Source organism: Danio rerio, chromosome 8 (genome assembly GCF_049306965.1).
Source record: "Danio rerio strain Tuebingen ecotype United States chromosome 8, GRCz12tu, whole genome shotgun sequence".
Taxonomy (NCBI): Eukaryota; Metazoa; Chordata; class Actinopteri; order Cypriniformes; family Danionidae; genus Danio; species Danio rerio.
In genome coordinates, this window is record NC_133183.1 from 30,666,905 (window position 1) to 30,811,083 (window position 144,179).

At 35.4% G+C, this 144,179-nt stretch overlaps 6 protein-coding genes and 2 long non-coding RNA genes across 23 annotated transcripts in view; 5 read left to right on the forward strand and 3 right to left on the reverse strand.

The window, feature by feature from the left end:
• Window positions 1-7,150: 7,150 nt before the first annotated feature.
• Window positions 7,151-58,331, forward strand: tcf15 (transcription factor 15). 3 transcript variants are annotated; one of them, XR_012383558.1, is made up of 3 exons: window positions 7,151-7,860; window positions 8,605-8,722; window positions 57,069-58,331. XR_012383558.1 is itself a non-coding variant. In NM_130972.1 (2 exon segments), coding segments are annotated over 2 exon segments (552 nt in total). In that variant the 5' UTR covers window positions 7,202-7,374; the 3' UTR covers window positions 8,671-8,948.
• On the forward strand, window positions 25,981-39,126 carry LOC100535806 (uncharacterized). 2 transcript variants are annotated; one of them, XM_003199102.5, is made up of 5 exons: window positions 25,981-26,081; window positions 26,790-26,950; window positions 27,131-27,332; window positions 29,117-29,265; window positions 37,594-39,126. In XM_003199102.5, the coding sequence occupies exons 1-5, from the start codon at window positions 26,060-26,062 to the stop codon at window positions 37,681-37,683; spliced, it is 624 nt and encodes a 207-aa protein (XP_003199150.2). In that variant the 5' UTR covers window positions 25,981-26,059; the 3' UTR covers window positions 37,684-39,126. The 2 variants fall into 2 exon arrangements, with proteins under 2 accessions (XP_003199150.2, XP_009302334.1); XM_009304059.3 differs by having other exon boundaries at window positions 29,186-29,265.
• On the reverse strand, window positions 49,119-50,504 carry LOC137490333 (uncharacterized). Of its 2 annotated transcripts, none has more exons than XR_011016628.2 (5): window positions 50,429-50,504; window positions 50,118-50,155; window positions 49,775-49,802; window positions 49,552-49,611; window positions 49,119-49,240 (listed from the first exon to the last, which is right to left on the reverse strand). It is a non-coding gene; the product is annotated as an uncharacterized lncRNA (long non-coding RNA). The 2 variants fall into 2 exon arrangements; XR_012384422.1 differs by lacking the exon at window positions 50,429-50,504 and adding an exon at window positions 50,244-50,279.
• LOC141375646 (uncharacterized) lies at window positions 55,936-80,873 on the reverse strand. The gene is made up of 3 exons (XR_012384423.1): window positions 80,574-80,873; window positions 79,370-79,426; window positions 55,936-57,292 (listed from the first exon to the last, which is right to left on the reverse strand). It is a non-coding gene; the product is annotated as an uncharacterized lncRNA (long non-coding RNA).
• On the reverse strand, window positions 67,813-68,862 carry mc3r (melanocortin 3 receptor). The gene has a single exon (NM_180972.2). It carries the CDS (start codon window positions 68,839-68,841, stop codon window positions 67,858-67,860), a length of 984 nt encoding a protein of 327 aa, NP_851303.2. The 5' UTR covers window positions 68,842-68,862; the 3' UTR covers window positions 67,813-67,857.
• slc13a3 (solute carrier family 13 member 3) lies at window positions 80,761-107,824 on the forward strand. The gene is given in 13 exon segments (NM_212902.1): window positions 80,761-80,912; window positions 82,124-82,389; window positions 83,189-83,352; window positions 83,736-83,796; window positions 84,775-84,954; window positions 94,830-94,955; window positions 95,402-95,494; window positions 95,572-95,676; window positions 98,707-98,804; window positions 102,276-102,388; window positions 102,618-102,779; window positions 105,778-105,915; window positions 106,021-107,824. Coding segments are annotated over 13 exon segments (1,791 nt in total). The 5' UTR covers window positions 80,761-80,804; the 3' UTR covers window positions 106,198-107,824.
• Window positions 107,825-109,438: 1,614 nt separating this feature from the next.
• On the forward strand, window positions 109,439-116,843 carry ocstamp (osteoclast stimulatory transmembrane protein). Its single transcript, NM_001014340.2, is given in 3 exon segments — window positions 109,439-109,579; window positions 113,997-114,996; window positions 116,356-116,843. Coding segments are annotated over 3 exon segments (1,422 nt in total). The 5' UTR covers window positions 109,439-109,541; the 3' UTR covers window positions 116,740-116,843.
• A 21,367-nt stretch (window positions 116,844-138,210) lies between these two features.
• Window positions 138,211-144,179, forward strand: part of ccser1 (coiled-coil serine-rich protein 1) — a 149,147-nt gene continuing 143,178 nt past the window's right edge. For all 12 annotated transcript variants that reach the window (XR_012384424.1, XM_068218492.2, XM_009304062.5 and 9 more), the window contains exons 1-2: window positions 138,211-138,427; window positions 140,410-141,561. Coding sequence is in view for 11 of the 12 variants with exons in the window: in XM_068218492.2 (XP_068074593.2) it covers window positions 140,436-141,561 (1,126 nt within the window). In the remaining variant the exon portion in view is untranslated. The remainder of the gene's footprint in view (window positions 138,428-140,409; window positions 141,562-144,179) is intronic.

Below are 144,179 nucleotides of genomic sequence, written 5' to 3' on the forward strand. Positions count from 1 at the left end.
CATTTAATGTGTATGGCCATACACCCAAATCACTTCACTGTCATGAGGGAGGTCTCTCCACTACATTACCAGTGTGCAGCACACACTTGGATGATGCAATGGCAGCCACAGGAAAACAGCGCCAGTGCGCTCACCATACACCAGCTATAGGGGGAGTGAAGAGACAGTGATAGTCAATTTGGTGGATGGGGATGATCAAAAGCCCATGATGGGTAAGGGCCAAAGGAAGGATTTTGGCCAGGAAAGACGGCACTCACTGATAGTATAGTGTCTTATTCACTATACTGGGGCATTAGGACTCACACAGACTGCAGGTTGAGCACCCCCTGCTGGCCTCACTAACAGCACTTCCAACAGCAACGTAGTTTTCCCATGTGGTCACCCATCCAGTTACTGATCAGGCCCTGCGTAGCTTCACTGAGTAACCGGTCTTGGGCTGCAGGGTGATATGGCTGTGCCCAAAAGTCGTTAAAGTGCTTCACATTGATTCAAAAAGTCGCTTTGTTAAAATGTGGTCAAAATTTCGATACCAAAAATTGTTGAGACAGAGAACAAGATCCCATTAAGTGATCTAAAAATGTAAATGAATGGAAAGCTCACGGGAACCATGAGTTTTTGACAAGATATTTATTTATTATTTTACATTGAATAGCATTTTGCATTCAGACTGTAATGTTGCCAAAACTATCCCTAATACATGACTAAAATGCAGTATAATGCATGCCAGTAGCAGAGGTCAGCATTTGGTGATATCACTTTGTTAAAATGTGGAGTCAAAATTTCGATTTCAAAAGTTGTCGAGCCAGAACAGATCCCATAAAGTGATTCGAAAATGTAAAAAAATGGAAAGCTCATGTGAACCCTGAACTTTTGACAAGAGATTTATTTATTATTTTGCCAATAGTATTTCAGTAGTTGGCAATATCACTTTGTTAAAAAAAATAAATAAACTCAAAAGCCAGTGCACCTACAGGCCTGTAGAGACATTCTTGTTTTTATTGTCAAGAAATGGGCATGTCTATTAAACATGTTTAAAAGTTTGCCCCCAAAACCTAATTTTAGTGTATATTTTGTACTGTAAATTCTTTTAAAAACGTAATTTTAGTGTATATTTTGTACTGTAAATTCTTTTAAAAACGTAATTTTAATGTATATTTTGTACTGTAAATTCTTTTAAAATGTTTTTGTTTTTTAATGTAAACAATGTGAAATGCCTTTGAAACTTAATATAAAGCTTTAACTGGTGATTGTTTGGAACTCTCATATCAGTGATCAACTTCATTGATTATTGCCCTCCCCAGGCTTGTAAAAACAGCATGCAGGTGTTTTGAAAGTGTGGTAGGTGTCGTAGGCTATGGGAGGGGGTTGTTGGTGCAGCTGAGGGGACAGAAAGCCCAGGGTTTAAGTGACACTGGCATGTTTGTGAAAGCTGCACCAAGTGACATATTACGGGCCGTGGATGCTCCGAGAAAATAAATGAGACAGGGAAAGAGGGTCTGGAAACCATTTGCCACTGTCTCACTCTCTCTTTCTTAGATCATTCTTAACATCTGCCTTGTGTTTATTTACCCAACACCCGCTTCTGGCTATAAACAAACCATCTCTGCATGAGCTCAGTCCCTGCAGAAGCTCACAGACTACAGCCCTACTCCTGTCCCTTGACCACAAACCAAGCCAGCAAACATATATAAACATTATCTGTATTCTTGCTAATGACATCTGCTTTGATCCATTCACTACACTAATAACAAAATGCTGGATTAATGCAACGATGGGACAAAACTAATGTTAGGTTAACTATTTGAGTTTAATTTTAATTATATTTTTGAATTAAATGCATGGATTTACATGACTACTGTGAGAATGTATGTAATCATGCATAAAACCCATGCATTTTTTGTGTTGGTCATGCACATTCATATAAAAAAAAAAAAACGATAATCAAAAGACAGTACTTTTTATATACAGTGCTCAGCAGAAATGAGTCCACCCCATATTCAAAATCAATATTTTTTTTATCCAATTCTCAGTGAAATGAGATCTATATAAATGGAAAGATAATACATTTATGTATAACATACTGATTCAAACTACTATATTAATAAAATCCACTTTGTTAAAATGCAGAGTAGAATTTTCTATAGATCCCCTAAAGTAATTCAAAAATGGGAATGAATGGAAATAATCTTAATTTGTGACCATTATCTTTTTTTTCAAAATTAAGATTTAAACATAATCTGAAAGCTGAATAAATAAATGCATATTAACTCAACTGCTGGGTTTGTCTATACACTGTAAAAAATTCAACTTAAAAAAGTTGAAATTACTTGTATTTTTGGAAGTGATGTTAGTGAGGCCAGCAGGGAGCGCTCAACCTGCAGTCTATGTTAGTCCAAATTCCCCAGTATAGTGAAGGGACACCATACTGTCAGCGAGTGATGTCTTTCAGATCATGTGACGTTAAACCGAGGTTTCGACTCTCTGTGGTCATTAAAAATCCCTTCTCATAAAGAGTATGGATGTAAACCCAGTGTCCTGGCCAAAGTCCTTCCATCGGCTCCTAATAAACATGGCCTCGCAATCCTCCCCATCCACCAAATTGGCTCTATCACTGTCTCTCCACTCCACCAATAACGCTGTTGTCCTGTGGCTGTCGTCGCATTCATCCAAGTGGATTCTGCACATTGGTGGTGGTGTGAGGAGACAATACACAATAATAAATGTGCTATATACATACACATTACATTACAAAAATCTGTAAAAATGTCTGTACAATTACATTTAACACATTTACTTGTTTACCTAAATCAAAATTTTCTTCATTAGGTTAAAAAGATTAGTTTTGCAAGCAAAACTTTGCAAGTTCACCCAAAAAAAGCTTCTGCCAACTTGTTGCTTAAGTTGAATTAATCTCAGATCTATTTCTAACCCTAACAACAATGATAAAAATAATAGTAACACCAATAGTAACAATAATGTCATTATTATTAACAACAACAACAAAATACGCTCATTCATTCATTTTCTTTTTGGCTTAGTCCCTTTATTAATCTGAGGTAGCCACAGCGGAATGAACCGCTAACTTATCCAGCATATGTTTCATGCAGCCGATGCCCTTCCAGCTGCAACCCATCTCTGGGAAACATCCATACACTCTCATTTACACTCATACTCTACGGACAATTTAGCCTATCCAATTCACCTGTACTGAACAACAAAGTACTATAGCAATAATGCTAACATAATTAGAAATTATTATTCATTTCTAATTAAATTTTTATGGGGGAGGAGGGAGGGGGGGCAGCTCTACAAAAGAAACACTTAGCGCATGTGCGTGGGTTTCCTCAGGGTGCTCCAGTTTCTGCAACAGTCCAAAGACATGTGCTATAGTTTAATTTAATAAGCTAAATTGGCTGTAGTGTATGTGTGTGAATGCAAGAGTGTATGGGTGTTTCCCAGTACTGTGCTGCGGGTGGAAGGGCATACACTGTGTAAAACGTATTCTGGATAAGTTGGTGGTTCATTCCACTGTGGCGACCCCTGATTAATAAAGGGACTAACCCGAAAAGAATATGAATTAATAAATAAGGAAATTACACATGGCAATATTACACATGGCGAAATTACACATATTTACCTTAATTCGGTCCACTAGCCTCAATCAAGTTTGGTTTTTTGCTCTTCATTAGAAAAGTTTGGGCACCCCTGTTGTAGAGGTTTTAGAATGCTTGTTTGGCACAAACCAAGATTAGGATGGAAGTGCACACTTAGTGCCAGGAAGAACCAAAAAGGGGTTTTCACAGCGATGCCATAGAACATTTTAGTAAGAAGTACACGTTTTTAGAGTGCAGAACAATTCCATAATCCAAAAGAAACTTTTTTTTGACAGTAAAGATATCTTTATGAATTATAAGTTTCCATAGATGTTAGATTTTCTGATGGAGACATGCATCAATTCTGTTAAATTTGTTTTTGATTATTTATTAAAGTGTGTTCTAATAAGACCAAACCTGTCAAGTGTGACCACACTCTCAAAGCTGAAGTGAATCTGTTGTTACATAATTAAACAATGCTTTACTGGAACAACAAACAAATGTGACCCTAGAGCACAAAGACAGTCCTATGTTGCACAGGTTTAGAATAGCCAAAAATGCACTGTGTAAGTGATAATTATCGCTTTTCTAACATGTGAAAAAATCATTAGAGAATTAAGTAAAGATCATGAAAAACATTTTGTAAATTTCCTGCTGTGGATATATCACTAGTTAATTTCTTTTTAAAAAATAAATATTTATATTTTAATGAATTTTTCATGAACAATCAAAGAGAAACACATACACAACACTCTGTACTGTCCAGGATAAATCCCATACAATGAGTCAATAAGTAAAACAACGACAACATAGTTTAGTTTTAAGAAATCAGTAAATAATAATAAACAAAATAGATAAATTAAGTCTTAGAGGTTGAGTGGCTGGTCTCGTTTCCAGTTATTTGAGAAATAAACCCCAGAAACTAAAATTTTTTCCAATGGAATGAGTCCTCTGTATACTGTATTACTGAAATCATGTCTGCAATCCACAATTGAAATTAAGGGTTGAAGATGATATCCAATGCTAGAGCACAAGCCTTTTACCCACAACCATACCTAAAGACAAAGACTGCTGAAGTCCATCTGTGAGATGAGAAATGTGTTGTGATTATCCCAGAATAGCAAGTCCTGCATCAGGTGGTATCATTAGTTATTTTCTGATTAATAATGTCCATTACTACTTAATTTGAAAAAACTTTAAAGATGATTTTCTTAAATTTTTATAATTTTTTCCTCAGATTGCAGATTTTTAAATATCTCAACCAAATATTGCCCTGTCCTAATAAATTAATTTATAGATCAATGAAAAGTTTATTCATTCAGCTTTCAGATTATGCTTAAATCTCAATTTAATTTTTGAAACACAATTATGATTGGTTTTGTGGTCCAAGGTCACAACTTAAGACTATTTAGGAAGATCAAGTGAAATTTGTTTCATTTGTTTGTTGTTCCAACAAAGCATTGCTTTATTGTGTATATTGGTTCAAGGAGATTATTAGGGCAAATGAGGATGGTCAAATTGCCCATAAGCTGAGGTCACAGATGAGAGGTCAAAGGTTAGTGAGTTTGGTCACATAAGCACATATGGTTGATTTAAACTCTTGCATTCCTTCACACTGAAACACAAACTCAGTTAGAGAAATCCTCATCATTTAGCAGCAAGACACATTTTTCTTATATGACAAGGCCAGTCAACAATTATGACAAGAAGGAAAGGGAAAACTTATATTTGTGAGTGAGTTTGAAGCAGAAGCAACAAAATGTTCGAAGCCAGGGACAAAATAGAAGACAAATTTCAGTCTGAATATGGGACTATAAAAATAATATACAACTGACAAGTATTGGTTGATTATATAAAGAAAAGTGAGAAAAAGAAAAGAGTTGACAGAGAGAGACCCCTGCTGTTCTTTATCGTGCTCTCATGATCGTTTAGCCACTGAATGAAAACAAACCGCAGCGGGTCAACAAATCACATTTACATCATGTCATTCTAGCGCAGATCTCAATGACTGGTATTTAAAGTCAAATTATACTACACTTCTGATTGATCTATAATCAATTAACATATTTTAAAAATAAAGTTTTTAATTTTTTTTCATATTTGTTTAAAAAAAACAAATGCTTGGTAAATAAAGACAGAAGTGCCTGTGTAAATAAACATGAGGTTGATTCTGTGTATCATTGGAGTGCGTTTGCCAGCGTGTTTGTTGCACTTTCATTACAGACTTTGTGTTATTTTAAACGCCTCACTTTCAAATGGCTGCGCAATAAAAGCACTACATTTAGAGAATAATTACCGACTGAGAGTTCGGCTGCCTGCAGGTGCAACTTCTGTTTCGTTTGGTTTTTCGTTGCAGTTCATTACACCAGCTATTTTATTAAAAGTCGGTTTTTCTTGATTTCTTTCCACATCGTTAACTAATACCACCACTACTAAACTGAGTAACCTGCAGCCTTATAAAAATGCAATATTATCATGTTGCCATTTGGCAAGTTGAAGTAATAAACACAAATGATGCTTAAAAATAAAAGGGAAACATTTTTTTTGTAACAAGAAACAGTGATGACTGACATGAAATAACTGCACAGCTTAATTTAATATATTAAATGAGTATGTATGGTCATTTTAAATAAAGGAGACATAATTTAGAGTTCACTCAAAAATTAAAATGGACACACTATTTCCTCAATCTCGTCTTTTATGAGTTTCTTTTTTTCTGTTGAACACAAAAGAAGATAGGCCTATTGTGAAGAATGTTAGAAACTGATAACCGTTGACACCAATGGTACGACAAACATACTATGGAAGTCAGCAGAAAGAAAACTAACTCAAAAACGTTTATGACAAGTGAAGGGTGAGTAAATAATTACATAGTTTTATGTTTTGGGTGAAATATAATAATAGTAAAAATTATGATTAAAATAAATCGAAATATACAAAGTTTTTGTTTTAAAAAGAAATGAAACATTTTAGCACTTTTAACTAACTACATAGGTTAAGGTTAAGTTTGAGTTCAGGGTTTGTGATTTGAGTTACTGCAAATGGTTAATAAGTAAGTAGCCTACATAGAGGAAGTGTAAAATGATTATAATAAATTGTTGGTATTTACATAGAAAAGTATTTTCAACATTACTATGGCACTCCCATATATCTGACACCTGTCCAGAACAAAAAGCTTTTGATATGAGCTAAGTTATAAATACTATTTAGTTTGTTTGCAATTTACAATATCAGACCCCCAGATTATTTCATTGTTGCTTTAATTTGTTTCCAAAACTATTAAGGTTACTATATGGTGCTGCCACTGGACCTGTCCAAAAGACTTTTCATTCGTGGATGATTCTTGCTTTTTGTTTAGCTCAAATTTCTTTATCATATTAGACAACTTTGTCACTTCATTGAATTTAAAATTGTTTTCAAAATATTATCTATTAAAATGAAATAATGTGCAGAGGTCAGATTCGGCAGGTCTGTGAGATGTGGCTGTGTTTATTTGCATATGACTGACCGCTCCTCCCTGGTCCTATAAGACCGTGAGCGCTTCAGCTGCTTGAGCTGCTCGCGCACGGAATGACTTTACAGACGCGCATTAAGAGGATCTTTAACATGTGATGAGGCTGATCGACTGCTGAAACCCTTCAGAAACACACACCGGGAGTTCGGCGATGCAGTGTTTGCGTGGCTAGTGCTTGACGACAAGCCAGTATTTCAATTTGGATTCAATTTGGATATCACATCCAGCTCTTCTCAATCATATCGGAGGTCAAACATTTGTTTAGTGATGGCATTTGCCATGTTGCGGCCCATAGCCACTCATCTGGCGTACCCGGATGTTTCTATGATGTCCGAGGATGAGGAAAACCGCAGCGAGAGCGACGGCAGCTCGGAGCAGAGCTACGGCTGCTGTCCCAGCGCGGAGAAGCGGCGGCGGATGTCGCGCAAGACCACCGTAGGCAGTGTGGTTATAGTGAAGCAGCGGAACGCAGCAAACGCGCGGGAACGTGACAGGACACAAAGCGTCAACACGGCTTTCACAGCATTACGGACTCTAATTCCCACCGAGCCGGTTGACAGAAAGCTGTCAAAGATTGAGACTCTGCGCTTGGCCTCCAGTTACATCTCACATCTGGCCAATGTGCTCCTGATAGGGGACGGAGGAGAGGACGCGCAGCCTTGCGTGAGCGCGGTTTACAGCGCGCAGGGGGATAGTGGAGGAAAACAGCCGCGCACCATCTGTACTTTCTGTCTCAGCAGCCAGAGAAAAGGGGTAAGATTCAAATAGACTAACATGCAATAAAATCTGTTTGGTCAGTGTCTAAAAACAGAAATAGCCTTATAAACATTTATCTTTATAGTAAATATATAGTTGCATAGGCCTAATATACAGGGCTAATAATTAGAGGTAATAGCTTGGTATTGTTTCTAACCCTACCATTGAACCTAACCTGTGGTTAGGCTATAAGTTAAGTACACTGTAAGTACATGCTAAGTACACATACAATAAAATAACGTGCAACAGTAAACATTTATGGATGGGAGATGGGCAGGACGCGCAAACCTGCGCACCTCAGAAGTGCGAAAGAACCTTGAAATGCGATACGGCTTAAGTATGAAGCACAATATAACTACATTTGGTTTTGAACACATTTGACACAAACTGGCAGCTCTTTTTTTCTAGTTTTAGTCATGTTGATTATAATGGCTTATCCAAGTAGCCTACAATTAAAACTTTTTTTTCACGTTTGGTTTTCTTTAATAGACTACCTAACTAATTTTTCAGCAATTTAGCCTACTTCTCAATAGTTTACTCTTTGCATGCCATACACACCGTGGGCCTACCCTGTAGATATCTGTAGATATTTAATCAAGGCCTAAATTGCAGAAGACATTTTCAATTGTCAGACTTAAAATTTTAAACGTCAACAAAGATATAATAACATAGGTATGCTATATGCTTGCAGAGTCTAGATACCATGTTATGTGTATATTTATTTCTTTTTGGCTTTGGTAGATAAAGGACTCGACTGACTGTGTCCGCATGCGGGGAATCGCTTCACTGCGCATGTCTCGCCGGTAGCAGTGGCAGCAGCGGCTGCGGGAGGTGAAGTGACACTCAGGGAGAGCGAAAGGTGAGCGAGACTCCTCGCAACAGAGATTTTCGGAAGACTCGCCATTCAGACAAGCGACAATTTCGAGTTTTTTTTTCTGTGTGTTTTGTATAGTGATGTGAACATTTAAAATGCAGTGCATAATTATGTCTTTTTTCTTGTTTTCTTTTTTAAAAAGAGATTTTATACATTTTATACACAAATTGTGAAGCGCCATGGTGAAAATAAAATTTATTTTTTCAATTTTCAAATGTCCTCTGTCAGTTATGCGTGCATGACACATGACATTTAAAATGTTTTGGTTGAAAGGACTTAAAAACTTCTCCGTATTTTTTATATAGGCTAAGCTGAATGAAGAGCTTTCCCAATGTCTTTGGGTTAATAAATCATTTTTATAGCATAATATTAAAGACGAGTACTCATGCAATTATTGCTGTTGCATAGTTGTTGTTTGGGCATTTTGTCAAGTGTTTTAAATCTACATATAGTAGTCATCAGCTGCCTTAAAATTTTAAGTTGAACCAAATCAATTTTACAAGCATTTTCAACTTACATCATATAAACTGACTTTATATATCAAGTTAAATGCTGTATAATGTAATTAAGTTAAAACAACTTAAATTAACATATGATCGTGTTGTAATGTTTTATGGAGCATATTATGTTTTAAATCAAAACATCAACAGATAAGACTTTTATGCATGGGCAATAGTTCCAGCTGTATGCAGGATTTCAGTGTTTGTATGTTGACAACCCACACAATGATTTAATTTACTTTTAAGTAATGCACAGGTATTTACGTGTTAATGAAAGAAAAAAAAAAAACTAAACCATTCATTAGTTATAAGTGCGTCAGAAACAAATAAACAGTCTGATTAGATTCAAAAAGGTACATAGTTAACCCAAAAATGCAAGTTTACTCACTATTTACTCTACCGCAAGTGGTTCCAAACCTTTATGAGTTTCTTTAGTCATTTAAAAGCTAAAGGAGATTTATTTGAAGAAAAAGTGAACCTGTAACCAATGACATCTATCGCAGGAACAACAAATATGGATGTCAATGGTTGCATGTTTTCAGCATTTCTCAAAATATCTTCTTTTGTGTTTGACAGAAGAAAGAAAGTGAAAGAGTTTGTAAACAGAAAATAATGACGGAATTTGGATGAACTTTCCTTTTACATCACATTAATAAAATCATTAAATAAAACTGCACAATTTGCATAATTATAAAAGTGAAGTCTTTAACTGTTAAGTTGTTCCAAGTTACAATGGGTTTACTTACATTATTTTTGTAAAGCCAGTATGTTGCTTTTAAGGCAATTGGCTTACTTGCTTTAAGCAGCTAATCACTTTTTACAGCGTTTAGTTACTTTATCTAAAAAAAAATTAATAATAAAAGAAATTAATAAAAATTAATAAACCTGTTGCCCTAAAAGTGACAAGTTGACTTTACTTAAAAAAGTGAGTAAACTGAGAATTTTTAAGTTGACTTAATATACTTCTTTATAATCATACCCATTTATTTAATAATTTAAGGCAATGGAATTACAATTTTTTAAGTAACTTACTGCTGACAAGTTGACTTTACAAAAAAATGTATACCCTTTGTAACTTTCTGTTAAGTTGAATTAATGTTTTATAATTATGCATATTGCACTTGCTTTTTTTTAGATTAAAGTAAACATCACTTTTTTTAATACACCTTTATTATATTTGTTTTTTCCCCCCAGCTTCTCTGTAGCAAAATCACATTCAGTAAAATAAATCTGCTCTTTCAGACTCCAGTGTGTGTTCTAAATTCAATACAGGGTAAATTTTATAGACCTAATGAAGCACAAAATATGTAATATTGGAAAGATTACAGTAATTATTTGAAAACAGATGTGCTTAAACAGTCTGATACTGTAAAAAAGGATTAGTTGACATAAAAAGTAAGTACAATTTGCATAATTCTAAAAATTAAGTCAACTTAACAGTTCCAAGTTATAATGCATTATCTTTGTGAAGTCAACTTGCTTTTAAGGCAATTAGTTTCCTCGCTTCAAGTAACTAATCACTTTTTACAGTGTACATGATTTAATGTGGCTTTTCTGAGTATGTATAGTGAGTTTGCATCTTTTTCCTTCAGTATTAAAACCCCCAAACATGGAAAATATTTTTAAAAAGCAAGCGAGTGCTGCAAGTACAGATCAATTCCCATGGGGATTCATTTTTAGGGGCTTCAAATCAGTCAGTCATCTGAAAAACAAACATTAATTCACATAAAACCCGTCGATCGTTTCATGCATAACTAAATTTACCGCCTCTCGTTCTCTATATGTGGTCGCTTCATCATAGTTGATTTGTAACTTCTACGAAGGTCCGAATCGAAACGTTTTTGGCCTGATTTTTTTTATTCTTTTACACATATCTCTCTCCTTGTGTCTCCATGTGTTTTTGGAGATCTGGAGTGTATTAGTCACGGTAAATACTACCCTTCGTTCTTGCCGCAGCTGTGCATCTGTGAGCTGCATAAATCACCAACAGGGTCAACATGGACGGTTGGATGGGGGTAATATAGAGCAAGAGAGGGGGGGCTTGATAAAGAGAAAGCAGGGTCGAAGGTCTGGGTGAAGATTAAGCATCCGAGCTCTTAGATGCTTGAATAAAGGTCATAGGTTACTGTACAAGCTGAGTGGCTGTTTTCAAATTCAGACTTGTGATAAAGAATAACCCTGCCTGAGTGAACTGGTTAAGAAGTGTACAAGCTTATAATATGAGAGAGATTGCAAATATGTTTGATTGCTTTTCTGTTCACCGCTTTTACAGCAGTTGCATTCTTTCCAAGCGTTATTCTTATATGAATCAATGGTTTTCTTGTGATTTAGAGGTATTCTATGTTTATTTACACCTTTGAATTGCATTATGGGGCCTTGAGGTGTGTTTTGACAACTTACTATAACTTATCACTAAAATGATAAGTTATAGTTAGCAGTTAACTCTAAATTAAAGAGTTAAATAGTTAACTTTTCAGTTTCAAAGAAATAACATATTATAAAGACATAATAAATTATTTAGGATATTATTTTTTATTCTATAAATCTTTGGTAGCATTTCTTCCTAATTTCTAATTAAATTTTGGTCATTAATCTGGCTATTTCTCATTGATTGACAGAAAGTGACAGTTGGTCAGAATAACAAATGTTTTCATGTGTTGTCATCATAATTCATCGTTATTTCACCAAATGTTTTGTTTTTTTAACTGTTTGATATGAAATTAGAACAGTATTGTGTTTGTTACAAATTATTGTAAACACTTTTTTGTTATTTTGAACAATTGTCATTTTGTTCAAATGTTTTCTCAATAGCTATACATTTTTTCATCAGTAGTTTACAAAGTAAATGCAATATAAAACAGACTAAAAGAAAGTAAAATACTATTAAAAGTCTACTTTAATAATTCTAATTTTAAAATATAGGTGAAATATCTTTCAGCATTCACTTTTACAGATTTGTACTGTACATCGTGAAATATGAAAATACATTCTTATTCTAGCCTGTACTTATTAAAAGAATTAGTGCTCATAATAAATTCTTTATTTGAAAGGGGGTTAAATCGATTGGAGTGAAAGAAAGTGGATATACAATTACAAATAAAATATTTAATTAAATATGCCTTACAAGATGAACAAAAAATATGAATAAGCTTGTTACACTTATTTTAGTGAGTTTCTATTGTAAAAAATGTTTGGTAACCATATGGTGGTTATTCATAGTAATTAAACCTGATTCTAATGTTTGTGAAACATCTGTATTACATCACATAATGTAGATCCAATGATCCAAAAGCTTTGCAGTTTTTAAACAAAGTGTATATATCATAAATGCCAGATTTTAGAAGCTGTCAAGTCCATTAAGCCTGATATATTCATATTTTTTTTACTTTTCTATGGATTGAATGGACATGCCAGTTTCGATATACTGTAAAATTCTTGGGACACTGAAAAAAAAATGATTTAAATATGATCCCTTGGATTTACTACATTTTTTAGGCTAAGTGGTTGTAAACAATTTATTTGGGCTGAATTTAAACAAATTAAGTTGAACAGTACTAAATTTAATTTGTTTGTTTAAATTCAACAAATATAAATTGTTTGCAACAATTTTGCAGACATCTTTTTCCCCAGTGGATAACATGAAGGAAATTAACTCACCTTATAAGTTTTTACAAATATTAATGGAGTGAACTTAATACAATTAGGTTGTTCCAAAATTAAACTCAATTAAACATTCAGGCGTTGGTTCAGCTTATATTAAATAAGTTGTTTGAACAAACAGCAAACATCCTTTTTTGAGTGTACACTGTAAAAAATGCTGGGTTCCACACAATCTATTTGTGTTGGGAAAAAATAAAACAATAAAGTCAACTTATAAATTTTTTTTAGTTTAGGTTGATTGAACATAAAACAATTAAGTTGTCCTAACGAAATCTCAAGAATTGTGTTGTTTAGCTCATTTTAATTAAGTAATTTGAACAAGCAACAAAAATATTTTTTGAGTGTACGTTCATCTCTAAAAACCTTCTATTTATCCATGACTTTAAAATTTTTGCACGTACATAAAAACCGACAACTCTAAGAAGCATTACCTGAAATTAAAAAAATTAATTTATTCATTAAAATTTATAATGAATAAATTAAAATGAATCTAGAGTCACTTTTTGCACAAGTCCGCTCAGACTTTCAAAGCCTACAGAATATATTTCATGATAATGAATTGCTTTAACGCTGTGCAGTGATAGTGTTGTTTTGGCAGCTGGTTCAGTCTGAATTCCCCTCATCCGATGCAGATCTGCAAGTGTCTAATGTGTGACTGATGTCTCCCAGCCGGACGTCCTGAAGTCAAATCGCACTCTCGCTGCTGTGATTTCATCATTTCACAGCTGATTCTATAGGATTAACTCTGATATTTGGAGCTCCATAAATCGGGATTGATTCGGTCTCCTTGGGTCGTTCGCTTGGCTTATTAGATGCATTTCATAACAAAACCCAACAACCTCTTTCCTCCCAGACCTCAAACCTTGACACTGGTTTACTAATGACTGAGTGGTTGCCTAGTGACTCTTGTCCCAGAAGGAAACTCCCTCCTCTGAGTTTTTGGCAGGAACACTAAGTCTACAGCCAGTGTATGGATTTAGGCACGCACACACTTTGTTTGACAGACCTCGAGCATCAGGTCTGTTTTCGAGGAAGACTCCATTACCATTTAAAAATGGCCTTTTTTTGCGGCAGGTACATAATTATCTGTTAAACACTTAAAATTTTACAGTATTCATTTTACAGTCATTTATTTCACAGTATTTTAGGTGACCTATCTATTCAAAGACTCCATCTATTCTCATTAAAGCATAGGTCTCAAGCTCGACTCCTGGAGGGCCACAGTTCTGCACAGTTTTGCTCCAACCCTAATCAAACACAGCTGATCCGAATAATTAAGGTTTCCCAAACTACTAGACTATTAAGCAGGTGTGAGTTAGAGGTGGAGTTAAAGTATGCAGAGCTGCGGCCCTCCAGGAATTGAGTTTGAGACCACTGCATTAAAGGTACGTTAGTACTTAAAAAGTCCATATCTGTGATTTTTTTTTCTGAGAGTGTATTTTTTAGCTGCATTGTGATCCTTAAAGGATAAGTTCACCCACAAATTAAAATTCTCTTATTGATCACTCATTGTCATGTCACCGCTGAGACCTTTGTTCGTCGTTAAAACACAAATTAAGATAATTCATATAAAAAATCTGGGAGCTCCCTCATCCTCCATAGATTGCAACAGCCTTAATTTGTTTAGAGTCGAGAGAAATAACCAAAAACTGTATATTTGGGAACAACGGGAATATTATCAAGCAATAAGAATGTACTTTTAGGGCCATATAACAAAAATAATGACTTTATTTAACAGATTATTCTTCTCCTCAGTGTCAGCATAGCATGTTCATGAGACTGCTTTTTATACATGTCACAATCGGTTAATGCTGACGTATAGGAGGATCAGGGAGCTTTTGGATTTTGTATTTGTATTCAGAACATGAATGAAGGTCTTATGGGTTTGGAATTAAATGAATGTTAGTAATTAATAGCATAATTTTAAAAATTGGAGTGAACTAATGCTGAACTTTAAATAGTCTTTGGTCTCTTTTATATTCAGTAGCTTTAAATACTATATTTTACATTTATAATTTGGTAACATGTACTCATTGTGTACATCTCTAGCCGCATGTCATTAAATGTGTAATGAATTCCTGCAATTACATTTGTAATTACATTGTTGATTTATCTCTTACAACTTTACCCACCCTCAAACCTACAAATAACACAAAAGATGTCCCTAACCAACGTCACAACTAAATAACTGCCTAAGCAGTTTGCAAAACATAGACACAATAACACAGCATATAATTTTTGATGTCCATTAGTATTTAAGGTCACAAAATTATTTAGTTTAAGGACCATATATAATAACTTTATGGACATTAATCACAATATCTAGTCATAATTTTTTTAAAGTTTTGTTATAATGCCCTCTAACAGTTTTTTTTTTTTTTTTTTTACAATGAGTATTTTAATAAGGGCCCTATAGGGGTTAATAAAGACTTTTATAGATTGCAAAACAAAACAAAACAGAACAAAACTAAACTAAACTAAACTAAACTAAACTAAACTAAACTAAACTAAACTAAACTAAACTAAACTAAACTAAACTAAACTAAACTAAACTAAACTAAACTAAACTAAACTTTCTTGCTTACCAGCTGACTGCTTACCTCCCTATTGACCAGTTACCAGTGTGTCGGTGGCGGAACTGAAATGTAGAGCGGCATTGACCACAACATCGGGGTTCGTTTTTTCTGGATTGCGTTTTAAAACTGCCGACTGGGTTTAGGAAAGGAGTGGACGGGTCAGTCGGTGCTTTTAAAATGCTATTGGTTGGGTTTAGGGAAGAATGGTGGATTTCTGGTGGATTTACGCAAGAACAGCAGGCAGGAATGACACATGCGAGAGAAATTTGAGATCTCAAGAAGTGTACTCTGGTGGATTCGAGAAAACAAAAATGGCAAAAAACGTAGTTCTTGGGACATATTTTGCTCTCTCCAGAAATATATACAGGGGTACGTAATCAGAATGAGCCTGGGTTGAAACCAATCAAAACATTTAATTCATCTTTAAACCTTGATGATATTTTATGCTAAATCTTTATGAAAGGTTTTGTTGAGCACAATAGTAAATAATTTGACATTTGAAAGCATTGACAATTGACATTCCATTATAGAAAAAGCTCCCAGTTTCCAACATTCTTCAAAATATCTTCTTTTCTGTTCAACAGAAAAAAGATACACAAACAGGTTTGAAACAAGTGGAGGATGAGTAAACAAAGACAGAATTTTAATTTCATTTCTATTTTCTTTAAAGTGTCATCAGATGACTCTCGTTCTAAAGATGCCTGACAAAATGTTTTCAAAACCCCTTCACACACTCAGCGTTTGACAGACTTTGAGTGGACAGGTCAGTGAATGCTTGAGGATGACTAGAGGAAGACTCCCCGGTGCGCATGTGTTCATGGAAACTCCATTACTATTTAAGAAGTCTTTTTTCCGGTGGGCTCATATTTGGCTCTTGTGTGCGATGACTCCCTGAGGTTTCTGTTCTGCAGGAAGTTGTCACGGGCACACAGGAAAGCAAAACATGCGTGTCCGACCCCACCATGACTGTCTCACCGCTGTCTCACACACACGAGCACACACACACCAGATGGACGATTCCCAGACACCATAATTCACTGACAGGGCTGTATCCGGCGTGCAAACAGAACCCTGACGTCTACGGTAATTATATTAATAGTTAAATGAAATAAAAAATTGATGCATTTCAAAATATTTATGCTTTGGGACTTTTCTAAGTGCAATAAATAAAACACGATTGGTTCTTCACGGTGTTTGACCTTCAGTGCCTTTTACAGATTCTCTCCTGTGGCCTCATGGGATGGTAAAATGTCAAGTAGGTTCACAATTTTAAAAAATTTGCCTGAAATAATAGGATGTGAGGGTTTTGGCCTAATGTTTTATCAAAATGTTTACACATCCTGCGTGGCTCATATTGTTTGTCTATGGATCTACACTGAAAAAAATTATTTCTGCAAAATTGTTGCAAACTATATGTGGGGTTGAATTTAAACAAACAAATTAAATTTAGTAATGTTCAACTAAATAAATAGTTTACAACCACTTTACTTAAACTTAGTAAATCCAAGGAATCATCTTTGAATCATTTTTTTCAGTATAGATATAATTTTATATATGTTTTGTGCTGACATTTAGATATGAAGTATTATTTCATACAGTTCTCTAAACATACAAAAAAATAGTGACCTTAAAATACCATTTAAATGTTAAGAATGTTCATTCATTCGTTTTCTTTTCGGCTTAGCTCCTCTATTCATCAGGGGTCACCACAGCGGAATGAACCGCCAACTTATCCAACATATGTTTTACGCAGCGGATGCCCTTTCACCCGCAACCAACACTGGGAAACACCCATACACACTTGCATTTACACACATACAGTATACACTATAGACCATTTCAGTGTGGTCATGTCTTTGGCCCTTTAACATTTCCTGTTCGTTATCAAACTATTTCTTAACTGTAACAAGAGGCAATTCAATCATAGCTTAATGTTAAAACAGCTATCATAACATTATTTATCAATATGTGACTATTTTTTAATTCTCAGAAGCTATATAAATTAAAAATGTAAAACAGGAAATATGTTGGGATCATTGTTTTTGTTTACATCCCTCAAATGGTCTGTCTTTGGACTGTGGGGGAAACTGGAGCACCCAGAGGTAAAATAATGCAAATGCAAATACAAGGAGAACATGCAAACTCCACACAATAGTCAATTGACCCAGCTGAGGCTCGAACCAGGGACCTTCTTGCTGTGAGGCAACTTTACTATCCACTGTGCCAACATGACACCATGTTAAGAAAGTTATAGAGGCAATATAAAAACAATGTTTCTTTTTCAATGCTTAAAATCTGAAGAATAATGTTGTGTTTTACTGATTAAAAACCTATCAAACATATCAAAATGACTTAAATTACTTAGTTAATTAACCTGAAAATAACTGTAGGTTTCTTAAAGAGCCTTTGGTTACACTTTTAAGGTGTCCTTGTTACTGTAACTATTCATTTAATACTGAGTAATAATTGATTACATTAACTTACTCTATGGTTTGGGTGTTTTGTATGTATTTTTAAACAATGCAATATATGCATGCAAAAAATGCATTGCATTTTAATTTAAGGCATCCTTCTTACACTGTTATTTCACAATGAAGTAGTATGATATTAATTAAAAATATGAAAATATGAACTAGTTAGTGATTGAATAAAAGTTAGCTGCAAGCAATATAATAACAATGTTTCTGATTCATTCATTCATTTTCCTTCGGCTTAGTCCCGCCAAATACTCCAGCATAAGCTTAACACAGTGGACGCCCTTCCAGCTGCAACCCAGTACTGTGAAACGCCCACTCTCCCATTCACACACACATACACTATGGCCAATTTTTGTTTACCATTTTCACCTACAGTACATGTTTTAAGACTCTGGGCACCCGCTTTGAATGTTTTAACTTGATTGAATGGCCGTTATCAGTGGTTATCAGCTGATAGATATGGGCCAGTAGGGACCTTTTTCACCTACTGGTAGGATCAGAAGGCTGTTATCATCCATCCGGATGGTTAATCCACTATACTAATAGAGAAGACTCCAGATCTGTTTTTACATTACAGATAGTTAGGGTAGGGGTAGCATTAATAAAATAAAATTAATGGGAAATGAATATTAAATAATATAAATAATAAATTTAATATAAATAATTTTTGTTAACTTATAGCTGATTAACCATGTGGATAGATGATAACAGCCTTCTGAGCCTAATAGTGGGCACAGAAGGCCCCTACTGGCCCACATCGAACAGCTGATAACCACTGATAATGCCCATTCAATTGAGTGATAACATTCGAATCAGCTGCTCTGGGGGAAACCACGCACCCAGAGAAAACCCACGTGAACACGGGGAGAACATGGAAACTCCACACAGAAATGCCAACTAGTCCAGCCAGGATTTGAACCAGCGACCTCCTTGCTGTGAGGCGACAGTCCTAACCACTGAGCCACCGTGCCGTCCACTGCAAGCAATTATGCACAATTTATTGATATTACAATAATAAGTACATAGAACATAACAGGAGCACTTTAAAATAAGGTGCTACCAAAAACTGCATTACACATCTGACAAAAAATAAAATAAAAAAATAAAAACACTGTCTTGCATGCTACCCTAATAATTTTGGTTTTTCACTTTTAGTCCATCTATTGCATTTACAATTCAAAACACTCAAAACCCTTCTCAAAATTTCACCCCCCAAGCTTTGAGATGAAAGGAAGACGCATCACTGATTCAAATTCTCAGTCTCTCACTCACTCACACGCTTATTGTTTGTGTTCAGAGTTCAGGAGTCTGGAAGCGGAATTCCCTCAGTTGGGAATTGCTGGACAATGTAAACGCTCCAGATCCATCAGTACGGAATGCCGTCAAGCAGAAGATGTGACCCTCCCAGACATTAAGCGCTCAGGGGTGGCGAGCTGGGGTGAGGGGTCACTTTCGGTATCGTGCTAGCGATGCTTCCGAAAGAAAACAATCAAACAATAAGACACCCACACAGCAGGACGGGTGCAGAGGGAGACGGGACATTAATCATTATCATAATCAGCATCAAGTATCATCAAGGTATTTTTAATAAGGACAAAACTGGGTCAATGGCGGAAGCTCTCAGCAGAGCCAAAACAAAGCACACACACACCTTATGTTTACTTACAGACACACTGCATTGACATTCATTGTTTATATGTATACTGTATGTAAAAGCATCCTAGTGCAGTTTCATCCTATGATTATGCTCAGCTAAACAAACAATGGACCCTATTCACGAGACAGCAATGACATGTTCTTCTTAAATCCTCTTAAATATTAAGTTTAAATTTTTTTTTTTAAATTTATGTACACTATTAAAGCTATACTTTATATTATATCATATTGGATCAAATTACAAAAAAAAAAAAAATCTAACACTTATGCGAGATGTTTCTAATGCGTGTATTGACAAGACAGTCATAATAACACTATTGTTGAGTTTATTTTTTTGTTATTTGAGAAAATAAGAATGCAATACATTTATTTATGATACTCTTCCATTCACTGCTCTCTAAGTTTACTGAAATGTGAAAAGAGTCTATTCATCACCATAAAAATTAAAATGAAATTACCGGACCTACACACTGTAGCCTGAAAACAAAATGCTAATTTTAGCTAATTTTCATCTCTCAAAGACATCACTAATATGCTCTGAGGGATCTTGATCTGTCTCTTGCACAGTTTATTGAGTCTATTGTTTTTTTTAGCCATAACTTTGTCATCAAGGATTTTTCAGAGATTTTTAATAAGGTTTGGATCAGGGCTCTGGGTGGGGCATTTCATTAATTCAATGTTTCAGCATAAAAGATCTGCTTTACCAGTTTTAATGTGTAAACTGCTTGTTGTACTGCATAAAAATTGTATGTCTGAAGGGGGCCAAGATCTAGAAAAAAAAACTGCATGTTGCTATAAAAAACCACCCCCCTCCAAAAATGATACCTTTCACTGAGTTCGTAACACACTTCAGGATGGACTTTCCCCAGTTTGATGACGAACACAATGCTTCTTTATACCAATAGGGTCAACAATACTGAATTCAACAACAAAGGTTAGTCTTACCTTTTTATTGTTGCTGATGAAAGTTTTGGTCTGATAGAGCTTTTAGTCCAAATTCTCTTTAAAGTCAAGGTACTGTGTGCCAAGATTTAGATCCTTACCCTATTCAGCACTGAACTGATGAGCAATTCCAGCTGCAGTGCTGAGCTGCATTATTCAGTCTACTTACACATTTATCTTTTGTGAAATACCAGGCTTGTAAGGAACTTGAATGAATGGTCATGATTCATGAAAGTGATGTTGTAAAGGTGCAATTCTCTAGAAATCACAATTTTGAATGACCATCTTCTCTTGCTATGACTAAAAGACTCATCCTTTGGCCTTGTCTGGTCAACCTGTTGTTGCATAGTGTAGGTTTCTGATGGCTTTTGCCATTCACCTACCAGTACAAAACATTATTTTCTACTGCTTTATACTGTAAGCCTGTATTTGTTTGCAATATTTAAGATTGTGTTAAATTATTTTGTATAATAATCACAAACACACTAGTTTGTAAACTTTTTTACTTATTCTTTAAGTCATTTACACACAGACCAAAGAAAATCGTTTGTTTGTGCTGTGCCAAATAATATGGACAGAAAATTGTATTAATTTTATTTCTCTCGTAACAACTGTAGGAGTTTGTTATTGTCAACAATGTTTTTGTTAAACTGTAATATACAGTATTTTCATGATGTCTATTACATCACTGTGTGTGTGTCTGTGTGTATGAGTGCATTTTTGTACTGTGTTTTCGCATGGGAAAATCTCCCAGCTGTGGAGGCTTTGAGAGTCTGCTGTGTATTGATGGAACATTTGGGGCGTTCCTCTATGTGTGCGTGTGTGTGCGCAGAGGTAATGATCATCTAGAGGAAATCCTCAATCAAATGCCAGAAAGAGCACTCTGAACAAGCTCACTGACAGAAACATGGACTTTTACACACACACACACACACACACACACACACACACACACACACACACACACACACACACACACACACACACACACACACACACACACACGCAGCTGTGGCTGCTAACAACCTCAGGGAACTGCTGCCGACTGTACCAAAAAAAAAAAAAAAAAAGAAAACAAAGAGAGAGAGAGACTGATAATAAAACTTAGTAATAACAACTAATATCTCCATGACTACGAACACATTTCTTTAGACTCCATCAGAGTCTACTACTGTACATCAAAACAAAACTGCACATGCAAGCGATGAAACACAACTGTTTCACTAAGGTGCCAATTTTGCATAAAATACGTTTTGATCTGCATTTGTGTTGCATTTTAGGATATAAACCTGCATTTCCATTTCAAATTTCTACATGGAATATTAATTACAACAGTCATTTTTAAAATATTTCCATGTTGTTGTTAACACTACCCCAAATAAACACTTCCCTCCCTCAACAGCCTATAACTTCCCATTGAAATAACTAAATAAACATAATTAACAAGTAAAACAAAATTTTTTAAATTATAATAAATATAAAAATAATAATAGTAATAAAGATAACAAATGAATCTGCATTTCTAAGTAAAAAATCAGGCTAAGAAAAATAAAGACATGTACACTTTGACTAAACTGAGTTTAAACTCATTATATGGTGCTATTTTCAAATACAAATGTGCATTCTTTTTCAAAATCGGTATTTTACTTGCAGTTTTTATTTTAGTTTAAAAATGTAAGGGAAAACATGTTATATTATACCATTTTTTATGTAAAAGGTAGAAATGAAGGTCAAGCTCTTACTCAAATGTCAACAGATTGTACAGTAACATATAAATAAGATTAGAAAAGTTCACATCAAATAAGTACAAATTGCCAAAAGTGTGTGTTGGATTTACATTACATGCACATTGACAAAGTCTGTACATGGTCATAAGCCACGGTATGATTTTAAAATTTTTAACCATAAGTTTTTTGTTTTTATTAATTCAATAATAAGTCTTGAATTGCTTCACAGGTGCTTTCCATTTCTTTATCGAAACTGCCCTACAAAACCTTGATCTTTGAGGTGGAAACTGTAACTACAGTTTAACAAAGTGACATTTGTTGACATTTGAGTAGTTTGAAACCATTCATTCATTCATTCATTCATTCATTTATTCATTCATTTTCTTTTCAGCTTAGTCCCTTTTTTGTTAATATGGGGTTGCCACAGTGGAATGAACTTCCAACTTATCCAGCACAGGTTTTATGCAGCGGATGCCCTTCCAGCACAGCCGATGCCCTGTGCTACCCACTGAGCCACCGTGCTGCTAGTTTAAAACCACACCTTGTAAATAAAACAATAATAATAGTAATACATCTGTTAAAGTACTGTTAGCTCTTGACTAATTCAAACACTATATCACAATATAACTTTGATCAAAACTTTCACATTGAAAGAGATCAAAATCCCATAATGCAATTTGAAAGTGCAAATAAACTTATTTACAGAATGACAAACTATGCAAATTATTTAATTAGCATTTTTCTATTTAGTTATTTGTATTTTCAATGTTAAGATACAGTATATAAATGTGGAACTCATTCATTTTCCTTCAGCTTAGTCCCTTATTTATCTGGGGTCACCACAGCAGAAGGAACCTCCAGCTATTCTGGATGCCCTTCCAGCTGCAACCAAGTGCTGAAAAACACCCATACACTCTCATTTACACACGCATTCATACACTGTGGCCAATTTTGTTTACCCAATTAACCTATAGCGCATGTCTTTGGACTGTGGGGGATAACATGCAAACTCCACACAGAAATGGCGACTGGTCAAGCCGGGACTGAAAGCAGTGACCTTCTTGCTGTAAGGCAACAGTGCTAACTACTGAGCCTCTGTGCCGCCCTTAAATATAGAATTACTACTCTAAATATCGCTGCTAACACAAGCTTCATGCTAGAGAAAACACAACACATAATCTATGTATGTATGGCAGCATGTATACAGTAGTTGCCTGCATAACTGCAAGGCTCTCTTTACTTCCCACTTCCCCCTGCTGTCTCCCCATTCATTGTGTCCGTCCCGAAGTACCCCAGGCATTGTTTAATCCAGATGGCGTAATCACAACCCTCTCTCTCTGCCTTCCTCTTCCCATTCATAAAGCCTCCTATTAATAACCTGATCCCTCACTATCCTGTCAGCGATGAACAAATAAGAAGACAGAAAGAAGGAGAGAGGAAAAGGAGAAAATCGGGGGATCCCCAACATGAAGAAAACAGGATGAAGGAGAGCATGTCGTATACAGTCAGTTATGGCCAGGAGGACCTCAGTATCCAGAGAGGAGAGGGTTGATTTCCGGACAAAGGAAAAGCAAGTCCACCATCAACCACTTTCACAGACGCCTTATTTACTGCTGGGGAAAAGCAGCTTTACGGCTCAGTGATTCAGCCATTTGTGACTCCAAATGGGACTCAAAGGAAAACAAAGACTTCAAACGAACCGGACAGAGAGAGTAAGAGAGAGAAACAGGAGATGATTGTGGCTAAAATCTTTGGTAAAAATATCTGCAACTTCCACAACAGAAGCAAGTGGCTCCTTAAAAGGATGTACAGTAGTTTATCCCTTTTTTCAAACCCTATTCCCCCCAATATTTCAAATGAAAAATTACACACCCTCAAGTGGTTCTATTTACAGTAAGAATGTTGAGAAATGACAGCCATTGACAATCATAGTAGGACAAAGTAAACAAAAAAGACACAAGTAGAGTAGCAAATGATGACAGAATTTTTGGTTTTGATTGAACTATGCCTTTAAGTATTTATCCCTTGTACTGTATAACTGCTTTTTATAAGTACAATTAATATTATGATGACTTTATTGTACGCCACAGTACAGACTTTGCAAAACAAGTTATTTTTCCCTAGTCACCTTCTCTGAAACCATGAAAATATGCACTATGAAGACACTCATTTTCCGGCAACTGCTTTTCAACAGTTTCTAATGCGTCAGTGTTTCCATTCTGACATTATATTTGACAAAAATCAGATTTTTCAAGACTTTGGTGTCTTCCGTTTATTGACATACCTTGAAAAGTCACAAACAAGATTTCTGTGTGTGTGTATATATTATATTATATATATGTGTGTGTATGTATATATATATATATATATATATATATATATATATATATATATATATATATATATATATTGCTGTATATATATACATATTGCTGTATATATATATATATATATATATATACATACATACATACATACACACACACACACACACACACACATATATGTGTATATATATATATATATATATATATATATATATATATATATATATATATATATATATATATATATATACATATATATGTGAGTGTGTGTGTGTGTGTGTGTGTGTGTGTGTATGTATGTATGTATGTGTATATATATATACATATATATACATTATATATATCCATAATATAATATCTAATATAGTATTTAGAATTTAATTTGATAAAATGTTATAGAAAAATTTATATTATGAATGCAACAAGGCTGCGCGGTGGCACAGCGGGTAACGCTGTCGTCTTACAGCAAGTAGGTCACTGGTTCGAGCCTTGCTGGATCAGATGGAACTTCTGTGTGGAGTTTACCTGTTTGCCCATGTTAAGCTAAATTGTCTGGAGTGTATGTGAATGAGCGTGCATGGGTGTTTGCCTGTTATGGGTTGCAGCTGGAAGGGCATCTGCTGTGTAAAACACAAGCTGGATAAGTTGACGATTCATTCCGCAGTTGAATAAACCTTTATTAATCTTTATTCTTAATTTTTATTAAACTATAAAAACATTTTATTAATCTTTATACTTAGTCCCTTTATTAATCTGGCGACCCGAGATAAATAAAGGGACTAAGCTAAAAAGAAAACGAACGAATGAATGCAACAAAGACATGTTATGTGCTGACTGAATAAGAAGTTTTAATTTCAGACATTTGTTTTGTTATTATTTTTAAAATATTATAATTATCGGTGTGTAATAAATCTGAAAGTACATTATTTTCATAAAGAAGACAATAATTTTGCAATTAATGTATCAATAATTTAATAAACTGTTTTACTTAGCTTATTAAACTATTAATTTTCTATTAATATTATTTTTGCTAGTTTTATTAAAACAATTTATCTGAATCATTTTATTATTTTTTTTAAATGAGCAATTTAGAAACTCTAAACTTTTTACAACATCGTCTTCAACAAACAGTTTTATTTATTTATTTACTTACATCACTTTTTCATACACTGAAAAGTGGTAAATGTAAAAACTGTGATAAGTAGCCTACATTTAGCATTACTAAACATTGCTAATTGCATTTTTTCTTAGACTAGTTCTATTCTTTATGCTGAATAATTCATATAATTCATATTAACACTAGAGGGCGGAATTGAGACATGTATTCAATAGTATTCTGCAGACTTGCTCACACAGTACTGTACATGACGCCGTACTTCGTACAGAGATAAGAAACAACTGTGTTCACATAATCTCTCGTGGTCCATGGATGGGTTTGCTAATGCAAAGAACTCAGAATGAGCTATACGAAGATTTCAGGTAAGTCAACATCAAACATACTTTTAGAATATTTAAGTATTTAATTGTGAAACACATTCATTTACTGTTAAAAAGAAACAGAGGACTACTTGTTCCCCTTTTAAATAGTGACTTGCTCTATTTTCGTAGCGTTTCGTTTCTGATAAATAGTTTAGTTTTGAGGTTTTGGGGTTATGTAACGTTGATCCTGTTGAATGTGAATGTGTTTGAACGATGAAAGTGGTGCAAACAGTGAGAATTGTCAGTTAATACACTTTTATATTTATTGACTGTAACGTGGATTTATTTTATTTAATTCAGTAAGATAATCATGAGACCGAAGCAAAATGTCAAAGTGTAACAAACGTTCACTGTTACCTGAACCCAAAATGTTAGTTAGCTACAAAATGTTAGTTAGCTACAAGCTTTTAGTTTGAGAAGTTTCATTGTAGTGTAGGCCTAAATGTTAACCCTTTCTGTTTACACATTTAAAAATGTGTCAATAATGTTGTCAAAACAGCACGAGTTGATAACTAGCCTGTATATATTGGGCTTGTGGTTTTTTGAATTTCTCTTGAAGCCTTTATTAGAGCTGCATGGGTTTAGTGGTATAAAAAACAGCAATATTAATGTTATAGCTTAGAGCTTCAAACTGTCTTTAATACATTGTTGTCATGCAAACGTACCACTATGTTTGCTCATCATCATGGATTTGCTATCTCTTTGCAGCCTTGTTGTTGTTCACTATGACAGCTTTGCATTGGGAAACAACAATTGGCTTTGTTGTTATTGATGGAAACTGTAATGATGTCATCAGACTTCCTTGTAAAGCTACAAACCAAACAAAAAAATTCCGTTACGTCATATGGTACAAGGTTCTGGAAATCGAGGTGAGTTACCATCTGGATATCCTTTGCCTCGTGGTTATTAATATGGGTGTACATGTTATTGTATCAATAGCAGATTCTGCAGAATCTGGCAGGTGCAGCGCTTGACTAGGTCAATCAATCCAACTGCATCATCACACCACAGCCAAATATCCTAACACAGTTGTGCTTTTTATTTTGTAGAACTCTCCTATTATCAAGAAAAGAGGCAACGAGGTTACATACTTCAATTCTACAAATAATCTAACTTCTGTTTTTCTGGGAGAGAAAGAGACCCTGGAGTTACATAATGTGCAGCCTTCAGACTCTGGGACATATAGATGCTACCTGGCTGCAAACGCTGGAGGTCAAAACTATGATTCTTTCATTGGATTGAACATCTCAGGTAATTCAGACCTCTGGTCAGTAGGGATGGGTTGCACTGTAAATAAAATATGCAGGCTTCCACACAATTCATTCATGTTGTCTAAACACAAATCAAATACGCTAACTTAATTGTTTTTACAAATGTAAGTGAACTGACCATAAAACAACTAAGTCTCACAAAAATAGCAAGAATTTGGATATTTTCATTTCATTTTAAATAAGTACTTTGATTAAGCAGCAAAATTATTCTTTTTTTGAGTGAGACTAGTTTGGTGATTAAACACAATTAGTTATCAACAGGGTTTGTTTTGGTCATGTTTAATCTAAATATACCCATTTGCTTTCTCTCTGGAATGGCAGTCCTTCTCTTATGTCAGGTTTGATTGGATGACAAACTATTTGTCCTCCATGTTCGTGGTGTTTGAAGCTTGTCGGAAACAGAGCAGGTTATCAGTTTACTGTAGAAGATTTAATGTGTTGCCTCACTTTGCAGTGCAGAAAGAATCACTTATGATAGCGGGTTCTGTTATTTTTAGCAGCACCACTGACATGCACTGTACACACAGAATCTTGCCGATGAACTCTTGAACTTTTGCTGGCAAATGACAAAGTGTTATAGACCTCATGTTTGCTTTTGTTGCCTTTGGACATGAAATGTTTCCACACATAAACTAATTAATTTAATCAGCACTGGCTTTATTTGGCAATTGGGCACAATAAGAATTTGTATGTTTCCAATTAAAGTAAATCTGCAGTATCAAGTTTTTTAAAAGAGCTCAAAAATATTTTTCAATCTATTTGACATTTCTATTAAGTGCTGCAGCTCTGACCCTAAAAATGGGTTCTTTCAGAATTTTACAATTCAAGAGTTCACACTTAGCTGATGATTGATTAAGCTTGTTTGGTATGCTGTCCTGGGAGATCCCAGAGCTCAAAGGATCCTCGAGGTCTGGGCTCCCTTCCGTTTACAGGGCGAGAGGAGAGATTGAGCTCAGGTATATCTCGAGAACTCCCCTGCTTATTTGTGACTAGTGATAAATTGCTTTATGAGGGAAAAATACTGTTGGCTAGGAACTTGACTATGGTGCCAATTTGGTTTAGTCATATTACTTATGATGTATGGCTTTGAACGGTGGGAGGAAACACCGCACAGAAACATTGACTGGCCGAGTAAGGATTAGAACCAGTGATGTTCTTGCTGTCAGGCAACAATGCTAACCACTGGGCTACTGTTTTGCCCGATCTAAGAAAATGGGGGAGGAACCGGGGAGGAAGGAAGGACTCTTTAAGACGAGGATTACTGTGGAACATTATGAAATTTACATCAGCAATTTCCAATTTGCTGCAAGCCAGACTCTACAGTTCAGAACATGTAATTTCCCCCAATATTGTGCAGTACGTTTTATCACAAGCATGTGTTTTTAAATATAAATGACTACTTTAAAATTTTAGCATGTGTAATTATCATCATCAGTCCATATTTAGAACAGGTCCTGTTTTATTTGTGCATTTACCTTAAATGGGAAAACCGATTATAAAAACTCTCTCTCTCTCTTTCTCTCTCTCTCTCTCTCTCTCTCTCTCTCTCTATATATATATATATATATATATATATATATATATATATATATATATATATAGAGAGAGAGAGAGAGAGAGAGAGAGAGAGAGAAATGGTGAGACAGAACATTCATTTTTGGGTGAACAATCAATTTTAAGGACTCACATCTTCAAATTTTCTGACTGCATATTTAATTTTAGAAAGTGAACGACTAATGATATATTGTTTCTTTTCATTTTAAGAATGTGTCCAGGCGAGCACAGTTTATCCCAGCACCATTATTGCTACAGATTCCTGTCTTGCTGTTATAGATCTGTCTACCTCTTGGGCTGCAGTCAGCTTTATTCTCATCAGTGTGACCAAAATCATTTTGTGCATCATAGCTGTGGGGGTGAGTATAATATCGTTTTTGATCAGTCAATCTAACGATCTTTATTTCAATTTTTCCCACATAGATTTCCAGGAAACACGCAGACAGTGCGCATCACATGCAAATGTTAAATTCATGCAATACCGCATTTCAGTCACCCTTGAGCCACAGCTAGATGTCATTTAGTTTCTTTTCTTTGCAAGTATGTTTACTTAAAGCAACAGTAAATATGTTTTTAATGTTACAAATATAACACAAAGAGCATTTTTTCTTTAATATCAATAGTTGTTTGAAATATCTCTGAATCAGCTTACTATTGCTTTTTTGAAGGATTGGGTGACAGGAAAATTCAGCTTTGCCATCATGGGATTTTTTTTTGTAATCAAATAAACATTGGTGTTTAAAGGTGCATTTTTATTAAACATAACATTTTACTTTCGTTTACGTTCATATATCTATTTTAATGCAAGCACAAAAAAATAGTTCCCCTTCGGGGGGAACTTCAGCACTATAAGTGGATTTGATTTGTAAAATCCACGCATTGGGAGGATTCGGATCAGAAGCCGCTTGTCTGGAGAGTATTGAACGGGCCAATGAATGAAATTAATTGGCAGCGTAAGCTTGCGCAGGTGTGCGACATCTGCAATTATCTCAGCATATAAGCACACCTGAAGCCAGCAGACGCCTTCCTTTTCGCTTCAGATCCTTTCTGAGTGAGTCGATGAGGGTTCCTCTTGCTGATCAGCACTTCAGAGCGAACGAGTGTGTCTCCCGGTCCAGAGTGGGCCTTCGCGGTGGCAGACGGTCGAGCTGGGTTACTCCCTTGCCTGCGGTTCTTTGGGTCCGGTCCTCCAGAGCGGTGCGTATAGTTGCAACTTTCCTAAAAGAGCAACACAGTCGTGCAGCACGTCCTTTTCAGGATGGCGCTCCGACTGTGCGTTTCTGGATGCGGGGGTTTCCTGGCTCCGGATGATGGACACGATCACTGCATTGCATGTTTGGGGGTCCAGCATGTTAATGCGGTGCTTGCGGGCGGTTCATGTCGTCATTGCGATGCCATGACCATTGCACAGCTAAGATCGCGGCTAACTTTCGCAAGAGAGCGAGCCACCCCAGTTGCCTCCTGTTCTAAAAAAGCAGCGGGCGCTCGGGCAGATCTGAGGGTTTCAGTGGGAGATAATCCGCCGCCCACGGGCTCGCGGACCTCTCGCTCCTCAAGGCGCTCCATCCAAGCTTCGGGTGGTGAGAGTGATCCGTCTAACCAGATGGTAGCTCTCACACTCGCTGACACCGGAGATCAGATGTCCTCCGCGGCATCGGAGGGTGGGCTTTCACTGTCCGACGAAGATCCGAACCCGCTCGCCCCCTCCGGGCAGGTGAGCGCTGTCAAATCGGATCCTGAAGCGGACATGTTAGCCGTGCTTTCCCGGGCTGCTTCGGCCGTGGGGTTGGAGATGGTTTATCCCCCAGCTCCGCGGCCAGACCGACTAGATGGGTGCTACGTAGAGGACCAGAAGGCGAAGCCTTCGAAGCCTCTCATCCCCTTCTTCCCGGAAGTGCACAGTAGGCTCACGCAGTCTTGGAGGGCACCTTTCTCTGCCCGTGCTGCGTGTGCCTCCGCCCTCACCGCCCTTGACGGCGGAGCTGCCAGGGGGTATGAGGCGATCCCGTCAGTGGAGCGCGCTATCGCGGTCAATCTTTGTCCGCGCGGCGCCTCTACGTGGCGGGGTTTGCCCCGCCTCCCGTCCAAAGCCTGTAGGTTGTCTGCCTCCCTCGGAGCCAGAGCTTATAAGGCTGCGGGCCAGGCTGCTTCTGCTTTGCACGCGATGGCCACCTACCAGCGCTACCAAGCGCAGGCGCTGGCCGAGCTGCACGAGGGCGGGTCCAACCCAAGCTTATTACATGAGCTGCGCACCGCGACCGACTATGCTCTTCGGACTACTAAGTCCGCCGCGTGTGCGCTGGGGAGGACGATGTCCACACTTGTGGTTCAGGAACGCCACCTCTGGCTAAACCTGGCCGATATGCGCGACGTTGACAAAGTTCGCTTTCTTGACTCGCCCATATCCCAGGCTGGCCTGTTCGGCGACACTGTCGGTGAATTCACCCAGAAATTCAAGGCGGTTAAAGAGCAGTCGGATGCGATGGGCAATGTCATCTATCGGCGTGGCCGTAAGCCCGCTCCGCCCGCCGAGCCATCCACCTCCGCTGTTCCTCGCCGAGGGCGCCCGCCAACGAGTGCTGCCCCGCCCCCGCCTGCGCCTCCGGCCAAGCGGGCGCGGCGTTCACCTCGAAAGCAGGCAGCCCCTCCTGACCAGGGCGCCGTTAAGTCCGGTAACGGACCGCGAAGCGTCCCTGAGACAGGCCATCCGGAGAAGAGGAAACTTGCTCTTTCCCCGCTGGAGGGCGGGGCCCCGATAACAACGGTACTTTTCAGTGCCACCAAACATCAGTAAAAGAGCACTTTTTCCCTTCCCCGGATGTGACTGCACGAGTTCTGCCAGTCCGGGACGCGCTGCCTTCCGGCTCGCAGACTCTACGTGCTTCGCCAGTGGCTCACGAGCGCTGGGGGGACGGTCTCCCTTCCCTCAGCCCTCCAGCCCCCTCTCCGGAGTCAGGGTGCGGAGCCAGAGCGAATCGCTCTCCTCCAGCTCTTCCGCGGGACCCTCGTGCTTCCCGGATCAGCACACCCACTCCGCGCTGCCCCACCGCTGGTACGTCAGCGATTGTAGCGATGACTCCATTAGCGAGGGCTCTGCCTGCCTGGTTAGCGCGGGCCAGCCCCTCGCGGTGGCTCATACGCACAATCAGACTCGGTTACGCGATTCAGTTCGCGAAACGGCCCCCCAAGTTTACGGGCGTGTATTTCTCCAGGGTCAACCCCCTGTCTGCCCCTGTCTTGCGAGAGGAGATTGCTGCCCTCCTGGCGAAGGGTGCAATCGAGCCGGTTCCTCCAGCCGAGATGGAGAGTGGGTTTTACAGCCCATACTTCATCGTACCCAAAAAGAGCGGTGGGTCACGGCCAATCCTAGATCTGCGAGTTTTGAACCGCTGTCTGCACAGGCTGCCGTTCAGAATGCTCACGCAGAGGCGCATTCTCCAATGTGTTCGTCCTCGGGATTGGTTTGCAGCCATAGACCTGAAGGACGCGTATTTCCATGTCTCCATTCTTCCACGCCACCGCCAATTTCTGCGGTTTGCGTTCGAGGGTCGAGCGTGGCAGTATAAGGTCCTCCCCTTCGGGCTCTCTCTGTCTCCGCGGGTCTTCACCAAACTCGCGGAGGGTGCCCTAGTGCCCCTTCGGCTCGCGGGCATTCGCATACTCAATTATCTCGACGACTGGCTGATTTTAGCCCACTCGCGGGAGCAATTGATTATGCACAGGGACAAGGTGCTTCGGCATCTCCGCCTACTGGGGCTTCAGGTCAACCGAGAAAAGAGCAAACTCGCCCCCGTGCAGAGGATTTCTTTTCTCGGGATGGAGCTGGACTCGATCACCATGGTAGCGCACCTCTCCGAGGAACGCGCTCGCCTGTTGCTGAACTGTCTGAGGGAGCTCGACAGCAAACTAGTGGTCCCACTGAAGTTCTTTCAGAGGCTCCTGGGGCATATGGCATCCGCAGCCACCGTCACGCCGCTCGGGTTGCACCATATGAGACCACTTCAGCACTGGCTTCACGATCGGGTCCCCAGACGCGCATGGCACGCGGGCACACACCGGGTCTCGGTTACTGCGCTGTGTCGCCGCGCCCTCAGCCCTTGGAACGACCCCTCGTTCCTACAGGCCGGTGTGCCTCTAGGACAGGCGTCCAGCCATGTTGTTGTTTCAACAGACGCTTCCAACACGGGTTGGGGGGCCGTGTGTCGCGGGCATGCGGCTGCGGGCCTCTGGAAGGGTGCCCAGCTGCATTGGCATATCAATCGCCTAGAGCTGTTGGCAGTGTTCCTCGCTCTCCACCGCTTTTTACCGGTGCTGGAGCGGCAACACGTGCTGGTCAGGACGGACAGTATGGCGGCGGCGGCGTATATCAACCGCATGGGGGGTATGCGCTCTCGCCGCATGTCTCAGCTCGCCCGCCGTCTGCTCCTCTGGAGTCACCCGCGGCTGAAATCGCTGCGCGCCATTCACGTCCCAGGCACGCTCAATCGTGCAGCCGATGCGCTCTCACGACAGCTGTTACGTCCTGGAGAATGGAGACTCCACCCCGAGTCTGTTCAGCTGATATGGGCGCGATTCGGGGAGGCCCAGATCGATCTGTTTGCTTCCCCCGAGAACGCTTACTGCCAGTTGTTTTTTTCCCTGACCGAGGGCTCTCTCGGCACGGATGCACTGGCCCACAGCTGGCCTCGGGGCATGCGCAAGTATGCGTTTCCCCCAGTGAGCCTGCTCGCGCAGTTTCTGTGCAAGGTCAGGGAGGACGAGGAACAGGTTCTGCTAGTTGTGCCCCTTTGGCCCAACCGGACCTGGATATCAGAGCTCTCACTCCTCGCGACGGCCCTCCCCTGGCGGATCCCTTTGAGAGAGGACCTACTCTCTCAGGGACAGGGCACCATCTGGCACCCTCGCCCCGATCTTTGGAACCTCCACGTGTGGTCCCTAGACGCGAGGAAGACTTAGGTAACCTACCGACTGCGGTGGTTAATACCATCACTCAGGCTAGAGCCCCCTCTACGAGGCGCGCCTACGCCCTGAAGTGGAGTCTATTCACTGAATGGTGCGTCTCTCGCAGAGAAGACCCCCGAAATTGCCAGATTAGTGTTGTGCTCTCTTTCCTTCAAGAGAAGTTGGACAGCAGGCTGTCGCCCTCCACTCTCAAGGTTTACGTGGCCGCCATCTCCGCTTATCATAGCGCGGTAGCTGGCAGCACCGTGGGAAAGCATAACCTGGTCATCCAGTTCCTTAGGGGTGCTAGGCGAATTAATCCATCTCGCCCCCCTCTCATGCCCTCTTGGGATCTCGCCCTCGTTCTCACGAGTCTGCGATCCGATCCCTTTGAGCCACTCGAATCAGTATCTCTAAGATTTCTGTCCCTGAAGACAGCTCTGCTGGTTGCGTTGGCCTCCATCAAGAGGGTCGGGGACCTGGAGGCATTTTCGGTCAGTGACTCGTGCCTGGAATTCGGGCCGGATTACTCTCACGTCATCCTGAGACCCCGCCCCGGTTATGTGCCCAAGGTTCCTACCACCCCCTTTAGAGATCAGGTAGTGAGCCTGCAAGCGCTGCCCCCGGAGGAGGCAGACCCAGCCGTTTCTTTACTTTGTCCAGTTCGCGCTCTGCGCATTTATGTGGGCCGTACTCAGAATTTTAGATCATCTGAGCAGCTCTTTGTCTGTTATGGCGGTCGGCAGCAGGGAAGTGCCGTATCAAAACAAAGATTGCCATTTCACTCGCTTATTCGAGTCGAGGTCAGCCGTGTCCCCCGGGAGTTCGTGCACACTCCACTCGGAGCGTTGCATCCTCTTGGGCGCGTGCATGCGGCGCCTCTCTAACAGACATCTGTAGAGCTGCGGGCTGGGCGACACCCAACACATTTGCAAGGTTTTACAATCTGCGAGTGGAGCCGGTTTCCTCAAGGGTATTAGGTAACCCTTTGGTGATTGAGGAGACAACTCGGTAGGGTGTTGAAACACGCTTGCTGCGCTATTCTCCCTAACACGGAGGTACGTGCGCCCTTTTTTTTCTGTCAGTAAAGTTCCCCGTCAGGTGAGCCCTGCAGATTCCTCCGTGGCCCCCAGCACTGACTCAGCGGAGGAGTCACTTGCTGGCCCACTACGTTGTAGGTCTGCCCGCTGGTCAGCCCGCGTTTTGGGTATAGGTGCCTGCTATGCGTGATCCCCACTAGGCGATCCCATATGCTTATTCCGCCACGGTTAAGTCCCCCCCCTGGGCGGACCCGTGTCTTCCCTCTCCGCTAACCACTCTTTTGCTATGCGTACTCCCCCTTTTTAGGGCTAGTCCATATGTAAATTCTGCCATCTATCCCCCCCTTGGGTAACGGATGGCCTCCGCAGCGTCCTCCCTATCGGGATTGCACGCTTCCCAACGTACTGTCGTATTTCCTAGAATTATCTAGATGCTCACGACTTCCCAAAAAATATATCTAAATCCGTAAAACTTCTGTTGAAGTAGGATAAATTAGGGCCAGGGACACGTTGGAGGACCGCGCCCCCCATGATGTGGGTGCGTCACGCTTGCTTGACTATCTCCTCATCGGGGGTGTTGGTAAGGTGCAGTCATTATGGCGCTTTCAATGGGCTCCCAATGCGTGGATTTTACAAATCAAATCCACTTATAGTGCTGAAGTTCCCCCCGAAGGGGAACGTTCGAGGTTACTAAAGTAACCCTTCGTTCCCCGAGGAGGGGAACGGAAGCACTATACTCCGTCGCCATAATGACTGTCCCTTAGCTGTTTGAAAGTCTCTTCAGCTTAAAAGGATGGCGTCTGCTGGCTTCAGGTGTGCTTATATGCTGAGATAATTGCAGATGTCGCACACCTGCGCAAGCTTACGCTGCCAATTAATTTCATTCATTGGCCCGTTCAATACTCTCCAGACAAGCGGCTTCTGATCCGAATCCTCCCAATGCGTGGATTTTACAAATCAAATCCACTTATAGTGCTTCCGTTCCCCTCCTCGGGGAACGAAGGGTTACTCTAGTAACCTCGAACGTTCCTCTTACATCATTGACAGTTACCAGTCCTCCACCAAACATGTAAAAGCTTTTTTTTCAGTTTATTCATGACAGTTTGATTTTTGTATAATATTATTATTAGCAGCATTATTTATTGTATGCATATTTATATTTGCTTTAATAAAAACAAGTTTAGATTTGTCCACCTGTCGTGTTTTGGATCATATGGGGCATAGGTCGTGTGTTTGGACATAACTCATTTTTTGACCACAATTTGTTATTATTGTTTATTTATTTATTTGCTGAAAATTAAAACTGAACCTGGGAAAACTAAAACTGAACATTCTAAATGAAATATGCAGGCTAATGAATGTCTAACGAATGACCGTTTCCTTATTCACAAAAGTAAAGGAGTAAAGTAAAGAGTGAAAGTAAAGAAAAGTGAAAGTAAAGAGGTCAAATGGAGGAGGCTCATTATTTATTCTCGCACTGCAGATGGTCTATTTAACTGTTATCTTGCTAGTAAAGCATTCAGTTTTTCCACTTACAAAGTCTGCCATGCAAATAGCAAATGTGCCATGGCGTGATGTAACTGACTCTTAAAGGGTATGAGAGATGAGACTCTGATTGGTTTAATGCTCAAAACACACCCATAACTCATTAAGAGAATAAGCACAACACTGTTAGACATGCGCTGGGGCGCAGAGCATATTTTTCTGTCCTTAAAATAACAAAAAGTGCATTCGGATGTGCTCTTAATGCTTTTGCACCATGCACTTTAGACTTTGTGTCTAGATCGTTAAAATAGAGCCCTTGCTGTTGCTGGTTTTTACATCTATTGCAAGACAGATTAATTAAATTAATTGTATGTATAACGAGAAATAGCCTGTGTGTGAGTGTGAAACACTTGTTTGTAAACAAAGCTACAGTAGTAGTACATCAACTCAGCTAATATAATAATAATAATGACAATAATAAAAATATATTACATATAATCTAATATAAAAATATGCAAATGATTCAATAATACTACTAAAATGAATAAAAAAACAAACTATACATTTGAAGTCAGAATTTTATCTTTACCATGATGTCATCATGGTAAAGATAAAATAAATTAGTTATTAGAAATGAGTTATTAAAACTATTAGGGTTAGAATTGTTGAAAAACAAGAAGTGTTAAATAAAAAATCTTCCCTCTGTTAAACAGAAAAAAAAAATAGAGGGTGAATAATTCAGGGGGGCTAATAATTCTGACTTCAACTTTATGTGTGTTTGGTTGGGGGGGTTTGTTTCTGTCATAACAGTAATAATGATCCGCAGATTAAGGCACTTTTGCTGAAAACATTTTCTTCTGTACTGCTTTTACATAACAGGAAGCAGAGCAAAGGTTTGATATATGTAAGTGGGGGGATATGTGTGAAGCAAAGGGGGCCTCACTTATGACAGGACGTGGATTTTGTTTTTCTGCAGAATTTTGTAAGAGCATTGCAGCAAACAGGTCAGGTTGCAAACATCAGCTAGGTTTATAAACTGGCTTGTTTCACTGTAACTGACTTGTTTTCAGTTTAATTTTGTATTTAGTTATTGGAAGAAAAGGCATAGACTGATTGCTTCGAGCATGTGAGAGAATGTCTGTTTTTCGCTTGCGCGTGTGTGTGTGTGTGTGTGATTGCAGTGATTCTGACACCTAACTGACTTTAAGTTTCCTTTCACAGGTGTGTGATCAGGTCAAATTTAGAACAAGAAGAAAACAACAGGATGTACGAAGAAACACAAATGGAAAAAGTTCAAGTTGTAAAGACTGAGATTTGAAAATAAAAATAATAGCAACAAAACAATCAAACAGTTCATCCTGTAAATATTTTGTAAGGTTGTCTGTGCCTTTGAAAGGGTTGGAGTTTTTCATTTTGTGAGTGTAGTTTTGTGATAAATTGATTATTTTAACTCCTCTGCATTTTATTTAATTGAAGGTTGTCATTGAGAAACAGTTGAAATTCAATAGATCTGTACTCTGCACTTTGTGTTTACTGTTTTCCACCCCCAGTAATCTACTGTTATATGTACTGTATATGCAATCTATATGTATATTTCTTAATGTTTGTGTTTTTTATGGATCTCAGAGGTTAATATATTTTTATATGAACAAACAGGATACAGACAACAAAATTGTAAAAATTAATTTGTACAGATGCTTATACTGTAAGTACTCTCAAAGTCAACTTGAAGAGAAAATGTGGTTCAATTGTTTAACAGGCATTGTAACCCCCGGTAAAGCTTTTCTGTGTTGTTTATAATTAAAATAAGCAAAAAAGAAACAAAAACGCTTAGTGTGCAGGTGTCAAGGACACAATTGGTTTGAACTCATTAATGGGTAACACTTTACAATAAGGTTCATTAGTTAATGCATTTACTAACATGAACTAATCATGAACAACACATGTACAGCATTTATTAATCATAATTGATCATTTACTAATGCATTATTGACATCCAAGTCTATGCTTGTTAACATTAGTTAGTGCACCATGAGTTAGCATGAACTAACAATGAACTACTGTATTTTCATTAACTAATGTAAACTAACATGAACAAATACAGTAGTAAATGTATTGATCATTGTTTGGTCATGTTAGTAAATGCATTAATTAACATTAACTAATGAACCTTATTGTAAAGTGTGACCCATTAATGTGTATTATTCGGATTATAATAGTACAGTTGCAGTTATAATTCTGAAATATTTTCTAGATTTTGTTTTGTCAACCGTGCCGAAAAAACAACAACAAAAAGTCAATAATTAACCCCAAAATAAAAGTTACTCACTTTTTACTCACCCTCAAGTCGTTCCAAACCTTTATGATTTTCGTTCTACTGTTAAACACTAAAGAAGTATTTTGAGGAAGTCTGAAATCCTGTAACCATTGACTTTCAGTATAGCGAGGATAAACAAAAAATATGGGTCAATGTATGCAGGTTTTCTGATGTCTTATAAAACATGTTTTGTGTTCAACAGAAGAAAGAAAGACAACAGGGTTTAAACAGCTAAAGGGTCAGTAAATAATGATATAATATTCTCGTACGGCAAATTAATAAATTTGAAAATATTTCCACTTCAAAATATTGCAAACTATCAGTTAATTATTAATTGTTACATTAGGAATTATTGTTTTAGAAGGCAACTATGTGCGAATAGAGATAACTACAATTTTCATTAAAAATACAATAAATTAAAGTAAATAACCAGAAAATATTTTGTTGTTTGTTGTGTTTGTTATTTCTGGGTTATTTTAGTTTAGTTTTCTCATGTCCACTTGTTTATGTTTTTTTATGCTGTTTTAATTTATATATATATATATATATATATATATATATATATATATATATATATATATATATATATATATATATATATATATATATATATAATTTTATAATACTAAATGAGCTAATGATTTTGAATATTGGACTGGATATATATTATATTGGACAAATTATAACTGGATTAAATAATGACACAATGCAAATTAGTAAAAAAAAAGAAAGAATATGTTGTTGAATAAATCATGAATACACGTAAGTAATTTTTCAGATGTTTTTGCTTATTTGTTTAATTTATTGGTATGTTTAGATTGTTTGAGTTTTAACAATATTTAGGTCAATTTCATGTCAACAGCTCATTTAGAAATATACTTAGAAATAATCATCATGTGTTCAATGCTTCTCTTACAGAAATTGCTGTAAAATAAACACTCTAAAAAGAGTATTGGGTCGTAATCTCGGGGGAACCAATTTAATTTAAGTGCTAGATTATACAAAGAACCTGTAATGGTTCATCATTGATTCTATTTTACTGATTCTATTCTATATAGCACAGATATACAGATAATGTGATATGTGCTACTGTTTGTAAATGTAAAATGGTGCCCCTATGATTACAGCCAAAAAATATAAAAACACTTTTAGTGCTACAACATTTATATAACAATCAGGTATTTGCTTTTAGTTCAATATAAAAAAGGAAAGGAGTTTTAAGCCTCCTCCACACAGAAAAAGTGTAAATTCTGAGTAATTAAAAAAAAATAATAATCTGATGCTGTTGTCAAAACAGACCATTTCAATGTGGAAATGTCATTGGCCCATCAACAGTTCCTGCTTGTTATCAAACTATTCCATAACTGTAACATAATGTTAAAACAGCTTTAATTACAATATTTATAAATATGTGGTTCTTTTTTGATTCTCGGAAGGTATAGAAATCAAAAATGTGAAACAGGAAATACATTGGGACCATTGTTTTTGTTTACATCCCTTAAAATGGTCTATAAAACTGTTGCTTCATCTTACATTTAGAGTTTGAAACAGTAGGTTTTTTTTGTCTGTCATGCTGCTTTTAAACACTTGGAATAAACAAAATACAAGTTTTGATATGAGGAAAGTTTTGTAAAAGAATTGCTAATATTTTAGAAATGTGTTGACTAAATATTGTGTGAAAATAATGTTAATGTTATGCTCACAACGGGCCGATGTTGTGCTATTGTGTTAAGCGTTTTGAAAAAGTGACTACAGATTTGAAAAGTTTGTTAGCAAGTGAAAAAAAAACTTTAAGTAATATTAAAGTGCGATGAAGTTAAGAACAGGAGGAGGAGGAAGTAGAATCGGCCGTTGATCATCGAGTCTTTCTTTCGGTTTCGTTTTGAAAGCAAGAAAGAAAGTGCACGTAACAACGCTTTGATCATGCACTATACTTACTTTTTAATGTGTAAGTATAAAATGCATTTATTCGTACATGCATCTGCATATTTTGTTTGCATTTAATTTGTTGCATATAAGACATTCGTGTAACAGGACACATTGTTTACCTTCCGCTTATGTCTACCATTTGCTTTCATTTTAGCGTGTTTTTATTCGACATAAAGTGTAACCTCAGATATATCTTTTTAAAATGTCTTTCCCCTAGTCCATGTTCTGGTTCACCTGTCAATATCGATAGAGGAGAAAGGATGGATTAAAATACCATGTCGAGCTAATACAGAGAAAGGTGTGAAGTATAGGAGAATCAATTGGTACAAGGTTTGTACCAAACAATTTAAAATGCTCCAGCTGTTAATCCAATAGTTAATTGCATAACACATAAAGGAATGTTTCCTGCGTGGGTTAAAAGGTCAATTTATTTGACAGGTTGAAGGAGCTTCTGATGTGCTGACTGGACTTGTTTCAAAGAATTTGATGAAAAACACCACCACACTCTATAAGTTTGCCGCTCATTCCTATGAAATTGGAGAGGACAACTCTTTGCTTATTCCTGCTGTGACACAAAACGACTGTGGCACCTATAGATGCACATTATGGCCTCCACTGGGTCATTATATTCAGGAAGTAAATATTGAGTATTCTGAAGGTGAGAAAATATAAATTTACTCATGTTATTAGTTTGTTCAAAGTATTCAATACACTGTATAAAAATGCAGAGTTCCACATAGTTCCTTCATGTTGACCCAACACAAATCAATTAAGTTAACACTTTTAACAAATTTATGTGGATTGAACATTAAAAAATAAGTTGTCTCAATGAAATCTCAAGAATTTTGTTGTTTCAGCTCATTTTAATAATAGTTTGAATAGTTTGAAATATATTTTAAAGTGTACACATTCATCACAGTTAATTACAATTTTAAAAAGTTTTATATAGCTGTCAATTTTACTAAGTTGTAAATTTAGTTTACTGTACTTCATAATGGAGCAAATTACAGTAAAGGAGATGTAGCTACCAAAGACAAAAAAAAATCCCATTAATGTCTTTTGTTTCATTTTCACAGATTGTGTTTTGATTATGAATGATAAATGTGACAAATTAATATTGTGTGTGTGTGTGTGTGTGTGTGTGTGTGTGTGTGTGTGTGTGCGCGCATATGTGTGTTTGTTTTTTTTAGGTTGCATAAAGCCTCATGTGCATGCAGTTGGCCAGGTAGATGCTCTGCATGCCAATTATGATTTTAAAGTCCTTATAGTTCCATGCACTGTTTGGGCTTGTGCTGTTGTTATCATGTTTTTTACTCTGAAAGCAACTGTAAAAAACAAGAAAAGACTTGTGAAATTGTATGCATTATTTGATGTCAAAAAGACTTTCTCTAGCTTATAGTAAGATGTATGTTAAGTTTACCCTGCATTACAATTAAATGTGAAAAATGTATTTTTTAGCTAATACTCAAAAAAGTTCCAATAATATATTAACATGATTCTGTTTGTTCAAAAAGAAATTGCAATAAACATTAGTGAACGAGTGCGTGATTTCTGATAGCTTCATGGATGGCTTCCTTCCAAGACTAGTTTTTTATTTCTTTTTTTTATTTTTAGAGACAACAACAGAATATGTCAAATTCTAACAAGACACCCAAATAATAAAATAAAAAGAAAATATGATTTTGAAGTTTACAGTTTTCATTTCAGATATACAAACAAAAACTATTTAGCTTTAATATAGATTAGACCTCAACAATGACAGTATGTAAGACGTATATACATATACATATATATATATATATATATATATATATATATATATATATATATATATATATATATATATATATATATATATATATATATACCCTAGAGCACTATTCAATTAACTTTATTTTTTACTTGTATCTTGACATACAAATCAATTATAAAAAAAAAAACATTAAAAAGGTTTAAAGTTTTTTATAATCATGTTAAAAAAACGTCTATGTGTGATCTTAACAAAATGAATAGTTTTCATCAATAATTGCTGCTAAAATATAATTAAGATAAACATTATGAAGTATTTTTTAATTATTTAGATGTCCAGAATCAAAAAGTTAGCAGACAAGCCTTTTCTCCCCACAAAATAAAGCTACAAAACAAGCATTCCAAACAAGTTTCCCCTCAAAGTTTCTGTTCTCTGAATACCGAAGGTCACATGACTTCTCATGAACACCAGTGGTAATGGCTTTTATAATCTGAAAATTACTAGGGAATAGTCGTTTTTACATAAAGTTTTTATACAAAATCAAATTTGCTGATTCGTCTAAAATAACAGATAAGTAATAATAATAAATAATAAGATTTCTGTTTAACTCTAAGAATTGTCCATGCACAATATTACTTTATGTCAAGAGAAATGGTGTACATAACACAAAACATGTTAAGATCTTTGTGGTGAACCAGCAGCAGAAAGTTTATAGGCATCGTTTGGATAAGTATTACAGCAATGACAGGGAAATCAGCCAATCAGAGAGAGAGAGAGAGAGGAAAAGAACAGAAGGCGGTCATGATTTCAGCGACCCAACCACAGTGTGAGGTTTCACGTCTCGGCAAATCTCGATTGGTTCAAACGATGCAAACAGACACCTCTACACACTGCATATGTATAGTACCGACTGGTGTTGGTTTCGGAGACTGTTGCTTTAGATTAGAAACAAGTGCAAAACATTAGGTTTATTTTGTATATTTAAATTAAACGAAAACCACCGCGGATTTGCACAATAATAAAACAACATATGCAAATGTGTTTATATGAGGGGAATTGTGGAGTCGTCAGCTTCTTTGAAAAACAAATCTGATTAGAGTTTTTTTTTACATGCTTAATAGATTTGCAACATGATCCATAAGCTTAAGTTAATTGTCGGCAAAAACATGCCTACTGTCAAATCCACGCCTTTTGTAAGTGTTGCGTAAACGTGTGGGAAGCAGCAAAGTTTAAGAGGATCTAAATCAATTCACTAGAACGATGATGATTTGCCTAATAGTGCTAGGTGAGTAAGATTTCTGTCACTTTAAACATTAAGGTTTCATTAGTCAATGTATCTACTAACATGAATTAAGAATTATCAATACATGTACATCATTTAGCTATTATTCACAGTCCAACTATTACTAAAAAAATTGCATTAATAAAATCCAAAGTTGTGTTTTATATTAGTTAATATGTGATATAACATGAGCTACCTTCATTACCATTGATTAATGTTATATAATACATAAATGTTATGTAATTATCTAACAAATACTGTAATAAATGATTTGCTCATTGTCCATGTTACATCATAGCATTATTATAGCATTAATACAACTCTACTATAAAGTGTTACTGGGTATAAGGGTTGCTGATAGTTGAAAGCAAAACATCAAAATTTAGGTCAACGCATTAAATCCAGCATACATGAAAAAACAAACATTATTTTAATCCAATTAAATCCCAAAAGCGGTTATTGTAGTTACACTATGGTAAAATCAACCATAATTTAACCATTTGGAGTAAAATGATTATATAAATTAAATAAATCCAATAACCCAATAACCAACCATTCAAGCACCAAGTCACTTTTTCAGTGTTTTTAAAGAGTTATTTTAATGCTTTCATTGTGTTTAATGTTTCTTTTTTTAGCCCTGACCCTTGGTATAGTAGTTGGCAAAGATTTCACCGCTGATTGCAATGAGGACATTGTTTTACCCTGTTTTGCCCTAGAGAAGTGTCAGAAATATACCTCAGTCACGTGGTACAAGGTGAGACATGTCCATACTTGTACAGTATGTGTGAAATCAAAAATGACCACAGGTAAATGCATCCTATTTACATTATACGGACATCCTCAAAGATCTTACACTGATTTGATAAACACCTCATATGCTGTGTGAGATCTTATCATAATTATCAATGATCCCAAATCATTATATTGAGTATGTACTGTAATTAATTTTCAGTAACTCAAAGCGCTGTATGAAAGTATTTATAAATTCACCGTGTGCTGTGCTGTGACAGAACCAAGAATGGATGATAGGAGAAGATATTGAAACACCATGCACTCATAACAGAGACGTTTGCTGATTGTTCAAACTAATTATTTAAAATGAACTGAAACAACACAATTCTTGATTTTTTTGGGACAACTTTTATATATTTTTGATTAATAAATATTTATAATAATTTATAAATACTTTATGTTCAACACACCTAAATTTGTAAAAACTAATAAATTACTCAATCCATAGATGTGAGTTAATTTCTACATGTGGATCCTGGTTTAAATTGGGCTGGGGTCATCCAGGGCTAAACAGGAGGCTTTCATTAACCTGCAACATCTATGACCAAAAACAGCTTGGAAATCACCAAAGCACAAGTGTCATTCTGCTTTTATTATAGCTACTGTATATAATGAAAGTAGTATAATGTTACGCTGCTGAGGCGAAGTTCACACAGCCTCTCAAAGAGAAATCAAAACGCGCAACAAAAAGAAACAAAAAGAAAGCAAAAATTCTAAATGGGAAGTTTAATACCACACGATGATTTTACCATTGCTGTTGGGTGTAAATATTATTGAAGTTGGAAAATGCACATGAAATTACAATTATAAAACCATAGTTCCATTGTGGTTACCCTCTATTTATTTATTTATTTATTTCAGAATTGCACATCCCTATCCCTAGTTCACATAAGTACACAAGTCGCTTGTGTGTATTCCCTGTCAAGACTGCTTCTTTGGGTAATTGCTAAGAATCATAAGTAAGTTATTATATTATTATACTGAAATAAAGTAGGTATATTAATATTAACTACTATTTTTAAGTGAATGCGCTATTTCAATACTCCTTGTGACTAAATTCTAATACAATAATAGTTTACTAAACAGTTTAGTTTATGCTTGTAATTGTATATTCTATTTAAGTTAATTTAATAATATACATATAGTATGTATATTATTACTATTTCTGTATATTATTACTATGTATATACATAACTATTTCTCCTAGCCATTTAAGCCTGAACTTGATATTTTACTATGTAAACTTGAACATGTACAATTATAAAGCAGTTATTAAAACTGTTTTAAATATTTAGAAAATATTAAATGAATAGAAATATTTAGAAAAAATATATTTATTACACTGTAAAAAATGCTGGGTTTCACAAAATTGATTTGTGTTACGACGACATGAACTAATTAAGTTAATTTATAATTTTTTCTTTCACAAATTTAAGGTTATTGAACATAAAATAGTTAAGTTGTCCCCCAAAACCTCAATAATTGTGTTGCTTCAGCTCAATTTAAAGTAGTTTGAACAAACTGTAAACATTGTTTTTAAGTGTAGGGGACTCTCTGTATAATCTCATAATCTTTTCTGTAAAAGTGAAGTATACTTGATGTTAGTTTTGAATATATTTTTGAGAATTAAATGAAACATATGGTAAAAGTTTAAATGTCTGATATAGTATATTAATAAGAGACATAAATACTTTAAATTAATTTAAATACATAAATGTCTTACTTTTAAAAAAAAATTATAACTCTGATAGTGTGCACTGTAAAAAAAAGGGTTCCACACAAATGATTTGTGTTAGTACAACATGAAGGAATTAATTTAGCTTATTAGTTTTTACATTTTTTAGTGGATTGAACATTAACAAGTTGTCCCCAAAAATCCTCGGGAATTCTGCTGTTTCAGCTCATTTTAATAAGTAGTTTGAACAAACAGCAGACATTTTTGAGTGTGGTTTGAGTAAAAAAGTATGCATATTTAAGTTTGTGTTTGCTTGTCATTTTTTGCACACATTGAATGCAGTTTGTGGTTAAAAAGACAAGGCGTGCAGAGGTGAGAAGGAAAAAAAGAAGAAAGAAAAAATATAACAACACTTGAGCACTGGGTTTTTAACTGCTAGTTTTGCAACACGCTTTCCTAGCCCCCGTTAAATAAAAGTACTGACACGCATGCATTTCCTTTTACATCCGTTGCACTTGACTCCTATTTCGCAACTACATTTTTCATAGATGAAGAAAAATATTTTAAGATTTTATCAACAATATTTTTAGTTTACTAGTAATTCACTTGTATGCATTGTTAATAAAAGTATACTTTGAGCATGCGATAAGCTAAACACTGGCTGAGTACACCAATTACAATTTTCTTTTTGCAATTTTTCTACAAGTAAATGAATAGGTATAGGGATAATTTACTAGTTAATTGCAATACTAGTTTATGAAAGTACTATTTAAATCAAAGATGCCCAAACTAGGACTCGTGGGCCAAAGTTGAGAGAAGAATGATGGGGATGGTTTTAGAGATTGTCAAATCAAATTTAATGTAACTCTTTGTTTGTTTGTTTGTTTGTTTGTTTTATTGTTAAAAGCTAACTAAAATTAAACACTTCAATTAAATGGTGTAAATTAATCAGATTTTGTTTAAATGTGCATACTGTCACCCGACAATGCAGAGACTTTGGAGACCAAATCAAGTCAAAGACAGATTCTGTTTGACCATTGTATTCAGCATTGAACTCCACTGTGTTATAAATGTGATTGTTTATGTTTTATATTATTGCAATAAGTTATAATTTAAAAAGTTATACTGCTTTAGATAACACAATTTAAAGTAATATTACACTGTAAAAAATTTGACCTTAAATTCACAGTAAATTACTGGCTAATAATTGCATTACTTTCACAGTAAATTACTTATGTAAATTCACAGTAAATTATTGTGAGGTAGTTCACAGTAATTTACTGTGGTTTTGTCACATTAAATTATTGTGAAATTACAACCATATATTGTAACTTTACAGTAGATAATAAAGTCTGTTACTGTAATTTCACAGTATTATCTTATAGAATTAACTATATTTTACTGTGAATTTGCAAAACGATTACTGTGATTTAGCAGTAGGTTGCAGTTTAAATACCTGATTTAACTGTAAAGTTACAGTTATATCCCGGATTACTGTAATTTAACAGTTTGGTGCTGTAAAATTTCAAAGCAATTTTAGGTCACACAAAAATGAAAATTTTATCTTGATTTACTCACCCTCAGGTTGTTCCAGCTCTGTTAAAAATGTTTTTTTTTTGTTAAACACAGGAATAAAAATATCAAATATTCCTCTTTGTGTCCAAACAACCTGAGGATGCGTAAATGACGACAGAATCTTCATTTTTGGGTGATCTGAAAAGACTCTAAAATCAAAATAAAAACAAACACACATACATTTTACAGATTTATTTAACAGCTTAATGACATCTGTGTAAACATTTCAGAAAACTTTCAAAAGGTGAAGGTGAAGCCTCAAAAAATACTATAAGAACATATTAATAAAAAAATCTGACATCATATGTAGCATACATATAAAAAGCAGTGCTTCAGAGTGCGCTCTCTCTCTCTCTCATTATATATATATATATATATATATATATATATATATATATATATATATATATATATATATATATATATATATATATATATACATACATACACACATGAGAGAAAGAGAAAAAACTTCTTGCTAAATTAGGCAGTCGTCTATTCAAGGTCAATCTTTTTCCTGATAATTTTACACACTTGCTGGTTGATGTGTCTTCTCTGCTTCTTTGACTTCGTCTGTCTTCCATCTCCAAACTGGTGCCCAAAAAGCACCTATAAGCAAAAGGGCAGACAAACAGTTAGCTTCATACAACACTACTGGGACACTACTGCTGCACTAGAGAGCAAAATTACTGTTAGCTCAGTTTGAACATGCTGACAATACTGTAGCTCAGTCAAACTGCAATCATTTAAACAAAAACATCTGAAAAACATTTCCATCACAAACACAAAATAAAGAACAGTCCAACAACAAATAGTGGTTTTAATGACCTAGGCAGAGCATTTTAAAACAGTTGATTTGATTTACACCTTCTGTTTACGGACTATAATCTAATGCTGGGTTCACACTTATTGCAAAGTTAACACATGCATCACAGTACTTGCTCTTGAATACTAGCAGGATGTTTCTTGCATCAAGCTAATTTTTCATGATTTAAATATTAGGAATATTTTGCTAAAAAAACTTGATTGAAGTGATACAGCACTTGTGTTGTATTCATTTCAATCAAGTTTTTTGCAAATATTCCAAATATTTTTCAACGTTTTTTGAGTTTCACTTAATTTGTGCTGCCCAGTAAAAATTTCCAATTATTTATGCATTTGCAATGACTTGCATGTAATCCACTCACCTGAATAGGTAACTTCACATATGATATAAGAGCCCCATCCTTTTAAAGACAGCTCCCCCTCCGGTCTCCAGCACAGACAAACAAATTGTGTCTGCAACACAGCCCTTTATAACAAGGGGACAAGGGGAGTCATGACTTGCGCTATACATTAGCACATTAGAAAGTATTAGCCTATACATTCCTTGTTTAACCCCCCCCAAAACAAGCCCTCAGTTACAATATTTATTGTAGACATTACCGTAAATTCCAGAGTGCAAAAGGCATCTTCAGCATACTTCAGTTTCAGACCAGATCCAAAGTCTGTTGTGAAATCCAGGTGAGGTCCCATGACCACTCGACCCTCCGAGTCCAAGGAATAAGACTAAAAGGGGGAAAAAAGAACTAAATTAGAGGTGTTTGTGAATAATTAAATTTGTTTGTAGAAACAAAGTTGACATTCCATGCTCTGCCTATTAAAAACCAAGCAAACAAACACACATGCCCAGTAAAATTGCTAATAAAAATAAAAACTATAGTTTAAAAAAATCTTTGTCTAATATTTACTACTACTGGAGGTACTGGTGGAACTTCTGGAAGAAGAAAAAGAGTTTGTACAAGAAACTGCTCACAACAAATCTGTGAAAAACCTGACATTAAAAAATCTAATAAAAATGAGGAAGGCATCAACATTACCTTTAATAATCAAGTGAGGGGTGATTGGTAGCATCAGTGTTTCAACATCAATGGCTGTGGCTGCAAAAAAATATGAATATAATAAGAGTAGAATAAGACTCAATCTAACACACGCACACACATACACACACATACTCTCTCTCTCTCTCTCTCTCTCTATATATAGGTTTAGATTGTGATAATGAATTTAGGTTATATTTGTGTGCTCAGAATTTACACTCACCTCACACTTCAGCTATTATCAGGTACACCTGAACACCAAAAAATAAAATCTACAGTTAGTGACAATATACAATTAGTTCTCATTAGTAACAGTTAAATGTTAGCACTGCATTAACACCAGTGAGAAATATACAATATGTACTGTGTTAGTGTTAGTTTAAAAGAATACAACTGAATTGTATTATAAGCCTAATTTAATAAAACAGTTAAGACTTGTTTCATAATGAGTTTAGTTTATTTAACTAACTTAACGTTAACGTTACAGTGAACAAAATTAACGTAACGTTACATGATGGTGACTAACGTTAACCGTAACGTTAACTTAAGTGAAGGTCAGAGCTTACCTTAACTTTAGTCATTTCACCTTTACTTCAGTCTTGTACTGAAACAGAAAATGCAGTTAACAAGAAGTTAATTAAAGAAAATTCCCTTTCTTTTTTCAGGAACTAACGTTAACGTTATGCTAATACCTCAGAAAACACTACAATCACCATCTGGCGTCGTTAATTTTTTGTTTTAAAAAAAGGCGCGCTTAAACCCTGTACGTTCGAGTACAACTGAAGTACTCGGTAAATTCCTGTTAAATGACATGCACTATACAGAAATACACATACAACAATCATTTAACGGACAAAAGTCATATTTTAACACTTACCGAGGATGAATCCGTTGGGTGAAGAGACGACGGCGTTGTCTGTGGTGATGGCGCTTGTTTGCGGTCGAGTCGAGTCAGTTCTGTTAAATGAATCGGCTCCTTTAAGTGAACAGTAAAGAGTCGAATTCGGCTCCTTTAAGTGAACAGTAAAGAGTCGAATTCCCCTGAAAACGATTCCGTTTTGTATAATATTGTAAGACGCAAACATATAATTCATTAATATTTCATCATATTGCTTGATTCGTGTACTGCTTGTACACGAATTGCTTGTTGATGACTAAGAGCTCATGAACACGTCTGATAAAATATCTGAATCTGATTCAATGTCACACGAGTCCTGAACCGAAGCAGTGCAAAAGTAATATATTGAGTGAAATATAAAGTTAATTATTTTCTTCGCCATTCAAAATATTACATATCTCTGATTTTAACAATAAGAATAAAGTTCGTTTGGAGTGTATTGAGAATTATTATTTTTTTACTCCCAGGATTCATTTTGCACCAAGCTGCATCAAGCTGTAATGGTGGATGAGAAGGCACATAATATTATAAATATTGCTTGTAATATGTAATGAAATAAAGTTTTAACACTTTTTCATGCGAGAATGTAGTTCTTCAAAACTCAAATCTGTGGATTGTTAGTAAAGATTGTGTGTCATTTTAAGTGTGTTTTGCCGGTAGCGGAGATCTATGACCTCCAGGCGGTAACGGCGCTCATTACTCATGTATCCGCCGAGAGGCGCCTGTCTTCAGGCTAGACATTGGGACAATTGCCCCGTCTTCGATGGCTCTATTTGCGTCCGAAAATGAAGTTTTAACTGTTTTTCATGCTACAATGTAGTTGTTTAAAACTCTAATCTGTGGTTTATTTATATAGATAAAAAAATAATAATAATTTATATATATATATATATATATATATATATATATATATATATATATATATATATATATATATATATATATATATATATATATATATAAATATATTTAATTCTGAGATTAGTGACCTCCAGGCGATGACAGGTGCCCAATACTCATGAAACCGTCTAAAGCAGACATTTACCCTGACATTAAAATAATTGTTGGCTGTTTAACAGTCTTTGGTTTCATTAATTAATTACTTTTTTTTCCAGTTTATTATGTTTTGGCTAAGCACACAGTTGTTCATTAAATATTATTTCCTATTCTATGTTAACTGTATAAAATTAAATAAAGGTGCAGTACAACCAAAAAGATGTTGGTAACCAAATCGTTTTGGGGGCTATAACATTCTGTTATTATCTGTTAAAAGTTCATTTGTATTAATTTCTACGTTGAATTAAAAAAGGTTTGAATTTCTATAACTAACGTGCAAAAGATATAGCCCTTTTCACAGTAATTTGCTGTAATCATGCTACCTGCCGTAATTTCACAATAAAATTATGAATACAACATATTACTGTGAATTTTTCAGTTAAATACTGTGAAGGGATACTAATGTAATTTACTGTGAAAAATTACAGTAACTTGTTGTGAAAACCTGGAAATTTTTTACAGTGTATCTATTCATTTTGAAATATTATTAAATAAATTAGGAAACTACCCATGGCAACTTTAATGCAATATAGTTTGGTATATTTACCTTTGGCGCACAGCTCTCAATGATACTTGGTTTTTGGCCCTTCATAAGAAAAAGATTGGTCACCCCTACTTTAAATCCTACTTTCTGTAAATTGTTAATGCAAGTATGCTTGTGAATTATGTCACCTCAAAGCTGACTTGTTATATAAACTTGTGAAGTTTAACAGAAAATATGCAAAATGATGTAAAAAAATATTGAATAGGCTACTCAAGTTTACTTGACTACAAGCTAATTATATTTTAAATATATATATTTGAGTGAAAGTATAAGCCAAATATTCTTAAACCTTTTAGTTAGTAGAAGTACAATGTTTAGCATATATAAGTCTAATCACAAAATCTGTCTTTTAAATTAATATTTTTAATAGGAAGCTATACAATATTAGTTTTGTGCATATACATTACATTAGTCATAACTGAAGCCAAATCTGGAGATTATCTAACAAAATAACTTACGATAACAGTCTAAAAACTAGTACACCTAAATTTATATGTTATTAAACAAATCTTAAATACAAATTTAAAAAAGAGGAAAAATCAAGAGAAACAAAAAAATGTAAAAATTTAGTTGAAATTTTGTAGGTTGTAATTTTTTTTTTTTGCAATATTTTGCTTGAATTTAATTGTATTGTCTTTTAATTTCAATTTTATGGACACTAATATAATAGTTTAATAAACATGTCTGTTTAATAAAGCTGTTTTGTTTAAAATGCATCAAAATATATTGCCTATATTCATAGAGTGCATATTATCTGAGAGTTACATACTGAAAGTATACATACTTACAGTATATTTAGTTTAAAGAATTATAATAATGAAATGAACCTGATCATGGTGTGTGTGTGCTAAATAAACGATAAGTAATTAAATGTAAACTGTTAAAATCTGATATTGTGTCAACTTTTTAAAATAAATTACTTGAACATGTTACAACCAAGCGTTTTTCACCCTTTAATTATTCAAGAAGCATTAATTTATTTTAGATTTTTGTAACAATTTAAGTTTTTCAATATACAGTTGACTTTATAGAGTAAACTTTAAAAGTTAGGAAAACATGAATTGCCTTGAATCACAATTCTCTCTTAGCCTTTTTAGTGCTACAAATGTTATATTCATCACTAGATACATCATTTCCTTTTTCTCTTTTGTTTCCCACCAAAGTTACACAATAACAGCAGTGACAAATCTACGATGATAATCCTCATAAAGTCGGAAAAAGTCATTCAAAACGAAAACCACAACAATTCAGTGTCCCTGGACAAAAATGCATCTTTGGTCTTAAGGAAAGTTGCTCCTGCAGACTCTGGGACCTACAAGTGTTTCATAAGAGCCAAAGTTGGAGAAATGAACTGTCAGAAGGACATTCGACTGAATATCCCAGGTATTACTAATAAAACAATTGTGACAACATGCAGATTTATATTCCGCCCTGACTTTTCAATTTGATTGATGTTTGCAATTATATTGTGAATTTTTGTCAACCATAAACAGACATACACAAAACAGGTTTCCAGCAAGTTGCTTTTTAGTTTACTTACTGTAGGTCTTTTAATCATTTGTATGCATTGTTCAAGATATTTTCCCCTCAAATAATAATATTCTTCTGCCTCTTTAGATTGTGCATCTACACCCACCACGTTTGATTCCACCACCAAGTTTATTAATGAATCATGGTCAAACATTACCTTTCCAGTTTCTCAGGTGGATGAAAATTCAGAGCACCACTTAATAATTTGCGGTTGTATAGGAGTGGCTGTGAGTAAACTTGTCCTCTCTGCTGTGTTCATATGGGTAGGTATTTCGACTCTAAGTAGTTGATTTACTGAATCAGAATTTTACACAAACAATTTCAATGCCAGAGCTCTTGACAAAAGCATTGACATTCTAATGGTACAGTAATGTTGATTTTGAAAGCATTTATTGTGAAAAGCAATTCATATGCTTGTGAATGTAATTAGATGTTTCTGTTCTCAGGTTTTTAAGAAGCTCTGTGAACTTAAAAGATGACCTAAGGCCAAACATTAACATCACCTTCCTACATTCTGCCATGACGAGTAACAAACGACAGATTGTTTAGTGATGAATCATAATGTTGATTAATATTTGTCAGTCCATCAAACATTTATTGTGAGAGCCTGTTTCTCTGATTTAGAAATTAATACTTTGTCTGCTTTATATTAAGTGCATTCAACAGATTTCTAAAAAAGATGTCTATTTATTTAATTGCAGTACTGTATATACTGTATTATTCCAAAACTGTAAACTGTATAGGAAGAATGTCAACTAAACAGGGGCCGCATCTGTAAGCCATATTCATAAAAGTGATGTGTACTATTTGGAATATCACCGCATGGTACTTTACCTTTATGTGACGAACTGAGATGAATGTTAGGTAGTAATTCATTTTTACACACAGTAAACAATTAACTTTTTTATTTTATTAATTTCTTATCAGTGTTGAAAGCAAAATATTTCACATATATTTATTTTTATATTGCAATTTAGGTGCAGTTTGTCAGGTGCTGCTGATATCTAGAATCATAAATTATTTGTATACATATTAATGCAGCAACTGACCAGTATTAGGGTTAATAACTTTGTGTGTTTGATTCTATGTAGCGTGAAATACATGTGTATATGTGTTACACACTATAAAGCCATTGGGTTTTACATTTATGCCTATAATTGTGTGGCCAAAAAAAAGAAAAAAAGAAAAAAAAAAAGAAATCTGGTACATCTCCACAAACAAATTGATTGGAATTGATTTTGTTCCAGCTTGATATCTCTGCACATGAAACAAGCACTTTTTGAGATGTGCTAAGAGGATGAACGAATATTTTAAAACTGATGCCTGACCGCTTTCTGTTCCACTTGCTTCCACATCAGTGGAGGTCATTTCTTAAAGCTTTAAACCCTGGTAATCCACCTAAGTCTTACCTGGTCTTTTATTTATCACCTTTTCACATACATTTTCACATTTTTGATGTTTTTAAATAAACTGTGTGTTTTTAACAATTGTTCTTTATTTTACAGGATATGATTAATCTTTAAATATTAACCCATATACAATAAGCTATACCTTACGTGTATGTCGTGTTAAATGAGCAACTCAAAGGTTAAAATAACCCACTGTTGTGTTTGGGTTAATTAATTTGACCCAGTTATTTTTTCCGACCTACTGGAATGTGAAGACAACCCGCAGATCAAAACAAGGTCAGGCATCCGGAAACATACCGTAAATTTTAGAGTAACTGGCATTAGAAGCGCATTTCTTCATAAAAACACACGTGTTAAATAGCATGTTCCCAATTTTAATACGTTTTATGAGTCATTTATTGGCCAAAAGATGGCAGCAAATTCAAGATTTTGCCTTGAATTCACGCCATTATGGACGTGCACGAAAGGTTCCTTGGTGGATATGTACTCTTTAAGGAATATTTACCTTTTTGACTTAGCATTCGCCTACACTTTTTGGTTTATGGCTAAGCAGAAATCACACATCTATTTAGATATTTAGCAAACCAACATTTGTTCTGGCTCCATGAGCCTGTGTAATTTTCACAGTCCAATTGTTTTTCCACATTGATTATCCTGTTTTGGTAGACCTGTGACAACAAATCTGATTCAGAAAATTAATTAGTTCCACCGAGCTGCATCTGAAAAAGCAACAAAACGTTGAATTTCATGTTTACTTCGTTCAGAAGAGTAAAAAAAAAAGATTTTAGACCTCAAATAATTCAGAAAGTGGACACAGCTGAGAGAAAAATCTCAAAAGACCTTGTGCTGAAAGAAACCCCATTCGTGTCTGGCATTAAAAGAACACTTCAGCCAGATTTCACACAGACTGTTCTGCATCTATGACATTTTTATAGAACTCTAAAACATTATTCTTTTCCCTCATAGTGTATTTTATTAGTTTTGTCACAACAATGGTGCATAACATAAAAAAACTAATAAATAAATAATTGAAAGCTGGGATATTACAAATTATATTAATGCCCAAAATACAAATCACAAAGGAGAAAGATAAAACAAAAGAGGGAGATGTAATGAGAATAGAAACCAAAGCATCAACAATATGTCAATATTCTTTAAATAGTACTGTTAACAATAATCATTGTTCTGCTGGTAATTAAAATAATGTTATTTCAACCAACAAACTGTTTGAGATGCACTGCATAAAAATAATATTTGTATGATTTCCATGGTAACAGAATAAATCTTAGCCATTTTCATTTGATAGCTTCATGACATGCTAAATGATTCTCAACAGGCATTGTAACTACATGGTAAACAATTTTAATTCATCGTTAAAAGAAAAAGAAAAAAACACCTCAGCAAAATAACCATGTCAGCTTAACAGAAATTCTTTCAAATGTAAAGCATAACACCCCTTTTTACAGAAAATGGGGCTTTTCCTATTTTCACATTTTCTGGTTCCATGATGCATTTCCTGTATTTGCCGTCAAACATGCACAAAGTCTACTTGTCAAAATAAACTCATAGAATGATGTACATTTATTTGTGGGTTAAATAGAAGCTACAAATGTTTGACAAAACACATACTCATTTCTGCACTGATATATTGTGCAACATTTTACAATTAACACAACTTGTATGTACAGTATTTCTTACACAAATCTTGAAATTTACTGTTCATGATGAATTATTTGTATTTTTGTCAATTCAATTCAGGTTTATTTGTTTAGCGCTTTTACAATGTAGATTGTGGCTAAGCAGCTTCACATAAATGGTCATAGTAACTGGATCAGGGTGGTTCAGTTTTTAGTGCTTAAGTTCAGTTCAGTTTAGCTCAGTTCAGTGTGGTTTGAAATCGTTACTGAGAGTCCAAACACTGAAGAGCAAATTCATTGATGCGTAGCTCTACAGATTCTGAACCATGCAAGCCAGTGGCAACAGCGGAGAGGGAAAAAAAACTTTACCAATAGGACAGTGAAAAAAAAAAACTTGAGAGAACCAGACTCAGTTTGGCACGACCATTTTAATTTCTCCGCAGGCCAAAAGTCTTGTGCAGAGCTGCAGTCTCAGCAGTGGAGGCTGAAAGCTGGCCTCAGAGAAGACTCGTCTATCCCTGGAGTGTCACTGGAATCAGTCTCATGCTCTCCACTCCCCCATGAGCAGCAGCGCAGCAGCAGCTCAGGATACGGCCTGGTCCTGGATATGGACACCTTGGGATCATCTCGTCGCAGGTCTAGGATCCAATCAGTGACTCTGCATAATCTGAGGACCTCAGGTTGAGTATTCCCAGGTGGAAATGGAGAAAAAAAGAGAATAATTAGCGTAGCTGCTGTTCATAGTGTATATAAGCAAGATGCAGAAGCCTGTGTGGAACCCGCTAGGTGATGCATTGAGTGTATGCTTTACTAAACAGATAGGTCTTTAATCTAGTTTTGAACTGAGAGAGTGTGTCTGAGCCTCGGATGTTATCAGGAAGGCTATTCCAGAGTGTAGGAGCCATAAAGGAGAAGGCTCGACCTCCTTTACTCGACTTTGCTATCCAGTCAGGTACTACTAGAAGCCCTGAGTTTTGAGATCTTAAAGAGTGAGTTGGATTTTACCGAGACAGAAGGTTGGTTAGATAAATAGGAGCTAGATTATTTAAAGCTTTATAGGTGAGAAGTAATATTTTAAATTCAATATGAAACTTAACAGGCAGCCAGTGTAAGGAGGATAAAATTGGGGTGATATGATCATATTCTCTAGACCTGGTATGAATTCTGGCTGGATGCTCTATGTATGTAAATGCAGTTATGGCACCACCAAGCAGCATTACACAAACTGTGTAAAGACATTTAAAAGCCACTTCAGAAGTGTATCTGTGTCATCTTCCCAGCAGACACACAACATCATAAGACGTTATAGGGTAGATTTAAGTCAGCAGTGTCTAAGGACAATGTTATTTTGATGACGTGAAATAACGTTGATATTTTGTTGATAGGTTGTGTTGGAAAGTTACCAGAATCCAACGTCAAGCCAACATCTTTCCAATTCCAATCAATTCCAATCTAACCAATTTCATACTGATGTCAAATACTGACATTTATTCCTCAGGTATGGCAACCAAAATCCAACATCTGATAGACGTCATAGTAACGTCCACACAATTTCAACCTAAAATCATTAGACGTTGATATTTTGATGTTTTTAGGTTGCGTTAGAAAGTAACCAAAATGCAATGTTTGTCCGATGTTGAACTTAAAAAAAAACATTTTATTGTATTTGCTGAACATTTTTCAATCAAATGCAAAACAAGTACTACAAAATAACAAAGTAACAAAAGAAAAAAGAAGGAGAGAAAGAAGAAAAACAAAACAATTAAAGTATAAGAGCGGGTATACATAACATTTACCATAGAGAAGAGGAGATTAGCTTTTAAAGAATATTCATAGTTCTGGTCGCTTTACGGCTTGAAAGTCTTTTAAGAGTTTCAAAATAAATTTTTAATCAGCCTTGAAATGGAAGACGTTAGGCTTCCTCTCCAACCATTTACACTTGTGTATATGAAACTTGCCTAATATCAAAAAATGTAACATTAACAGGAGATTCTTATCTATATCTTTTTTATCCATGTACTGACATTGGACACTGACGTCGGCCTGACGTTGGGTTTTGACATCATGCAGCGTCCCATGACATAAAATGTCAATCTGACGTCATGTTTATGTCCTGTGCCTGCTTGGTGGTGGTAAATATGATAGCAGAGTTGTATTGCTTTCCAATTTTTATGCTTTTTTTTTTTTTTTAATTAATATGATTGTAGATTAGGAATAAATATTTTTAAAAACTTTGTTACTAGGGTGTAGGGGAGTTATCAGTTCTCATCAAAGGAAAGTGAATTGCAGCAACATGGATACAGTGTGCGGTAGGGAAATTATTGTCATTTTCAAACCTGGAACAGTTATGCAAACTTACTTCATCATACACTATCAACTGGTCATGACCTCAGGTGTAAGCATCTGGACAAGCCCTTACTGTCCTCATATAATCTTGTGCAGAGCATGCTGGGAATTACAAATCCACTTTTTAGTGTGTGTATATAAATGACTGATAAGATTTTCTCCTTAAGACGGGTTCTTTTATTCATCTACAGGGGGTCCGAAAGCACAAAATAATGACTCTTTTATATTCAATCTCGTTCTTTCCAGTTGAGAAGCTCAACATGAATCTGTGCATGGAACCCAGCGACCTTTCCATGGCGGCATGTGGAGGTTTAAGGCACAGAATATAATGAACAAAAAGTTCATCAACAATTTTGTGCATTATTGACCCCTGTGGTTGTAAGTGGTACAGTACTGTACATTTGTTTTGGGGTTTGCCTCAAAGCATAATGGATGGCAATTACTCCTGCTAAACTACAAAACATCATCTGAATCACTGAAATCAGTATGCTTTCCCTCCAGGAGTATGGAGTTGAGGTGTAGAAAGTGCAAAGGCAAGATTATTAACGTCATTATTGACGTTAAATCCTCACTGATTGTTGATGAATCTTACTGTTCTGTATCATGTTTGTTCCAACCCCCCACCCCCCTCTTCTGCTTTGTTACAGATGGATTATCTTAGCTGGTTTGTACTGTAGGTTACTAGCCTTGACTGTCTTTCAACTGAAAGTGAATCATTTTTAGTTTTTTTGTAGCTCAATTGGTAGCTATAGCAAGGTCATAAGTTTGACTTCCAATCTTTCTATTAACTGATTTGAATTAATTTGCTGCCAAATTACTTATTTACATTTTCCCAGTGATGGGTTGCGGCTGGAAGGGCATCCGCTGTGTAAAACATAAGCTGGATAAGTTAGCGGTTTGTTCCGCTGTGGCGACCCCAGATTAATAATAGGACTAAGCCGAAAAGAAAATGAATGAACGAATGAATTAATTAATTATTGGTGAAATTAATGAAAGAATATTTAAACACACTTTACTGGATGCACAACCATTAATATTCCAACCAGCATTTGAATCAGAATCAGTAAGAGCTTTATTGCCTCTGTAAAAAATTATGATCAATTAGTCCTGACATATGTTTCAGTTCATTGTAACTTTAATGATGTTTTAACTTAATTTTATAAGTTACGCAAGTTGTTTTAAGTCAGTTTAACATAATATGAGTTCAATGGACTCATAAGATTAATTTGATTCAGCTTAAAAATTTGAGGCAACCAGCATTTTTTTTACAGTGCAGGTATGTTCACACATGCAAGGAATTTGTGTTTCTACAGTTCAACAGAATGACAGAGACAGGACAAAAACAGATGTTAAATATATTTTAAAAACAGAAGTAAATAGTGAGTGCAAATATACAAATTGACATGTATATGTACAGGCCTAAATTATAATACACAACATTATATATGTGCAGCTAAGATGCAAATTGACATGTAAAGTATGTTGTTAAATAAATAGGTGTACATGTGTATGAAAAAAAAATTATGTTTATTTAAAAATCACTATCTTCAAGGGTTCATGAGATGGATTGCCTGAGGAAGAAACTGTGTCGGGCTGTTCTGGTGCTCTGTGCTCTGGAAGCACATGTGCGTGTGTGTGTGTGTGTGTGTGTGTGTGTGTTTGTGTTTAAAAGATATCTTTAATAGACATTCAAACACAGGCATCTTGCCTAAAAGAAGGCTAAGGCTGTTTCTCAATTCCAAGAATGCAGAGAATAGACTCGTGATCTTGTGGAGAGCAGTCTTGACTGGTAACCGAGGAAGAAAGAACAGAGAACAATTCCTCTGAGAAATGAGATGCTGCGTTCTTCCCGATGGTCACATGACCTTCACTCATTTTAACAAAAATCTTTTTAAACATTACAACTGTTATACAATGATTCATTGTTTGTTTCTTTTCTATACACAGTATAGTTGAAGTCTATACATATATATGAGCCCCCCTGAATTATTTACCCCCGTTTATTTTTCCCTCAATTTCTATATAACAGAGAAGATTATTGAAACACATTTCTAATCATAATTGTTTTTAATAACTCATTTCTAATAACTGATTTATTTTATAAATCTTCTATCAGCTTAAATTGACATTTAAAAGTTTAACTAGGTTAATTAGGTTAACTAGGCAGGTTAGGGTAATTAGGCAAGTTGTGTATAATGATGGTTTGTTCTGTAGACTATTGGAAAAATTAGCTTAAAGGGTCTAATAATATTGACCTTAAAATGTTTTTAAAAAAATTAAAAACTGCTTTTACTCTTGCCAAAATAAAACAAATAAGACTTTCTCCAGAAGAAAAAACATTATCAGACATACTGTGAAAATTTCCTTGCTCTGTTAAACATAATTTGGGAAATATTTGAAAAAGAAAGAAAATTAAAAGCGGGGCTAATAATTTTGACTTCAATTGTATATAAACACTATTAATGTGCCTTTATTAATATTTTGATGTGAATGATTATTTCAGCGTCTTGATTAGGGAAACTTATTATGGAAAGTTAAATTTCTGAATGTTATTAATATATTAATGTATAAAATGGTGTGATTCCCACCTCCTTTATTCAGCCGCAATGACTTCTATAACTTCTAGAGTGAGTTCTGCACTCAAGTCAGCATTCGATGCATCCTCGATTTTAAGAACACATCCCTGACCTCCTCCGTTCCTGAGTTTTGTAACTGAACACTGGCAGTTGATGATGACGTACACGAGAGGATTGCTTTAAACATAGATAGAGAAACAGCCTAAATTTGGTCTGTCAGTGAAAATGTAATAGACATCTAACAATAGTCTAAAAAATAGATTGATCATCAAACGGACATCAATGAATGAATAAGTAATTATTGTATGTATATAAATATATATATATACACACACACACACACACACATACATATAAAGACTTGTTTTTATATTTAAACATCTATTAGACATCATTTAAACACAAAATTGATTGGTGGGTTATGCAAATTTTAATTTTCTTTAATATTTAATTCTAAAATACTCTAGAGGAATGCCAGAATGCAAATCCAACCTTCATTAGTAAGCAAAAACAATGATAGTAGTCAATCATCATCTAAAAACAATGCAGAACAATTAGCAAGCAATGTAGAACATAAATTTGATGGTAGGTAAAGTGCACCCTGGTCTGAGGCTCTTGGAAGGGATGTAGACCTTTTTTAATCATATGTTAGATTCAGAAGAAATGGACAGGATGAGGACCTGAGCCAAATCATTATTGCAAGGCAGCTGGATCACAGTGTCTCTGAAATGCCAAGGTGTCATTTGTGTGATGCTCTCGACAATAATTGGTTGGCAAACTAAGTTTGAACATTCATGTGGATGACAATTTGATACTTAGAATCTGCATAATCATTACAGCAGACCAGTGGTGTCAAGTAACAAATTACAAATACTGTAACTGCGTAGTTTTGTCATTGCACTTCAGTAAGGGTTTTAAAAATGTGAACTTTTACTTTTACGTGGGTACACTAGTAGATTTGGATATATGTTTGTATTTTCATTTCTTCGGTGATAGGCTAAGTAGAATAATCAGTCAAGTAATTCCTGTCCAATCAAATAGCACACAGAAAACCGACCTCATAACACAGACGCTTTATAAATGCAAAAAACATGTACAGGGTGGAAGCATTAAAAGTGTTAAAATCCTTACTGAAGCCACAGTATGGATTTTGTTTCAGTGAAAGTCTTTGATCATATCGATCATATTTGATCATATTGAGTGTAACTAGGAAAAGAACTCGATGAAAAGTAAAAAGTGTTGACACTAGCCTTTACAGATTTGAATCCATTGAGCATCTGTGATTTGTGCTCAACCAAGTTTAATCCACATTAGTTCCCCCTTGCAACGAACATGACTCGAAGCATCTGCAGTATGCCAGAAATCACGAAATATCTTCAGGGGTCTATAGACTCCATGCCTGAATGGAGGTCCTAATATTTTGGCTCATCAGTTTACAGCATCATAATTTGTTCATTCATTTTCCTTCGGCTTAGTCCCTTATTTATCAGGGGTTGCCACAGCGGAATGAACCACCAACTATTTTGGCATCTGGCACTGCAAACTCCACACAGAAATGCCAACTGGCCCAGCCGGGACTCAAACTTGTCATCTTCTTGCTGTGAGGTGACAGTGCTAAACACCGAGCCACCATACTGCCCCCTATATAACAGTTTATACTGCAAATTTCTCAATGTTTTATGAATTCTACTATAAACTGCATTCAGTCACCATTTACTGATCAATTCGATATACAGTAGAGTAAATCTATGTTGTATTAAGAAGACACTTTAGATGATATAAATAACTGTAGTAATAAAATGCATTTATTGACATATTAGCTTAAGTAAGCTGATGAATATGTCGTTTCTCTTATGAGTTGGAGAACAGTGAATACCTGAACCACTGCTTCACTAAATGTGTGAAGACATCATTTGGTTGTATAATAATGCATACTAGTCAGTGTTCAACAGGTTTCGTTAGATGGTGAGGACATTTTTGAATAATGAGGACATTTTAGATCATTGGAAGACTAATCAAGTCTGTACACACATAGACATTAGATTTTTTGATAGTATCACATTTTCGGTAACACTTTAATGATGTGTTAATATGTAAACTAAATGATGCTTTATAATAAATTAATGATAAGTTAATGTACGCGCTAATCATGAACTAACTTTAACTACAGTCACATGAGTCACATGAGTTCATGAATAAATAACGGTTACCTTAATTACTTGTAAGTATATGGTTGTTAATTAATAATTAACAATTAAATTTAAGCTAAATGTAACCAACATGAATTCATGAACTGTTAATGTATAATTGTCATCACTTTACTTGGAGGGGCACAATATCATCGACTTATCCTTTTCTTTTCATGAACTCCAGTGTTTAAGCTGTTCATGTTAATGTCAACACTTTTAAACACTTTTCTGTTGGTATAAACTGTAAACACACTAGACGGACGTGCATGAGGAGTTCATGAGTAGTTATGGGTTAATGATGATGTGCCCCTCCAAGTAAAGTCATGATATAATTATACGTTAACATATCATAAGTTCATAATGGTTAAACTAAGCTAACTAATTTGGTATTACCACATCAAATAACAAATGATTATGTACTAACAAGTAATTAAGGTAGCCATTAATCACTCATGTGACCTATGTTGTAGTTCCTACTCATGATTAGCAAAAACATTAACTCATCATTAGTTCATAATAAAGTAATATTTAGTTTACATGTTAACACATCATTATTCATGTACTGCTATTGTAAGTGTTACCTAATATTCTTGTTGTGAGTAATTGCTTAAGTTTATTATCACGATATTGACCTAAGCTGCAAAAATATTACTTTAACAGGTATGACAAAAATAAGTGTATTGCATTATTGTATATAAATATTCAAGTAAACAAATGCTTCAAACAAATTAAATTTCAAAAGTTACAGCTTTGCAACTTTATAAATTATATAGTAAAACAGTTACCACCTTACAATAAAGTCACATTAGTAAATGGCAGTTATTGAATTAATGGACAAACTGATTTATTATATAAAACTGTGTTAATGTTAATAAAATACTTAATTAACTTAGTTTGTATTATGTATTAGTATTCTAATATATAATACAAATGTATTAATAAATATATATACATATATATATATATATATATATATATATATATATATAAATAAATAATAAAATACTTAATATAAATCTAATAGTTATAATTCTAATGTATAATACTAACTATTAAGCTAAACAATTAAATCTCAATCATTTGGTGCTGTTGTGAACACTGCAAAAGCAATGTGAATATTCTTAAAAAGCATAACATATTGAATGATTGAATATTGCCATTTGTCTAATAGACATAGACGGCGCAAACTGTGAATCATGTCTTTGCGTAATCAACATCAAGGAACAGAGGAACAAACACTGTCATTAAGCAAAAGCCTTTTATTTGACCTTTTTTGTTTTGCTTTTGCAGATATCAGTAGAAGCTTTTGGCCACTGTTACAAGTCAAGTGCTAAAGCTCATGTGCTACTGTAATAGATAACATTGCCGTGAGACTCAATACTGGTCAGAGAAAATAAGCTGAATAGCAAACCTAAACCACTAAGCACTTAATAATTAATAAAAGCACAGGGTGATTGTGCTTTGGGTGACCTGAGATTGAATCTTGCCTTTCTAACCCTGTCTGGCCTTTTTTAGACTTCTAAATAAAAGGCAAGAAAACACCCCAAATTAATGTCATTTGCTGATGTAACTGACATGCTTAGTTGTCTTTTGCTATATTACATCTCAGACAAAACATATATGGCAAGTTTTCAGTTACATTTTGCCACTAAAATGCAAAAATACAGAAATGTGAGCCTTTGACAGCTACATAATCCACATGTTGAATGCAGCAGTTGGGCTGAGATTACTGTTGCTGGTAATGAAAGGCAGATTTAGCTGAATACGACTCTGAAAATATGAAACGTTAGCAACACCTTAAAAGAGAACCAATGCACTCCTAACATATTTAATGGCCCTAAAGCAACTTTGACCTAAGCACTGTTAAAATTCCACTTTAGCCACTTTGAACACAAACATTTAAGCAAAGTTATCAGACAAAATGGCTTAAACACTGTTACACAGAGTAGACAAAAATAGACTATTTACACATTTTGAACACTGTACTTTGGGGTCACAATGTGTGATGCAACTAGTTGAACTGTTACTGTAAATATTTCTTATTAATTGTATTATTCAGTTTGTTCAACTTTTGTACTCTGGTTGTTTAAAACTTGATGTTAGCATTTTATGCTTCAGCAAGTCGTTCTCATGCGAACTTTAATAATTTGTATTAAAGATGCATTTTTAAAAATTAAACATAAATTTCCCTCCAAACACAGCAATCAACATTATCAATCGTACAAAAAGCCAAGAAGTAATATACATTTTTTTTTCAATTGAAAATGTGCTTTGTTATTACAAGACACCTAGTTGTTGAAAGCTTATATGCCCCTTTAGAACTTGTACTGACTTGTACCACATGATGGCTGAGACAACTGAATATCACCAATTAGGCTAAACATTCAGGTGTTCATAGCTTTGCCACTTATAGACTCAAATAATGTCCAATGTTTTTGTTTAAAAATGCATATTTTTCTAATTTATTTGGACTTCCTTTCACACTGAGATCTCCAAAAAACGCTCTCCAAAGTGCACAAATTTAAAAAAGCTTTGTGTTGCACTGTGGACTGCAAAAATGAAGGCGTTCAAAAAAGACAACTCATTTTTAGTCATGTGACCAATTCAGCTAAAATGGTGGATGATGTTATACAGCAGTTGTTTTGGATAGACGTTTTGACAACATTGTTGAAGATGTCAGTTTGTACATGCTCCAGATAGCTTTTCTTCAAAGGACATAGAATATTTATTCAGAGCTGTTGTTTTATAGTGTATTTTCTTGCTTGCATTTACAACTTTATATTCATCTGTTACCCATAGCTCGCTGTCGATACATTTACAAAATTGGTGTTTTTCCTCAACATATTGCCTTGTGGCAATTGTTTAAAGAGCTGGAATGTAAATAAATGCCATGCAAAACTGACATTGGTCAAAGAGTCTCTTAATGCAGTGGTCCTTAACCGAAAAGGCTGTGGATTGGTATCGAATTGGTTGGGGTGCACAAGAAATCGTTAATTAATTCTGTTTTATCTATTATCTGATTCAGAACAATCTTTTATTTTGAACATTTTTTTAATGTAAGTGTATTCTCTCGTTTACATCTTGGTCACTTGAGCACACAAATTTAACCTACAAGCAGCAAAATGAGTAAGAAACAAACGTCTTTGGAAAGTTTCTTTGCTAAGGTAAAAAGCACCTGCGAGCGGCCAAGAAATGGATACACAAGCCATTTGTGTCAACAAATCAGGTGAATCCACCAATTCTATGCAAGAAGATCAACAGCTAGAGATCGCAAATGATGGCTGCCTTTTAGGAGTCATTCCCATATTCCCATTCTCTTTTCTAGAGTTTGAGCAAGTTCATAATTTTTAATCAAGGTGTGTAGCTTGCGCGCACAAACGCACAAACTCTCAGATGCACCCAGTTTAATGAATGCCGCGATCAGCTTCAGCTTGTATGGAATACAAACATTTGTAATATACAAACCCAACCTCCCTCCCTGGTCTGCATTAACATTGCCAAGTGTTGACCACTCTGGGGTGATAAAAAAGTTGGGGACCAATGTCTTAATGCATGCACAGTACAGTAATGAAAGTGTTTTCACTTTCCAACTATTGAGAAACTATTTTTTTAATCTGCATCTGAATATATGATTTACTTGATTAATATCATTAAATCCCTTAATTAATATTACAATTCATGAATTAAAATAGTTCTTTTAAATGTTTGTCGTATTTCTTTTTTGTTGTTGTTGTTGTTGTTCGATATTGAGTTACAGTACAGTACATCCCAAAACTCACCTGTTGCATGTATTTTAGAGGATTTTCAGACCCTTTTTGTTTCAGACCCCTTTATGTATGCACATGAAAGACATTACCAACACATAATTGATCTGCCCTTTTCAACAAGCAAAAGGTCACATCTGATCGACCCCCCAAAGTTCTCTTATTTTCTTACACCACCTGAGATTTCCACAGTGCTCAACTTTTTTTCTTAACGCTTCTGAATGTTTTCTTTTTCCACTTGACCTCAGAATGAGAAAAATCAATACAACCACCAAGCTTTGGCATCCTACAGTAGATCAAGGTAAACGGTTTCTTCCCACATCCATTCTCAGTTCAAATCAGACGTTTTATTAACACCTAAAGTGCAGGCTGGCAGCCAAAACAGCAGAGTATCTCCTTAAAGGTCTTCCTCATTTCCAGGCTGCGGCAGGCATAGATGAGCGGGTCAATCACAGAGTTGCACATAATGAGAACCAGGTATGTGGTGAAGTGAGACATGTAGCAGAGGCAGAGCGGATGGTGAGGACAGGACACCAGTAGAATGAGGTGGAGGAAAAACGGTGCCCAGCAGCACACAAACACCCCGAGGAGGATGGAGATGGTGACGGCTCCCTTCATGCAGCTACGCTGACGTGGAGCTGGATTTCCAGCACCAGGAGCCGCCGGGGGCAATGCTGCAATTCTCTGGACGTGAAGTCTGGCGAGAAGAAACATGTGTACGTAGAGAGTCGCCATAAGCACTAGCATGGCAAAGAACATGGTGATCAGACACACGATAACGGTCTTGCTTTCAGAGTACACAATGAAGACGATCCCACAAACTACACACACCAGCCAGATCACGGCGATGGCCACCAGAGCTCTGCGTACGGTCACGATGCTGTGGTAGCGCAAGGCGTAGAATATCGTGACATATCGGTCAACGGCAATTGCTAAGAGGTTGCAGATGGATGCCACAAGAGAGATGCAGATCATTGAGTCACACACATTGTCCATCAAACGCACAAATTGGTCACTGGCCACCACAAGGCGACTGTTTAGTACTGCAATGACAATAGTTTCCAAAGAGTTGGACACACTCACCAGCATGTCTGCAGCAGCCAGGCTGCAAAGGAAAAAGTACATAGGAGAGTGAAGGTTCTTGTTCTTCACCACAGCCGAGATGACAAGGATGTTCTCCAGTAGACTCACGATGCCCAGGGTGAGAAAAACCTCCGCCTGGATCTGGACCTGCTCACACAGCGTCCCTGCTGGAGAATCAGCCAAACTGCCATTAGGAGGCAAAGAAGTGCTGTTTACAGATTTCTGTCCTTTAAGAAACTGCAGATGTGAGTCGTTCATCGGGATTGGTGAAGAAGAACAGATCAGAGGTGGAAATTAAAGAGGAAACCAACAAACAAAACACAACAAAAAATAGAGCAATAAAGGAATAAGCAAATAATGAGTAAAAAAAAAAAACTCAGATAATGGGATGGATTATAATAATAAAAGAAGCTTTGCAGGATCACTGCAGAGTCAGATGTTGCAGCTCTCCAGATGTTATCTCTGAAAATCCTGCGCTGCTTGTTTGTTGGCGATGGTCCTGTAGAGATGCTCTGTGATTCAGAGGCACTGAGCAAACGGACTCTCTCACTGCCACTGGCTGTACGTCAGCAGATGCAGCCTCCGCCTGCTCTTTGTGTGTTTGCTAAAGATTGTAAATGAAAGATGTGGGTTTCTGCACACACACACACACACACACACACACACACACTCACTCATAGAGCATGGCAACAAGCAGGTATGTACTGTCTGTGATCCAAATTAATTTTTGACATTTTGCAAAGCTATTTAAGGACAATTAACAGTAATTTTCTCTAAAGACCTTCAAATGCATAAACACAACAGTAAATAGACATCTTCATAACTATCATTTTGTGTTATGACAATTTGCATTCCATAATAATGAAGCACTCAGTACAAGTTTGTTTCTACTGCAGGATAAACAATAAATAAAAGATAAATGACTTTTTTCTTCATACTTAAAAAGATACAAACCCCAAAAATGTGCATTTACAGTACATTTAGTAGTTGCCTTTTTTCCCCTCACCACCAAATTTATATCCCACAATTGCTGGTTATTAGCTTTGTGTTATTCCAAAGTTTTGAGTTTACATTTTGTGATTCTATACTACTACTACTACTACTACTACTACCACTACTATTACTAATAGGAATAAGAATAAGATTAAAGGCAATTGCTACATATTTCATCACACAATTCTAGCTTTTTTTCCCCAACTGCAAGTGTAATAAAAAAGTGCTTAATTTCCTGGATTTGTTTACATTAAACAATTTTTTTTGTGTGTGATTTGATAATTTATGTACACAAGGTTTAATGCATCTTAAAACTCATTATTCTGCTGGAGCTCTTTCAAGTAAGGGAATATATAATCACTTGATTTGCACAGACTGTCATAAAGACATGTCCTTGCAGAACTGTAGAGTCATTTTCTCCACTTATGAGAGATAAAAATCCCTTTTCCCTCCATCCATGAAGTCGTATCCAGGGTAACATCTGTATATCTATTACTGACAGAAGCTTTTAATTATTATACTTTAAGTAGAGAAACAATAGGGTATATGCACAGCTAGTGTTTCCTCCTATACGGATACACTTCCGTTGAACAGCTATTGTGACTTTTTTCAATTGTATACAGTTTCTTTGACAGCATAAATCTTGTAATATCAATAAGATACAATCAGTTAAATTGACTTCAGCATTCATTTAGTTGCTCAAATGTAAAACAAGATGAAAAGCTGTTTACATGCACGTGCCCATCAGCAGGTGAGTGCAGAAACCCCATTGAAAATAATGGAGTAAAATAAATGTTCATATTTTAAAGACATGGCGTGAGAAAATTTTATTTAATGCAGTGCTTCTTGTACAATCTGAGACTTACTTTTTATCTTATATCAATCAGGCAGTGGAGATAGTTGACTTTTAAAGAAAATACACCTTAACTGCATAGTTTACCAGAAGCGTTTGACCCAGGTTACTGCAAAATTAAAAGTCCTTTGACATACTTCTGCCTATTGCAGTGCAAGAACAACCACTCACAGTAAAAACTAGAAACCGATAGTACTCAAAGGGAGTAAACTGAGTCCAAGCTAATATTCCCATGGGGATGTGTGTGCGAATGGGATTTGAATGTAATTCCATGCAATGAGTCTATTCCCACCAGATATCGATTGGTATTTTTTCCACACCTCATCACCCGCTTCAGTGACTTCATGAAGAGTTATAGACCAGACTGTTTCACATGGTGCTCAATTCACACTCCAGCAGATAATCATTAATCAATACTGAGTCTGATAGTTGCCTTCTCAGAAAATACAGGAAATTAACCATATTGCTGACAGGAGAGATGTAGCATGTTAAATTGAAGTGAATAGATGAACTCGGCCATCAAACCCATTTTCATTCAGATTGAATGGAGTTTTGGGTTGAGTAATGAAATCATTTAGTAGACATTTTTATGATCTGTGCATAAATCAAGTAGCCACAGCAATATTTGAATATCTATGCTGAATTTTTAACTAGCCGAAGGTCCAAAAGTACAACAGGGTCAGGGTTATAGAATGGTGATTTTGTTTAAACTCAGTTCGAGTGCTATGTTTGAGTAAGTTCACTTATATTGCCTGCGGAACACAAACACACATTCACAGATAAAGCTTATCTGAGTGTTAAGAATTCAGCCCAGCAGATATGTGGGCGAATCCAAGTCACATTTTAACCCAAAAATCAAAAGACAATAAAATAATATTTTGAAATAATGTTAAAAATTTGAAATGATATCTACGATTCCAACCCTCTTTGAAATTGTTTTTAGGAAAGTTAATATCATTTCACCCTGGTGCAGAACCGAAAGAATGCAGCAATTCCCTCAAGATTGTTCGGTGAACTCAATGATACGCTTGACATTTAGTTCTACAAAATAATACTGCACAAATGCACACCCTAAAATTCTTGTGTAGTTACTTATTAAACATGCATTTTACAATATACGAGTCAGTTTGAAAAGTCAGATTTTTAAAATGTGTCTGTCTAATTTTAATGAAGCAAATGAAAAGCATATGTTTATCACAGGTATCATTTTTACACAAGAATTTTTTTTTCATAAATGGTAATGCCTTGCTGTCTATACTGTAGCATGTATGCAATTATTGAAGAGGGGATGGGAAAGATGCTCAAATCACACCAGTATGTTATCTCAAACACAATTCATACAAATTGCACCACAAAAAGAATGACCAGGCAGTACGGTGGCTCAGTGGATAGCACTGTCACCTCACAGCAAGAAGGTCGCTGGTTTGAGTCCCAGCAGGGTCAGTTGGCATTTCTGTATGGAGTTTGCATGTTCTCCTCTTGTTCACAAGGGTTTCCTTCGAGTGTTCCGGTTTTCCGCACATTTCAAAGACATGAGGTATACCAACACAATCTCATGGCAATTCGTAACTTTTTGATTTAGTGGCTAATTCGTATGAATTTGTATGATCTAATTCGTACAATTTCGTATGATTTGCTCCTCCCCCAATTACGATTGGGTTTAGGGGTGGGGTTAGGTGCCACACCTCCTTTTTAAAATCCTACAATTTCGTAAGACTGAACTGAAAGAGAATATTCCGACATATGACACTAATTTACACTAATTTAGTTCATCCAATTTACCTATAGCGCATGTCTTTGGATTTTGACTACACAACTCGTTTTGCATTTTGCGTCTAATACCTAACTGCTGTATGATTTTCTCCCCGTGTTCTGGTGGGTTTCCCCAGGGTGCTCCGGAATCACCCACAAGTCCAAATACATGCTGTAGGTGAACTTGGTAAGCTAAATTGGCCATAGAGTATGTGTGTGAATGGAAGTGAATGGGTGTTTCCCAGTGATGGGCTGCTGCTAAAAGGCCATCCGCTGCATTAAACATATGCTGGATAAGTTGGCGGTTCATTCCGCTGCAGCTATTTGCAACTCTCACTTGGTTGGCCACTGAAGCTAAGCAAGGCTGTGCCTAGTCAGTACCTGGATGAGAGACTACATTGAAAAGCTTGGTTGCTGCTGGAATTTGTGTTAGTGAGACCAGCAGGGGGTGCTCAACCTGTTGTCTGTGTTGGTCCTAATGCCCCATATATTGATGGGCACTCTATACTGCTCAGTGAGTACTGTCTTTTGGATGAGATGTTAAACCGAGGTCCTGACTCTCTGTGGTTGTAAAAATCCAGGATGTCCTTCAAAAAAGAGAAGGGGTTTAACCCCGTCATCCTGGCCAAATTTGTCCACTGGCCCCTGTCCATCATGGCCTCCTAACCATCACACTGTCTACTCTCTACCAATCAACTAGTGTGTGTTGCGCGGTCTGGTGCAATATGGCTGCTGTTGCGTCAGATTCACCCCCCACTCCCCAAAAAAATGTGTAAAGTGCTTTCATTGTGCAGAAATGCACTATATAAATGTAAGGAATTATTATTATTATTATTATAACTGATAATGTAAACAACATAATTCTTTGCACAAAGGTACAGAACCAAAATATATAGCAAGCTGTTCAAATGAATCGGAAATTTCTTTGATGACAGGCACAAGTGACTCAATGTGGAGGTTGAAAAAGTTTTTTTTTAACAATTTCATTTCTCAAGAGGAATGTGCCAAAGCGACTGCAAAAAATACAATATTTGTCATTACAGGGAGACTTGTGGTAAAAGTCACATAACAATAAAGTCTGAACAATATCCAGATCACGACTGTCTGGACATTCAATACTTCTTATAGTCTCTATACACTGAGATCAACTATGACACTTCAATGTACGCTGTTTTCCTTTCATGAAAATAATGTTTTAATACTTCTTCAGTCAGAGTTAACAGGGAAACCTTGGACCTACAATTGCAGCTTCTCCGGTGTGTGCATGCCAGTTGTCAGGACACTGTGGGGTGTCAAATAGAAAGCTGCTACCGTATATAATTCTCTGCCATGTAAACTGCTGTTCATCATTGAATACTTGTCAAAACCTATAGCAGTAGGGAAGAATATAACCTTTGCTCGGGAGTCCACTCGTGTCTTAATCAAAACCCCCTTGCACCTCTCTCTGACTCACGCAACATTGTTTTGAGGGGACATTTTATAGTTTATGGACATCTTTAACTGTGTGTGCACATATTTCAACACTATATATTTGCTCTCAAAATGTCTCTTATAAGATGCATTTTTTAAAAAGAGTAGCTTTTGTTTCATCAAGTGTTTCATTCTTGAAGCTGAATGGCTTTGTGAGAACAATTGCAGCTTGTTTTTATACAACACAGCCATAGGCACAGTTTAACAAGTTGATGTGTTTCATTAGCTCCTTCTGACATGAACCATATTACAAGGTTTCACAATATTAAAGCGTTCTGACAGCTGTCACATCAGATTATAGGAAGATTAACAATGAATGTTTACCTGTAGTGTCTGCATAATTCAGTGTTTTAATTACATTTAACAGCAATGACACCTGCAATGGATTTAGAAGGATCCTTCCCAGCTAAATGTGCACTTAAAGGGATTGTTCACCCCAAAATGAAAATTCTGTCTTGACTCACCCTTTACTTGTTTTAAACCTGTTTGAGTTTCTTTTTTCTGGTAACAACAGAATAGGATTTAGAAACCTGAAGTTAAAAACCTGTAACCACTGACCTCTATTGTATTTGTTTTTTTGTACCATGGAAGTCAATGTTTACATGTTTTTTTTTTTTTTTTTTTTGCATTCTGTGTTTTGTGTGCAACAGAAGAAACTCATAGAGCTCTATTTTAATGATCTAGGCACAAAGTCTAAAGCACATGGCGCAAAAGGATGGAAAAATATGCTTTGCGCCATGACGCATGATCTAACAGGGTTGTGCTTATTATCTTAACGACTTATTGGTGTGTTTTGAGCATAACATACAATAAACCATTAGAGTCTCATCTCTCATTCCCTTTGGGAGTCAGTTGTATCGCGCCATGGCGCATTTGCTACATGGTGTACTTTGTAAGTGGAAAAACTGAAGGCTTTACTAGCAAGAAAACAGTTAAACAGACCATTTGCAGTGAGAGAATAAATAATGAGCCTCCTTCATTCGGCCTCTTTACTTTTTCTTTATTTTACTTTTGCTCTACTTTACTTCTTTACATTCGTGGTTAAGCAAATGGTGTTAAACGCACTCCGCTAAAGACATTGATTAGCCTATATATTTCATTTTGTTTGTTAAGCAAAACGACTTGTTTCAAAACTATTTCTAAATTGTATTTTAATTTCCAGCATATTAATAAATGAACAATAATAAAATGTGGTCAAAAATATTGAGTTATATCCAAACACACGTACTGCATATGTCTCCAAAACTCAAAAAGTGGACAAATCAAAACCTGTTTTTATGAAATCAAATATAAACATGCATATAATAAATAAAACTGCTGGTAATAACATTATACAAATGCAAATTTTTATGAATAAACTGAAAAAAGCTGCTGTGAGGTAGTGGTTTTTACATTTATGCAGAAAATAATCATTTTTGTAATTTAATTCTTCATTATTTCATATGTAAAGATATTTTTGTATTGCTGTACATATGTGTGTATCAAGCAATGTTTAAGCATTTGGACCGCATGGGTGCATAACTAACACGTTCTGTGCTGGACTTTAGACCAGCTTTTGGTTGGTCAAGGGCGCGGTTTATTTCAGCTCCTCAAAATATCAACACACCAATAATGCGCCTTCTTTTTAAACCAGCACATCCTTGAGTCCACAAAGTGGAACGAATGGATTTGCTATTTATACAACGTGACCTAAATCATGAAAATTTGGGTTGTGCTGGTCTGAATATAGCAACAAATTGCGCCAAGCATGTCTTGATCCTTATTGCACCTGGTGTATGATAGGGCCCATAAAGGTTTGAGGGTGAATAAAAAATAAGTAAATTTTCACTTTTGGGTGAACTATGCCTTTAAGTTGATGTAAATTATCATGTGAATAGGAAAAATGTGTTGTTAATACAGTGTCACAGTTATTGAACCCTAAAATATCATATATACAGAAGTTTTTGCATAAAGTCGCAAATATATGTGGGTGTTTCTTGGCATTTGCAATTTATTATTAGTTCCATGAACTTTGCCCGCAGTGCCCACACACAAACCTGCAGAAATACACATTCAGTAAGACTAAATGTTCTTTGTGAAGCCGCGTGAGGCATTGTTTTCCCACAAATCGCCTTTTCTTTAAAAGACTTTTAAGTAGTTTAAGCAGCAGCCCATGTGCGTTATTTCCCAGAGGCTTTAAAATCTGACAACTGATTTACACATTTTTCAAACAATTGTTACTCGTATGCTATCAAGCAATAAAGCGTACATTCTTTTTTCATGTTTGATCATGTTTACGCAACTGTGCAGTTTAGCCATAATTGGGTCAGATTTCATAACCAGTTTTTTTTTTAATGAGCTTGCATCACTGATGGGAGATCAGAAATAGGCGATCATGTGTCCACTAGAGGGTGTAAGTGCAGTACATGGGGCAAAATGAGAATTTGGGATTAGGAGGAAAAAAAAAACTCAACAAAACTTTACATGGTTAGTTTACTCAAAAATGGACATTTCCTCACCATTTACTGAAGTGTTTTAAAACTTTTTTGATTTTTTTTCTTCTGTTGAACACAAATGAATATATTCTGAAGAAACTGACATCCATATTAGGAAAAAAAGTGTTATTGGCTGTTTGTTTTCAACATACTTCAAAATATCTTCTTTTGAGATAAACCGAAAAAAAAAATTATTGGAGGGTGAGTAAATGATGACAGAGTTTCTATTGCATGAACTATCCCTTTGAAATCTAATTTAAAATATTAACAAAAGTAATATATCAATGATACAAAATTAACATTGGTATGAAAATAAAATTATTCGAATTAGTTGCTCAATTGAAATGTTTTTTTGTTTTTGTTTCAAGCAAATAAACAATTTTTTTTATGGTTTTAGTTTTAGTTAAGGATCAAAACAGACCATATAGATGTAATAAAGTAACAGTCCACATAAACGTTTCAGATTGCATCATTTCAAAGCATGAGGACGCATAACCTCATCTAAGATATGAACTATATTCATATCGTATGAGCAGGAGAGTCATTTGCCCTTTTAGAACAACATAGATGTTGATCTGTGGAATATATGAATAGAGCCATGACAGTGACATTTAAAAGAAAATGTCATTGTTCTTCAAAAAAGAAAACCAAACAAGAAATCCTTTCTCTTCTGTTTCATTTCTTTATGAGATTTTTCCCCTAGCAGATTCAATCAGTAGGAGGTTTCATACTCCTAATCAAACAAATGACACTGGCTAGGGTCTTTCTAGCATAATAAGACAAAATTATGATGGTAAAATAGGAGTCTGTCATCAAAAATCTGGTACACTTTCTCTAATAATGTCTTTCTCAGAGCACATCTGCTCCTTCGCTTGAGTTCTAAGAAGCAGATTAATCTCTCTTTTCCTCTCTTAGCATCAATTTACTGTCAGATTCAATCCATTCGGGTCTAAACACAGCAAATGTAGCTGTTTCTCACTAACAAGTTGCAAAACTGATGAATGTACTCAAACAGTATGCTTTTATTTTGTGCTGTTGTGTAATATTTTGCTCTTTAATGTTTATCTGCTTTTGTATGATTCTTGTTGCTGCTGTTTTGCTGCCTTTAGGGAAAAACTAAAGTTGAGAGATGGAATATTAGATTAAAGCAATAAGATTTTGATATCTGGTAAGAAACCATTTCTAGTAATTTGAAAAAACTCAATTTATCATTCATTTAGTAATCTTATACCACGAGACTATAAAATACATTTAAAAAACAGACAGACAGAACCTTAAAGCTCAGCAGATCTCACAGTATTCAGAATTTGTTTGTTAGTTTGATTTTCAATTAAAGGGATATAGTTCCCATAAAAATTTTAATTCTGTCATTATGTCTTTACTCACACTCTACTTGCTCACGACCTGTGTGAGTTTATTTTCTTGCTGTTGTTGAACACAAAATAAGACATTATGAATATTATTGGAAACCAGTAGCCATTGACTTCCATAGTATTTTTTATTTTTTACATTTTGACTGGATGTCATGACTAGACGGTGAATAAATGGTGAGTTGACTGACATTTTGGGGTGTACTATCTCTTAAAGGAGAAATTAAAGTTTATGCAACCTTAGAGCCTAAGGACATTAATCAAAAAAAGTGGCAAAAACAATACACTTTAAAATGCATTCATTCATTTTCTTTTTGGCTAAGTCCCTTTATTAATCAGGGATCGCCACAGCAGAACCGGCAACTTATATAGCATGTCTAACGCAGCGCATGCCCTTCCAGCTGAAACCCAACACTGGGAAAAACCCATACACACTCATACACTACGACCAATTTAGCTTATTTAATTCACCTGTACCTTATCTTTGGACTGTGGGGGAAACCAGAGCACCCGTAGGAAACCATGCCAACATGGGGAGAACATGCAAACTCCACACATAAATGCAAACTGACCCAGCCGAGGCTCAGACCAGTGACTTTCTTGCTGTGAGACGATCGTGCTACCCACTGTGCCACCATAACACCCTTTTTTAAAATCAAACCATTTTTAATTCAATATGCTTTAAAGTGTAATTTACTCCCAGTAGGCACACAACATAATAAGAAATTAATATTTGGTTGGATTTAGGTCATGACGTCAGGTGAACAAAATTGAATGTCTAGCCTGCATCTAAGGACAACGTTATTTTGACTTCCAATAAAACGTCAAATGTAACGTTTAGATCATGTTGATAAGTGACCAAAATCCAACTATGAGCCAACATCTTAAACATCATATTGACACCAAATACTGACATTTATTTGTCAGGTATAGCAATCAAAATCCAATGTCTGATAGATGTCATATTGGTAACGTCCACACAACTTCAACCTGTAACATCATTAGACATTAATATTTTGTTGATTTTAGGTTGGACTTTGGACACTGACGTCAGCCTGACATTGGGTTCTGATGTCAACATGATTTTCATTACCAAACAAAATGCAACGTTTCCATGACGTAGGGTTACAACGTCAATCTGACATCATGTTAACGTCCAGTGCCTGCTAGGCTCCTGTGATGGCAACGCTAAATTTTTAACCTCAAATGATCCCTCAGAAATCATTGTAATATGAGGATTTGGTGCTCTTATTATTAAATATTGAACATAGTTGTGGTGCTTAATATTTAGTACACTGAAAAAACGGCTTCTGCTGCTTTTTCTAAATGCTTATTTAAAATGAGTTGAAAATGCAATTCTTACGTTTTTTTGGGACAACTTAATTGTTTTATGTTCAACCTACTTAAATTTATAAAAATGATGAAGTTAACTAAATCGATTTGTGTCGGGAAAACATGAAGGAATTGTGTGGAACCAAGTATTTTTCACAGTGTACAAACTATGACTAAAGCTGAGACATTGAGGTAAATTTTCTGCATACTTCACCAGACAGTGGTTTAGCTAGTCAATATGCCATGTAACAGAAAAAGTAAGTAAACTATTATTATTTGGAGTTAATTGTAACCCATCTGCACTGGAAATTTATGCCAGAGCCCCATTCCATCTGAAAAGGAAAGAATTTGATGACTCAGAAAATCCTAAACTTTTAACAGGAGCTGTGTCAACCACAACGAGCAATTACCTGCACTGCAGGTCAGACAGTTTGTTCTTCCTTGTATTGCTGATGGCAGGATGACATAGGTACATTCTGCCATTTAACATGTAAAGACCATAAGTGAACCCAATTTTAAAAACTCAGTGTATTCTGTGGTACCTATTATCAGAATGACGTGAAACACTTCAGTAGCGGATGTCTGGATCAGTGTGTTTTCTGGAAAAAAAATTAAAGTACAAAAATTAAATCAAGAGCTATACACTTGCTCCATTTGTTGATAAAATGAATGCTGAATGGGGATATTTGTTAAAATCTTTCTCTCAACACGATACTAGAAAGCACTAAAGCTTTTATCATTAATGAATAGAACTAAAAAATAAAAAAAAAAACAGCAAATGTCAAGCAATAAAAATGTTTTGCCAAAGTGAAATAAAATGTGAGCTTGTATTAACAATAAATGACTAAACTCAAACTGCACTTAAGCTGCTCCATAATAAGAAAATGAACTAAAAATACTTCCCAGAAGTCCCTGTGTATCAAACTTATCACTTTTAAATCCACATAGTTATAGTAAATGGCTTATTTTTCAGACCCTCTGGGTGTTTTATATTGTATTTATTTGTTTAGATCATGTTTACTGCAGTAATTTAGGGTTGTACTTTATTATGATTTGTTCTTTTCTATCTTACACCATTTACAATCTTTATACAAACATTAAACTAGATCACTTATGACGAACTTTGATTCACCACGTGGCCATTTTAGCACCTGCATTGTTATGACTGTTATCCATATTTGGTTAAGTAGGTTATTATGTTCAGATTTTATTTGTGGAATGAAATGTACTGCACAGGCACTATAGTTGTAAATATATGACAACCACGGCGTGCAACCTTTATGGAAAACAGACATTGCATTATAATTGTATATTTTAGTCTAGTATTATCACTGACATGGTGACTATATCTATAACCACAGATTTACTTAAGATACCACTAAACATGTCTATACATTCATGGATATAACTGGTGGTTTCCAAGATTTATCTAGAAAAAAAAACAAAAAACAAAACATTTATTTGTGGTTTATTTTCGTAGGGTTTATACTTTTATGTAACATTTTTTAATTACAACAAACCAGGAGTAAATATCATAAGCCACACTGTGGATAATTTTAAATATAGTGCATAGTAATATGTAATAATATAAGTATCCTATACAGTATGATAATTATACACCGTGAAATATGAGGTCATACAGTAGCATCAGCAGTAGCCTAGGTCATACTAACCACTGACCTCGCACAACCAGTATTATAGCTTTACAACACTTCTTTGGTTAACAGAGTAACCTGTAATGCTTACTCTGTTCGTGAAGTAGAACACGGTCTTCTTTGCTGGCGCTCTAGACCGACTCACGTTGAAGGCTAAAGTCGAGGGGTCTTTAAGGGAGTTAACGAGTAAGCCAATAGTTAATCTTCTCCTGCTGTGCTAAAAAATAATAAAGCAAAAGTAATAAAGTTGGAGACCAAGCGTCAGAGCTGCGGCACGTCTAACTGGAAAGACAAGGGAAGGAAACAGTTCTAGTTTGTCGCTATGGACCCTGCAAAGTTTTCCAAAAAGCTCTGGTGCGCGCGCCAACAGCTCATCCTGGTACTCGCGCCGCTGCTGCTGCTCCCGCTGCTCTTCGTTGTGCCACCGAAGGTAAAACGTTGTTAAAATCAGTCACCTGCTGCTTTGAGCCTTTTAAATCACCCAGTTCATTAAAATTACTTAAATTTGTGCGTATATTGACTTATTCTTATATTTGAGATTAGCGCGAGCACTTTCTGAAGGGATAGTTCACTCCAAAGTGACTTCTCCATCATGATTGATTTAACCCTCATGCTACAAAATGACTTTTATTTTTATGTATGTAAGTCATTTTATCCCCTGTGGAACACAACAGAAATGTGTAGTTTTTAGGAGAATTTTTAATTTTTACACCACATTGGTGCAAGTAAACGTTGATGTAGCCTATTAGATCAGGTGTTTACATGTGAAGAGTTCAGATGCAAAAACCTCTAAATGCCATTAGAAATCTTCTTCTTAAATGAGCATTTTTCTTTTTTTTTTTTTCCTGTGCAGTTTCAGATATTTCTCTTTTATGTCGATCAATAGGCTACTTTCATTGCTTTTCAAGTTAAATAGCAGCATATAAACATAGGAGACTGAAAGAAAATGCTCATTCTAGAAAAACATTTCAGATGGCATTTAGAGGTTTTTGCATCTGAACTCTTCATGTACAGATGCATACATGTGATATAGGCTTACAGAGATCCACAAAACTATTTGAGCTTGAAAAAAGGTGCCATTTGTTTTACAGAAAGATAGCACAAAGGGTCTTTTGAAGCAAAACTATTTACTAGAAGAAGCATTTTAGATTTTGTAAAAATAATAGATGCATCGTCAAAATGAACGCAGATGCTTTCTGTATGTCATATGGTCTTAAACATGCTTATAGTTAACATTATGAACAACACATGCACCCTTCACACACTGATCTGTTTAATAATGAGGCAAGAAAGAGTTAGTTAAAATAATAATAATGCATAAGGGCTAAAAAGTGTCATTATCTGTTAACATATTTGCAAATGCCAGTCTGTTCAGTGTGAAAAGTGTATATAATGTGTCTGAAATACGAGAAATTCTGCTTCAAATCTCATATTTAATACATTGCTTAGGGGTTTTAACTCTCAGAGAGATTTACACTAGCATAAATGTGCTGCCTCTGACTCTGAAAATGTTGCTGATGTACATTTACTGTAGTCCTAAGACCAGCAAATTAATTTCCATTAAGTCTCAGTAATCTCCAATAACTCATCATTGGATCCACATAACATATCCATCTGTTTTTTTGTTGTTGTTGTTGTCAGGAGGGCAAATGTTTGTATGTAGTACTGCTGATGGCGGTGTACTGGTGCACCGAAGCACTTCCACTGGCGGTCACTGCTATGCTTCCCGTGTGCCTCTTTCCAACCATGGGAATCCTGCCATCCAAGAAGGTCTGTCCACAGTACTTCCTCGAGACGAACTTCCTGTTCCTGAGTGGTTTAGTGATGGCGTCTGCTATAGAGGAGTGGGGTCTCCATCGCCGCATAGCCCTCAAGGTGCTGAAGATTGTAGGAGTGAAACCTGCATGGTGAGAATAATTCTGTGTCAAAATCAAGAAACATTGTAATCTCCACTCTTCAGTTAGATAGTACACATCTATAGTGTAAATAGTGTAAACAGTGGCATGGAAATCAGGTGTCAAGTCTGATAGATTACCTTATTAAATTTTTATTTTTTAAGGCACAGTATGTAATTTTCACCTCTAGAAGGTGCATATTCACCCATCATACATCAGAGGTGTATTTTGAAGATACCATGACCATGAGTGTGGAATCATAGGTGCTGTCGTGTTTATAACTGTGTCACTAGTTAAAAAAATATCTTTATTTGAACATTCTTAGAAACATTTGGAATAGTCTAAGTAAATAAATCTGTAAAAATATAATAATAGTAGTGGTTTTAGGACATTTTAATGAAAAAAAACCTTACAGTATTGTGCCTGTATTAAATCTGTATTATTCTTTTGAAAGTTACATGTAAACGAGGATCTATTTCTAGTTTTTAAGTGTTAAAGTCCAAGTTTTTTTTAACAGTGTGGCCTATTTGATACCTTTGATACAATATGTACATAACAAGTTAATAATTGTAGATAGGATTGGCTGTGAAGTTGTTTATTTTTATGACAATATAGAGTCTATACAGAAACATAATGCTTATAGAATATAGATACTGCATCCAGTGTCTTATTGACATATTTAGCACTGATTTCTTTGTGGCTTGTATTACTATGCACAGTACTGTGTGTACATTGACAAATTTTTTTGGACCAATAATTGAAGTAATAGTTGCATAAAAGCTTTGACATGGCTTGTCTTTTTTCCCTAAAGGCTGATTTTAGGCATGATGATCACTTCCTCTTTTCTGTCAATGTGGCTGAGTAATACAGCCACAACCGCCATGATGCTGCCCATTGCTAACGCCATACTGGAAAGCCTGTTTGGAAATCTTGAGACTCTGAAAGAGAACTGCAAGACCAGGAGTGATCCAGAGGGTAAGTACAGTAGGAACAAACTCATAACGTGTGTTGCAAGAGTGTTCAGAAATGAAAGTTCCCTCTTATTTACCACATTTTTATTAAATCATCAGTCTTCATGGTATGGGTCAATGATTACTTTGGTCTGAGAATTTTTGTTTTGTTATATGCATGCAATCAACCTGCACACATGAGAACATAATATACAACCCGAACAGAGAACTTTGCACTAAATTTTTCCATCAAAGCTTTTTTGCTGGATGTTAGAATTCCTTTTAACACAGACACTGGTATGGCTTTACTTTTCAAAAGATTTTTTAAATCAGAAATTAATTTAACATGAAGGTTACTCATATTTGAAAAGTATTTCTAATTAACAAAACATAAAAATTCCTCTGCAGGTGATTCACAGGTGAAGATGCATGTGCTTCCTGAAAAACAGATATTGACTGTAGAAGACAGGTGAGTGAGACTCCTAAAGCTTAAGGACTAAAGATTTTATATACATTTACTGTGAAACTATTATTTTAATTGTGGATTGACTCAATTATTGGATAAAATTATGTTTATATGTCACAACTATTCCAGGGCTACATATTTGAAAAACCACACATATTGTATGTGCCCTGGCATATGCATTTTGTGTTGATATGGGGAGGTATGAAGATGCTGACCACTGTTCCTTTTTGCCCAAGTGTATAGGTTTTCTCTTGACAATGGTGGGAACCTATAAATCTATGAATGAATGGTGTGTCACCCACCTCACACACCTTATTCTTACATAGTGAAAATTCAGTAGTTTTGGTGCTGTTACATCTGAACATATCTACATTGATGCTAAGTCTATGCCCCTGATTTTGGCGCTATTGCACTGTTACCGAAACCAGGTAAAACAAAACCAAAAAAGGCACTATGAAATCATGGTAAAAGCATGTGGGCGCAAAGCAATTTTCTCTTCTAGTTTGTTTTTGAAAACACTATTGGTTGGGATAAGTCGATAGTCAGTACAAGCTGACATACCCACAACAATCCAACAAGGCAGACTTTTTTTGCACGAATCCAAGAAGGATGTGTAAATGCCACTTATGATGAGTAAACAGGGATCAGTAATGTATTTCAGATTTGCAGAAATGTACACAACAGCCTTTAGTGAATTTACGAGAATGATGTATGGCAAGTATGAGAAATCGGTGTTGTTCGCTTTTGAGATTGCTATAATGCACAGTACATTGTGGCCTGAAATAAATTTGTGAATTAAAAAATGCAAGCTTACGACCACATATTTCACAATTCCCAAAAATGCAGCCCTGGGCACATATTCCACTGAACCTTGGTTGCATTTTTTAGCCTAATGTAATGTGAACTACTCCATAAACGTATTAGATCATCCTTTCATACTCTTAACGACTAAAAGACTCTATTCACTCTGTAACCTCATAGACCCGACTGGACAGACAGATCCGAGCAAAGGAACCAGGAAGAGGTCAGAAGAGAGGCAGAATACCAGATGAAAGTGTGGAAAGGATTTTTGATATGCATACCTTATGCTGCAAGCATCGGAGGAACTGCAACCCTTACTGGCACAGCTCCTAACCTGATCCTGGTGGGTCAGCTCAAGAGGTATACCCTTTTTACTAGGTTGCCATGGCAAATTGCTAAAGTAATACTTTTGCATTCAAACTTTTATGCATCTGCATTCACTCACCAGACGCTTTCATCTAAAGTGACTTGCACAGGTGGAATGCACAAGCTGTTTATCTTAAAAGCATCTTTGTGAAGCAATGCAAGTTTCAAATTACTCTGAAGAGTAGAGCAAAGTGTAAGAAACAGTGAGGGATTAACATAAAAACCTCACTGTAAATGCACATGGGTTATTGGGTAACACTTTAAAAGGCTGTACTTGTTCATGTTCGTTAATGCATTAGTTAACATGAATTAACAATGAACAATACATCTGTTAAGCATACTTAATATGTGTTAATGTTAACTAGATGTTTATTAATGTGTTAATTTATACAATAGTTAACACATTAGTTAATGTATTAGTCAACATAAATAAATAATGAACAAATGTTAGTAACACATTAGATAATGTCGGTGTAACTGAGGACGCTGACAACAGAGTAAAGGATCCACATGCAGTTTATTACAAGAGTAGGCGTACAAGCAATAATTACACACAGGGCTAAACGGGAACATGCAGGGAAATCCGGAAGAGTCGTCACGTAACAGGAAGATGGTCAATGCAGAATAACAAATAAAACAAGCAAGGGTCAAAAACATGGAGAGACTAAAACAGCAAACGCTTTGTAACGTTACAAGGTTTGAAACCAACAAGACTCAGCATTGTGAGTGTTTGAGAGGTTTAAAAATAGTCTGTTTCATTAGTCCTGAACAGCTTCAGCTGTGTGTGTTTGCAACCATGGGGGATCTGAACCAGGTGTGTGATTGAAGTGCATGGTGGTATTTGTAGATCATTAAAGTGGCAGATTTGTAGTTCTTCAATGATCTACACAGGCTGGATTGCTTGTGACCGTTACAGTCAGAGTAGTGTACACTACATACGGTTCCTTATTTCCTTAACAAATTAACAAATGCTTTGTTGATGGTAAATCAAGTTATTTACTCTTGTCCTATCAGTGTTTTTTTTTTTTTTTTACTTGTCAGCCACTGCCAGCATTTTTCATGATTTTTTGATGATTTAGTTCATGACATGAACTAAGTTTGCCCTCAGAATCTTCTGCCAGGAATATATGATAGCATAGTATATTCCACAACAAAGAACCAAGCCTCTGATTTTAAACAAAAATAAAAAATAAAAATAAAACATTTTATTCTATCTTTATGTGTTTATGTTTTATGCAGGTAGGTTTCTTCATGCAAAAAATATGTTTTTGCCTTTAAAGTGAAATAACTGAACACAAACATAGGATGCTGAGAAAAATGCAATAAAAATTTTAGAAGAAAATGTCAGGTGGCACTTCATACTTTTCATAGTTATACAGTTAATTCTCAGCTCTAAAATATTTAACAGCTTAGTACATAAAGCATAATATTATCAGCCTGATAGCAGATGCTGTAAGAATACTGCTATTCATGTCAGTATTATCACTGGACGACACCAAGGCAATGTTTTTATTGCAATCTGCAGTGTTAATGAAAAAAAGTCAAAGATGAAAATATGTTTTCAGATCATACTTAATTTCACAGAATTCAATCAGTGCTGTCAAATTGAGTGCATTAGCTTTAATTAAATACCATCATGAAGAACATTTCAATTCTCATTGCCATTGGATGAACCTTGAAAACATTGGATGAGCTACTGAAATGTTTAGTATAGATTTCTATTCTTAGCTCACTTGTTTTTAATCCATGTATGAAATGAAATAAGACACAGTTTTATGGTTAATTGAAAAGCTAGGTTTTAACGGAACGCAAAATTTACTGAACTGTTGCAACTAATGCATACTAACAAGAATTTTAGACAGTGCAGGCTATTGAAAAAGCTGTTTTGTCAAGCATTTAGGTCACCAACAACAAGCCAGAAAGGAACATAGTTTGATTTCCTTTCAGGATTACCACATAGTTTGGCCAAATCCCTAGGCAACATTAAAACAGTATTACCAGGCTAGACAAATGCTTTGAATTTTCCTAGGTAAAAATAAGCAATAAGCTTATTATTATCAAATAAGCTATTAGCAAAATACAAAATATAATAATATAAAATTCTTAAAGCATAATTCAATTAATCAAAAATAATGGTAAAGTCACAAGTGAAAGGGGCTTATATTTAGCAATAATTAACACACTGGCAATGATCCATGTTACCTAACATAATTTGAGAATGGTCCAAAGAACATTTCGTGTTCTTTGCTTTGACCTTTTGTAAAGACTTTACATGTTACATACCATAGATGTACTTTTGCTTAGGAAATGCTACAGAATGTTCTGATTGTTCTGTATTATGCCATAACTAAAATGTTTACATAATTATTTAGGTTTGTTCAAAATCAATTTAGAGGCGACAAAAAAATATTTCTTTTTGTGGTTCCAGGTTTTTGAGTGCCTCAGTATTTATTTATGATGTAGTTTTAGAGTCTTACTTAGATGCCATTAGGACCAAAAGATATGGGTTTGAAAGTAAGTCCTGCTGTGTGGAAATATGTGTAGAGAGCTAGTTTAGTGAATGTAGGCGACTGTAATTTACTGCAGCTTTGTAGCTAGTTTGTTCATGACTTGAATATAAAGGATGTTTTGAAAGCCAGAAGTTTGAATTTGTAGATCATATTACACCAAATATTAAAAGAGATAAACAGAAATGTAGTTAATCTCATAGTTTGCTATCAGATCTACACTACAGGGCTGTTGAATGATTCATTCTGATTGATGACGAATATTTTAAGTGTGAAGTCAAGTTTTTTTTCCAGAAAACATACAGCTAAAGAAATTCCAGGAACATACATTTACAGTTCTTCATGATTTCAGTTATTTAAAGTACTTAAAGCTCACAATAGCAGAAAAACTAAAGACAAAGATCTTGAAATGTGTACAAGTTACATATTATTATTGGTTTTCACAGTTTTTTGAACATTTTGTATACATACACATTATTATGCCATTTTATCTAACAAAGAAAAACAGCTGTTGAAAAAAGGAAAAGACCACTTAAAGCTATTGGTTCTCTGGATTTTTTTACATAAATACATTTTTATATTCGCCTAATAGATTTTTCGCCAAATAATGCTGTAAATGATAATATTCTTGTTTATTAGTAGTTTATAAAACAAGCATTTTAACTAAAACCATGTAATCTTGACACAGTCTCTTTTCCAGTCATTTTTTTACAGAGCTGTAAACACACAAACAACAGAAACACACAAAATGTGTTGCCTCATCTGCCTTGTAACATGATTTAAAAAATGCTCCGGAAGTCCAGTCAAAATGTATTCTATAGCACAATTAAAACAAAACAATACATAAAATCAATAAAGGAAGCAGATATCATATTAAAAATATAAGGAAAAGAAAAGAATCTTGTCATAACTGACCTCAATCAAAAGCCTGACAAAAATAAAATTTAGGAGCAGTAGTAAAGGAGCAAATCTCACAGTTTGAGGCTACCATTTTAGTCAGTGATAAATTGCGTCAATAAGAAGAAGCAGCTTACTTAGTCAAACTGATCTTTGAGACATGTAAGGAATCAAAAGTTCACTCGTTTATTTTGGTGCAGTCCAAATAAAGTCATGCACACAATTACAATTATTTTTAAAATCAATGTTAAAGTTTACTGGAAGTCAGTGTAAAGACTCTAAAATTGGGGAAATGAGATTCCTCTTTTTATGTACTAGTAAGAAGCCTCGCTGCAGCATTTTGGATAATTTGCAAATGAGAAATGTTTGTTTGAGGCAGGCCACAGTAAAGGGAATTACAGTAATCTAGGGCGTGATGTTATAAAAGCATGGATTACAGTCTCCAAATCTTTGTGGGGCAGAAACTGTTTCAGTGTAGCACTTGATTTTAGAACTAATGTGCCAATTTGTTTATCAAAATTAAGAAACAAATCAAATGTAACTCCAAAAATTTTTACAAATAATAACCTCACCATTCCTAAAGTAGTTTATTAGTAGAGACAGGGCTGCCAAAACATTAATAAGAGACGCACAGACCCTGTTTCATAATTCACAATCATTCGATTCTTACAGCTAATTTAACAGCTAATTTGATTCTTACAGCTAATTTGACACAGCTATTTCTTAATCAATCAATCAATCTCTATCGTTAATTGTGTCTGTGCCTGAAACTGTATTAGTGTGCATTTTAATGGCTGATGCTTAGCTATAAAACATGTTTTGTAATCTACTGGTGGCTGGATTTAAAATAAGAAATTAGTCACACAAGCAACAGCACCTTATGGACAAACCTGTCCAATTTTTAAAATAAAATAAAGCATTTAAATTATTATTATTATTATTATAATTTTTTTTGATGATGAGGTTGCCAATTTAGCAATTGTGTTGCTTGATTAAGCAACTGTTTGTAGTACCTACAGTTGAAGTCAGAATTATTACCCCCCTCTGAATTTTGGCTTCTTTTTTCAACATTTCTCAAATGATGTGTAACAGAGCAAGTCATTTTTCACAGTATGTCTGATAATATTTTTTTTTCTGGAGAAAGTCTTATTTGTTTTATTCCAGCTAGAATAAATGCAGTTTTAAAATAAATAAAAACAATTTTAAGGTTAAAATTATTAGCCCCTTTAAGCTATTTTTTTCAATAGTCTACAGAACAAACCATCATTATACAATAACTTGCCTAATTAAGCTATGGTTAACCTAATTAACCTAGTTAAGCCTTTAAATGTCACTTTAAGCTGTATAGAAGTGTCTTGAAAAACATATAGTAAAATATTACTTACTGTCATCATGACAAAGATAAAATAAATCATTTATTAGAAATGAGTTATTAAAACTATTATGTTTAGAAATGTGTTAAAAAAAATCTTTCCTCCGTTAAACAGAAATTAAAGGAAAAAATAAACAGGGGAGCTAATAATTCAGGGAGGCTTATAATTCTGACTTCAACTGTACACTGTAAAAAGTCCAGGTTGCCTTACATTTTTTAAGCTGAATTAAATTAACCTTATTTAGTCCATTGAACTTATATTATGTTATACTGACTTAAAACAGATTGCATAACTTATATAATAAAGTTAGAACATGATTAAGTTAGTTAAGTTAAAATAAACTAACAACACATGCTGTCACGACTAATTGATCATTTAAATTTTGTATCAAACAAAATGCACACAAATTTTTAGCAATTTTTAACATTCATTTGTCTACTTTTAGCAACTTTTAAAAAGTGACTCAAATTAAAAAAACTATGGACTGCAGGCTTAAGACCTCTTTCAGTCTTTTTTTGCAGCACTGTCACTTAATTAAAGTGACAATGCATTGATCATGAACAAAAACACATTGAATGAAAGTAAAAAGTGGCAATTTTACTAATAAGTGCATGAAAAATATACACAGATTTTTAAATGAACTTAAATTATTAAAAAAACACAACAAATATTCTAAAACACTTTGGGTGTCCAAATTTCAAAACCAGACACCACAGTGTCATTTAGCAGCTTATAGCAACAAATTGTTCCAACTTTAGCCACTTCCTCTGAACATTAGTTGACAACAGTGGTGAGGTACCCAGTGTAAGCTGGTTAATCGACTACTTTATTATAGATTTAGTTTCTAACCTCTGTTGCTAATACATTGCATATTTATATAAATAATTTGTCCTCACATTACATAAACTGTACAGTATGATTGACCGATTTTACTCGTTGACCGGATGAATTTTCCTAAGGACCTAAGACTGAACCGATTGTGCTTACTTTCTTATGTTCAGCTTGCGCATACATTTGTAAATGTCATATAGTAAAATATCAAAGGGATTTACAAAATAAAAACAATGCAGTGTTGTGAATCAACCTTCAACCTTTCCAGAGGTCGATTCTGTGTGGAAAAAGCCCAAGAAGTCGAGCTGCATATGTCAAACGGAAACTTACTCACTGAGAGATTTATGTAGTGTACAGTGCATGTTTTAGTTGCTTGCATACTTCCGATGTGATTAAATGAAGGTTTGTAAATGTGTTTCAGCCATTGAAGATCCACTATCAGTTTGGGAAACATTTCCCTCAGTAACTGCAGGCTCCAATCATTTACCATAATTCATCATTTATGTTTAATCAGTGAAGAACAACATGTCTCATAATGACTAGACAAAACTGAGAGCCTGAAGAACAGCTGAGGTTACCAACAAGGTCTTTACTCCTACTTTGGACTTTAATGGAAGAGTGTGTTACAATGAATGAATATTTAATAGAACAGCAGTTTTATCAGAAGACATAAGATGACACAACTAAAAGTCCCCTTTGTTAGCAAATGAGGCTACGCACTGGTGTGCGGGAGATTCAGAGTAAAAGCCATTCTCCCAGATCAACAGTTACCTTTCCTCATTATACCCTAAGCAAAGTATTGTCAAACATGAGTGAAAACCAACCCCCAAAACCAGCTGAACATGAGAGCAAAGTTGAGGAGATAAAGTGGGGGAGAAGAACATTAACATACTCTCCTCAGGCCATGACTCAACAATTGTAAATATATTGTATATTGAAATACAATCAATCAATGTCTCTGTTGATTTCATCACTACAAAGCTAAAGTCATAAACTGTCAAATGACACCAATGATTTTTGCAATACACATTAAATATTTTTTTATATATAATTATATTATTTATACATGAATGCCGATACAATATTTAGGAAAGTGGCAAAATTAAAAGCTGTTCTGTTCTGTTATCTCAGTCTTTCCCACAAAGAAAGGCATTATTTAAAAATATAGTCTCAAATATAGCCAATATACTATTATCAAACTATAAAAAATGTTTAGTTTAACATGATGCACTATAAAAACTGCTGGGTTCCACACGATTCCTTCATGTTGTCCCAACACAATTCGATTTAGTTAACCTAACTGATTTTACAAACTTAAGTGGATTGAACATAAAACTACTAAGAGTTCCCAAAAAACTCAATAATTGTGTTGATTCAGCTCATTTTAAATATGTAGTTTGAACAAGCAGCAAAAAACATTTTTGTAGTGTGCTAGTGAATTACAGGGCTGGTTCTAACATATCCAGACTATTATCCCATTCTTTCTTAACATGTAAGAACCAGGACCAATTTGTCCTCGCAGGCATATGATGGACATATAAAAAAGACAAATTGGGCCACTAAACATGTTTCTGTTTGGTTGCTTTTGGAATACAACCTCCATCCACTGAAAAAAAAAATTTAAGTTGACTTAAAATAGTAGGCAATTGCTACCCAGTTTTTTTTAAAGTTGACTCAACTTTTAACCCAAGCAGTGAAATCAACTAATTAACTGCTGTAAGTTGTCTTACAGTGTGAGAAATCTGAAATGTTACATGTACTGTATATAATATTGGGCATTTATGATACATTTTTAATGTTGAGTATGTTATATTAGGTGTTTATTTGTCTTATTTACTCCAATTAAACGATTTTTATTATCCTTATCACTTTATGACTTCTTGGCAGTTTTAGGTGGATGGACTTTTTAATAATAATTTCTGCGTTTAGTAAACCAAAGGTGCACATAACATTGCAAAGGCTTTGCAGAATTTCATCTGGTACTCACAACACACATTCTTGGACAGTGGTGGTGAAAACATGCTGTGAACTGTTCATGATTGCACAAGATTTTTGCCAGTGGCAAGCTCTGCCTGGAAGCTCCTTTCAAAATACCTTTCATTAAAGGGATAGTTCACAGAACAATGAAAAAGTACTCAATATTTACTCACCCTGAAGTGGTTCCAAACCCTTGTGAGTTTCTTCTGTTGAACATAATAGGAAGAACAAATATGATGGAAGTCAATCAACAGACGGAAGAAACTCAAGCAGGTTTTGAACAATTGAAGGGTGAGTAAATAATAAAAGAATTTTCATTTTGGAAATGTTGCCATGCCAACAAAAAATTGCACATAATGGCTGCCTTTGGACATCCAAATCAAATTTTCTGCTTCACTTCCAGTCTCGGGAGATTCCTTCCTCTGATCAGATTTTGAAGGCAGCATAGATGTGTCTTTTACCGGCTTTGTAATTCTGTGTGTTCCATTTATGACAGTTGAGCTTAAAAAACTAAAAAAAAAAAACATGATGTCAAAAACCTCACTTACAGTGTCATTTTGTGTGCATTTTTTTTTTTTTTGTCATGCTATTTTACCCTTTACAGCACTCATTTTCTTTTATTATACATTAACCATTAACCTAATATTCCTTAATTCATTTATTATAAATAATGTATTGTAATGTATATTAAAAGAGAATCAATATAAAGTTATAATAAGAGTTTTTCCTTTTTCTTTTGTTGTAGAAAGTGCATAGGGTTCCTAGCGGCCAGATATATGACAGTGTAACTATATTTTCTATAAGTTGTAATAATTAAATGTCGAGTTACTTATTGTAATTAACAAAACTTATAATGGCTTGAATAGTATTAATGTAGACACATTACTGTCACAATCACTAGCGATCTAGCCCATGCAGATTGCTGGAGAACTACAAATCTGCCACCAAATGAACTACAAATTCAATCATACATGTACTCTCGCACCTTCTGGTGAAACTTTGATTGCAAACACACACAGCTGAAGCTGTTCAGAATCAGGACTAATCAAATGGGCTATTAAGACACACACATTGTTGCTGAGTCTTGTTTACTGTGTATGACATTATGATGCGTTTTCCTTTGCCTTGCCTTTCTGTGTTTGACCCTTGTTTTGTTTGTTTATTTACGTTGTATGCTGCCTGTCTTTTGACCATCCGCCTGTTTATCGACCACGACTCTGGATTGCCCTATACATCTATTTGTTCCTGTATTGACTATTACTTGCCTGACCATTCTGTTAAATAAGCCTTTCATTTGGATCTGCACTTCCTTTTCAGCTCATTGTCAGTTCAGTTTTTAAAAATATTGAATTCGAAGACACTGGAAAGTATAGTTTTGACTTATGGTTGTAATCATGAATAAGAGGCTGACTAGGAAGTACACTGAAAAAAATGATTAATTGGATTTACAAAATGTTTTGGTTGCAAGCAATTTAGATGGGCTGAATGAAACCAACAAATTAAATTTAAAATTCAACTTAATTTGATTGTTCAAATTCAGCCCTTATAGATTGTTTGCAACCACTTAAATTTTGTAAATCCAAGGAAACATTTTATATGTAGACGTTGACTGTAATTGTAATGGTAAAACGTCTGTTCAGTTAGATAGCTATCTAGTTTCAGAAAGGTTATCAAATATGCCTATGTGTAATTTAATTATTTATTTGAACGTTTTTTTCTTAAATGAAAGTGCTTAATAGGATAGTTTACCAAAATATGTTCCTAATAATTAACCCAAAAATCTCAGTAATTACTCACCCTTATGTTGTTCCAAACCCATTCTGAATACAAATATAGATATTCTATATCAAATCTGAGAGCTCCTTTATTCTTCAGATAACAAGGGACTCGTTCAAAGATGAGAAAGGTACTAAAAAGACATCATCAAAACTGTCCATAAGTCTTCAGGGATTCAATCTAAATATTAAGAAGCTAAGAGAGTAATTTAGTGTACAAATACAACAAAATCAATTACTTTATTCAATAGCTTCTTATACTCAGTGCCAGTGTGGGGGTGTGCTTTCAGTAATGTACATGTGTGACTTCTTTTGTCCGAAACAAAAAGCACAGGCTCATCCAAGGTAATCTGTCAGCATTCTCATGAACGTGCCCCCTATACTGACACTGAGAAGAAGCAGTGGTTAATTAAAGCCATTACTTTTGTTTTTTGTAACTAATGTCAAGGTGGAAGGAAAAAAAAAAACAGAAAAAATAATTACATTGTTTTGTGTGATTGTGTCTGTAGCTACTTCCCTGAATGTGACCTCGTAAACTTCGGGTCATGGTTTGTCTTCGCATTTCCACTCATGCTTCTCTTCCTCATTCTGGGCTGGATCTGGATTGCTTTTCTCTATGGGGGTCTCAATACACGGTAAATATGTGATTTGAACACTTACCGGGGAAATGCACTGTAGGTTCCGTATTAGGTTCACAGCTTCTCAGTGGACCCATAAATATGATCACCTTCATGAGTGCAACTACTAATAGAGGAAAAGTTGCTGTATAAATACAAACGAATATGTGTAAAATATTATTTAGCAAATATTTAGTCTCTGTTATGTTTAAGAAGCTTTTTAGTATTCAACATTTTATTTATTTTTAATTATTTGGAGCAATGCTTATATATATATATATATATATATATATATATATATATATATATATATATATATATATATATATATATATATATATAAATAAATATAAATTATATATAAAATGTAGCTTATTTTTATATGTACATTTTCATGACCTGCAGATCGCTGTTTTTTCTTTTAATAATTAAATTACATATCTTAAATGTCTGTTTTTGACCAGACTTTGTATCAGCAAAAATGATGAGCGGGCTGCAGCAGAAGCTAAAGCAAATGCTGTTATTGATGAAGACTACAAGAAACTGGGCCCGATAAAGTAAGTCACTGAGCACTCACCTCTGTTGTGTTTTCGACATATTCATTCGATTCAAATATATTCTTCTCTTCAACTAGATTTGCAGAAGGATCTATCGCTTTCTTCTTTATTATTTTTGCCATCCTACTCTTCACACGAGATCCAAAGTTTGTGACCGGATGGTCGGTTTTCTTCCCCAAAGGGTAAGAAATACAGGTAGTGAAAAATATGAGTGACATGTTTTTACTTTAAGAGCGATGTAAGATGAATCCATGTCTTTTTCAAGTTTTAGAGGTGTTAATGTATTTACAATTTTAACATCTCTAATAACAAATTTACCTTGTTCTGATGGACTATTTTTAACCTTTAAGACTATAACCTGAGCAACTGCATAAATACTTTATTTTTTACAACATAATTAGTTAGATTAATAATCAGTACAATGTCATAATACAAACAACTGTTTCAGCATTAGACTAATTATTGTTGTCAAAATATGTCATGCATTTACACAATAGCAGGATGTTCATGCCCTCATTGTGCAAATGCCAAATGCATTTCATATGTGCTTAAGCAAACCTGTGCTACTAGGATTTAATTGATTTACATTCAGTAACACATTGGAACACTGTTAATATAAATGTCAATCACTGAAATTAAAGGTTAAGTTATACACTATGTCAGGTTAATCTTTAAACTGGATTCCACTTACAGTGTAAGCCAGCAAAAAGTCTTTTTTTTTCTTCTTCTTTTTTTGTGGTCCATCACACTAATGCACATGGACAGACAGGTTCAAAAATATGGACCAGTTTATCCGTTTCCTCCACTGAGCTGACCTTTCTCTATCTCCAGGATGTCAGTTCACTTTGAGTCATCTCCAAACTAGCCAGATATCCAGCAAGTAGAGACAAATAGAAGCAGAGAGAGAACAGAGTAAGACATTTCTGGGTGATTCAACACCTGTAGATGAGTGGAACAGGACTGCAAGCACGGCCAACATGATATGATGAATTGGTTAGCAGGGTTATGGCAATTACACTGATTCTCTGCTTCATATTAATGTGCTGAGATGTGATAGCAGCAGTGTTGCTTGCTTTAATGTCTTGTCTGACATTTTCCTTCACATTTAAATCTTATGTTCTTCTGTGATGTTCCAAGTTTTACACTACTTAGACCTTTAAATTGAACATTTGTAGGCGGATTATAGATTTTTGTCTTGCTCCTGACAAAACCCATGCCACACATACTACACATGTCCACTAAGTAATGAAAATAATAAAAACTATTTGCCTTAGGAATAGAAGTCAGTTTGAGTATTTTTTTTATTTCTATTTATTTGCTTGTTTATTTTACAGGGACAATACACTTGACATTGTTATACAAAGATAACCGATGTTGCGTACATAGGGCATATAGCATAAAGCTAATTTGCAGTCCTCGTCCATGGTTAGGCTTTACATTAAAAAATAAAAAATAAAAACAATCAAGAATAAAACACAATACAAGAAGGTTTTGCAGCTCTGATTATTTATTCATTCTCCTTCGGCTTAGTTTCTTGTTTATCAAGAACACCACAGCAGAATGAACTGCCAACTATTCCGGCTTATGTTTTACGCAGTGGATGCCCTTCCAGCAACCCAGTACTGGGAAACACCCATACACACTCGCATTCTTACACACACTCATACATTACGGCCAATTTAGTTTATGTAGCTCACTTACAGCACATGTCTTTGGAACATGAACACTGGCAAACTCCACACAGAAATGCCAACTGCCTCAGCTGGTATTTGAACCAGCGACCTTTCTGCTGTGAGGCAAAAGTGCTAACCACTAAGCCACAATACTGCCCCAGCAAGGGATTAGTTCACCTCAAAATGTTTTCATACTGTATATACCATTAAAGTCAGAATTATAAGCCCCCTTTAATTGTTTTTTTTTTTAATATTTTATAAATGATGTTTAACAGGGCAAGGAAATTTTCACAGCATGTCTGATATCGTATTTGTTTTATTTCGGCTAGAATAAAAGCATTTAAAAAAAAAAAAAAAAAAAAAAAAAAAATATATATATATATATATATATATATATATATATATATATATATATATATATATATATATATATATATATATATATATTAAGGTCAATATTATTAGCCCCTTTAAGCTATATGTTTTTTCGATAGTCTACAGAACAAACCATTATTATACAATAACTTGCCTAGCTAACCTAATTAACTTAATGAAGCCTTTATATGTCACTTTAAGCTGTATAAAAATGTCTTGAAAAATATCTAGTAAAATATTATTTACTGTCATCATAACAAAGATAAAATAAATCAGTTATTAGAAATGAGTAATACAAATTTATATGTTTAGAAATGTGTTGCAAAAATCTTCTCTCCATTAAACAGAAATTGGGGAAAAAAGAAACAGGGGGGCTTATAATTCAAGGGGGGGGGGTGTAATAATTCTGAGATCAACTATATATATAACTATAACTAAATGTGCTCATATTATGAATCAGGTCAATTTAAAAGAAATGGATTATGCTATGAAGCATCATACCTTTAGAACAACACAGTGGTGAGTAAATTCTAAATTTATTTACCCACCACTGTGTTGTATAGTTTAGGTTTTTTTTTTACATAAACATAGATCAGTAAACATACATCTTATTAGTTCAAATGTGTCACATGAGACACAGAAATGAATCTCATTGGTCATCAATCATCAAGCATGCATGACTGAATTTGAATGCTGTAAACCAGTGCCCTCAAACTCAATTCCTGGAGGGCCATAGCTTTGCACAGTTTAGCTCCAACCAACTCCAACTCATACCTGCTTAATAGTCTCTAGTCGACTTGGACACCTTTATTAGTTGGATCAGCTGTTTTTTTATTTTAGGGTTGGAACAAAACTGTGCAAAGCTGCTGCCCTCCAGGAATCCAGTTAGACCTATGCTGTAAAAATTGCTCACTACAATAAACAATGCCTGATTTCACAACCTTCAATGGAAAGACAAAAATCTGTCACATGTTCTTTTTGAACATAACTATAACCTTTTATAACATCTGTTTCATCTGTAACATCTGATCACTTTTAAGCAGTATGCGTAAATATTTTAGTAAATGGCTAACAGCTTGTTAACCAAAGTAGATCCCGAATAATCACCACTGAATGGTGTGTAATCGTTTCTCTCTGCATGTGTGTGTGTTTATTTCCTATCAGCTATGTGTCTGATGCTGTGACTGGAGTCATCATCATCTCCATCCTCTTTTTCTTTCCATCTCAGCGTCCATCTCTCCGCTGGTGGTTCGATTCCAGAGGTCAGTGGGTGGTTTATTGACTTTCTGTATCCTGGTCTTACAGCAGCTGAGAGAATTGAGCTACAAATGATTAAATTATGAACTTCAAATTGAAGCAAGTCAACAGTCCATCAATAATATTCAAAATTATATGCTAAATCAAGCCAAATAAAGCAGAATTTGGAAACTGAATTTTTTGGCAGGCAAAACGCTACATGTCATCGACTCAGTAAATGTCCAGGAGCACAGTTCATTCTGGTAGCAAAGAGGTTTGTAGAACACGTGTGAATGTGGTTAATGTTGAATAAGAGGAGGAATGTTAACGATTCAGATTAGTCTGTCTCAGAGAGATCCAGTAGAGAACTGTGAGCAGAGCGGTTATAATAATCTGCAAAAAAAGATATCTCTTAATAAGTGGCTCGGTGCACATTCTACACATTTAAAAAGCCAAGTAGAAATGCATGTAAACATGTTAATATTTCTGAATCTCCCTATCTGAAACATTCAGTTATTATTGTAGTTAAAGGTGACCTATTATGTTCCTTTTTACATGATGTAAAATAAGTCTCTGGTGTCCCTAGAATGCGAATGTGATTTTGTCTGCTCAAAATGCCCCACTAATAATGTTTTATAACTCTTTGAAACTGCCCCTTTTAGGCTTTGATCTTAATTGTGCAGTTTTGGTGGCTGTCGCTTTATATTCAAATAAGACTGTGCTCTTTTTGAAGGAGGGCGGAGTGTCAGCATAGTGGCAGATTCGAAAACAAGACTAACTTCCTATGCTTATGAGGGAGAGATTGTCACTAATGGGTGGGGCTTTCCCTCTCTGATGACATGTACAAATAAAGAATGTCAACCAAAGTGTTTCTGCAGACAGTTTTTAATGAAGTGTGATAAAAAAATTAAGTTAACAAATTTTTACCATTAGAAGCTGGTTATATTCACAGACTGTTGCCACACAACTATTTTTAAAGCTCTTATAAAAGTGATTTTTGCAGAATAGGTCCACTTTAAAACTTAAATTAAATCTAGATTTCACAAGATGTACCTTTATAAATGGTTTTTAAATATCATGTAAATATAATTTAATACTGAACTCTAAAAGCTGACTCTTCATAGCAGTTAAATGCCTTTTTAGAAAGACATTTGTTTATCCATGTTGCTTAAAAGAAAAAAAACATATTTTCTTACATCAGCTCTAAACACAATTTGTCATTCGTTGTGTTGTGTATTACATGTTTGTGTATATGTAAAGGGATTAAAATAATTTATCAATTACTCCATTATAATGAAGTGAATGTTCGTTAAATATTTCTTACTTTCTGTAATAATTTAATTAAAAAAATGTTTTATATATTCCACATGGTAAACAAACAATGACTTATTATTTTAATTGTAACTATGCTGCCTATAATTATATATTATAGTTCTAGTTAACATTCTAGTTTTAAACTTAATTGCAATTTAAAAGCTTGACTAGGTTAATTGGACAAGTCATTGAACCACAGTGTTCTGAAGCCAGTCGAAAAAAATTATTTTATAAGGGCTAATAACATTGACTCTAAAATGATACACAGTTGAAGGCAAAATTATTAACCCCCCTTTGAATTTCTTTTTTTTTTTTTTTTTTTAAATATTACCAAAATGCTGTTTAACAGAGCAAGGCCATTTTCACAGTAAGTCTGAAAATATGTTTTCTTCTGGAGAAAGTTTTATTTGTTTTATTTCGGCTAGAATAAAAGCAGTTTTGAATTTTTTCACCATTTTAAGGACAAAATTATTTAAGCTATATTTTTTACTGATAGTCTACAAAACAAACCATCGTTATACAATAACTTGCCTAATTACCCTAACCTGGCTAGTTACCCTAATTAACCTAGTTAAGCCTTTAAATGTCACTTTAAGCTGGATAGAAGTGTCTTAAAAAATATCTAGTCAAATGTTTTGTGCTGTCATCATAGCGAAGACAAAAAAATTCAGTTATTAGAAATGAGTTATTAAAACTATTATATTTAGAAATGTGTTGAAAAAAAATCTTCTCTCCGTTAAACAGAAATTGGGGAAAAAATAAACAGGGGGGGGGCGAATAATTCTGACTTCAACTGTATGTGTAATATTTAATTTATTTCATTAATCTTTCTTCGGCTTAGTCCCTTTATTCATCAGGGCTTCCCACAGTGGAATGAACCAACTTAATTTATTTATTTAATATACAAATTTATCAAAAATATGCTTCGTAAAAGGTTTAAATATCTTGAAAAGTTTAAACGTTTTATAAAAGTAATTCTAATAGGTCCTCTTTAAAATACCTTTATAAATGGTTTTATGGTCCCAGGTAACATATATGTGTGCGTGTGTGTGTGTGTGTGTGTGTGTGTGTGTGTGTGTGTGTGTGTGTGTGTGTGCGTGTGTGTTTCCTGGGACCACAAAACTGAACTTTAGAAACAATATGCTTATTTAGCATGACTCAGGCTAATTCTCATTGCATTAAAAGATAACATACTTTCTTACATCAGCTCTGACCGGTAATAACAACATATTCTAACTTTACAGTCTAAAAAAAAACCCTCTAATAAAATTTTTTTATTGTCTTTGCCATGATGACAATACATGTCAAATTGGGTTGCAGCTGGAAAGGCATAAAAAAAGTGCTGGATAAGTTGGCGGTTCATTCTGCTGTGGCGACCCCGGATTAATAAAGACACTAAGCCGAAAAAAAAATGAATGAATGAATGATGAAAATACATACTATTTCACTAGCTATTGTGCAAGATACTAGTATTCAGCCTTAATTAAAAAAAATGTATTTATGTAATATACAGCTTAATTAAAAATATTTTTTACTCCACTCAATATAAATAAGATATAATATTTACTCTGGTAAAAATAAATAAGTCTTTCTCCAGAAAATAAAAATAAACTGTGAAATCTTCCTTGCTTTGCTAAACATCACTTTTCTTATAAATCCATCTGTTGGTCATGGGCAGTGTTTTATGTTGAAAGCTGTGAAATGTGCCAGCATCAGACATGCTGGAGTCCACATTACCATTTTTAGTATCAACCAAACAAAGTAAAGTTCTACATTTCATCTCCTGTCAGATGCAGTTTTTTTCCTCCACCAGTTCCAAATCAATTTTCCTTCCTTGTGCAGTTCAAAAGATGTAATCAAATTGAGATGTCAAACACACAGCGTTTCCTGTAGACGCTTTGCTCAACAACATGAATGCAGAGACAGAGCAAGCTGGAGAATGAAAACATCTTAAACTCTGCATGGTGTTATATATATATTTATATATTTGTGCATTCATACAGGTTCATTCAGATTTATCGCACGACTGATATGAGTCTTTCAGCAAACTATTCTATTTACACCCCCACATTGAAAATGTTTATATTTCACTTTCATGTTTTTTTTTTTGCTTATTTTATTTGTACTTAATCAGAGGCAGAGATGGTCAGACTCATGAAGTCATAATTCATTTTCTTTTTCAGCCTCCAATACTCCATATGTGCCCCTGTTGTCATGGAGAAAAGCTCAGGAGTGCGTGCCATGGAATATTATTTTGCTGCTAGGTGGTGGATTTGCAATGGCTAAAGGCTGTGAGGTAGTTCATTACCTGTTTTTTGTTATTTTTAATGAAATAAATCTGAAATACATGGCTAATAGATGAATTTGTAATTAATACCTAAATATTCTAATGCAATTGAAATACATTATATGTACCATTATGAATTGTATAGCAATAAAACTAATGGAACAACAGAAAATAAGTGTGTCAGAATGTAACGGCAAATGTATATTCCTTTTTTTTAATAGATTTTTTTTGGTAATAGGAGTCCGGCTTAGCAGTATGGATAGGAAACCACTTGCAGCCTCTGGCTCAGGTTCCACCTCCAGTCGCTGTGATGCTCATCACAGCCTTCATTGCCTGCTTCACTGAATTTGCCAGTAACACAGCCACCATCATCATCTTCCTTCCTGTCATCGCTGAACTAGTATGCACAAATATGCCGCACATCTTTGTGTTTACAGTTTGTTGTGTAGATGGGGATTTATTCTTCATATTTATAGAAGTCTTTTATGCTCACCAAGGCAACAATTATTTATAAAACAGATCTACAGTAGTGAGTCTCATTCACTAATAACAGTTTATGCATATATTATATGTGCATATTAATAACACAGATTATACATATTTAAAGAACATTTAACCTAATTTACAAACATGTATGTGTGGTTTCATCATTGAACATTGAACTAAAGTATTTTAAATGAGCAGCAAAATCAGTGTTTTAAAATAAGTGCTAGTGATTTTTTTTTTTTTGCATTATTTATTCCTGAAATAGCAAATCTTAATTTTCAGGATTGTTACTTCAGTTTTCAGTGTTACATGATCTTTCAGATAACTAATAATGCTGATTTTGGTGCTTGAGAGATAGTATTACACTTAAAACCATTTAAAAACTTTATAAAAACCTTTTTTTTTTGTACTTTGATGAACAGAAAGTTTAAATTCCTAAATGCTTTTACAACTTGTGCTTCAGATACTCATGAAAAAACTTAACATGTGTTTTAAAGCCTTGTCAGTGAGAACTTCTGAAAGAAATATAGTTTTCTGAGCACTCAGGAATGAAGTTTGTGCACATTATTGCAGCTTTACCAAGCCTTTACTCCTCTGGGTGAGAAATATTTTAAATTCAGGACAATGGGATGCATGTATGTTTTCAGACCACAGACAAGTCAATCTTAAACTATGTTTTAGAACTCAGAACAAACTTGTTGGTCTAAAAACATCTTATTTTTAAGCCAATCTGCCAAATTGACAGGTTGTGCAATGAGACACTTTTACTAATTAATAATTTTTAATAATATTAATAATTGTGTGGCTGAATTTCTATGGGGACTTTTACATCTCTCCATGATTAGCTCTACTCAGCGATTCACCCTGTAATAGCTAAATAATGTGAGACAAACAAAGGTCTATGCAGAATCCAAATGTAAAGATGGCTCTGATGACAACAAAACACTGTTCAGTGCAAATGCATTGCCTTTTTTCTGATCCCAGCATTAAGAAACAGTAGATGAACTGTAATTTAATAACAACCCAGAACAATCCAAATCCATTTGTCTAAATTTTTTTCAGAAAGGCAATTGACCCTTTTCACAAACCTGGTAAAAAAAAAATATTTGCAGAATGGGAAAATCTCATCATTCACTGGGCTCTAAGTTTTCCCAACTATGATGACTTCCGCTACTGAGGAAACCGGAAATGTGAAAAGGGTCTATGCTGTGCCAACAATATTGGATCTGACAGTAATATTGCACCGGAGTCGATGTAATTGTTTTATTATGCGATCACAATTGCTTTGGGAGTCAATACAGATCGTTTACTATGTACTCAGTATTTTGGTGTTATTAACCTAAATCACTGCAGCGTTCGTCTATAGAAGATTTAGGCTGTCAAACAGGCATACCTGTATGCAAACAGTACGCCTATCATAACAGGGGGCATTTAATTTAAAGTCTACAAGAACAGAACAGCACAGAAAACAACAGTCTATTACTTCTAAAGTATATTTTTGTTTAATGTAAAAATTTATAATAATTATGAGTGTATATCAGGGAACAGTACAATATAAAGAACAAATAAGCCAGTGTATGTCCCTCTTAAAAGGATAGTTCATCTCCAAAGTAAAAATTTAATCAACATTTACTGTCCCTCAAGTGGCTTCAAAGCTGTACAGTATGTTTGTTTTGTTTAATTAAACACAAAAAAAGTTATTCTGAAAAAATGTCAGAAACATAACGATGGACTTCTAGGTACAACAAATACTATGTAAGACAATTGCTGCGTACCAATTTGCATACTTATACTATGTGTGAAGAAAAACTACATTCCCTTGAGTGTGTAACAGTATGCAAGATTTGGGAAACACTTTCTCATTAACAAACCGTTATGTTGCTTAGTTACGTCCCCTGTTAATCATCTCGACACATCATCCAAATTTTGTTCCTATTTAATTACCTACCATATTGTAGGTGCAGCAGCAGGTTAATCTGCCATTTGTGAGTCTTTCATGCAGAGAAATCTCCTTAGGTCTTTGGATAATTATGCATTTAGAAGTCCAAACATGTCTTTTATATAAGTTCACATTACTGTTGCAGAGTAAATATAACATGGAAAATGCAATTTACAGTTTTTTTTCAGTTGGCTGTATATGAATTAATAGTCATTCAAACAAATTTACAAAGGCCTTTCTACTTGACGATTGGTCCTGCGCATCCAACATGTTTGTTTACAGTTTTTACCTGAGGTTTGAAGCTTTAATTAAATTCACGTCCATGCACAATGTATTGTGGGCACTATAAGCAGTTCTACACCTAATTGCAAATAGTACACCATCTAGGAATCCTCGGCATACTCTATTCAACATAGTAAGGTTTGCAAATACTATTTAGGAAGGATAGTATACAAATTGGGATGAACCAAATGGTTACAGGTTTTCATCAATTTCCAAAATATCTATTGCAATTTTGTAATATTGTAATTTTGGGTGAATTATCCATACAGTAGGGGTGGCATGGTGGCTTAGTAGTTAGCACTGTCCCCTCACAGCCATAAGGTCACTGGTTGGAGTCCCAGCTGGGCCAGTTGGCATTTCTGTGTGGAGTTTGCATGTTTTCCCGTGTTTGCATTGGTTTCCTCCACAGTCTAAAGACATGCAGTACAGGTGAATTGGGTAAACAAAGTTGGCTGTAGTGAAGGAGAGTGTTTGGGAATGAGAGTGTATGGGTGTTTCCCAGTACTGGGTTGCAGCTGGAAGGCCATCCACTGCGTAAAACACATGCTGGAATAGTTGGCGGTTTATTCCACTGTGGTGACCCCTGATAAATAAGGGATTAAGCTGAAGGAATGAATGAACCCATACGATACAGAAGGTAAATCCTATACATTAGGAATACATTGTGACTTTACACCTCCTATATTTTCAGGCAATCCGTGTGAAAGTGAACCCGCTGTACTTCATGATCCCAGCAACGACTGGATGCTCTTATGCTTTCATGCTTCCTGTGTCCACACCTCCAAACTCAATCGCCTTCGCCTCCGGACACCTGATGGTCAAAGACATGGTGAGAAAACAACCACAAAAACACATAAAGATCAATAATCCTGAGTACACTGACGCAGTTTTCAGGTACGCAATAAGACGCATATGTGTGTGTGTGTGTTTACAGGTCAAAACAGGGTTTGTGATGAACATCCTGGGAATTCTGTGTGTGTCTCTGGCCATGAACACATGGGCTCTTCATATGTTCAATCTTCACTTGTACCCTGATTGGGCAAGACCTTTAAATGCTTCATTAGCAACGGTGGCTACACATACTGTAGCGGCTATGAATATGACTGGCTAGAGAGATGGATTTGACATATACATTTATATACTGTATATTGTGGATATCATGTGTATATACGACTAAAGTGAAATGGAAAATTACCTAACTGGTGGATTCCTGCTGTGGATGGAGCAACATTATCATGACCTCACTTCCTGCTCAGTCCCGCCTTCTTGTGCTTGAGGCCACTTCTGCAACTTGGGGCAGGAAATTAAAGAATGTTTTAAACTTCACAGGTATGCGAAAAAAATAAGGACAGTTGTCAGATTCTCTTGATTTATAGTTATGCATTTGAGTAAAATATTATTTTTGTTTTATTCTGTAAACTACTGATTTAAATTTAAAATAAATTATTGTAATTTAAAGATTTTTTTTGTATTAAATGATTACATGCATAACATGTTTATATTCATTTTAAGACAACAGAATACAAAGCTTTAACTTCAGAAGAGTTAAGAAAGCTGTTTATTGGTTTTAATAAGACAAATTTTCTCTCACAACATATGAATCTGTTTGCTATTCTGACTAATTGTCAGTGACTAGGTTTACATGGGCATCAGTAATCAAATTATTTGCCTTGATCTGAATTAGACAATAGTATGATTAAGGTGTTTACATGAGTTGCTTTATGAATGTTCCTTTCATGATTTATGATTTACATGTTATAGCACATAAATCGATCAATGTCATTGCATCGCTGCGCTATCCACAATTCCTCCAGAGTTTCATGTAATTTCGGGTGTTTAATTTTTAATTTGTCATCTTTAACTACAGTTTGACATTTCACATTTATTTAGGAGAATTTCATTCATGCCCCCTAGACGAACAAGATACTGTATGTGAGTATAAACTGTTGGAAGAGTGTAGTTTTAATGGAATTTAATATCGCATAAAAAAAATTCAGCAAATCGCAATTCAGATGTCAGTGGTCCTTCACTGACTCAGTAGGTGCAGGAAATAGTGTCAAACATCCGTTCATTGTGTGTATAGACTATCCTGTTACAAAATGCGGTGAAAATCTTTTACAACGTAATAGTAATAGATAGATTTTTTACATGTCTGTACTGTACTTGAATAATACGATTAAAATCGCATACTCCACGTCTTAATCCGATTTCTGTTTTCTAATTTTAGCCATATTAAGGTAGTCAAAAATTGCTGTTTACATGGCTGACTCTTAATCAGAGTATTGTCTTAAGTGCATTAAAATCAGATTATTGGTGTCCATATTAACATACATTCTGCAAAATAAAAGTGCAATAAAAACGACCATATTTTTGTTTCATATTTGGAAATGTTATCAGACCTTTAACAAAATAAAACAAAAATTTACATTTTACTCAAACCCAATCCATTAAATATGTGGATTCAAGGGCTCTTTGATTAGTTTTTCCATAGCTGTATAATTTTTTTTATACATGTAGTTTCACACAGGTAGAAAACTTATTTAAAATAATGTTATAGTTTTAAAGCAAATCTGAACATTTGTAATGCATAATGCATCTATCTTTTAGATTGTAAATGTGTTGTTTTAATATTGTAAATTTGTTTTATTTATATAGTGTGTGCTGTAACTAACAATTCATATTTCTATCATTTTAATTCTGTTTAGTATTCTTAAAACATAATTAAAACTTTGAACAAAGAAAATGATTAGTTATTGGTGAACTACTAAACCAGGGGCACAATTAAAGGGCACCTATGATGAAAATAATCTTTTGTAAGCTGTTTGGACAAAACTGTGTGTTGGTGTAGTGTCAACAGTCATACTGGGGTGATATAAAGACAATAAGTCTCTTTTTTTAATTTCCTAATGTTAAAATAGGATCAAAATCCCTCCCATTTTAAGGCCACGCAACTTGATGTAGGAGTGTGGTTCTGTTCAGCTCACTGTGATCATCAATCATCATCAAATGTGATCAAGAATCAGTTTTACAGTGCATGTATGCAATGAATTACAGTGATTTTTCTGTCTTTATAACCACAACCGCATGGCAGTATAATTATAAAAGATGATGCTTTAATCCCTCTTTGTGGACTATAAATTAAGTTTATTTAGTACAATAATGGATATCCATACAGCAGTGGATATTAACGTGAATCCTGTCACATTTGCAGTGCAAAAACAGTGCAGAGTTAAACATGCGTGCTGCATGTGTGCTTGAACTTTGTAACAACATTGTGTGTGACTCATCGTTGCAGAGAGGCTTAAATTAACTCCACAACAAATGCATTAAATAATGGTTGGATAAGTTTTTACTGTAGGATTTCTCACAAATGTTACGTGACATCTGCTTCATTTATGTCTGTCACTGTGCTGTTTATCTGACGCAGCCAAGGCGAAGATCGAGGCACACTCTGACATGCACATGGGAATGGTGGGCGGGGAGAACTAGCATTAAAGGCACAGGAAACAATAACAGCCTCAAATTGTTCAATACAGAAAATTAAAATATTCTGAAAGGTATAATAACTAATCTGATGGGTGTTTTGAGCTGAAACTTTACAGACACATTCTGGAGACACAAAAGACTTCTCTAAATATTGAAAAAGGGGTAAAATAGGTGCCCTTTAAAGGAATAATTTGTAAAATAATTAAAAGCTGTTAATTTATTCAGGATTTCCAAATGTGTTGATTTGATGTTGATGTGTTGACTTTTTTTCATTAGTAGAACATTAAGGAATATTTTAGCTGAAACTGTGGTAAAATACAGGTCAATGGCTATTAGACAATATATATATATATATATATATATATATATATATATATATATATATATATATATATATATATATATATATATATATATATATAAACATATTGACAAAGCAAAATTAATACCCATTGCGGAAAAGGAGAGTACATTTATTTATTTTATTGTTTTAATTTTTACTAAACTATCTCAAAAACTCCAGTCTGCATTAATTAATACACACAAAAAACGCATACAAAACAATAACATGGGAACGTGGAACAATGGTCATGCTTACAAATGCCCCAAAACAGTAAAAATACAGTACATGTTCAATAAAAACCACAAGAAACCAGCAAGCACAGCATTAACACACTTCCCTTAGGATATGGTTTTGTTTTTTTTCTGCATTATCATGTGTTGCAGTATGACCTGTGTTTGGTTCTCATGTGAGTCTGAGCAACTTAATGAGTCATGGTGCATGTGTGTTCCGAGCCCAGCTCACAGTCATAGGATTGTGTGTATGTGTGTGTGTATATAAATATAAGTGTGAGCTTTTGGTGTCCAGCTCAATATGAAACTGGCCGGTTCAGTTATAATGATGACAAATCGTTTAATGTGAGATAAATCCATCCTCTTCTCCAGGTCTTCTCATAACAAACAGTAACAATGGCCTTACAAAGCCATCTCCGTCTGTTTTCTGTCAGGTATGTCAATATTTTTTAGCATTTTTAAAAAAGTATAATACAGCCAAATGTATAATGACTTAGATTATTATTATTATTATTACAGATCGAATGGCAAGCATAATCATTATTTATTATGTTACTGAATGCGTAACCTATAGTTGTGCATATTTGATTTGCATTACATATAGTACTAATGTATGTACTATTATGTAATATGATTAAACACGATTATTAGTGCTGTCTTAATATTAGACCTGTCATGATAAGGAATTTTGTTGTGCGATATATTGTGACAGAAATTGTTGCGATAAGTGATATTGTCATTTTGAGATCATTTTATGCCACTGATTATATAATAATGCAAATAGCCATTAACACTTTAAAATACTTAGCATTCTTAAGGCTATTTAGATTCTGTAATTTAATGTTTAAAAAAGGTAAATATCCTGTTATATATACTATTAAATTTCCAATTATAAACGTTGACAACAGTGAGGTAGAACATAAACATCATAGTAAAATGGCTTTAACGTTATATGTGAATTTGTAAATATACCGTTGACGTCAGAATTATTTGCCCCCTGTTTATTTTTTCCCCAATTTCTGTTTAACGGAGACGTTTTTCTCAACACATTTCCAAACATAATAGTTTTAATAACTCATCTCTAATAACTGATTTATTGTATCTTTGCTATGAGGACAGTAAATAATATTTGACTAGATATTTTTTAAGATGCTTACAGCTTAAAGTGACATTTAAAGGCTTAATTGGGTTAGTTAGGTTAACTAGGCAGGTTAGGGTAATTAAGCAAATCAGTGTATAATGATGGTTTGTTCTATAGACTATCGAAAAATATATAGCTTAAAGGGGCTTTTAATTTTTTTTAAACTGCTTTTATTCTAGCCAAAATAAAACAATTTAGACTTTCTCCAGAAGAAAAAAATATTATCAGACATACTGTGAAGGGGGGGCTAATAAATCTGACATTAACTGTATATTGCAATGGTAAAAATTATTGAGGTCATCTCCGAGTATTGCACGATTAGTCAATATATTTATTATTGTGACAGGCCTAATAAATATGATATTTATACACGTATTATGATATGGGATGCAAGAGAGATGTCAAAAAAGAGTTTTAAGAGTGATGTACATAGAAAGATTTTAAGAGTTGACCCATAGAAAAAGACCCCTAACACAGTCAATCCTGGCAATATTCAAAAGGACTGACTGACAGAGAGAGTCTGATTAATCTGTCCATGAACCTGTCACCTTTTGTTACATGCATTTGTTGTATAGCCATAGAGATGTGATATTTCTAGACAATTATTTCAGAGATAGCTCACAGCACATCATTTCATAAAAATCAATTGCAGTATATTATTTGCTTTACTGACTCATCCAGTTTTTTTTAGAGATAAACATTTCATTTCACCTGATAGGTCTTTAAAGTTAGGAATGATACTTTGTAAATGTAATACTGTAAGTAGTAGGTTTTGATTATCAATGTAACCGATTACTTTTTGTTTACTTTATTAATTTTATAATGTATATTAATGATTTTCAAGCATTTAAACCAGACGGTGAACCTTACAGTAGTACTAACAAAATCCTTTATCAAAATCAGCCATGGTTTTTATGAAGACCACTCTGAGATTAAATGCAGATTTAAAGTCACAACCAGAAATAGTTTAATAGTGTTTGAATTTTTTTGCACATCTATCAAATTAAACACTGACATCTAACAATGCACTAAACTTTTTCTTCTGTTAAACACAAAAAAAGACATTTTGAAAAATGTTGGAAACCAGTAGTCATTGACTAGTTGGAAAATTATCATATGGAAGTCAGTGGCTAAGTTCCCAACGTTCAGTTTTATCATTCATCATCCTCTTTTTATGTGTTCAGCAGACAAATTTAACTCAAACCGGTTTGGAGCAGTAGAAGATGAGTAAATTATGACAGAATTTTCATTTTTGCGTGAACTATCCCATTATTCCTAAATAAAAAAAATTAAAAAAATATAAATATGCTAATTCTACTTAAAGATGCCCTATCAAAAAAATCTGTGTATACCAAGGCATTGTCGAATAAAAAGAATGAAAATACTGTGAGCCTCAAACACGGTTTTTCCTCCTACTCATGTAAATTCTGTGAGGTTAAAACCCTGGTGGACAACAATCAGACCTAGGCAAGCACTCTTTAGAGTTAGTCAGAATGCAAAATGGAGGATATATACAGATTTGAAATTTGTTCAGCACCAAAGAGGCATAAGGTATTTGTATCTTATCGTGTTTAATGTGAAATAAGCCAGATATGTTTGTAATTTGAGGTATCAAACACATGAAGACTGCAGATTTTTTAAATGCACATTTAATAGTCATATCTTATTATCTTATTAGCTCATATAGCAATTTCTCTCGAGTAAAGAAATAGCAATACACTTTATTAAATGTCATCTGTCTATGCAGGGGATGATATTAATTCCTGACTATGTTTACATTTACATTATATAATAGTACATCTACATAATACATGTCTTTTTTTTTTTTTTTGATTCAGCCTATATTTTAATTTAGGTTACTTTAGGTGTCTGGTGGTTTAGATAGCTCACTCATTCTGTGCTATAATAAAACTCTCTACTTGAAGTACACATGAAATTAAATCTTTCTGTCATTAAAAAAAAAAAAAGTTTTCCATTGTAATCCAAAATTGACATCTAAAAATGCACTTCTTGTTACTGTAGCTTTCAGTTTAATTCTCGGATTACCTCTGTCTGAGGTATTGGGTGTGGTTAACATACATAGCTATGACAAACTCAGAAACATCAGAAATGGTGAAGAAGAGGTGTCTGTTGGATTGTAATAGCTCTCCCGAAACCCTTTTCCTGATCTTTTTTGAATGAAATGTCTACATCCAATCAGCTCACAGTAGAAAAAAAACAAGCCACGATCAATATTTACTCATTTAATATTCCATTTCTCTCGGAACTCCACCACAATACAAAAGAAACGGTTGCAGCTTTTGGTTTATGTGGACTTTAAGTAAAAAAAAAAAAAATTAACAGGGCATCTAAGCTGCTTTGACACATTTCGAAAAGCGCTATATAAATAAACATGAATTGAATTGAATCTACCTCATTTGTTAAAATAATTTTGACCAATGATGTATGATTAATTTGCCCATGTATATTAGTGTACATTATGCCTGTGTGTATGTGTGCATGAGAAAGAGTGCAAGCTCTGAGAGCTGGCTTAAAGCTGAGCTCATTAATATTTATGACCTTTGTTATTATGGTCAACAAAGACCTTTTGATTCTAGAGGCGTTTTTGAAAGTAAGAAATAAGTATATAAAACCATTTCTGGAGGATATTTGAACCTACATACCTACTTAGTAGATATCAGAGACGCTAACTTATAGAATTTAACTTAATACATCAATGACATATACTGTATAAGTCATCTTTAATGGCTTTTAAATGGCAATGACTATGGTGGTTGAGAGAGCTTAATGTGCAGCAGTTTAAGAAAAAAATCATTTCCAAAAAACGCCAACATTGAGAAAAGATCTTCATTCATTTGACCACACATGTGCTGCAAATCCTCACAACACAGACACTTTAAAAATAACATGCTGCATTTTATCACAACATAGTTTATGAAAAAGTGCTGCATTTTCTCACAACACTCTCAAATAGCACTGAACACAATAGACATATTTCAAGGGGACCCTAAAACGTGATGGACCTGGCTATTTAGGTTATGGTTACTTAAGCTAATATTATACAACAGACAAGGAAAACAGGATATTAAAATGAACAAACAAAAAAACTCACCTTTCAAAGATCACCTACAGCTTCACCGAGCAATAGATTTTTGGGTCCCCTTGAAACATTTTCGCTGTGTTTCGTTGTTTTAGGCAAGTGTTTGAAAAGTGAGAAAATGCAGTGCATTTTTTGTAAATTGTTTGCATTGTGAGAAAATACAACACTTTTATTAATTTGTTTGTATTTTAAGAATTTGCAGCATGTGTGCTGTCAAACGGATGAAGATTTTTTCTTAATTTGCTGGTGTTTTTTGTAATTGCCACCATAAATGACACCATGCACATCAAAAACAGGCATAAATAATTTTAATATTTCCCAAATGATGTTTAACAGTGCAAGGAAATTTTCACAGTATGTCTGATAATATTTTTTTTCTTCTGGAGAAAGTCTTGTTGTTTTATTTCGGCTAGAATTAAAAAAAATAAATTAAAAAAATTTTATGTCAAAATTATTAGACCCTTCTCTTCGTTAAACGGAAATTTGTGAAAAAAAAAAAAAAACAGGGGGGCTAAAAAAAACAGAGGTTAATAATTCTGACTTTAACTGTACTATATCTTTATTCTCTGACTGGTCTCTCTCTCTCTCTCTCCATGTTTTTCTATGTTAGATCATCATTGAAACAAAGTTTGGAGACTCTCTGGTTGTGTTACTCTTCTCCGACCCCTCAAGCTGCATCTCATCTGCTCACTCTGCTGGTTCTCTGCCTCTCATTGGTTGCTGTAACCTCCTCGCTGCTTTTCTATTGGCTCATTAATCTTTTGAGATATAACATCCAGACGGCACTGATCGCAGTTGGTATCTATGCCACAGCAGTGTTTATCCTGTCAGCTCTCATCCATCCATTCCGATGTGCCGTCACGCTAATCTTCCCGACACTGTTTACCCAACAGGGCCGCAAACTGCTTTTGTCAACATCTGTTATGATTGTGGTGCTGTACGTCCTACCTAACATGGCTGCCAACATTGCAACTTTAACACATGTTGTGAAGTGTGCATCAGAAAAACTCTCCCAAAGCCTCCTGAGTAGCTCAGAGCTCATAAACACCATCAAGGAAAATATGGTAACAACTGCTAAAGAGAACGTAAATCATAATTTAGTACATAAGCTGAGTGATTTTGATCACACCACAAATATTAACGTCTCTGAAGTGAAGGGACGGTTGCATTCCTTAAGTCAACATGTGAAGCAGGATTTCTCTAAAATTAAAAGTCAAGTACAGTATCTGAAGTTGCTGTTCAGCAGAATTTTTGCTGCCATTTTTGTTTTGTATTTGTTTTTGGAGTCCGCCATGTACATTCGCTCTTATTTGATGTCTGTAAGATTTGACAACACATATCTCACAAGTGGGCTTAGGAAAAAGGCAGTAGAAAAAGGGCTGGTGGTCGAATCAAAGGATGTGAAGAATGGTGTGAAGTCTACCAGTTTCAGAATAACTAAAAGAGAATTCTTCAGATGCCTGGCCCCAGCCCTGGTGATCACTCTGTATCTGCTGATGACAGTCTTTTTGATAGTGCTGGACCATTTCTTGTATTCCTTGGTGAAATCAGGTGGTCCTTGGATTTCCAACATGCCATCCACCAACGTCAGCGTCAACATCAACTTAAAGGTATAACCCATTCAAGCAGTTTCTCCCTATAACCTTCATAACTGTAAGGATATGTTTGCAATGTAGGGCATTATTAATTTTTCACATATTATTTTTGAAAATCTAAACTTAAAACTGAAAGATGCAATACAAAATATAACTCCAAGGAGCAGTGAATTGGGTTCAAGTACTAGGGCCGAGGAGTATATGTACAAATATATTATTCATTAAGCCTATTAACTAAAGAATTTTAATTAGGTTTATGGTTTCAGATAAAATTCAATAAAAATCGTGAGAATCTGTAACAGTTAAGTCGAAATGAAGGCAAGCGTTCTGAACCCAAGTGCAGATTATTCTTAAAAGTGCAAAACAAGCATAACAAAGCTAAACAATAATCTCCAAGCAAAACCATCAACATGTTTCAAGCCTTTCAAGCCACAAAAACATGGCTGGGCATGGCGAAAACAAAGACATAAACAACTCACCAACAGCGGTTTACAACGAACAAACAAAACTAAACCAAGAACAGGGAAACATGAAGGTGTATAAATACCAAGCATAAAGTATCACATGACATAAAAGAACCAATGAGAAGCTAAACACATAACAAAGATAAACCAATGAAAACATGACAAGATGACAAAACAATTACAAAATAAAAGACAGGACAACATGAAACACTTTACATCGGACTTGGGCCATGAAACAACAGTAGGCTTGGGCCATGGAGCAGAGGCGGGCCTTGACCATGGAACAACAGCAGGCATGGCAACATGGCCAGCGCCAGCAGAGCAGGCCTCGTGGGCAGTGACTCAAGCTCTACACCCCTGGAGCTTCATTGAAAAATATGAAACACACCCTGTCTCTTTAGCTGAAAATCAGTTTTAATTAGTTAATTAGTTAAATAGTAAAATGTATAGTTTATACAATATAGGAAATAAAGGCAAACAATCCGTCAAATGTGCAGAATCGGTGTACGGGGTTACATAATTTAACATTATAAGTATCTTATCTTTGCGTTCAGCAAATACACGTTACCTGAGAACAAGTAATATATTCCAAAGACCGAAGAGTCATTAGATACTAAATCTAAAAAAAATTATTTAATTAATCTTATTTAACAACTAAAGTAAGATTCAAATTGACCACTCAACATGTGACCATATCTTAAAACCCCCAGGGACCAGGGTACACACACAGGCCCTGATCTTATTAGTATCTGCCTTTGGAATCTGTATGGACTTTCTTGGTGAAAAGAAATGTTTTGCAATATAAACAGATGCATATAATAATTTGCATTCTTACATTACTTCCCATCATTGTGAATAACGATTCTGTCTTCTGTTCCTCTTCTGTTTCCAATAATTGTAACTATTCCAGGTTGGAACAAAAGTACCCATTCTTCAACTTACAGGCACAGACGGTTATAATGAATTGTTCAACTTCAACAGGACTTACACAGCCCTCATTCACTCTGATCCAAATATCTGTGAAGCTCAGTCCAGTCAATTGAATCCAGGTGTAGTGACTGCACTGGTGTTTCTCTATCTGTTCAGCTACACTTTGCTGCCACTGGATGTTTATGCTCGACGTCTTCGGAGGAAAGTTGCAGCTTCGTTCTTCCAGCAGCAGGAGGAGAGAAGAGTGGAGTTCCTTATTAAGAAGATTCAAAGTAAACAAAAAGAAAGGAAAAAAGTGTTCTTTATAGAGACCAAATTTCAAGATGAAGACGTCTCTGGAATGATAGACCTTTCCCATAAATAATATGCTTAATATTAAGCTGTGTATAGTCTGTTTTTTAATTAACTTGTACATATTCTAAGTAACATATTCAAATAAAAAATCCATGTTTGTATTTGTCAATTTAATATTTTGATTATCATTCATTTTCATCAGAAGACATAATGGAGTAGAAGATTTAAAGGGAACATATTTTGCAAAGAAAAAACAATTATAATGAGTTTGTAAATATATATCCAGCTTCTAATCGTAAACATTTAATATTGATTGACATTCTCTATTTTCCCATGTTTGCCCATGCCAGACATCACAGGAGTAAGTTCTGCCCATTAGTGACAATCTCTCCATCATTAGCATAGGACGTTAATCCATACTTGTCAACCCTCTTGTTTTTCCCTGGATTCTCCTATATTTTACAATTATATCCCGCTATTATCCCTTAAAGGTATTTTCCCATATTTCTCCCGTATTTTTTATATTTCTATAAAGGGTGACATTAAACATTGAAAAGCAAATTCTCCCTATATTCAACCCATACTGCCAAGCCACCAGGGGACGCCCCTTGCTCTTAAATTTGAATTTGTTTTGTGCTTTCATTTTATTTAGGCAGGAAAACACCTTTTAAATATAAAAAAATATATATCCCTTCCTTTCCATTATAGGCACTATTGCCCCTCCTATGCAATATTCAAAACAGTCAGTTCATGGAAGTGCAATACTGTCAAACGCATGCCATAGTGATAAATAGAGGCTGCTTCCCAAACAGATTCTGTACACACGATTTGAAGCAGAGCGAAAGTGGACACACTGGGTTTTGGGTGTGTGTTTGAATACAGACACATACACATAATAATAATAATAATCTCTGTACAATAATATAATAACATCTACACATATCTTGTTTTTGAATCTGCCCCTACGCCCTCTTTTGAAAAGAGCACACTCTCATTTGAATTTAAAGTGACAGTCACCAAAATGGCTTAAATAGGATCAAAGCCTAAAAAGGGCTGTTTCATAATGTTAAAAAACATTATTTGTGATGTATTTTGAGCTAAAACTTCACATACACATTCTGGGGACATCAGAGACTTATTTTACATCTTGTAAAAAAGAGCATAATAGGACCCCTTAAAAGTTTCATGTCTCCTTTGATAAAAAATTCTGCTCTGTAAACACTGTTGCTTTTAAACAATGCAGTTATTTCTAAGGGGCCCTAAATGTGGCTAATATAACTCACATCATTACACCCCTATCAGCAAGCTGAAAGGATAATATAATGAAAAATGGAGTTTAATAGATGTCCAAACATTACCTAAAACATGGCTAAATGTGGCGAGTCAGTGGAATCTAAAAACAGTCTACTGGGAAATGTAGCACGATAGGGTAAAATCAACTTGGCAAAGTGGTTTAGCTACATAAAAGCTATTTTTGCAATTTTCATTTTTTTTAAACCACTGTTAAACCACTGTTTGTTAAATTTGCAAGTTCTGTTTTTACAAACAAAGTTTGTTGATTTGCCGTTTCCCAAATCTGTCGCTTCAGTGAACATTAGCAAATTGCATCACAAGCTTGAGCACACGCAACTGCAGCTCTGGAGCTGTTGTTAGAAACATAGTTCCTGGCTGTGTTCTATTCCCACTTATCCCCTATGCCCTATTTATTTAGAACATTCTAACATTCACAGTTGTTATTAATAAAAAAAAAAAGTATTAAGGTCATCTCTCTAAGGTGTAACTTGTTTTTTAAACTATTTTTACAGTTCAGTTTTACCGATATTTATGTTTACAATTGTGCTCCCTTCACAGTGCACTTTGAAAACATTGATGTCATTTTGAACAAAGCCTCATGGCGAAAGCTATAGGTGACCTATTATTTATAAGCAGAATTTCTTTTAAAAATGTCATCAAATTGAACAGAATGAATGACTACACATGCCTATTTGAGAGCTGTATACTATTGTTAGACGTATATTATATCGCTGACAGTCCAAATGTAGCTTTGTTTTAGCCAAGACATCTATGTTTGGATGTCTAATAAATGTATTTAAATGACAACAAAAACAAATTACTTTCTGAGGATATACTTTCATGTTGTTTATGCCAAATTCTGACCAAAACATTGGACTCTTTTCACAAGCCTGTTGTGATGTGTTTAATGGTCATCAGCATCTTAAATCCTTGAAAGTTTTTATTATTTAGATTTTTTTTAAGAACGTATGAACATTTAATTGCATTTTCCTATGTAGTATATCATCTTTGCTTCAAATGACAAAAAACTAATTACCGCTGGTGCGAGACATTTTTATTGCAGTGTCTATGGGACAGGACAGTAAGTTTGACGTTATTCTCTTCTCTGGCTTCCGTCTCATACAATTCTTTCCCTTTTTCTGAAGTCTTTATAACATAATTGTGGAGTTTTTTTATTTATTATTTGAACAAATAAAATTGTAAATTATTTGTTTTATTCTCCCATCCACTGAGCTCTAAGTTATGCCAACTATGATGACTTCCACTACAGAGAACCTCGGAAATGGGAAAAAGGTGTATCGGTCAATCTTGCTGAAGCTTTCTGAATTGTATAGCCTCAGTTTGTTATCTTTAGATGACCGTAGTACCACCATGTCTTCTGCTGTTGTAGCTCTTCTTCATGTTTTGACTTGTTGTGTATTCAGAAATAATCTTCTGCAAACGCTGGGTGTAGCAAGTGTTTGTTTCACTAATGGCTCAAGCTAAAAAAAAAATATTTTTGAGTACATTTCCTATATAACAATCGATCTTACTGTACACGTATGACTGTTTATAAATCTTTTCCAAAAGAGAATCAATATTAATACAAGTATGAGCTTTAAGTGTTACTTTAGTGTTGTGTCAATTCACCGTCCAATGAAGTGCTGAAATGACCATCAATCCAACTAGAACATGATTGATTATCGAAATGAATAAGTTATTTGTATTTTCTATTTCTGTTTTTATATATAATTTTGTCATTATTATTTTATGAAATAGTACTTTAAATATATACTGTATAGATTTGCTGATTGCAATCTATAACATATATATTTGTAATTCACCTGTATGTAGGGACCCCTAAAATATTCTCAGATTATAATATGTTTTTTTGTTTATTTCTAACTGTGTGTAAGTAGTTAATCCAGCAACATTTGATTTTGTATTTTTATGACACAACATATTAAGAAAGCACTATTTTGCTGGTCAGTTACTGTTCCTTTAAGATGACATCATAACGTAAGCTGCGTGAGAGAGCGAGAGAAAAAAAAGAGAGGAGCCTCGTGAGAAGCAGCTGCAGATCGTCCTATGTGTTTTCATAGTTAGGAGGCGATATATTGGTAATATTAAGTCTTCAAAGTGAAAGTAAAAGTGACTGGGACTCAGCTCGTTTTATTTGCTTTTCTCTCTGTGGAGTTTTCGCTTTGCGATCGTCGTGTATCACGCGAGTGTATGCTCTCAGCTGAGGACACCATGCTCGTAGCATAGCTGCTAACGCTAATGACATTTACCTGAGTGAACAGTGACTGTGCTGATTGAGTTGGTGGTGATGCTGCTCTGAACTGGACAGACCTGTTTCAGCGCTGGACGTGGAATTATCGCGTGGGACAGCGGTAAATCACAGCTTTGTGCAGGAGGGATTTCATTATATGTTTGGCTTTCATCGGATGGACGTAAGTGACATCATCATTGCATTTTGAGAGATCGTTCTGAAACAATACAACTGTGAATGTGCACCAACGAACTGGGCCCCAACGTTAAAGTATGCATACTAATGTTTTTTTGACTGAGTGACTTTGTGACTGTTATGACTGTGACTGATTTATAATAAGTTTGTGAACTAGACTGAGATCATTTAAATTGTAAAGATTTGGAGGTTCACTTTATTATTTTTTTGTTTACAATTGTGAAACGATCTGAGTTAATAGTGTTTAGGTGTGTTATTTCAGAAGCGTTTAACTTTAGCTTTAATGTGATTTTTATCTCATCTGTTGATTTGAGGTAAAACAAAATGTAGGGAAACATAAGAAATATAGAACAAAGGAAGTCAGTAAAGAACAACACTTAGACTTGTAAGGCTAATTTACATATTTTATTTTGAAGAATTAAGGTGATAAATTTTGACTGAGAGTAAAACTTTATTTAGTGGGATTTCCATTTAAATTGTTTATTCTTCTTTATTCTATTCTATTGTTGTTGTTTTATTATTTTCTTGTGGTGTAGATAAAGGGCTGATTCTTTTATTTTATTTATTTTCTTTTTACTTTAAACAAAATTGTAATAAATTGTTATTATTTTTCTTAAAATCAAAAGTTGACATCTCATTGTGTTTTTGTTATATATTGAATTCATATATAAAACACAAAACAAACAAACTGCAAATATATACACACTGTAATAGTTTAATTCAGCTAAAACTAGTTTTTTAGAGTACAAAGGAGTAAAAATACCGGCTAATTCACCATTCAACTGCCGGGAACCCAGGTATTTCTGAATAGGATAGTTAAAAATAATTCTTAAGGTTAAGAAAAGGGTTACATTTTTGGAGGCACCGCTGGGATCTTGTTTTTTTCCTTTTTACCAGATTTTTTTTTCTCTTTAGCAGAAATAAAAAAAAAAAATTATCTGAAATAGTGTTAATTATTATTGATAAATTTTTGTGGCTTATTTTGCGTAGTAACTCATTAGTTGAAGTATGGATATCTCTCAGACTGCTCAATGGAGTACAGAGGAGAACATAAATTCCTCACGTGCCATTGTGTTAAGCAATGTTCCTTTGAACACTAGTGATGAGACTATTGAGAAAGTGTTAAACACAGTGAAGGTTTTTGGTCGTACTCAAATTCATGGCCGACGTGGTGATGTGACTGGAAAACATTTGTTTGTGTTAGTGGAGACTAGAGCTGATCTTGATCCAAGCACCATACCACCTGAAATAGGTATTGAAAGTGAAGCTGGACCCTGGCCTGTACACTTTGTAGGTAGACTACAAGTTCAGAACCCTGCTCCTGAAAATGACACATTTCAGTCCAAGTTGTTAACATTAATGCAGCAGGAGGGCAAGTCTATGGATGAAGTGAAAGCCATTTTGATGGGGGAGCATTCTCCTAAATCTGATATTAATGTGGATTTAGTTGATGCCATAGGTAAATTAGTGGACAGGTGTAATCAAGCGTCTAATGATGGACCCAGTTACAGAAAACTAAGGTTGTTCTCAGGCCTGAAACCTGTTCCTCCAGGTGAGGAAGAATATGAAATCTGGATGGAGCAAGCCGCACAAATGATCAGCGAATGGCAATGCACTGAAGCTTCTAAGAAACAACGCATTGTTGAGAGTTTGCGAGGTCCTGCTGCTGATATCGTTAGGTTTCTAAAAGTGAGCCAGCCATCTGCCACTGCAACTGAGTACTTGGCTGCTCTTGAAACTGCGTATGGAACTACTGAGTGTGGGCCTGACTTGATGGCTAAATTTCGTCACACTTACCAGGATAATGGAGAAAAACTTTCAGCTTTCTTGTATCGCTTAGATAAACTTCTTCACAGAGCGTTGTTAAAGGGTGGGATTGATGTAGCTGGAATAAACAAAGCTAGAATGGAGCAGCTAATTAAGGGAGCACTTACCAATGATATGGTTGCTCTGCGAATCAGAATGACTCACACTTTGCAGAATCCCCCATCTTTTACACAGTTAATGAAGGAAATACGTGAGGAGGAACACTGGGTGGCTGCAAGGGAAAATGTCAAAGCTTCGGTTGCCACTGTTATCTCTCCTCAGTCAGATGGGCCTTCTGAGTTACAAAGCCTGAAGAAGGAGGTGAAGGAGCTATCTTCACAGATGAGTCACCTATTGAATGTGGCTACTGCAACGTGTGCTTCTGAGTGTGCTCCTCAGAAAACATCTAGTAAAAACTCTGAGAGTGTGAAACGAGACAAATCACAACCAACTAAACTCACCCAGCAACCAGTGCCTGGGATCTTTTGCTACAAATGTGGTGAGGATGGACATAAAAAGTGGGAATGCAAGGGACAAGAGGACCTCAGGAAAGTAAATCAAAAGCTGATCAAAATGCATTGTTTGCAGGGAAACTGGGCAGGAGTTCAGTGAAGGAACGGCACGGGGCTCCTGGGACAACACGTTCCAATTGTGATTCTTTTTTACTTGATGCCAGTAAACCAAGATTGCCTGAAGGGTTGATAGGACCTGTTTCTGAAGTGCCTGTCCAGATAGAAGGTGTTTATGCAAAAGCCCTTCTTGACAGTGGCTCACAGGTGACTCTATTATACCGCAGTTTTTATGACACTTATCTAAAACACTTGGAACTTCAGCCTGTGGAAAACCTTGAGATATGGGGTTTAAGTTCGCATAAATACCCCTATGATGGGTACTTGCCCCTTAGACTTGAGTTTACAGAGAGTGTAGCTGGAGTGCATCAAATAATTGACACACTTGCGATTGTATGCCCCGACCCAGTAAAGCGAGAAGGAATAGCCATTTTGCTCGGGACTAACACTAGTCTAGTGAAGAAGCTACTTGAGTCTTGTCGTAAACAAGCTGGCGAAGAATTCCTTAATGTGCTGACCATACATCCTGTAATCAGAGAAGCATTTGAGACTATTCAACTAACAGATTTTTCTCAAGATGACTCCGACACGCATGGGACAGTTTGGTTCATAAAGCATAACCCAGTTGTCCTAAAACCGAACCAAGTTAGGCAGCTTCCTGGTCTATTGAAATTTCCTGGTCAATCGACTGAGTCATTAGTATTAGTTGACAGAGTAGCAGATAGTGACACAAGTTCTGAGCACCTAGATGTGAGACCTGAACTGCATGCAGCATCTGTTGTATCCAGTCGGCAAGTTACAGTGACTGTGAGGAACATGTCTAATAGAGAAATATGGGTGAAGAGAGGAACTCCGCTTGCACACGTTCTTCCTGTGTCCTTAGTGCCACAATTGACTGCTAAACAACCACCAGTACAAAATCCTTTGTCACCTGCTTCTTTTGATTTTGGGGATTCTCCAATGCCTGAGAAAGCAAAACAGAGCTTACGGGAGAAAATGATGCAGAGAAAGGATGTGTTTTCTCTACACGAGTGGGACGTGGGCTGTTCAAAAAGCACCACTCATGAGATAAGGTTGAATGATTTGCGCCCTTTCAGAGAGAGATCTCGTCGTCTTGCCCCTGCTGACTTAGAAGATGTGCGACTGCATTTACAAGAACTGCAGAGTAGTGGTATTATTTCTGAGTCTCGCAGCCCCTACGCTTCACCTATTGTTGTTGTGCGTAAAAAGTCAGGGAAGGTTAGAATGTGTGTCGACTATCGAACACTTAATCAACGAACTACACCAGACCAATATACTGTGCCCCACATTGAAGATGCTCTCCATAGTCTATCGGGAAGTAAGTGGTTCAGTGTTCTCGATTTGAGGAGTGGGTACTACCAGATACCCATGAGTGATGCTGATAAGGAAAAGACTGCGTTCATATGCCCGTTAGGGTTCTATCAATTTGAACGTATGCCTCAGGGTATTTGTGGAGCACCCGCCACTTTTCAAAGAGTCATGGAACGTACTGTAGGGGATATGAACTTTTTGGAAGTGCTTGTATACCTTGATGATTTGATTGTCTTTGGGCGAACCATTGATGAGCACGAAGAGCGTCTTTTGAAAGTGCTCGATAGGCTAAGTGATGAGGGACTAAAGATCTCCCTTGACAAGTGTCAGTTTGGTAGGACTTCAGTGAACTATGTTGGACATATAGTGTCACAAGATGGAATTTCGACAGATCCGTCCAAGATAGAGGCTGTTGTATCCTGGCCAAAGCCCCAGACAGTGACAGAGCTCAGGTCTTTTCTAGGATTCTGTGGATATTACAGGCGCTTTGTTAAGGATTTCTCGAAGTTGTGCCGCCCTCTTAATGAATTGCTGAAGGGATATCCATCTACCAGGAAGAACAGAGATTCACCTGTTTGCAACACTAAGCCCTGCTATAAGTCCTCTGAACCGTTTGGTTCTCGATGGTCGGCTCAGTGTGACACAGCTTTTGAAATGCTGAAAAAGTGTTTGACACAAGCGCCAGTGTTAGCCTTTGCGGATGTACAGAAGCCATATGTCTTGCACGTGGACGCAAGCATGGATGGGCTAGGAGGAGTTTTGTGTCAAGAACATGAGAGCGGATTACGTCCAGTAGCTTTTGTCAGTCGCAGCTTATCCCCTTCAGAGAGAAACTATCCAGCCCATAAACTGGAATTCTTAGCACTGAAGTGGGCTGTTGTGGATCGACTGCACGACTATCTATATGGTGTTCCGTTTGAGGTTAGAACCGACAATAATCCTCTAACCTATATAACAAAATCAGCAAAACTGGATGCGACAGGTCACCGTTGGCTGTCTGCCTTGACCACCTACAATTTCAGCCTAAAATACAGACCTGGCCGCAGAAATGTTGATGCTGATGCGTTGTCGAGGCGTCCGCATACTCACCTTAGTGAGGACGATGAGTGGCAGGAAATTCCAGCTGTGGGGGTGAGGACTTTTTGTCAAGCTGTGTCCCTTGAAAAGAGAGCAGAGAACGGATTTTACACTTGTGTGGTGAAACAAGCTGGAGCACACATGTCTGCTGTCCCCAAAGCTTACTCTCATGTTATGGAAGTAGCTGCTGATCACCTACCCTTGTTTAGTTCAAGTGACCTTCAAACAGCTCAGAGGAATGACTCTTTACTTGGCGAAGTGTGGAAAGCTGTGTGTGATAAGAAACCTGCTAGTAGCATTCGAAGTAGCCATCCTAGTATGAAGATTCTGAAACGGGAGTGGGAAAAATTGGTAGTAAATAATGGGATGCTTTACAGAATTGTCAGACAGAGTAATCACAAAGTGAAACAACAGCTTGTACTACCAAAACAATGTCACAGCTCAGTGTTGAAGTCTTTGCATGATGACATTGGACATTTAGGGTTTGAGAAGTCCTATGGTCTAGTCCGAGATCGATTTTATTGGCCACACATGAAGCCTGATGTGGAATCCTACTGTAAGACCTGTGAGCGCTGCATCAAAAGAAAGACGTTACCTCAAAGAGCGGCTCCTTTGTCACATATGCAGAGTTCAGGACCTCTGGACCTTGTATGTATTGATTTTCTTTCCATTGAAGCTGACTCTCGAAATGTGTGCAATGTCTTAGTGGTTACTGACCATTACACACGCTACGCCCAAGCTTTTCCCACTAGAGATCAAAAAGCTTCAACAGTGGCAAAGACTTTGTGGGAGAAATATTTCATACATTATGGTCTCCCTACTCGAATTCACTCTGACCAAGGCAGAGATTTTGAGAGCCAGTTAGTGTATGAAATGCTGACTATGCTAGGGATTAAGAAATCTAGAACATCACCATATCATCCCCAAGGTGATCCCCAGCCTGAGAGATTTAACAGAACTCTGTTGAATATGCTGGGTACCTTAGAGCCTAGTCAGAAAAGTAAATGGAGCCAGCACATAGCACGTTTAGTACATGCTTATAATTGTACTGTCAATGAAGCTACAGGTTTCTCTCCTTACTTTTTGATGTTCGGCCGAGAAGCTAGACTGCCTGTTGATGTTTGCTTTGGTGTGTCTGCTGATAGCTCATCATCTGGTTCCTATTCAAAGTATGTGTCCAAAATGAAGCAGGAATTACAGACAGCTTATCAGTTGGCTCAGGTTTCCTCTGAAAAGATGAATCAAAGTAACAAAGCAAGGTATGATCAGAAAGTTCGCTATCATAGTTTAAGTGTGGGGGACAGAGTTCTGATCCGAAACCTTGGTCTCAAGGGAAAACAAAAACTTGCCGATAGGTGGAGTGAAAATCCTTATGTAGTGGAAAGTCAATTGTCTGGTATTCCAGTTTATCGTTTGAAGCCTGTTGATGGTAATGGACCAATTAAAGTCATGCACCGGAATCACCTCTTGCCTTTAGGACAAGAAGTAAGGCTAAAGCCCAAGGTAGATTTAGGTCCTACTTCTTTACCTAAGAATTTGAGGCATAGAAGTGTGAAAGAGAAGCGTAAAACTGCTCAGTCAGAAAACCCGCCTATTGCAGTTGATGTTTTCTCAAGAGAACATGATTCTTCAGATTCAGACTCTGAATATGGGTGTTATGTTGAGGATATGGCACCGATTTCATCTGAAAGTGCTCAGGAGATACAGAGTGAAACTCCTGAACAAGCTGTAGAATGCTTAGACTATAGCAATGCTCACCGTGTGTCTGAAATACCAGTTATCCCATGTCAAAGTGAAACCTCTGAATTTCAGTTAACCGATGCAGATAGGAACACTGATGTAGTGGATGATGTAATGACTGAAGTTTCTGAGAGTACATCACAGACTACTGTTCAGACTACTGATAATGAAACTCAGCCAGAGATTGTACCTTTTGAAGTACGTAGGTCTAATAGGGAGAGAAAACCTTCTACCAGATTTACTTATGACAAGCTGGGTGTACCATACCTTCATTCTGTATCATCTAAATGCTGTGGTATTAATGCACTTACTACAGATGTGCTTAATGTTTATGGGAGTTTAAATAAATCACATGCTTGGTGGTGTAATCCCAATGCTTTGTGTAAAACCTGTAAAAACCGACCTGTACTTGTGCCCTGTAAACAGATGGTTGCTATGTAATTGATCTGCAGCAATTTAGTAACCAGCATGGGGACATACTGGATATTTGGTGGGGGGAGTATGTAGGGACCCCTAAAATATTCTCAGATTATAATATGTTTTTTTGTTTATTTCTAACTGTGTGTAAGTAGTTAATCCAGCAACATTTGATTTTGTATTTTTATGACACAACATATTAAGAAAGCACTATTTTGCTGGTCAGTTACTGTTCCTTTAAGATGACATCATAACGTAAGCTGCGTGAGAGAGCGAGAGAAAAAAAAGAGAGGAGCCTCGTGAGAAGCAGCTGCAGATCGTCCTATGTGTTTTCATAGTTAGGAGGCGATATATTGGTAATATTAAGTCTTCAAAGTGAAAGTAAAAGTGACTGGGACTCAGCTCGTTTTATTTGCTTTTCTCTCTGTGGAGTTTTCGCTTTGCGATCGTCGTGTATCACGCGAGTGTATGCTCTCAGCTGAGGACACCATGCTCGTAGCATAGCCGCTAACGCTAATGACATTTACCTGAGTGAACAGTGACTGTGCTGATTGAGTTGGTGGTGATGCTGCTCTGAACTGGACAGACCTGTTTCAGCGCTGGACGTGGAATTATCGCGTGGGACAGCGGTAAATCACAGCTTTGTGCAGGAGGGATTTCATTATATGTTTGGCTTTCATCGGATGGACGTAAGTGACATCATCATTGCATTTTGAGAGATCGTTCTGAAACAATACAACTGTGAATGTGCACCAACGAACTGGGCCCCAACGTTAAAGTATGCATACTAATGTTTTTTTGACTGAGTGACTTTGTGACTGTTATGACTGTGACTGATTTATAATAAGTTTGTGAACTAGACTGAGATCATTTAAATTGTAAAGATTTGGAGGTTCACTTTATTATTTTTTTGTTTACAATTGTGAAACGATCTGAGTTAATAGTGTTTAGGTGTGTTATTTCAGAAGCGTTTAACTTTAGCTTTAATGTGATTTTTATCTCATCTGTTGATTTGAGGTAAAACAAAATGTAGGGAAACATAAGAAATATAGAACAAAGGAAGTCAGTAAAGAACAACACTTAGACTTGTAAGGCTAATTTACATATTTTATTTTGAAGAATTAAGGTGATAAATTTTGACTGAGAGTAAAACTTTATTTAGTGGGATTTCCATTTAAATTGTTTATTCTTCTTTATTCTATTCTATTGTTGTTGTTTTATTATTTTCTTGTGGTGTAGATAAAGGGCTGATTCTTTTATTTTATTTATTTTCTTTTTACTTTAAACAAAATTGTAATAAATTGTTATTATTTTTCTTAAAATCAAAAGTTGACATCTCATTGTGTTTTTGTTATATATTGAATTCATATATAAAACACAAAACAAACAAACTGCAAATATATACACACTGTAATAGTTTAATTCAGCTAAAACTAGTTTTTTAGAGTACAAAGGAGTAAAAATACCGGCTAATTCACCATTCAACTGCCGGGAACCCAGGTATTTCTGAATAGGATAGTTAAAAATAATTCTTAAGGTTAAGAAAAGGGTTACATGTAGATAAAAGCATTCTAGTGCCTACAGTGCTGCTAATATTGTGGAGTGCGCAATAAAGAAATAGAGTCTGCACTTACCTACATTTATCATTCAAGAGGTGGTCTGCACTTTACTCCACAAAAGGTAATGGTTTTATCAATGCTGAACAACGTGAGTGCAAAGATGGTGACCTTGAGCTATTTTAAATACGAGCCAATATGCAATATACAGTATGCATAGTTTTCATGCATATACCGTAGCTACTACAGTCTAAAACATTCATTCATTCATTCATTTTCTTTTTGGCTTAGTCTTTTTATTAATCTGGGGTCATCACAGCGGAATGAACCGCCAACTTATCCAGCATATGTTTTACGCAGCGGATGCCCTTCCAGCTGCAACCCATTACTGGGAAACATCCATACACTCTTTCACACACTCATTCACTACAGACAATTTAGCCCACCCAATTCACCTATAGCGCATGTCTTTGGACTTGTGGGGGAAACTGGAACATCTGGAGGAAACCTACACGAGCACAGGGAGAACATGCAAACTCCACACAGAAATGCCAACTGACCCAGTCTAATACAGTAAAACAGTCATTTTTTTGCTTATTGATTTTTATATCACAGGTGTTTTATTCATTTAAAAAAACATTTCCAACCCCGCTGAAGTTGTGTCCACCCAAATCTGTGTACTTATTATCTGTTTACAGTATATTATTGTGTACCTAGTAAAGTCTCATTCACACACCCTCTCTCATACACTACGACCAATTTAGTTTATTCAACTCACCTATACCACATGTCTTTGGACTGTGTGGGAAATCGATGGAAAATAATGAGAACATGGGAAAAACATGCAAACTCCAAACAGAAACATCAACTGATCTAGCTGAGACGCGAACCAGCGACCTTCTTGCTTTGAGTTGACAGTGCTAACCACTGCACATTCATTTATTAGCTTTAATTTTAATGGTTGATTTCCCCAAAGATTAAAATAAAGCTGAATGTAATGTAATATTAGAGTCATTTTTGTATAAAAGATGAGTAAAATACCCTTTTAACCCATTTTTGGTATCTCTGCTATTGTTGTTAGACAGCTCCTCGGATTGGTTAGAAGTTTGTTTTGGGACTCAGTCAGACACCATTTTGTGGGTTGACGATGTTCAAAAGTTTCAAAAGTTTCACAAAAGAGGTAAAAGCAGGCAATGTAAAATCAAGTTAAAACTATGTGGTCTCAGCTCACTTTTTTATTTTACATTACATTAACATTATTGATTGGGTTTAGGTCAGTGATTCGCTATAGGGGATCTGTTTGTGTACATTATGGTTGTCTAAACTCAGTCCTGGAGGGCCGGTGTCCTGAAGAGTTTAGCTACAGCCCTAATCAAACACACCTGAACCAGCTAATCAAGCTCTTACTAGATATACTAGAAACCTCCTGGCAGGTGTGTTGAAGCGAGTTGGAGATAAACTACATAAAGGTTGTGTATCTGAAACGTACAACAAAATGTACCATACGTATAGTATTTCAGATTAGCCTTTCCTCATTTTTCCTGCCTTTCCACTTTTTTTATTATTATTTTTTATTCATTTGATGATCATGATTCAATCGCACTATAGTAAACTGTGTGGTGTGATCTCACCTGACACTTTAAAAGGATAAAAAGAGCATAGTGTTTAACAGTGAAAACAGCTTTCTGCTTTTACCTTACAATTCACAATCCATTAAGGTACAGTGTTAGTGACAAAGCTCCCAGCCTGGAGGGACTGGTGATGGAAACATGACACTAATGGACAGAAAATCAAAAAAGCCTTGCAGCAAGAATCAACTGTGCTGAAAAATGTTTAGGATGTTGCAATGTGTATCATTTTGCTTTATTAAATGGTTGCGGTATATTACACACAAGGTTATATCAGAGAATTTTTTCCATCTCTTTTTATGAAAAAGATCTAAACTCTTACTGACGTCAGACAGATGAAAATGCGCAACTAATGAAGTGAACCCACACACAAGATTTATTTTTAATGAGATCTCTAATGGTTTCAGTCTGCTTTTAGCAGTTTGCGCTCTTTAAATTGATAGCTCTGTTCATTAAATGACTCATATTACTACTCTTACAGTTCATGCATCTGAATTGTAGGTTCGCATTCTGTACAGTAGTCTGAAGTAATAGACGGTATCACTTTTAGATTCAATTTGTTCACATGGACAGTAGAAAATAATTTAAAATAATGCATTAATTAATTTCACCAGCGGCGACGCAGTGGCACAGGTAGTGCCGTCGCCTCACAGCAACAAGGTCGCTGGTTCGAGCCTCGGCTGGGTCAGTTGGCTTGTTTGGGTGGAGTTTGCATGTTAGAGCCGCCATTTTGGAATAGGGTAGCGCTCCTTTGAAATGAATGCGGGACCAAGTGCAGTGGAGGACTGTGGCCATCTAAAGCCAAATCTATACACATATACATATATATATATGATCGGAAGTTTTCCTGGATGTCAGTATGGATTTATTTTTTTAAATTACAAAAATTATAATTTTACATCACTTTTCTACATTGATGGATCAGTGATTGCACGGGCATTCCTGACAAAAAGCTTGTGTTCCTGTGTATGGAAATGTACTATCCACCCTCCCTGTTAAATTTAGTCTAATCCATGTCCTGAAACACAGCTCCTCTCTTGCTTTTACTTCTCATACTGACAGAGAAGGCGATTCGTTTGTAAATGAATCTCCGTCATGAAAGACTACCTCGCTTAGCCGACAATAATACACGTTTCTGGCAGCGCAGCATCTCATTATCATATTTCATTTACATTTTTTGTTTATTTTATTCAACAAAACTAGCATAAGCCGAGTATAGTGTGAGTTGGTGCTGCTTTGCCTTTTGGTGAATGCAAGTGACTTGTATTATCATCAATTACATTTAGCGCAAAAGTTCACTAAATCTTACCTATGAAATGTCCTTTAATTATACAGACTTAATATAACTTAATTTAAATTAAATGAATGAGTTATAAAAATAATTCACCCCCTCACAGTTGCCATAAAGGGTAAAATTAGCTATATGAACCAAATTCGTTCTTTGTACCAGGCTGTAAACACCTTTTTTTCTGCTGTAAAGTTGGCCATTTTAACAGTGGGGTTAATAGAAATTTGCAACATATGGAGCCAGGACTAGTGGAATTTCGATGAATTGCAGTTTCCAATACTTCCGCATTGGCTTCCAGAGGGAGGGCACATGTTTCTAACACAGGGACATTGAAGAAACCATTTAAACTCAATGACTGACTTAAATGATAATTTAAAATGTTCATAAATAATGTAGGAGAAACTGAGACAATTGGATTTTGCTGATAAACTGGAAGTCATCTTTTTATACAAAAATTGTACTTAACTAATATTACTACTTTTATAGTTTCACTAAAAAAGGCAACAATATTAGAATAATTAACTGAGTTGCTAACATAATCTAACGTAATTTTATAAGTTACACAAGCTGTTTTAAGTCAGTTTAACATAATATACGTTTAATGAATTCTTAAGGTTAATTTGATTCAACTTAAAAATTTAAGGCAACCAGGATTTTTTAACAGAGTAAATACATGTTTTTAGATTGTACTTATAAGTGATTAAATACATGCATGAAATTACATCAGTAATTAAACTGTTGGCCATCCTTTAAATTGTAACCCACACTTAAATTAGTATCCCACCTCAAGAGCAACAGAAATGCTCTGCAATACGAACACAGTAAGTACATTGTATTTATTTTTTGATGCAGGTACAAAGTAGTCAAGGCCACTTAATCTAAAGTGGCAGCAAAACTGTGCATTTTGTTTGTTTACTTAAACAACAACACAAGTGCACTCACACACTGTGTTTCTTCAAAAAGTGACATCTACATGGCCTGGCATGCACAATCCAAATTTAGTTGAACTGTGAGAATTAGATTGTTTAGGAAAAACTCTTAAAAAAGGTAATTACCATTTTAGTACATTGTCATTTAGTAAACATACCCTCAGAAATACAGAACAAGTGTTATGGTTATGAATTGTGTTGAGCTTTACATCACAAATCTTTATTCAACTATTTTTCCCACATCTTCTCTTTCGGTATTTCTTAATGTGCCTGTCAAAATGGCCCTGTCGATAACAGTCACTATCACTCTTAGTCTAAAAATCTAATGGAAACTTGATAACTTCAGATGTGAGCTGTATGTTTATACATTAGAGGCTGAATAGCTGCCGTAAACATCTATTCAAACTTTTATGAAGAGTTTTTCCAAGTCCATCAAAGATGGATGCATGTAGGAGAGGAATAACAACCCTTACTTTGTAGCTTTGTTCAAATCCTTAGGGGAAACCTCAGTGGTCACTTTCTTGAATCTCACTTTATCCCTGCCTTTGTAACAGTGCATTTAAAAAAATCTGCTGCAGCGGCACCAACACCTGTCTCATAGCAACTGCACATCACCATGACATTGGAAAGCTAATACTCTGACAAATCCATTTCAGAGAAAGAGCTAGCATTAGTCAAAGTAACAACAGAAAGAAGATATTTAAAGGCAGATCTTAACCAGGTAATTATTAGCAGTGAGAGCCCTTTATTAAGGTCAGATATTGAAAGCATAATGGATGATAATGGAAATGTGTGCAGTCTCAGAGAAGACTAAAAACAAGAAATGAAAGGCACAAATGAAGAAGAAGTTGAGGAGGAAAAAAAGGTGAGTGTGGTGATTATGAAGATGAATAAAGCGGATTGTGAAAACTACAATTTCAGGCCAATTTAGAGAGAATATTAGACACACTTTAAAGTAAAAACAAGACTCTAATTAAAGGGATTAGTGTGATAATAAAATGATTGTAAAAATTATTTTGATATTTACTGTATACTTATATTTACTCACCCTCATCTCATTCCAAATCCATATCAGATCTAAATCAGATCTGAAGAACGGAAAAGTTTAAAAGTTCATCCTTTGAACAGATGGAGCTTTTAGCCTTCAAAAAGGATGCAAAAGCTACCACAATATCAAAGATGCAAACTACAAAACATTTTATGAAAATGGTAAGTTATACACGTAGCTACGTCTATGTATCGCGCAAACAACTCTAAAAAGTCCACCGCTGTCTGTGCTATGCGGTTGTAAAATCTGTAAAATCCCGACGTATCGTCACTTGATGTCAATGAAACCATACTAGATCAGAATTATGTGACACTTTATTGCGTTTTGGTGCACAAATTTTGTACATGCATTATAAAATAAATTTTAGTGTATCAGGAAACTATTCTACCTATTTCAGGAATATCAGAAATTATTCTACCTATGCTATTTACGTGTTCGATATAAGCCCACCTAATAGATAAATAAAGAATCACAATAAACAATAGATTCATCATTTTTAAATAGCGTGAAAAGTTGTTGAGTCATAGCGCCCTCTTGTGGTCTGAATACACTATAACTCAATAAGGTTGGAAATGGATTAGAATTTAAATTATGATCATGAAGCCTACTTATTCCCTCATTTATTGTCGAAAATGCGTATACTCTCTCTTACTTTTATTGTAATTACTTACTTTGCGATTATTAAAATTGCATTTCAATAAGCTTGAATGTAGCATACAGACGTCACAGTGGCGCAGTGGGCAGCACGATCGTTTCACAGCAAGTAGGTCGCTAATTTGATCCTGGGTCAGTTGACATTTCTGAGTGGAATTCGCGTGGGTTACTTCCGGGTAATCCTGTTTCCCGCACAAGTTCAAAGATAGGTGAATTGGGTAAGCTAAATTGTCTGTAGTGTATGTGTGTGTAGTGTTTCCCAGAGATGGGTTACAGCTGGAAGGGCATCTGCTGCATATAACATATGCTGAATAAGTTGGTGGTTCATTCTGCAGTGGTGACCCCAGGGCCCAGATTAATAAAGAGACTAAGCCTAAAAGAAAATAAATGAATGTAGTATTTACATTCGCCACAACTTGTGATTTTTCAACTAATTACAATGTTGTGTCCAAATAGGTGGATTTAGAGGTTTTTGCCAAAAAAAAAAAAAAATAAATAAAAAAGCACAAGTGGAAATAGCTGGTTTGACGCAAAAGAAAAGCTGCCTTGTTAAAAACCAAAGAATTGTCTAAAGAGACATTAAAATAAAAAAAAGTAATTTTATTTACCAGCAGAAACGTCTGAACCTAATTTTGGGAGCCTGATAGAAAATGTCTGATGGATTTAGAGGGTTTTGCATCTGAACTCTTCATATACTCTCATATACTTACATCTATTTTACTTATTACGATCAATAAAATACATTTAAACAGCTTGAATGATGTACGAATGTAACCTGCATTTACTACATTCACCATATTGTCATTATGACCTCTCAGGACCTCGTCCTCTCATCATCAGTGTCACTTCTATTCTCAAATCATGTGCCATGGCCTAATTCAACAGAACTAGGCTAGAATTTTGCATTTACATACTTTTTTAGCTGGGAAACTGTGCTGTGGAGAAAAATCTATTAAATGTAAAAAAAACAATATCATAGCTTCTTTCAGATTATGTACAATTGTCTAAACAGCAGACTGCAGACTGCATTTTTGCGCATCAATTAAATGATTTTTGCCTTTAACAAATTGACAACATGGACAGTTTTGTCAACCCCATCTTAGTTAATACTAATTAAAATGCATTCCCTGCTTACAATAGAGTTTATCATCCAGGTAATACAGGATATTTGTAAACATTTGAAGCATACGCATAATCAGACACACATTAAAACATGCAAAATAATAACATTATTTGGATTTTCTCCAAATATGATTATAAAACTGACAGAGAGGGAAGAGCTAGAACACATAATATAATGAATCAGCCCTAGACAAAAACAAGCTGGCTTGATTCCGATTGAGTTTATTAGTGCTGCTGTGACACAGGCAGTGATTCAGTCTGATGATCATACATTCAAAAACACTCATTATAGAGACTCCATTCAGATCTCTTCTATAATTCACTTCATAAAAGTCTGAGCACAATTTTCATTCCTTTTATGTACCACATTAATTTGTACGTCTGGTTTTTTGGACAATTCAGTTACTGACGTCTGTATTTCTATATATATAGCTGCATCCATGTTCTAAATAGCTAATGTCATTTTTAAAAAAAGCGTTGTAAAATTTGGACAAGACCTAACACAACTTAAGCATAAACACCCATTTAAACATTATTGTAGACCTATTCCAGAGCACTGAGACTTTTTTTTTGACTTTTACATCATTTTAAATTCTTAGGTTTAATAGTATCTTTTCCCCAGTCATTCAATTAATTAATTGATTCATTTTCTTTTCACCTTTGTCCCTTTATTAATCTGGGCTCGACACAGACTTATCCAGCATATGTTTACGCAGCAGATACCCTTCCAGCTGAAACCCATCACTGGGAAACATCCATTCACACACATGCACTATACGGTCAATTTTAGCATACACAATTCACCTATAGCACAGAACATACAAACTCCACAAACGCCAACTGACCAAACCGGGGCTCGAACCAGCAATATTTTTGCTGTGAGGCGACAGCGCTAACCGCTGAGGCACTGCGTCGCCTATTTTTTCCATATACTATACAAATAAATGAAGTGTGAATAACTTTAACTTTCACCAAAACCAACTTTCTTAAAATTATAACTTTTTAAAAAATTATAACTCATAAATATTCTATGATAACTGAATAATCAAAATATCACATCATGTCATTAGCTGTTCTCTCGTTTTTTTCCAACTTTACTTTTTTTTCCATAGACTGCACAGCAATGACTGCTGTACTTGAAAATGCTTTCCCCCTAAACAAACAGAGACACCACGTGGAAATCACAAGAATTGCAGAAGGCTGCGGCGAAAGTTATGGGTTTTAAAGATAAACATAAGTTCTCTAAATTGTTAGGCGTAACATTGGCAATATTATGCTCTTTTATTAAGGAGTTTTACCCTAATTTTAATCCCTTTAGTTTACACCCCCTCCCCTCTCCAAAGTTTTATAAAAAAAAAAATGAATTACCCATTTGTTTTCTCTGTACTAGTTAAACAGTTCAGCTGAAGCCATTCAAAATGAAGATGACTTTTTATGCAGTGTAACAGTTAAATTATTTTTAGATGAAACACTGGTCCTTGGCGATTTGTATAATGCAAGCAGAATAAAATAAAATAAAATAAATAAGTAAAACAATAAAATATAATAAGTTACTTAATTATTAATAACTACAATTAAGAATAAACAAATAATAATAATGATGATAATAATAATAATAATAACAATAATAATAATAATAATAATAAACCTAGCTCTTTATGATACAATGAGGAATTCATTTAAGCCTAATCTTAGGTTTGTACAAACTTATGAAGGCCTATTAATAACATTATCCACAGCCTTTGCAAACCACCCTGACCTTATTCACAACAATCTGGAGTACTACATAAAAAATTGTGTTGTTACATCATAGAAGTGTTGAATTTAAATATGATGGAGACTTCTCAAGGAAGTTAATATATAAGGTCAAATGGTTTGATGAACAAAAAGTCAAACAAAAATGAAAAAGAACAAAAATTAAAACAGCAATCACATTTTGTAAAATATTTTGTCAGCAATGTTCACTAACTTAATATTTAATTGTCATGTTGTCTGAGAGGCAATTTTGTCCCAAAATTCAGATAAGATGAATTTCAATTGTGGACATTAAAAGCTATAATAGCTATTCAACTGTTTTTGGAAAGGACAGAGAAGGATAGAGAGAAATTGATAATAATCAGGGAGAATAAAACTGTAATCAAGTAATCTATTAAAAGTAACTGTAATCTGATTATTTTAAAGGAATTATAATCTAATCACAAGTGGGCTACTGTATTTATGGAATCTGATTAGCCGACATAATCAAGATTACATGGAATCCACACTGTTTACAATGCACACAACAAGACACAAGAGGAATAATGAATGGATTGTAATTGCATAATAACACCACAATAAAATATTTAGTCATAATATAAAACATACAACTGTCTTATTACGGGTGATTACAAAATAGCTCACGAATAACAGGTAACAATAATAAAATCATATTGCCTTTTGCCTACATGTATTAATGGCATTTATACCCTTAAACGTAGTCTTTACACAATTCTACAATAAGACAGCTATTCATAAACTAAACTTTGATTTGTTCATATACACAAAACATACATAATGTCAAGCAGGTTTATATAACAAGCTCATCTTTTGCTGCACCTGTGCGCCGTCTTTAAATGACGCTCACGCAGGTACCTTGCGTCACGCGCAGAGGCGGAAACGCGGAAGCCAAGCGCGAGCAGCACATTCCACGTCACTTGTGGTGGATTCACAGCGAGCGAGACGCGATTCTGACATGACAATTTAGCACTTTGACGTGAAACTCGCCGGATGTGATGCCACGAGTGTTTTGGCTTCAGGCTCAAACTGACAGCAGGCGCAATATCAGCGAGTTGTGAACAGAGGATTCGCGTGAAGGTAATGTTTGTGTGCGGATTCATGGACTGCGGGAAGAGCGCTTATAGCAGGCGGCTGCTCTATGTCGCTGTTTTATTGGTTATTCAGCCTTGAGTCCATCATTGTTAATGATATGATGGCGATATACAAAATAAGGTCATTATTTCGCAATGGCTACGTCCCAAAACATAGCTAGTTTCCTGAAAAGGCAGCATTTCTTGGGCTCCTAAATATGATTCACGCGCTTGTTGATGCCCAAAACATGCTGTTTGGAGAGGCAGCTCACATCATTTTATAGGTTATTGGTCCTTTTTGTTTTGACTCATTGGTTATCACACGTAATAAGTCTTTAAAATATCTTAATTGCTTGAAATAATTCCTCAGATTTAATGCAAGTAAATGACTAAACCTGTTTTTCTGTTTGTTAGTGTAAACCTCCAAATGCCCTTTGCAGTATGTAATTGTGATGCACCTGTCTCAGGAACTATTAATTACTGTAGGTTGTATGCCCTTGTAAGAAAACAAGTTTATACATTATTATTATTATCATCATAATTTGGGTAAATGTAATATTGTTTGTCATTACGTATAAAACATCCCCAGTCAGTCAAGCTAAGTCAAGGGTGTATCTTGAACTGTCACAACAGTGTTATGGGGTGTGTACAGTACATGTTTTGCAAATTTGTTGGAGGGAACACCTTCATATTACATTTACTGATTCACAGATTTTTTTTTCAGCATAGCACTATATTGGCAGTAGGTCAGCATAGTTTGCTTAATGTGCTGTAATTAATTGTGCTCAGCAAACTGTAATGCAAGCCTCCTGGATTTTTTTTACCCTTGTGAGTCTAAATCTTACCTTTTTTGCTTACCTGACATTGCAGATTGCAGAGGTTTTATAGCCCCCTTTTTTTAAATTAAACTTGTATATATAATTTAGATGGTTTACAGTTTTACAACATAAAAAACTCAAAAATTACTGTGATTGAGCTTTTTTTCGGACCTCCTTTTTTGATAATTGGACTGTTTTTTTTCTGAAACTCATTTTATGCTACATTTGTAGCTGTTGTAGTATTTTATCTTTCATTTAAACATATACCGTATCACCGAGTGCAAAGTGAATATTATACAATGTCATATTATTTAATGCAATGAACAGTGTATACTGAACGCTTGGTTGCAAAATCTGATATTTATTTTAATATTAAAAATATTTTTTAAGATCCATCAATTTGAAAAACAATCAAATTTGAATCGAAACTTGATTTTTTTTTTTTAATCAGCTTACAGCTTAATTTACATACATACAGTATTTCAAAACAATGCAGTATCCCGATAAGTTTGTGTGCACTAGGATTTGTATTAACTTAAAGAGAGTTCAGGCAGTTTTCATGCATTGCACAGAGAGAATGGCATCAGTATGGAGTAGTGGCAAGCTGAGTATAGTCCAGGATAGTTTAAAACCAAATATTCAAAGTTGCTTGCTGCATTTTACATTTTTGAATTAGACAGGATTGTGAAACAAGGCAACTATGAACACTAAGAATGTACTGTATGCTCCTGTGCATTTGCACTCGGGTATTGGATTTTAATCTATGTCATATCTGAAGTCCTGGTTCCGACACTTAATACAAACAGAAAAACTTACCAATAATGTAAGTTAATGTAATATATATGTAGTAAATGGTTTATAGACAACTGCATAGCTGTGTAAATTGTGGTATTTTTCTCCAAATGACCACTATCATGTGGGTTTGCTTGTGAAGTGTACTGCGCACATGACTGGCAGAGCAGCACTGAACATCATGTGAATTGTTTCATAGTGTTTCTAATAGTTTAGTTTTCTTTCAGATTTCTTGTAATGTAAAGGAAATTTGGCCACAGTGACTGCCTTGTAGAAAATCCCAAACTGCAAAAAACTGAATCAATTTGGCGTGAAGTTCCGTTCCTGTATGTGTCTGTTTATCATTCTAATGTTGAGTGTTTTTCCCCCTTCTTTACAGAGTGTCTGATCTGGTGCTCAATCTTCATGGGTGAATCAGGGACCCGTCGCTCCACCCTGGTTTCCAGGCTTCCTATCTTCAGGCGCAGCGCCCGAAAGAGGCAGGACTCCCTCCCTTCCTCACCCTCTTCTGGCGGTGTTGGCAATGGCGTCCACACTTCTTCCCCCTCCAGCACGAACTCCAGCTCCAGCAGCACGAGCAAGCGCCGCAGCCTTTTCCGCACACCATCCCTCAGCTTCCACAGCAAGAGGAACAGTGACCCAATCCAGCTCAACCTGGACAATCGCACCCAGGGGACTGATCCCACTTTTCAAGATGGTTGCATCTCAAAGACTCGCCATTCATTTGGATTTGGTGGACACAAAAAGAAGATCACCCGATCTCATACGGAAGACCTTGAGAAAGCTTCTGCCAACAGAAACAGCGTGTTTATTAACTGCATCAGCTCAGGTACGAATGAGGGAGATGATTCGGGGTTTCTTGATGACGTGAGCAGCAAGAGATCTTCCAAACATAAGAAGCACCTGCTGCCCAAGTCCTTCTCCGCTCATCAGCGGTTACCCAAGAACTCTGCTAATATCCCAGACCAGGTTAAAGGTCAGGACGGGGTGGAAGAACCTCCTAAAACTGGTACCCCAGGTTCCTGGCCTGGAGAACTGGCGGAGAGTTCCCTACAGTCACCTATGATCTCAGAAGACCGCACCACTGCAATCACACCATCTGATTTCGTCCATGTCACAGAAGACTCCGTCTCGGAAGTGGATGCTTTGCCGGCTCCCAGTCCTGCTGCTCCTCCAGAAACCTCCAGCCAAGCTGTTTCTACCTCGCAGGTGTCCTTCACTCCAGCCGAGGGCACCTCGGAAAAGCCCCTACTGCCAGATACCAGCCACACAGCCAACACACAGTGCGAGAGCACCACTGCCCATACAGAGCCAGTCACACTGCAGATGGTGAAAGAGCTGAATCCTAATCCAGAGCAGTCAGAGGCCAGTGAGATTGATCAAGCTCCAGAACTCAGTGAGGACAGCAGCTCCAATCCAGATCCCCGTGAGAGAAGGTCCAGAAATTCTGTACTTATTCAGCAAACAGGAAGATTATCAGGCTTGAGCAAACTGGAGACCAGACCAAGTCACCTGAGAAAGCCGCACACAGGTAATGTGTTTTGTTTTTCTATTTTGAATATTACCGTAGAGGCTGTTTTCTGTTTTAAGAGGAACACATTTAAAGGGAAATTGTTTGCATACTTGTTCCTTAGCAGAAACACTTTAATCAGTTTTTAACCAGTTCCTGTAAGCTACAAGATTTCATATCTACAGTAGCTGCTATGACCTCGTAGCGTCCTAGATGATTTGGTGTTTCTGCCTTGATTATAAAGTGATGATGTGAGGAAATCTTTAATATTCTACTAGGCTAAGAGTGTGGGTGAGCTGTCAACTCCAGAAAATGTAAAAAAATAAAATTTTTAAATAAATAAAAACAAAATTAAAATATGTATACTCACACGCTCACTATCGATCAAACATTTTTTTTTGTTTGTTTTATTAAAGAAAATCATTCTTGTCATCAAGGCTGCATATATTAAATGTAAAAAAAAAGAATAATAAATTATTCAATATTTATAAAAAAATGTGAACAACTGCTCTCTTATTGTATTTATTTTCAAATGAAATTTTTACTCCATTCATTATTGCTTTTATTACTATTACCATTAATATGAATAATAACAACAACAACAACAACAGCAGCAATAATAATAATAACAAAAATAATAATAACAATATAAAAAAACAACAATAATAATTTATATTAGAGGCATTACTGAAGGATCGTGTGACTGAAGCTGAAAATTCATCATTAAAATCACTGTAATAAATGATTAAATTAAATGATAAACTACTTTACTTTTAAACAGTTATTTTTTAGTGCAATAACATTGCACAATTTTACAATTTGTACTGTATTTTTGAAAAAATAAATGCAGCCTTGGTGAGCAGGAGAAGTTTATTTTAAAACATTTCAAAATCATACTGACCCCAAACTTTTAACTTGTTGTGTATATGAAAAAGGTTCTGCTATAGTTGCCCAGATATGTATTACCTGTGTTTTTATTTAGTTGTAAAAATAACAACCAAACTAAAAGATATTGGTTTGTCCATCATGAGTAGGAACATTTGCAGATAACTGTCACTTTGCCATATTACGTGGCTACTTGCATAAATAAATGAATTATGCAGTTAAAGCATACAGGTATCGTGGATAAAGTATGTCTGCTAACCTGGACTGATGATGTTATTTAAAGCCCACATTTTCTTTTTAATTCAAATTCAGTATTTGAAATAAAGAGAATCAATTAATGAATATGGAGAATGTGCTCCAGTATTTCCTTCATTCCTTCCTTCCTTCCTTCCTTCCTTCCTTCCTTCCTTCCTTCCTTCTTTTCAAGTAATGATTATGAGTTGGATCTTGAGCAGATTTCTTGCTTGACTGGATTAATTCAGCAAGAAGTTTTAGAAAGCCACTTGATATGCAAATTAAAAAGTCTACTGCTACAAATTATTTATTACTTCTTGAAAATCTATCACGTGGTTAAATCATTTTAGATAAGATAACATTTTATTGAGAGAAGGCAAAACATTGAAGGGTAAATGAGTTACAACTTGTGTGCAGTTTTTTTTTAATTCTGTCAAATCAAGAATTCTTGTTCATTTTTATTTTTTCAAAGCCGTTTTTTTTAGAAAATTTGTTTTTTGCTCCCATTTTTGTTTAACTTTTTCATTTTCTTTTTTTCTTATTTTTTTCTCTTTTTTGTGAGTTAATTGTTACGATAGTGTATTACATTTTTTTGTAATATTTGAAAATCAAATATCTTTCTATCTATCTTTCTTTCTTTCTTTCTTTCTTTTTAAGAAAACACATAATCTATTAACGGATCAGCATGAAGTTTTCCAGAAATCCATTTGATATGTGAATTAAGAAGTCAGTCACTACTGCTCCAAATTATTTATTACTTTTTTCAAATCTGTCACATAGTTCATCATTTTAGTTAAAATAGCATTTTAGCCCTCATTTATACAAGCTTTTCATTATATGTTGCCTAAAAAATACAAAACTGGTCTCCACTGCTCTGAGAACTATTGTAAAGTAAAGTATTCTTGCACACGCTAACAACAACTGGAAAAAAAACCCTGCTTTTACAAACGATGCTTTTATGCGCCAGCTCGTCTGCATTTTTCTTATAACCTATGATTTTCCCTTCAGTAGAGGATACTTTTACATTGCAAAAGCTTTCACTCCGAAGTGCCTGTGGCTTAGAGCGTTATGGGAAACTAACCAGCTCCTCTATATTGAATTTCCTCCACTGGTGACCTGATATTGGCTTTACTATAGATCGTCTTGCAAGAGAGAGTGAACTTTACACTCAGTGGGTTCAAATACAGGCTTGGAGAGGTTTATTAATATTCATGTGAATGATTAAACTCCTTTTAAGATTATTAGGATGTTTTTAAGTCATGCATATTTATTTAGATCGGAGGAAAGATGTCTGTATATAGTCAAGCCTGTTTGTACAGTAACTAGTTTTTGCACTACAGAAACTTTTTTGTGAATATATTTGCTGTAATAAATTAGATTGTTTAGTAGTGCTTGTTGGGCTTGTCACTGTATCAGGGGTTTTCTTTGCAATATTTTGGATATTTGTATCAACGTGGTTCAGGTTTTCAAGCATTTATGATTATAGCATTGTAATGAAGAAAACTGTCAACACTGTGTTG

Coding starts and splice junctions, on each gene's coding strand:
- LOC100535806 (XM_003199102.5), top strand. CDS start 26,060: ATGAGCTATACGAAGATTTCAG. Junction 27,333..29,116: donor CATTGGATTGAACATCTCAG/GTAATTCAGACC, acceptor TTTCATTTTAAG/AATGTGTCCAGGCGAGCACA. Junction 29,266..37,593: donor TGTGCATCATAGCTGTGGGG/GTGAGTATAATA, acceptor TTCCTTTCACAG/GTGTGTGATCAGGTCAAATT.
- mc3r (NM_180972.2), bottom strand. CDS start 68,841: ATGAACGACTCACATCTGCAGTTTCTTAAAGGACAGAAATCTGTAAAC.